The sequence below is a fragment of the Cryptomeria japonica genome, chromosome 1 (assembly GCF_030272615.1).
Source record: "Cryptomeria japonica chromosome 1, Sugi_1.0, whole genome shotgun sequence".
NCBI lineage: Eukaryota > Viridiplantae > Streptophyta > Pinopsida > Cupressales > Cupressaceae > Cryptomeria > Cryptomeria japonica.
This window is the reverse complement of record NC_081405.1, coordinates 664345041-664489219: the sequence shown is the minus strand read 5'-3', so window position 1 is coordinate 664489219 and position 144179 is coordinate 664345041. Positions and strand designations below refer to the sequence as shown.

At 36.1% G+C, this 144179-nt stretch overlaps 2 protein-coding genes and 1 long non-coding RNA gene across 3 annotated transcripts; 2 read left to right on the top strand and 1 right to left on the bottom strand.

The window, feature by feature from the left end:
- The first annotated feature begins 77075 nt into the window (after window positions 1-77075).
- LOC131071974 (uncharacterized) lies at window positions 77076-90212 on the top strand. Its single transcript, XR_009112637.2, has 3 exons — window positions 77076-77402; window positions 78360-78526; window positions 89640-90212. It is a non-coding gene; the product is annotated as an uncharacterized LOC131071974 (long non-coding RNA).
- LOC131071973 (GPI-anchored protein LLG1) lies at window positions 77644-133087 on the bottom strand. Its single transcript, XM_058007966.1, has 3 exons — window positions 132879-133087; window positions 90948-91004; window positions 77644-78175 (listed from the first exon to the last, which is right to left on the bottom strand). The coding sequence occupies exons 1-3, from the start codon at window positions 132979-132981 to the stop codon at window positions 77895-77897; spliced, it is 441 nt and encodes a 146-aa protein (XP_057863949.1). The 5' UTR covers window positions 132982-133087; the 3' UTR covers window positions 77644-77894.
- Window positions 133088-138762: 5675 nt separating this feature from the next.
- LOC131072015 (uncharacterized) lies at window positions 138763-139777 on the top strand. Its single transcript, XM_058008015.2, has 2 exons — window positions 138763-139098; window positions 139307-139777. The coding sequence occupies exons 1-2, from the start codon at window positions 138763-138765 to the stop codon at window positions 139775-139777; spliced, it is 807 nt and encodes a 268-aa protein (XP_057863998.1).
- The last annotated feature ends 4402 nt before the right edge of the window (window positions 139778-144179 follow it).

The window sequence follows — 144179 nt, the reverse complement described above, 5'->3', positions numbered from 1 at the left end:
TTTATATTTTTAATTAAATTACAAGGAATTGTGAAAATATAATATTTTTACATTTTATAGTGAAATTTATTTTATCAAAAAATATTTATAATTGACGTGGTTTTTTAAATAATTTAATTTAATTAAAAATATAATAAATTATTATCCTCAAATTCTCTTTTCATTTTAAATTTTTTTCCGAAGCCGCAATATTTTGAACTTGGGTCTCCACACTGAGAACCCAGTGTTTTAACCAATTAAGCTCAACCCTTTGGACAATTTTTTTTAAAAAAATTATAATATTTTTTAGTGAAATATTTAAGTAAAAATATGAACTTATTTTTATTTTTAATTATTACTTTATTTTTTCAAAATATAATAAATAAAAATTTGATTTTCTCATAATATTTTAATTTATATAAAAAAATGTTTAAATTTGAACAAAATTAAATATAAGATGTTTTATTAAAAAAACAAAATGAATATTAAAGTATAACAATTTATGTTAATATTTTTTAAGATTAAACAAAGCCAAAATCTTCAAAATTGGATTCATTCACCACGAATTTATGAAAATTGTTAAGGGGCTAACAAATTTGCATATTTAAAATATATATGACTAAAACTCAATTGTTTATTCCTACGTAGGAAAACATACCTCATATATTTAATTAGCATATATGTCTTAAATTTTAATTTAATCTATATAACATATGCGGAGAGATATCCTTCTCGAGGCGCCTATTTTTAATCAATTTTGAACCCTAAATTGAAATAGGCGCCTTGAGAAGGATATCTCTCGGCGTATGTTATATAGATTAAATTAAAATTTAAGACATATATGCTAGTGGTAGTTGTGCGACACAACATGGAAAACATAAAATAAATTAATATATAATTATATAGTATCTTTTTATTAAAACAAATTATATTATTATATTATTTTATCGTTACAATTTTATATATCTATTTAGACTATTTTTTTTAATATATGTGTTGCAAGATCAAAGAAAATACTAAAAGATCTAAGATATATTAAACTTTGTTTAATGGCATGTATTGTGGTTATGGTTAGCGTTTGGGTTAAGGTTAGTGTTATGGTCGAGGATAAGGTTTACAACATGGTTTGGATTAGGGTTATGATAATGGTTAGGGTTTATATCATGGTTAGGGTTAGCATGGTTAGGTTTAGGGCTAGCATAGTTTAGGGTTTATATCATGGTTAGGTTTAAGGCTAAGGATTATTGTTAGGGTTAGGGTTTATGGTTATGGTTAGGTTAGGGTTAAGGTCTAGAGTTATGGTTAGGATTATGGTTAGGGTTATGGTTTACATCATGCTTGGTGTTGAAGTTAGGGTTACAGTTATGGTTAGGATTATGGCTAGGGTTAGGGTTTACATCATGGTTAGGGTTAGGATTAAGGGTTAGTGTTAGGATTAATATTAGTATTTATATCATGGTTATGGCTAGGGTTAATATTTACATCATGGTTAGCGTTAGGGTTATTGCTTGGGTTAGGCTTTACGGTTTGGGTTATAGTTAGGTTTAGGATTATAATTATGGTTATGGTTTTGGTTATGGTTATGGTTAGGGTTAGGATTTACATCATGGTTAGCATTAGGGTTTACATCATGGTTAGAATTATTGATAGGGTTAGGGCGTACACCATGGTTAGGGTTAGGTTTAAAGTAATTTTTAGGCAAACAACTATCCAACCCTTTGGATGCAGCAAGATATTAATACCCTTCATATATTATTAATATATTATAATAGATGATTGGTGCATCCTAAGGGTTGTAGAGCCATTCCCCATTTTTAGGGTTATTATTAGGTTAGGTTAGGGTTAGGGTTATGATAAGGGTAATGGTTTAGAGTTGTGGTTAGGACTATGGTAAAGGTTATGGTTTGCATCATGGTTCAATTACATTAAAGTTAGGGTTAAAGTACTATTAAAGTTCAATTGGGATTAGGGTTTGGGCTAGATTAAGGTTAGGAATATATTGGAATTAAGGTTCAATTTGGGTTAGGGTTAAGTTTAGGGTAAGATTATTGTTAAGGTTAGGGTTTAGGATTATGGTTAGGTTAGCATAATGATTAGGGTTAGGGTAAGGATTATGATTAGGGTTATGGTTTGGGGTTCTGGTAAGTTTATTGTTTAGATAATGGTTGGGGTTAGGGTCATAGTTAGGATTATGGCTAGGGTGAGGGTTTACATCATAGTTAGGGTTAGGCTTAGGTTTGGGGTCATGATCAACATCTTTGTTTAAGGTTAGTATTTACATCATGCTTAGGGTTAGGGTGATGATTATGGTTGGGGTTAGGGTTGAAGATTAAGGTTAGGGTTAGGGTTTAAGGTTAGGATTAGGATTATGGATAGGATTTATTCTTAGGATTAGGGATAGGTTTTGAGTTATGGTTATGGTTAGGATTAGGTTTAGGGTCAGGGCTAATGATTATTATTAGGGTTAGGGTTTATGGTAATGGTTAGGTTAGGGTTAAGGTTTAGAGTTATGGTAATAATTATGGTTAGGGTTATGGTTTACATCATGGTTGGGGTTGGAGTTAAGGTTAGGCTTATGGTTAGCCTTAGGGATACATTTATGGTTAGGATTATGGCTAGGGTTAAGGTTTACATCATGGTTAGGGTTGGAGGTTAAGGGTTAGTGTTAGGATTAATGTTAGTGTTTATATCATGGTTATTGTTAAGGTTAGGATTTATATCATGGTTAGGGTTAGGTTTATTGCTTGGGTTAGGGTTTAGGGTCTGGGTGATAGTTAGGTTTATTAGTTAGGTTAGGGTGACGATTATGGTTTAATATTAGAGTTAAATTTATGGTCATGGTTAGGGTTTAGTGTCATGGTTACAATTATGTTTAGGGTTTACATCAAAGGTAGGGTTAGGGTAAGCACAATCATAGTTACAGTTAGTATTAGAATTATAATTGGGGATATGGTTAGGATTAGGATTTGGTTTATGGTTGTGTTTTGGATTAAATTTAAGGTTAGCTTTATGGTCAAGGTTAAGGTTTACATCATGGTTAGGGTTATGATTAGGGTTAGGGTTTAAGGTTAGGCTTATGATAATGGTTAGGGTGTATATCATGGTTAGAGTTACCATCAAGGTTAGGGTTTGGCTTTGGTTTAGGATTATGGTTATGATTAGGGTTTAGTTGTAAGGTTAAGTTTATGGCTAGGGTATAATGTCAGGGTTACAATTGCATTTAGGGTTACATCAAAGTTAGGGTTAGAATTAGGGTTATGGTTTAATTACATTAAAGTTAGGGTTAAATTAGTATTAAAGTCCAATTATGATTAGGGTTTGGGGTAGATTAAGGTTAGGAATAAATTAGGATTAAGGTTCAATTCAGGTTAGAGTTAAGTTTAGGGTAGGATTATTGTTAGGATTAGGGTTTAGGATTATGATTAGGTTAGTGTTATGATTAGGGTTAGGGTAAGGATTATGATTAGGGTGATGGTTTATGTTATGGTTAGGTTTATTGTTTACATCATGGTTGGGGTTAGGGTCATAGTTAGGATGATGGCTAGGGTTAGGGTTAGGGTTATGGTTAGGATTAGGTTTTAGGGATAAGAATTATTGTTAGGGTTAGGGTTTATTTGTATGGCTAGATTAGGTTTAATGTTTAGAGTTATGGTAAGGATTATGGCTAGGGTTATGGTTTACATCATAGTTGGGGTTGGAGTTAGGGTTAGGTTTATGGTTAGGATTAGGGTTACATTTATGGTTAGGATTATAGTTAGGGTTAAGGTTTACTTCATGGTTAGGTTTAGGGGTAAGGGTCATTGTTAGGATTAATGTTCGTGTTTATATCATGGTTATTGTTAGGGATAGGATTTACATCATGGTTAGTGTTAGGTTTATTACTTGGGTTAGGGTTTAGGGTTTGGGTTATTGTTAGGTTTAGGGTTATAATTATTGTTATGGTTATGATTAGGATTTACATCATGGTTAGGATTAGGGTTTACATCTTGCTTATAATTATGGATAGGCTTAGGGTGTACATCATCGTTAGGTTTAGGGTTACTTTTAGGGAAACAATTATCCAACCCTTAGGTTACATCAAGATATCAATACCCTTCATATATTATTAATGGAAAATTTAGGGTTAGTGTTAGGGTAAGGGTTAGGGTTAAGGTTATGATTAAGGTAATGGTTTAGAGTTGTGGTTAGGACTATGGTAAAGGTTATGGTTTACATCATGGCTTGGGTTAGGGTTAGGGTTAACATTAGTATTATAGCTCTAGGGTTATGTTTTACATCATGGTTGGGGTTAAGGGTTAGTGTTAGGATTAATGGTAATGTTTACATCATGGTTAGGGTTAGGATTACAGTTAGCGTACACCATTATTAGTGTTATTGTTGGGATTATGGATAGAGTTAGGGCCTAGGACTATTGTTAGGTTTAGGGTTTGAATCATGGATAGGGTTAGGGTAATGGTTTAGGATAGGGTTTAAGATTAGGATTAGGATAATAGTTAAGGTTTACATCATTATTAGGATTACCTAAGTTAGTTTAGGGTTAGGTTATGGTCGGGGAATTGAGTTTAGATTAAGAATATTGGCAAGGCCAGGGTTTGATTATGATAAGTGGTTGATCATAGAGTGTGGGGGAAAAAGTGACACTAAGCAAACATGCCCTAATCTCACTTTCAATCACACACTTGTGGAATATGAAAGAGCCTAGAGGTATCACACAATTGGCTACTTCTTTTTGTGGAAGAGAGAGCCATGGGCTACCTATTAGGATTTCTATTCCTTTGTTGCAAATGATAGATAAAATGATGCAAGTCCAACTATTAACCCTAAAGTGTAAGTATGAACTAGTAACAAGATTGCAAGATTGAGATTAAGTGATGAAAAGCTATAAACACAAGGATAAAAGGAGAATGCAGATGTGTACCTGGGGTTAAAATCTGAGTGGAAATGTTCAGGACGGGGGCGCGGGCGCCACTGTCCTGATTCTGCACCTGAAACTGTTGTTTTGCAACCTGAAAAGCTGTCGGAAAATGCTGAAACTTGTTGTCTGACAGAAGGACCAGGGCGCCCAGCGCCCCTGTCCTGGCAGGACCAGGGCACCCCACGCCCCTGTCCTGGTCTTTTTCTCTACAATCTGGTGTGAAGTTCAGTCTCTGTTTGCTTCCGTCGGATCTGCAACTTGCAGCGTCGTCCGAATCCCGAAACCTGCACTTATATCTGAAAAGGTATGGTGGGCGGCTATATAGGGTTTTGCCTTAGTCAAACCCCCGCTTTGGTGATTTCCACCTCCACGAATAGCCAAGTTGTATTGTAAAAGTAATGTGTGTGCAGACCTTGTGTGTGTGCAAGATCCTAAAATGCAAGTAAGCAAACTAGAGCAACCTAGAAAGTAAACCCTAATTGCTTGTAAATGATAATGTAAATGCTCCAAATCAAGATGTAAGGAGATCTAAAGCATGAATACAAGTGATATAATGAGGCTTATGCAAAGACATGAAAACAACATGAAATCATACCCAACCCCAAGGGAGGGGTACAAGCCAATCTTCAGTCGGTGATCCCTTATTGTTCTTCAATGTCTTCAAAGCCCTAAATGGATGAATGAATTTGATGAATGCTTGATGGATGGATGTTTGAATGTTGTTGAAGTCTTCAAAGATCTTCTCTTTCACTGCATAGAAAGCCCTTGAAACCAAAAATCTTCATTCTTTCAAATGAAGAAAGAGAGCTCTTATATATGAAACCCTAGGTCTTAATTTCAACTTTTGGCCGACCTAGAGATTGAATCTCTCACCAATTTCTTGGGGTTAAGCTTTATTTTATGATTGGATCGTGCTCCTAAAATTTCGGGAAGAATGTCCAGGACCATGTGCACGCCGGGCACCATGGTCCTCTCCGGGCGCCATGGTCCAGACAACTTTTCACCAAATTTTCAGGGCCGTCGGATATGATGATTTTAGAGCGAATCCCGAAGTTACAACTGATTTCGAGATGTTTTGACCCCCGAAATCAAGCCCCCAAGTTCAAAATAGGACCTAATCAGGGTTTTTGATTAAATGATGTATTAGAGGAATAAAATGAAAGGGGCACACTTTAATGAAAAGGGCCCAACTTTATGATATGGGAGATGATAAAATAGAACCTTAGACCTAATTAATTTAATTAATTAAGTGCTAAAGGGGAAATGCAATGCAAAATGCAAGATGCGCCAAGGCGGGTGCTAAACTAGGTGTGAAATTGTACCACCCTAGCAAGTGCGTACAATTTACGATGCTACACATAGTATGATTAGTATTAATTTCAATTAGGGTTAGAATTACGATTATGATTCAATTACTTTAGGCTTATGGTTAAATTAGGGTAAGATTAAGTTTAGGGTTAAGATTATGCTACAATTAGGGTTAATATTGTAGGATTATGCATCCATAAAACTTATTATCTATTTTTTATGAAATATTAATAAGATATTTATTATTATGTACATTTATTCAATAATTCTATAAAATGAATAACTTTAAACTTTGTTCTAATAAAATTAAGACATTTTAAAATAGCTTAAAGCTTTTTTTTAATTAAAATTATTTTCTTTTAACCTTTTAAATTTTTGATTAATTATTTTTGAGATTTCTAAATCAATCATCATATGTTATTTTTGAAATATTTTTAACTCAACTAAAATAGAAAAATTACATCTATATGATAAATAAGAAACTTTTAATAATAAATATTTTTATATCTTAAATACTATATAGTATTTTTAAAATATTTGTGCATGCACATAACTTTGATTTTTTGAATATAGAAAAATTATATTTTTATGATTGATTTTTTTTCATAAAAATATTACTTCTATTCAATATTCCAAGCTTTTTTAACCTTTCTAAATTGGATATTAGATTCTTTCTGGATATTAGATTCTTTCCTTTCTTTTTAATATTTCTATTAAACATTCTATGTAGCCATTATAAACTTAAGAAATAAAAATATAAATAGAATCTTTTAGAATTTTTTTGTAGATATATAAATAATATTTCTATTATATTTTTGCTTTCTCGATGCAAATCATTTCAGGTTCTCCAATTAAACTAAATTCTATTTATTTTTAATTTTTAATTGAATCACCAATCAATTTTAGAATAAATTAATTTTACAATTGGTTTTTGAGATTTACAAATAATATTTAAAAAAAATTAAATAAATAAATATGCATGGATTAGTATTTGGTAATAATTATTATAATATATTTAAATAACATGTATAAGTATATTCTTGGCCTCGACCTCTTATCGAAAAAAAAAACGAAAAAAAAACATGTATGAGTATAATTATAGTTAGGGTGACAAATACTAATAAGCCATACCATAATTATTATCCTAATATATTAGAGTATACTTAGGGTAATACATGCAAACTGACCTTTCACCTTCATTGTGATTTATTTTTCAAAAAATCTCTGCACACTTCCATACTTTTGGGGGATTCAAGATTACCAAGGTTAGTTTAGGGTTAGGTTATGGTCAGGGAATTGAAATTTAGAAACATATAAATTCTTTTTGATCTTTCCAAATTGAAAATTAAGATTTTTTCTTCTTTTTTTTTCATAAAAATATTAGATTCTTTCCTTTCATTTTAATATTTCTATTAAACATTCTATGTAGCCATTATAAACTTAAGAAATTAAAATATAAATAGAATCTTTTACAATTTTTTTGTAGATATATAAATAATATTTCTATTATATTTTTGCTTTCTCCATGCAAATAATTTCATGTTCTTGAGCTAAACTAAATTCTATTTTCTAAAATGATAGTGAAATTCTCTGTATTTTAAAATAGATTTGCCCTCCCATTAATGACAAGAATCAAAGGATAGTAAATAGGGCAATACTTTGAATGCCATTACCAATCGTTTAACAGAGAAAAGAAGAATAACAATTCTATTGTGAGATACATAAAGGATAACACAATTAATAGAAGAATCCAATAGCAATACTGTTGCATCAACTATTTTTTTCACAACCATTCAATTTTATGCAAATAGAATAAATACAGGCTATCCAAAAACAACAAGCTTACCAGTTATTACAATATTACCAATTGATTATGGTGCAATAGGCCAATTAAGTTATTTGTTTGAATTCATGAACAAATGGATGGCAATAGTGCATGGAAGAGCTAGGATTGAGCAAAAACGATGGAGGCATCTATACGAAAATGTATGAGTAGAGACAATAAATTCTTTGTGGGAGTTTTCATTTGTAATTGAAGACTCTTCCGGTTCCTTATCTTTCATATTCTCTAGTAGGTTTGTAACTGTACACACATCTTTATTCAATTTAGTAATTAAGATGTTCAGTCACAAAAATAACTGTAAATTTTTTTTCAAAACCTTTTTAATATGAAAAAATTAATATGTTCAATCATAAAAATGATTGTTAACTATATTAGATAGCATGAAAGGAAAAATGAATTCTATGGAATACCTTCAAAACAAATATTCGCAAATGCAAAAAGTGGTTTGCAATAGGGCAAACATGGTTGCCGCCATCTAACCAGGTTTCGATGTTGTTGCGATTGTAACTAACGCCAATGCAAAGAGTTATAGGATCCTTCATCAGATCCTATAAAAGTTCTATTTAACTAAACAGATCATAACCATTGTTACAAGTTTTTAGAAAATGCATGAATGTGACAAACAAAACAACATTCAACAAAATCTAAACATAACAAAATACCTGAGGTCTCTATTGTAGATCGTATGAAGTAATGCACTGATCCTTCTATTGTTTTGACTACCGAAATATGAATCCAGCGAAGAACTAATGCACTGAACTTGCAATTGTTTGGAATACATATGCTTTCATGTTGTAACTGAAGACACTTGCTCTTCTCTTGTAAGATATTCTCCATTTTTACATGTTTGTAACGGTCAGGAATATAAAACAATTCTTTTTTCTTACACCGTTATTCGTGATGACCTCCTATTGATGTCATTGTAGGTTACGCCTCTCGGCATAAAAAGTTATCAATAATAACTTAATTTTTATATGTTGTATGTATTATAAATTTTTATATGTAATTTAAATATTAACTAAATTTATATTTAGATTATATAAAATTAATATTATAATTACATTTATTATACTATATTTTATTTTATTTTATATTAAATTATAATATAAATATTAAATAAATTTTTAATATAAATAATTTTAAATTAACTAAATTTATATGTAGATTATATAAAATTAATATTATAATTACATTTATTATATTATATTATATTATATTTTATATTAAATTATAATATAAATATTAAATATATTATTTATATTTAAAGTTTATTTATTTTATAATCTTGTTTATATTTAATATTATATTATACTTATATTTATTTTATATTTAATATTTTATAAATTATTAAATATAAATACTACATAATATTGTTTTAACTTTGTTGGCATTAGATTGTCATTGATGTCAATAGTTGAGTAGATGCATGAGACAAAGATGCAAGAGGATGAGTGTCCCAGATGAAGTTCAAATTGGTTGATGTGGTGTTGTCTCAAGTTGGTAGAGTTGAGCAGGTTGAACAAGCATGGAGTTAGCCAACACACCATATTTACTGCATTAGATCAAACAGTGTGTTTATCACATTGTAGAGGAAGGCAAGTCTGCCATTGTTTCACAATTATCACTATTTCACAATCTAACCTGTTTGCGATACCATGACATAAAGTAGAGGAGCTTGTCATAGTTTTTCATAGTTTCACAAGAGAGAAATAGTCCCCTTCCAATGTGGCTGCAAAATTGCAACAAGTCTTTTGTGGTTCTGTAGGAAGCAACAGATAGCACAACATGTTTATCACCAAAGTGAAGACAAATAAGAAAGAGTCGTCACTATTTCATAGGTCAACATGTTTGGGCTGACCAAAGATGGATGGCGAAAAGAATTACAGATAACACAACATGTTTAACGTCATGGTCTTTGTGCATTCACAAGAGATGTTTTTTTTCTGGAACCATTAGAGATCCTTTGAAATTATTACAAATTGGTACTGTGCTGACATCACCGCACAAATTGTCGATCATGTGGTTGTTGTCATCTAAGCATCGAACTATCACACTCTTTAAGAACCATGGAACAATCAAACGTGTGTGCAGAAATATCCCTAGAGTGTGATCGGTCGATATGAGACTTGTGTGGGGCGCATTGACACAACACTATAAGGGATCGAAGATTGGGTGGAACGAAACTTGATGACAATAAGGACTAAATGAGTTACACTTCCATCAAATGGTGATGGACCGATAAATCAAAGGGTAGGGCCCCTTTTGACATAAGTGAGACTTACGCCTTAAATAAGGTTGATTGGCTGATCGAGCAGTTTTGGAACTAAGGAATGTGAAGTGCGAAAATAAGTGAAGTAGATATATTTTGCGATGAGTGGTCCACATAAGCATTTGACCAAGTTTGACCTGATGATGAAGATGATGTGGAGGATGTGGCATGTATGGGACAAATCAAATATTGTTGATAGGAAATGGTTGTTGCCTATTTGATCAAATTCGATCGTCGAAGGAAGAAACAATTAAGGAAGGTGGTTGCATTAAATGTTTATGCTCAAAAGGACATGTAAATGATCAGTTGAGTGGCTCAAGAAGTTCAGAAGATCTTCAGTAAATCAGATATCGCAACCATGAGAAGATCATAAAAATTCTAATCGACAAGACATCAAATCAGTGGGGAGGTGAAGATTACTAAATATAGTAATCTGAATGCAAAGAATGTTTTGAAGAAGGACATGATAAAATTAATAATGGAGGCTAATCAATCTGTAGAGAAGATGTAGAATATCAAATATGCTTGGACATCATGATGAGCATTATTTTCAACCCTTGGCGGGAAAAGTAGCTAGCGATAGAGAAAGAGATGAATAATATAGAGAATTGAGTGAGCATAGTGCGGGATAGCAGAAAACAAAGATAGTAAGGGAAGTGTGTGTGTGGTGTATGAAATAGTGTAGAGAAGAAAAGAAAGTAGAGATATACAAAACATGAAGTAGGGAAGGTAGAAAAGAGTGTGTGAAGAACACAGGAGGTAAACCACTCTGAGGAAAATCAAGAGAGAGAATAGAGGATGAAGACATTAGAACTGAGTGCAGCGACTTGAGAGTAGAGAGAGAAGAAAACAAGGGTGAAGAGAAGAAGAAGACCAGGGTGTAGAGAAACCAGAAGGTTATACACACAAAGTGAAGCAGAGAAGGAGAACTGAACAATGCAAAAATTAGTGAGTTGTGTACAAAGACAAGAAGAGGACAAAGAGAAAAGGACAAAGATTCATAGTAGAGACCAGAGGCAGAAGGACAAGGCTTGTGAGCAGAAGGTAGAAAAATCACTCTCAGGTGTAGATAATATAGTGAACTGCAAAATCTCATTTGCAACAAGGTACTCAATTTGTAACTGTAATATTTCTCTTATTGTAATCATCTGAGTTGGTGCTCAGATAAGGGGTTGGTGCTCCTTTGGGTTGGTGCCCATAAATGTGTAATCAATCTTTTACTTGTGAGGTCAGATTAGAGAAGTAGACTCTAGCAGCTTTTCTCACCGAGGTTTTTCCCCACCGTGGGTTTTCCTTGTACATCTTGTGTTATGTGTTTGATGTCAGCCTTCTTTAATGGTTAAATAACTAAGCCCTTAAAGCTATAACTCAGAGATTACACATCCATACTAAGTATCTATTAGACTAATTATGGAGGTTCATTTCACTTATCAACCCAAGGACGTGAACTTGAAATGGGTCGGCACTGTATGTGCACTAAGACTTTGTTGTGGCCATCATAACTTAAGCAAAGAACAATGTTGGAATTGAAATGTTGTAAATAAATAATGAAGGAAACTAAGCTTAGATTAACAACTAATCTAAACAGGCAAATCTTAAACTAATACAAGCTACAGGAATGAAATTCCAAACAAACAGACAGGAAACTACTCTGCCTGCTTTGGTTGCAGGAACCGACACAAAGTAGAGTTTTATGGCTGTAGGAATAGTCAATTGCTGGAACGATACTAACTACTAAGCTAACTTAACAGAGTTCTCACCAAGTGGGCCCCCTTGAGTGAGACTTCTAAGATTAACACAAGTGCTGAAAACTCATAATATCATTTTATTCATCAAATTGGAAGCACACAAGATATGACAACATGCTCTTAAACTGTATTTCGGAGATGAAACTAATCTTACAACATCAGAATATTCAACCTCCCACAAGAGATCATTTGAACATTATTTGTAAAAAGAAAAACTACTAACTATCCTAATTAACTGGGAGACCAACTCCACAACATATAAGGAGGGTGCCATTTATTGAAAGCATGAAAAGAAGAAAGGAAAGCTCATGCATGCACTTAGCTAAGTCAGATAGGACTTCCTCAATAGAGATATAGCGCAACATGCCCCTAAATAGACTCAACTGATTGCACATGATCAGTTAAAAAAGTAGTTGCAACATTAAGTAGAGAAAGCTCCTCTACGAACTGGTTACTCCTTGACTTCTTCAACAACCGACCAACTAGGAAGAGTCCCACTCCTTGTTGCAAGCTTCATCATAACACCACTTCCTTAGTACATACCTGCAAAACATATTAGCACATACAAACAACCACATTTCCCAAATCATCTTGAAACAAAATTCTTTTCAACACATGCACATTTAATAGATAATTACATAGCATATGCATTAGTATCATGAATTGTTTCAAGGTTCAAATTAAGCCCAAAAGGTAATAGTTTCTAAGGAAATAACATAGTAAATAGTGACATCTCATAATAAAAGTCTAAAGTATCATCATGAATAACATAATAAATCCTTAGAAAAAGGACTATAAACTTGTCTCATCATTCCCCCTAACCTAAGCTCTTCTTGGTCCTCCAACAACATTATTCCTTAGTCAGGTCAGGGTTCTCATATCACCAACTGCTAATTGTCTTATAGTGTGGGTTGCATCCTTTGAATTAGGATCCCAATAAAATCCATGCCTATGTTCCAACCTATTCCACCTTGGCCTTTCTTCTGCTATATCATATTGATAGTATCTATAGTCTGGCACTGGCCACAATAGGATGGGTGGATGGAATATTAATGGGAACTAGTAATGTTTCTATGTTCTGCCAAGCTGTATATATCTGGTGCATCTTTTCTTTTCTGCAACATAATTCTACAATGAATGTGGCTCGACTTTCCTTAGCTGATCAGTCAAGCTATCCCATCTCTATGAGAGGTACCCTGCTACTGTTCTTCTTGTAGTATCCTCCACTTGTTCATATTCTGCATAGGCTTCTTCTTGCAGAGGCAACACTCTATCCTTAATATCATGCCTATATATAACTTGGTGCCATTCATAAGACATTGTTTTAGGATCACAAGATTCAACCCTAAGAGGCAAGGTTTCTCATAATTCCTTCTCTTTGTAAGCTTTAAACTGCACACCCCAACTGTTTTCATTCTGAATCCAGGACATAAATTCCCTCAAATGGATATCTCCAATATACATCAGTGGGTTCCATTGATGGTCATATGAGACAACATTATTATGTAGGTACAATTGACAAAGTAAATTCTTAACCTTTGTTGGAGATTCTTGGTAGCTTGAAAGAATTCTTGAGGGGTTTTGATGGAAGGGTTTAATCCTAAAATTACCCTAGAAAATCAGAAAGAAAGATATCTCTCATTTAAATGCAATGTGTAAACCCTTGGAGGGATCCTACGTTCCATTAATTGTGGTACTAATTCTACCACATCATCCACATGTTTCTTTAATTTAACAATCTCCTCATCTTTCTCCCTAATTTCATTATCCTTTTTCTCAATTTGTTTCTGCAATCTAAGGTTTTCTTCATCTCTCTTTTATATTTCATCCAACAATTTCAACACTACACTATGCCATGAAGATGTAGGGGGTCCAGAATACCTACCAAAATTTTCCTGGCAGCATGGTTCAATAGCAGTACTAGTGGTTGCTCAAGTTCCTACTGAAAGGGTTCATCCTACTCTTGATGCGGTACTTCCTCTTCTTCTACTTGCTCTGCAATAGCAGCAAGCCAATCTAACCCCATTTTTGCATGTTCCTCAAATACATGCTCTTCAAATGTTCTCTCCTCTTCATCATGTGTCTCTTCCTCAGAGGCTGCTGGCACTTTTCCAGCTGCTTTCTTAAGCCTAGGGATTTTTCTTGTCATCCTACCACCATCTGGTGCAACTGGCTTTATCTTCTTTGCTGGGGTTTTCCTATTTTTTGTTGCTACAGGAGGAACAATGTCTCCAATTTTTCGTTTGCTAGGGTTAGGGATAGGTTTTTCTATTTCAGGAGTCTCAACCCGAACCTTTTCTTTCCCTTTTTCTGCTTTCTTTTGTTGTTCCTCTGCTTTTCTAGTAGCTACCCTAGGGTGCCTACAAGAAGTTGAATCCACTTTTTGGGTAAAAAGTGGAAGTGTTTTTTTTGTTTTTTAGATTCTGTCTTGTTTGACCTAAAAATTTGAAGCACTTAAAGAATGAATCTTAGAAAAAGTCTGTAATAGAAAATATAGTGCTTGAAGTCTACTTTCTAAATATATAATTTATTTTAATACCCAGATCTTAAAAAATAAGTTTGAATAGGCATTACTAAAACCTATAGTTTAAAAGTCACTCTTCAGGACCATACCATGCTCGTGTACAACAAGCATAATTTGACCTAAATGAAATTATTTTTCTGAATCCTTTTGAAAAAATATCTATAACTCACTCATCTTTGATGACGATATTTTTTATAATTTTTTTCTACGTATTTTTTTTTGTTAATTTTTTATTGGGCATAATCATTGTTTTGAAAAATCCTTGTGTACGTCAAGCATAATTTGACTTAAACTTAACATTTTTTTTTACAATTTTATTAAACTGTATATAATTGTCTCTAGTTTGATGCCATATAATTTATTTTTCAAAAAACTTAAAGACAAAAAAGTTATTAAAAAACTTAAAAACCTCGTTATTTCAAGTTTATGGACCTCTTTCATTAGAAATTATTTTAAAAATAAAAATATTGATCCATTTTTTAAAAAATAGATATATATTTGGAATCTAGATAGTCTTTATTGTAATGGGTTTTTATTGTTTAATTTTTTTTTGAAAATTTGGTGTTTAGATATATTTTGGAAGTCATTATTTTGTATGAAGATTGATTTGGCCTTCAAGTTGCAGGTCAAACCAAGTCCAAGCCAAAGGTTCAACACTCCAAGCCATTTCCCAAGCCAAAATACATAGGAACAACTGGGCGAAAATTCAAAATTTTTAGAAACGGGACCCCGTTTTGATTTTTTCAATAATTAAAAATAAAAAAGCAAACGTGATCCCGTTTTAAAAATAGAACGGGAAAACGAGATCTTGCTTCTTTTTTTTTGCTATTGTTTTTTCTAATTAAAAATAAGCTATATATATAAATATATAAATAATAAATTTTTGAAAAAAATATATAAAAAAGTTTATATATTTTTAATTAAATTACAAGGAGTTGTGGAAATATAATATTTTTAAATTTTATAGTGAAATTTATTTTATCAAAAAATATTTATAATTGATGTGATTTTTCAAATAATTTAATTTAATTAAAAATATAATAAATTATTATTCTCAAATTCTCTTTTCATTTTAAAAAAATTAAATTTTTATCGTATTGAAATATTTAAGTAAAAATATGAACTTATTTTTGTTTGTAATTATTACTTTATTTTTTAAAATATATTAAATAAAAAATTGTTTTTATCATAACATTTTAATTTATATAAAAAATGTTTAAATTTGAACAAAATTAAATATAAGGTATTTTATTAAAAAATTAAAATGAATATTAAAGTATAACAATTTATGTTAATTTTTTTATTAAAAAAAACAAAGCCAAAATCTTCAAAATTGGATTCATTCACCAAGAATTTATGAAAATTGTTTAGGGGCAACCTTTGGTGACATCTTCAAAAAGAAAAAGGAGTTGTGCTCTAGAATTGAACAATTCCAAGGCAGTATCGTTATAGGTGACCCCCCTCACTCTCTTCTTGTTGGAGAAGAAGAATGTCGTAAGAGTTGGAAAGAAATCCTTTATAAGGAGGAAATCTACTGGAAACAAAGATCCAAAATTTAGTGGTTGAAAGAGGGCGACATAAACTCGGCTTTCTTCCACCGCTTAGCGAGCATTCACAAAAGGAGAAACTTTATCAAATGTCTAAAGGATTACTCTAGTCAAGAGATCACTGGAGAATCCCTAATTGGTCAAACTGCCACTGACTTCTTCATCCGTATGTATACTGAATCTGGAAGAGACAATGAGTCCCTCCAAGACAGGGTTTTGAGTAAGCTCCCTAATGCCATTGGGGAGGAGGATAACTATTAGCTCCTTGCTCCTATTTCCTCGAAGGAGGTCCGCTTGGCAGTCTTTGTGATGGGTGCTTTCAAGACTTTGGGCCCGGATGGCTTCCCCCCAGTGTTCTTCCAGGATTATTGGGACATCGTTAGTTATGATGTTACTAAAGCGGTGAAGGACTTCTTCAGGACTGGAAAATTACTGAAAAAACTGAACAACACGTACATTGTTCTTGTCCCCAAGTCTCTGAACCCTAATTGCATGAAGGAATTTTGGCCCATAAGCCTTTGCAATTCTATCTACAAGATAATTTCTAAGGCCTTGGTGAATAGAATTAAGCCCCTTCTAGCTTATCAGTCCCTCCCAGAAAAGTTTTGTCCCTAGTTGTGAAATCCTGGATGAGGCCATTACTACCCATGAAATAATCCACTCTATGAACAGGAGCAGAATCCTAGGTATGGATTTCAAGCTCGACATTTCAAAAGCTTATGATAAAGTCAAATGGTGCTTCCTATTTAAAACTCTCTCAAAAGTGGGCTTCAACCAGAAAGGTTGTTGACATGATACATGAATGTGTTTCTATGGTTCAGTTCTTGGTCTTGATCAATGGGACCCCTAGGGGCTGCTTTAAAGCTGGAAAAGGTATTCGACAAGGAGACCCCCTATCTCCTTATCTTTTCATTATGATTGTCTAAGTCTTCAGTAGGAATGTGGTTGATATGATGATCAATGGTAGACCGCAGGGATTCAAAGTGACTTCTACTATTCCCCCCTTAGTGATCCAACAATTTGTCGGTGATACCTTTCTATTTGGTATATCCTCAGTGATTGAGGCTAAACTATGGAAAGATTTACTGGTGGATTATGCCTTTGCCTCAGGGAAATGTATCAACTATGATAAAATTAATCTCTTCTTCCTCATCACCTCTGTCGACCTTCAACTTAAAATCCTCTCTATCTTGGGGTGGAAGTCTGTTGCTCTCCCTAGGACTTACCTGGGTCTCCCCCTCACTGTCAAAGAGGTTACCCTTGCATTCTGGAGTATTATCCTTGAGCGAGTATAGAAGAAACTTGCTGGTTGGAAGGGAAAATTCCTTAGTAGTGTGGGTAAGCTCCAACTCCTTGCTGCTTCCCTCCAGGACATCCTAGTGTACTTCCTTTCCTTGTTCAAAATATCTGGTGCTATGGGGGAAAAGCTTGAGAGTATCCAAAGAAATTTTCTTTGGATGGGCATGGAGGAAAAGAAACACCTCTCTTTGGTCAACTAGGACACTATTTGCTTATCCAAATCCATGGGAGGTCTTTGTATCAGAAGGATAAATGCCTTGAACAAGGCTTTAATTGCTAAAGTGGGATGGACCCTAGCTAAAGGTGAGGCGGACTAGTGTAACATTATCAGGGCCAAGTATTTGGAAAGGGAGCAGTTTTGTTGCAATTTGAGTGCTGGTGACCTACCTCATGGGTCAAAATTATGGAACAACATCTTGAAACTCAAGCTAGTTATCAGAGAAGGACCAAAGTGGCAGATTGGGAACGACAGGAAGATTAGGTTATGGGAAGACTCTTGGTTGGATGAAAAACCTTTGGCTAAATCTTAACTCTTCCAAATAATGTATTCCCTAAAGGAGCACTTTGGTGATTACATAGTGTCGAGAAGAGGAAGATGGAAGAGCATAGCCCCAATCATTTGTAATCGACCTAACCCGTTACCCATTGCCCTTGATATGCATGATCTTATGGTCGAGTGTAGAATTACCTTAGCTCCCCAAGAGGACAAATTCATATGGAAGGGGACCCAGTTGGGGGAGTTCTCAGTCAAGTCTGCTTACAGACAGGTCCTGAGACCCACTGGTGATGTTGAATGTTGGAGGAAGATTTGAAACTCACAGTTGATTCCAAAAGTTTACTTCTTCTAGTGGTCCTTTATGCATGGATACATCTTGAATCGAGATAATATAAAGAGGGGATTTCAACTTCCTAATAGATGCATTTTATGTAAAGTTGAGGAGGAAACTATTGACCATCTTTTCATCCACTGCCCCTTCGTTGGACACTTGTGGATCATTACCCTTGAAAAATGTAGTATGCAATGGGTTTTTTGGGATAATATTCATCAATTTGTCATTGGATGGACACCTCCCTCCCACCACCCCTTGATTCTTCAACTATGGAGGCATATCCCTCCCCATGTCTACTGGGGTGTCTAGAAAGAAAGAAACAACATAATTTTTAGAGATGATGAAACCCCCCTCGGATAAAGTTTTCTACAATTGCTTCAAAATGCTTATGGATAATATATCAATGACTAGGTGGAAACCCCCCCCCCCCCACCACAATCATCCTAACTTGATTGATAAAAAAAATGCTAAACTATAGGAAGCTCCCATCGGAGTTTAGAGTCTTCATAAACAATGAAAATATCAACAACAAAAAAGACCAAATGGTTAGCCCCAAACCCCTCTTGGCACAAACTGAATTTTGATGGGTTTGCCCAAAATACTTGCGAAGCGGGAGGTGGAGTCATCTGTGACCGCCAGGGGAATACTGTTGCAGCCTATGTGGGTAGCCTAAAGAACCATACTGCCACTCAAGCTGAGGGAATGGCTCTCCTTTGGGGTCTGAGATTTGCTACTACTATTGGTAATAAACATTTGGAAATTGAAGGTGACTCGCAAGTTATTGTGGAAGCTGTCAGTGGTAGATTTGTTACTGGTTGGAAAGTGGATTCTATTTTAAGGGATGCTAGAATGATTTTGGCTAACCTTGACTATTTCACCATCTACCACATCTTTACAGAAGGGAATGTGGTTGTTGACTCTATGGCTGTGGTGGGTAGGTTGCAAAATGGCTTACGATGCTGGAGGAACACCGATTTGCTGCTAATGATCACCGAGGAGATCTTGGAGAAAGAAAAAAATCAAGTCTAATGATGAACCCATATAACTATCATCGGATGAAGAGAACCAATTTTCAAATTTTAAATTTGGAGGGGAAACCCGCCCATCATGGGTTGGGCTTGCCACATAGCTCCATATGGCCTTGTCATTAGCTACAAGGGGGGTTAGATAATGATGATATTTATCGATGTAATATCGATATTGGGAAAGGAAATTTTCTAATTATCATCCAGACGAATATCATTGGCGGTGATAAAGGCAACAACTGGGCTCGGTCAAATCACATTGGTTGGATTGATGGTTCATAGAGTGTAATAGATTTTGTGATGGTGAAATTTGTTTAGACACTACTTGCAATAACCGCAGCATTTATTGCATGATTTTATCCCAGAGTTGGCTAAGTTTTTTTCTCGACTCTACCTCTGCTCTGGTTCGACCATGTTTCTTTGCTGCCTTGTTTCTCATTTGCTCTGCTAAGCTGGAAGAAATGACCATGGGGGTGACAGACTAAGACAAGAACTCGACAAAATAGATGAATTTAAAGCTAGGCCGATGGTGTGGTTTGTCTGCTTGGAAGGCGAGATTGATAAATTTATGGAAAGCATGAAAGGAAACGATGAGAGACTGTCTAAGAAGTTTGTCGCCTTCTGGGAGGATAGAAGGATCACCATGGGTGGTATTTCCTTCGAAATCAATGAAGAGGTGATCGCTCAGGTGATGAGTCTATCCATGGAGGGGAGGAAATGGAAGAAACAAAGCTACATTTCGGATACTGCCAACCTGAACCAGTTTTTCCATGAGGGGGAGAACCCTGTGAAGAGGGTGGGCGGCTTCAATCGGAAGGAGCTTCCGCCACCTTGGGATGAGGTCTTCTACATCATAATGAAATATTTCATCCTTGAAGGACCATATGGGGTCTTCTACTATTATCACCTTCCTTTCCTTAACCATATTAGGAATAAAGATCTTATCTCCATTCTTTTTTTTTCTGCTACACTCTTTGGACTTTAATGTTAAAGATATTGCAGAGGCTAAGAAAAAAGGCAAGGACTTTCCTATTCTATACATGATTTATGTCCAGAATGTGCCTGAAAACCAACCCCTAGCCATTGCTACTGATAAACCCGACATAAGCCCTTCTCAACTGCCTAAAATTGGCTCCTGTAGTAAGAAGAATAAAAAGTGCCATTCAGAGGATGCTAAAATCCCTAAGAAAGTTAGAATTTAGGAAATTGACTCTGATGTGGAGATTACAGATGAGGCTAACACTCCTCGCCGCTCTGTGAGATTGGCCTCCAAACCCCCTGAGAAATCCTTAAAGGACCCCTCCTCATCCCATGAAACTAGGAATTCCATCCCTTCTGACAATGTGGCCCCATTTCAGTCCATCTCGACCCCCCACTCTATCAGCTCCACCCACATTTCTAAGAGTCCAAAAAATTCCATGAGTCTAGAGGCTGGCCCCAAATCCCAGACCAACTCTCTATCCCCTACTCTCAGGTTCGATAAGATGATAGTGGTGGAGGAAGTGAGCAACATAAAGGAGGAAGAGGACAACAATCTGGTGGAATTGGGTAAGAAAGTGGAGGGTATGTTTGAAAACTTGCAAGAAATCACCAATAGAATGGAGTCCAATGAGAACAAGTTGCAGGGCTTCTCTAGGTTTTCTCTAAATGTTATGCACTGCTCGATGACCACTCTGTATCTTCTGCAGGAAAGCACAATCAAAGGCAAAGGAAAGGAGGATGAATACTACAAGGACCTCTTCAAATTCCTCACCAAGGAATGGGCTAGGAAGCTCCTCCCCAAGAGGAGCCATGGAAAAAAGAAATAGTTGTCTTCTATGGTTTGGATCTCTGGTTTTTTGTTCGGCCCTAGTGACCTATTGACTTATAGTTTTAGTTTCTGGTTATGCTTGAACTTAACTATCTATTGCCCTACATGGCATACTTTTATTAAGACTTTTATTTACCTGGTTAATATGTGTAGAATGATTAAAGTTTTTAATAGAGGAAAAGTTTAGGGGGCTATGATTTTGTTGTTGCTCTGCTGATAGTTGGCTTGCCACTGTTTTTCTTTTTCTGTACCTGGGTTAGCTCCCTTATTTTGTTTGCTTTTAATATCAAAAACAAATTTACTTATTTAAAATATATATGACCAAAACTCAATTGTTTTTTTCCTACCTAGGAAAACATACCTCATATATTAAAAAAGTTATCAATAATAATATAATTTTTATATGTTGATGTATTATAAATTTTTATATGTAATTTAAATATTAACTAAATTTATATTTAGATTATATAAAATTAATATTATAATTAAATTTATTATATTATATTTTATTTTATATTATATTATAATATAATATAAATATTGTCCAAGGGGTTGAGCTTAATTGGTTAAAACACTGGGTTCTCACTGTGGAGACCCAAGTTCAACTCCCAATATGGACATCTAAAATGAACTCTAAGCTGTGACTCTTGGCCTTCCATAAAAATGGGGAAGGTCTAGGGTCAATCTAATCAAACATAATAACAATTATAATAATTATAATAATTATAATAATAATTCAAAATACTGTGGCTTCGGCCTATTACTGATAAAAAAAATTAAAAAAATAAAATATATTTTTATTATGAATAATAAAATTATACATTTAAATTTATTTAGTTTATAATCTTGTTTATATTTAATATTATATTATACTTATATTTATTATATATTTAATATATTATAAATTATCAAATATAAATACTACATAATATTGTTTAACTTTGTTGGCATTAGATTGTCATTGATGTCAATAGTTGAGTAGATGCATGAGACAAAGATGCAGGAGGATGAGTGTCCCAGATTGGTTGATGTGGTGTTGTCTCAAGTTGGCAGAGTTGGGCAGGCTAAACAAGCATGGAGTTAGCCAACACACTGTATTTACTGCATTAGATCAAACAGTGTGTTTATCACATTATAGAGGAAGGCAAGTCTGTTGTTGTTTCATAGTTATCGCTATTTCACAATCTAACTTGTTTGCGATACCACGACATAAAGCAGAGGAGATTTTCATAGTTTTTTGGCAGTTTCACAAGAGAGAAACAGTCCCCTTCCAACTCGACTACAAAATTGCAACAAGTCTTCTATTGTTCTGCGAGAAGCAACATATAGCACATCATATTTATCACCATAGTGAAGACAAAGAAGAAAGAGTGGTCACTATTTCGTAGGTCAACATGTTTGCGTTGACCAAAGATGGATGGCGAAAATAATTGCAAATAACACAACGTGTTTATCGTCATGGTCTCTGTGCATTCACAAGAGATGTTTTTTCTGGAACCATTGGAGATCCTTTGAAATTATTACAAATTGGTATTGTGCCGACGTCACCACACAAATTGTCAATCATGTGGTTGTTGTCATCTTAGCACTGGACTATCACGATCTTTAAGAACCATGGAACAAGTGAATGTGTGTATAGAAAGATCCCTAGAGTGTGATTGGTCGATATGAGACTTGTGTGGGGCGCATTAACACAACACTATAAGGGATCGAAGATCAGGTGGAACGAGACTTGATGACAATGAGGACTAAATGAGTTACACTTCCATCAAATGGTGATGGACTGATAAGTCAAAGGGTAGGGCCCCTTTTGATGTAAGTGAGACTTGATGCCTTAAATAAGGTTGATTAGCTCATCGGGCAGTTTTGGAACTAAGGAATGTGAAGTGCGAAAATAAGTGAAGCAGATATATTTTGCGATGGGTATTTTACCAAATGCTGACTCAAAAGTGGTCCACATAAGCATTTGACCAAGTTTGACCTGATGATGAAGATGATGTGGATGATGTGGCATGTATGGGATAAATCAAATATTGTTGATAGGAAATGGTTACTACCTATTTGATCAAATCTGATTGCTGAAGGAAGAAACAATAAAGGAAGGTGGTTGCATTAAATGTTTATGCTAAAAAGGACACACAAATGATCAGTTGAGTGGCTCAAGAAGTTCAGAAGATCTTTAGTCAATTAGATATCGCAACCATGAGAAGATCATAAAACTTTTAATCAACAAGACATCGAAGCAGTGGGGAGGGAAAGATTAATAAATATAGTAATCTGAACGCAGAGAATGTTTTAAAGAAGGACATGATACAATTAATAATGGTGGCTAATCAGTCTGTAGAGTGGATGCAGAATGTCAAATATGCTTGGACATCACGATGGGCATTTATTTTCAACCCTTGGCGAGAACAAAAAATTTAGTGCTCGAAGTCTACTTTCCAAATATATAATTTATTTTAATACTCAGATCTTAAAAATTAAGTTTGAATAGGCATTATTAAAACCTATAGTTTAAAAGTCGCTTTTCAAGACCATACCATGCTCGTGTTCGACAAGCATAATTTGACCTAAATTAAAGTATTTTTTTGAATCCTTTTGAGAAAATATCCTTAACTCACTCACATTTGATGGCGATATTTTTTATAATTTTTTTCTACATTTTTTTTTGGTTAATTTTTTAATGGGCATAATCATTGATTAGAAAAATCCTCGTGTACATCAAGCATAATTTGACTTAAAATTAACATTTTTTTATTTTTTATTTTTTAAAAATGTATAGAATTGTCTCTAGTTTGATGCCATATAATGTTTTTTTTCAAAAAACTTAAAGACAAAAAAGTTATTAAAAAACTAAAAAACCCTGTTATTTCAAGTTTATGGACCTCTTTCATTAGAAATTATTTAAAAAATAAAAATATTGATCCATTTTAAATATATATATATATATATATATATATATATATATATATATATATATATATATATGGAATCTAGACAGTTTCTATTGTAATGGATTTTCATTGTTTAATTTTTTTTTGAAAATTTGGTGTTTAGATATATTTTGGAAGTCAAATTTTTGTATGAAGATTGATTTGGCCTTCAAGTTGCAGGTCAAACCAGGTCCAAGCCAAAGGGTTGGCACTCCAAGCCATTTCCCAAGCCAAAATCTGAACGAACAACTAGGCCAAAATTCAATAATTAAAAATAAGAAACCAAATGGGATCTCGTTTTAAAAATAGAACGGGAAAATGAGATCCCATTTTTTTTTTTTTTTTGCTATTGTTTTTTTTTAAAATGAAAAATCAGCTATATATACATGAAATATAACATTTCCTTTTGTCTTTTTCCTTTCTTATACTTTAAGTTATGTTTCATGTATATATTGGTAGGATGTTTGAGAGTGGTTTCAAATCTCTAGGAGTTATAATGCAAATTCTAAATTTTAGAAGATCTTATAAATTTTCAGACTTAGTCAAATTTCAGCAATTAGCAAGCTCCTATCAGCATTTTCTTGCTCTCTCTATATCACTCTCTTTATCTCCCTCAAGCTCTAGACCTATCTTTCCATATTACTCTTCCTCTATCACTCACTACCTCTCTTTATCTCTCTCCTCTCTCTCCCAAAATCTAGATCTATCTCTCCACCCCTCTCTCACATCCTTAACTCTCTACTCTTTGTCTCATCTCTCTTTCTATGCACCTCCCCTCACTCCCTCTCTACCTCTATTTCTCTCTATATACCTCTTTATCTCTCTTTCTCCCTACCTACTTAGTTAGATGTTTAAATGTTATGTATACATTCTAGATGTTTTCAATGTTATGTATAAATGTTATACATGTATAGCTAGATGTTAAAATGTTATCCTAGGACCCCTTAGTACATCCTAGGACCTCTTAGACACCTATGGCCCCTTAAGACACCTATGGCCCCTTAAGACACTTAGGACCCCTTTGTATATCCTAGGACCTATTAAGACATTATAGGACCCCATTAGTACATACTAGGACATCTTTTGACCCCTTAAGTCACCTAGGACCCCTTAGTACATCCTAGGACCTCTTAAGACATCATACAACCCCTTAGTACATCCTAAGAGCTATTAAGATGCATGCAACACCTTAGTACATCCTAGGACATCTATTGACCCCTTAAGACACCTAGGACCCCAACTAGTACATCTTAAGACATCATACTACCTCTTAGGACATCTTAGTATATCTTAGGACCCCTTAAGACACCTAGGACTCCTTAGTACATCCTAGGACCTATTAAGACAAATCATATGACCCCTTAGTACATCCTAGGCCCCTTAAGACATCCTATTACATAAGATGGGCCCTCAGTACATCCTAGGCCCCTTAAGACATCCCAGTACATCTCTCTCTCTCTCTCTCTCTCTCTCTCTCTCTCTCTCTCTCTCTCTCTCTTTCTCTCTCTCTCTCTCTCTCTCTCTCCCCCCTTAAGTCCTTTTAGGACCTCTCTCCCTTTGTTCCCTTTTAGCCTTTTTAATACTCTCTCTCTCTCTCTCTCTCTCACTCACTCTTACGGTGTCTTGAGGGGTCATATGGTGTTCTAACAGGTGTGGCCCCTTAGGAACCCATATGACCTCTAACAACACCATATGACCCCTTAGAACACCATGTGACCCTTTTTAACATCCTAGTACACGACATGACCCCTTAGGACACCATATGAACCCTTTTAACATCCTAGTACATGACATGACCCATTAGGACACCATATGACCCCTTAGGTAAATATGATGTCCTAATAGATCATATGGTGTCCTAAAGGGTCATATGGTGTTGCAACACATGTGTCACCCTTTAGAACTCCATATGACCCCTAACAACACCATATAACCCCTTAGGAAACCATACAACCCCTCTAGCTACCTGACCCCTTTTAACATCCTAGTACATGACATGACCCCTTAGGACACCATATGATCCCTTAGTACAATATGATGGAAAATAATGGGTCATATGGTGTCCTAAGGGGTCATATGGTGTTCTAACACATGTGTGGACCCTTAGGTGCCCATATGATCTCTAATGATACCATATGACCCCTTAGGACAATATGATGTCCTAATGGGTCATATGGTATCCTAAGGGGTCATATGGTGTTCTAACACATGTGTGGCCCCTTAGGACCTTATATGACCCCTAACGACACCATATGACCACTTAGGACACTATATGATCCCTTAGATCACCATATGACCCCTTAGGACATTATATGACCCTTCGGGTTACCATATGACCCCATAGAACACTATATGACCCCTTAGGACACCATATGACCCCTTTTATCATCCTAGTACACATGAGATGACCCCTTAGGACACCATATGACCCATTTTAACATCCTAGTCCATGACATGACCCCTTAGGACACCATATGACCCTTTAGGATACAATATGCCCCTTAGGATAATATGATGTCCTAAGGGGTCATATGGTGTCCAAAGGGGTCATATGGTGTTCTAACACATGTGTCACCCCTTAGGACCCCATATGACTCTTAACAACAACATATAACCCCTTAGGACATCATATGACCCCTCAAGATACCATATGACCCCTTTTAACATCCTAGTACATGACATGACCCCTTAGGACACCATATGACCCCATACTAAGGGGTCATTTGATGTTCTAACACATGTGTGGCCCCTTAAGAGCCCATATGACCCCTAACAACACCATATGACCCCTTAGGACACCATATGATCCCTTAGAACACCATATGACCCCTTTTAACATCTTAATAAACGACATGACCCCTTAGGACACCACCATATGATGTCCTAAGGGGTCATATGGTGTTCTAAAACATGTGTGGCCCCTTAGGACCCCATATGACCCCTAACAACACCATATGAACACTTAGGACACTATATGACTGTAATGCCCCGTCAGGAACCCTAAAGGAAAACATCATAATCTATGCAACTAAGGGTGAAATAATTTTTATTTTTATTTTTAAAATGCATGAATTAAACCTTAGTACATCTAATAACATAGCGGAAGTTTTACACCTGAATTTCCTAAGGGTTGCCAACGAATATTACTTCATAAATTAAATATTTAAGATAAAATTTCTGCAATGAAAGAATCTAAATTTCTTCAAGCAATCATATATTATATACATCAGAAATCAGTAATTGAAGTAGCATATATTACAATATTTCTTTGCTTTCAATATTAAGAAATACATGTTTTCAAAATGAAATTACATTATGAGCTAAAATGATACAAAATGAAAGTTACATATAGTTTCTTTTCAAAACCTCTAGTATTTAACTGAAAGATGGATAGGAAGAAGAGTCGGTACATGAATCACGATCCAAGATCATCAGCAAAGTCCTTCCTCGCCCGAAGATACGTACCAGAACATCTGATGGGAAGTGACACTACCACCCGACCATGTGATTCCGAAAAGGAACCACCCCACCGTGCTGGAGATAGTAGATAACCCTCAAGCAAGCAAAATGATACAAGAACAAAAGGACTACAAGACTCCACTTACATTCATGTGACCTAACTCACAGAATACTAGTGACTCTAAGGAGAAAGTGTCATCGCATGTCTTACGGTGGATACCATGGTACAGCCTCCATAGGTCCCGACCCCCATCCTGGGTTATCCTGGTGACCTCTCCCGAACCTCCGATTCCAACTAAGACTCATGCGGACCTTACCAATCCTCTCATGAAGACAAGGTGGTAAGTTTGCCATTCCAGGCCTTCTCGCTACATTATGAGCCCTATACTAGCACTCACCTATGTGCGAGGCACATTATTTCATTTAACTTTTATTCTACCCTTCCCTAGTCATTTATTAGGTTTTCACTTTCTTAACCAACTTCCGACGGGTTATCCTGTCACCTCTTCGGCACAGTTCCCGCTCGAAAGCCACTCTCTCTCTTAGGACACTATGGGTTAGTTCTATCTACAGAACTCTATGGCAACACAAATAGCCATTCCCAAACTTGACCTACCTCAAATGAAAGATACAAAATTACTAACCTAAGGTTTGGCCATAACGAACAACTCATAGTGGCTCACTCCCTTAAGGTTATACATCTAAATATACTGGCCAAGTCACAACACAAGACAAATTGACAACATGACATATTGTACTTAGTTGCGACCACCATATAAAACAAGATACTTCTATGTACCAATACCTATCACAAAATCAACTTGCAAAGCGTAAACATGATTGTCAAGACACAAAGAACAATATGGTCGGTAAAACACATAATTTTACACTTAATGACAAGTTTAAGAGTTCTATTACTCTTGATAACAACTATAGGTATGTTACCTTAATAAATTCTATTTTTACAAATAAACGAAGATTAAAATAGAAATATTCAATTCATCAGAAAAATCTTACAATAAAACGTAATACATTTCTTCATTAAAAAAAATGCCTTTATTTTTATTTATTTATTTTTTTTACACAAGAGTGTTACATCATTCTTCCAGAAAATACGGAGAAATACACTCGTCAGACTCAACATGATCTAAAGGAGTATATCCTTCAGATTTGCTTTCACTTCGGGGAAAGTACCCCACAGACTCATTATCACTCAAGGGGGTATACCCCTCCGACGAGTCAGAACTTATCACTATTGGCTTTTCAGGCGAGCACTCTGGCTCCGGTTCTTTTCCTTTCTCAGGGGTAGCTGCTTTGGTTGGGCTCTGAATAGGACCTTTTTCTATTTCTTTGCTCCCTTCTGGAGCTGGGTTCTCTTCGGCAGGGTTGTCATCCACAATGGGCTGCACAGGAGTCAAAGAATCTTTCTTGACTTTTAGGTAGTGAGCATAACCCGCTACTGATTTGCGAGCTGTTTGTTTGGCTCGTACCATCTCTGTAACGTATCAATGGTAAACTATTACTTCTCAGAACTCTCCTAGAGCTATGTCAAATAAATCTTAATATCTAGGTGTTGAACGTAATCATACCCTTCTTCCATTAAGAAATTTAAACTCAAAACTATTCCACTTCTTTAGTCCTAATGTAATCAAAACTACTACTAAACGATTTTATTTAACAACCCTAATGAATAACTAAAACATGACCATATCTATTTCATAAGCATGATATATAACTGAAATTGCAAATAATAATGATTAAACACTAAGAAATTCCTGACCTACTTGAAGCGATGATCAATTAGCAAGTCCTTGACGCCCGTTTGCTGATAAATATACCTTGCTTGCAATACTTTTCACCAATGTTTCCAGCTCTATCAAGATACAGGCAAACAACTCTCTCTTGATTCTATCAACCACTATCCTCTCTAAAACCTCTCACACTTGATACTATAAAAACATGCGCTATCCTCACTATCTCTACTCTCCTCTTTACGTTCCTTCGTCCTTCCTTGGATGTCACCAAAAAAACCTCCCTTTTGCTCTCTACCCACACCCCTTTTTATACTAAAAGAAAACATCTATCGCTCCCCTAAATCTGGCTTAGTGAGAGCTATCGACTGAGACTCTTTTTCTACTAACTCTTCTACTTCCTCCACGCAGGTAGTTCATCTCTAGTTAGCTTCAGTTTTTTTAGCGCTCCTTGATAACGATTATGACATCTATCGGCTGGGTGGAGAGGTTAACTTATTATTTCATTCACTGATGCATTTGCAAACAGCGACTTGAGCGTTCAAACTGCCAGGTCTAGAGTCCATTAAGGATTATAGTTTAGTTTCCACCTTGCACGCCAGTTCATTCTCCTTTCAAACCGGTCAATCAGTTGTTAGTTGCCAACGAACTGGAGCTCGTGGAGACACTGGACGTGGAGGGGTGATGGTTATCGTTTTAAACTGCGAGAGGTGTCCTCCACTACTTGCTGACTGCAGTGTACCCGCAGGAATCCCCACCTCGCGTGTTGTCTGCTGAGTTATGGCGGAAGAGGAGACGTGGTGTGCAAAGGAGGAGGGTAGTCGGTGGTAATACCGACCCCTCCCTATATTAAGGGGGGTGGTCGATATTACCATCGACCACCATAGCCCAAACAACAAAACCTAAACTCCCCACCTTTTATAAGGTCGAAACAAATTTTTATTTGTTTTCTTTAATATACTTTGGTTATTACGTTTAATATCATTTCTTTTATATGTTAATAATCAATTAATGACTTTTGTTAATATAATTATTTAAATATTAATCCTTCCTTAGCCATCACATTTGTAAATGTGTATTTTGATTTTTCTAATATTATAACGAGTGGCGTTTTCCTATATATATATTTTCAAATAATTGAATTATGTATATATTATACGTTCGAAAAGTTTATAAAACATGACATATTTATAATTCTAATTATATACACGCATAATCCACTATCACAGTAAACTGATGGCGATATAAACTACTGATAATACGATCACCTTATTTCAACTCAAATAACTACTCTTATGGACGTAATAAACGTAACAGTTACCAATTACATACAAAAATTGGGACACTGGATACGCAGACTAAGCAAGCATCAAGCGACTTTTATAAAGATCAAACAATAAAATATGAAGACCAAACCAATTGACAGAATGACTTTCTGAAGGCACTGACCCAAGTGTAACTGACTAGAATTAGGGTCAACTACTATCTCCTTCACTTCCATCGGAAAATATAAGGCACGCTCAGACCTATGTAGCCAGGTGGAGACGATACCCCGTACCTACCCGGTACTTGTACCTACAACATCCTGCATCACCGACCACACATGCATATATACATATATCAAAATTTTAACATACACACCGATGAAGGAGATTCGCGACGTTCCCTGTCTCACCGAGATGAGTGAAGGAAAATCGTCCCCATGCATCCCATACACTCGCAGATACACAACACACAGTGCATAGATGAAGTAAAGCGTCAGTACATAGCAATGAACCATATAATGCCATAAAACATAAATACATAAATACTGCAAATAAAACATATGTCTCATAATCAGATAAAACATGAAACATTGTTATACAATTCTAAATAACCAATGATAATGTATCCACTGAGAATAATAAGAACAAAGTATCAGTTCAAACAAGGAAGGGTACTACAATGACCCCTTATAACATCATATGACCCCTTAGGACACTATATGACCCTTCAGGACACCATATGACCCTTTAGAACACTATATTACCCCTTAGGACACCATATGACTCCTTTTAACATCCTAGTACACCATATGACTTCTCAGGATACCATATGACCCCTTTTAGCATCCTAGTACAGGATATGATCCCTTAGGATATCATATGACCCCTTAGGACATTCATATGGTGTTTAGAGTGGTCATATAGTGTTGTTAGGGGTCATAAGGGTAACTAAGGGGCCACACATGTGTTAGAACACCACATGACCCCTTGGGACACCATATGACCCCTTAGTACAATATGATGTCCTAATAGGTCATATGGTATCACAAGGGGTCTGTAAAGTGAAAAAATTGAGGCTTAGAAAATTTGCCACTTGGAAGGAGGAAATCACTATGCCAATTTTCACTTGGGGAAACTTTACATTCTAAAGAGGGGTTGAATCTACTAGATCCAATCCTAAATGATGTAAAGACTAAATACTAAGTAGATTGATTGAGTTTGAAATGTGTTTGACCCTCTTTTGTAAGTTGAATAGGTAAAGTGTTGGAATTAAAGACAAAATAGGCAGAAACAATGAGCTATAGATTTAGGATTCAATCATGCACTTGGATCTGAGAAGTTTGAGATGATTCAAAGTTTCTCTACGAAATTGGGCAAAAGTTGCAAGGGACTGTGTGTCCAGACCAGGTTGCCCCCAACTTGGTTCTCTGAACTTTCTGCAGGTCGAAAATGTTTTTTTTGTCTCTAAAAATAAAGCTTAATTCAAGAAGTACAGTTGCACACCTGCTTCCTGCACACTTAAAAAAGAAGAAAGGGGTTGGGAATAGGGGTTTGCCTAAGTCAAACCTCGGTTGGGAATCAACCTTGAAAGAAATACTGCAAATGCTTGAAATAAATGATGGAAAGGTATACCTTCAGATCTACAATAGATGATGTTGATGCTTTTCTTCTTAGATGTAATCACATATGTTGTATGAAATGGAATCAACATGACAAAACCCTAACACACACTCATGCTTGTAAATGAATGATGTAATGATGCTCCAATGGATAAATATAGAATATGCAACCTTGAAGAATGCTCGATGATGAATGCTTGAATGCTTGAGATCCAATTCCACCTTCATGAATGTCCCCCCAAATGAGAAGGGAAGACCTCCTTATATACTTCCCTATTGTCAAATATTTAATTTTTCGACAGAGGCCGACATAGGGGATTCATTTCCCACTCAAAATTGAGATAGGGCCTAGGGGCTAAGATAGGTCCCAATTAGGGAGGACCAAGGCATGGCACCCTGGTCCTACCCCAGTTTGGGCCATGATCAAAGGGCTATGCAGGTTGCAAGATGCAAATATGAGGTTTGGTTGCATAGGGGATGCATAAACAGGTCTCGATCAAGCATGGGGATGAGACTGATAAGGTGAGGGCCCAAAATGCAATCAAAATTGCAAGGGGTGTAATTTTAGGATGCTACATGGTAATGTATATGGTGAAAATGGATAACAATAATAATGATATTGAAAGGCTAAATGAATTCAACCACAAAACCCTAGCCTAACAACAACAAAGATCCACCATAACATATGAAGATTACCTAAGACAATGCAAATCAAACGAAATCACAAAGATTATACCATCACATGTCCAATAGGGTTTTGATCTCCATTCTTCCTCTCTCCATTGATCTTGCTTGATATATTTGCTCTCAGATTTTATGTGCGCAAGAGCTCAACAAAGAACGGAAATGTGGTTGCAAGTAGGATCACCTATGCTCAAAAGCGTAGTGTAGTCAAGTGCATAAAAATGATTAGGGTTTCGATAATGAAGGAAGCATCTCCTTATATAGAAAACACTATATGAAATGGAGGGATAAGATTCAGAGGTGTAAAAGGAGGTCGGCTATGATTAGAGGGTAGGTAAAAGAAATAATAAAATAATGAAAGGGGTAGGTAGTGTATGAATTAAGAGATGAATGACATGTGTCATGGGTAGAAAAGGTTAATGAATTAATTAAATAAATAAAGATTTATTTAATTAATAGAAGGAGTGGGATCAAATTAAATAAATAAGATATTTATTTAATTTAGGAAAAGGATAATTTAAATAAATAAATGTATTTATTTAAATGAGAAATAAGGCTAGAAGAGGATAAATGACTTAATTAAATAAATAAAGATTTATTTAATTCATAGAAGAATTAAGCTTAGATAATTAAATAAATAAAAATATTTATTTAATTAGACTGGACAATTTTGGGTGTCTACATTTTGCCCCTCTTTGAGACAATGCGGCTTGTCGCATTGTTTCAAAGAAGATAATATGAACTGATACAAAGTTGCCCCAAGATGGGAATGATATGCCCCCTCGAGAGATTGGATGAAAATGTCTGAAAAGATTGCAGACAATCTCTCGATAAGAAAGAAAGACTAGAATGGACTGACCGGATAAAGTGACAAAGTCACAGGATAAAGAAGACTGACTCGGGAGATGAGGGCTAGGGCTAGGGTAGTCTATAAGATAGACCACGAGGGAAAATACATCCTCATTGTCATCTACACATCCACGAGAGCAGAGTGCAGAGCGAAATAGAGCAGCAGCAGTCAGCAGTGATGGCCTTCGTTCACAGATTCGATCGCGCTCGCCGATTCCAGAGGCCAGCAGAAGCAGGAGAGCCGGTAAGTACCACCAAACCTCCTCGTACTTTGATGCATTTATTATTGTCATTAATGCATGGTAGATAGGGCAATAAATGCACTTATAATAGGGTCCAAAAATTGTCCAAAAATGTCCAGGTGCATCTGCATTGATGCCAGGCGCGTCTATGATCAAGAGGCGCATCTGTGTCAAAAAACGCGTCTGTGATGAATGCGATCACGTCTATGATGTATAGGCGTGTCTGTGCCAAGAAGGCACGTCTATGTCGCCCAGGTGCATCTGTGCAGAGCATAGGCACATCTGTGTTTTTCAAGCGCGTCTGTGCAGTCTTCAAGCGTGTTTATGTCAGGTAAGCACGTTTGTGTCCAAAAAAAGTGAATTTGTGTCTTCTAGGTCAAATCGGCAGTTTTGTGATGAACATACACTGTCAATTGGATAAGCTGTTGAGAGGATACACTCAAGCAGGTCCTCTAGGGAAGACTAGGATTGCAAATAGGGCTAGGATTTGACAATTTTGTGATAGAACATATGTTGCCAATTAGGAAACTACTCAAGAGGATTCACTCAAGCAGAGGCCCTAGGATAGGATAGATCAAGGCACTTTGTGATGAACAGTGAGTACCAAGATATAGTACTTTGTGATGAACAGGGAGTACTAAAATATGAGCAGCACTTTGTGATGAACAGTGAGTGCAAAACACATAGTACTTTGTGATGAACAGGGAGTACCACTAGGATAGAAGCAATACTGTGTGATGAACAGTGAGTGTCACTAGGATAGAAGCAACACTGTGTGATGAACAGTGAGTGTCACTAGGGTAGAATTCCATATGCATTTAGATAAAAAAGTAGCATTTTGTGATAAACAGGGAATGTCACGATGAGTGACATGATTGATTTGCTTGACTGCAGGAGTATTTGCCCATGCTGGAGTCACGGGAGAGATTCCCATCGACTCAGAGGTTGGGACCTGAGCTGACATTTGAGGATTGAACTACGATTGAGGCTATGGGTCTGAGACATATTCTGTATGTGCCCGAGTTCCGGGTGAATATGGGATTGCTGACTGCACTGGCAGAGAGGTGGCACTCTGAGACTTGCACTTTTCATTTGCCGATGGAGGAGATGACAGTCACCCTTGAGGATGTATACAAGATTCTACGGATACCAATCGATGGGGAGTTAATTCCTTATGATCGAGACGAAGATAGGGATGCACTGAGATGAGTGTTCAAGGATCTGGGACTGGAGATGAGGGTGGGACATGTGGCTTGGGATACTATGACAGCTACAGGGTTAGCGCTGCCAGCAGTGATAGGAGGAGCGATCAATGGGTTCTTGTGTCTTGATAGAGCGATACGAGGGTTGGCTGTGGGCTGGGGAGGTGCACTGGAGACACTGGTGACACAACACACCAGATATGCTTGGGGACCGTGTGTGCTGGCACACCTCTACTATGAGCTGCATCAGTTTGTATACCATGGATTAGTGGGATTGGGCTGCGTGGTGACATTGTTGCAGGTGTGGGCTTATGAGCATCTGCCAGTGACGAGACCGATACACTTCAGAGGTAGAGGTCACAGACGCAATTTTGTTCACTTATACGACATGATCACGTCGCAGCCACGGATTGGCAGGTTAGAGCACTGGCGGTGGGTGATTGATGATATTGACATGGTCATATGGAGGCCATACCTGGGATGCGAGCAGTGGGAGGATGATGCGGTAGAGATTCCCTACACTTTCCGGAGCAGGTACCTAATTAGGCGGATGCCCTATGTGCTGGAGAGGTAGCTAGTGGACAGGGTGGGCAGGCAGTTTGGCAGGATTCAGCAGATGCCACGGGGCTCAGACATGTATGCACGAACTGTCAGAGATCAAGTGCAGTTTGGGCCCCTATTATCATATGATCAGGCTGTTACAAAGCTTGTAGAGATGATGCCCCTACCTTGGGACATGTGGCTGGAGATTGAGGATGCTGGCATGGATGGCGAGTACACAGCATACTAGGCCGAGCATCCATTCCCACGCCTGATGGATCCAGGAGAGTTATTAGATGGAGATGATGGTGGGGATGGGGATGATGATGGAGATGATGGTGGCAGAGGCCGACGGAGGAGGAGGGGGGCAGGTTGAGAGAGGAGGGTTGCACTGCGGAGGGAGGGTGGAGAGGATAGGCAGGCTCAAGTGGTGAGGGGTCGCGGTGGATTGCCACTACAGGTGCCAGCAGCACAGGGTCCCAGACAGGTGCAGTTACAAGGACAGGTATAGGGACAGATACAGAGATAGGTACCAGTATAGGCACAGGCCCAGGGGTAGGCACCCATACAGGGGGAGCCACAGGTAGAGCCGCAAGGGGCTGAGGCAAAGGAGGATGAGCTGACGGAGCTGAGGGAGATCTTCCAGGGATAGGCAGATGAAATCAAGTACCTGGAGAGGGAGAGGGATAGGCTCAGGAGGTGGCTCAGAGATACTGACTGGGAGCGAGACCAGGCCATTTAGCGCTACACAGAGGCTGAGACAACACTGAGGGTTGGGAGATAGGCAGTAGAGGACACAGGGGCCGGATATGCCTATGTTCTGTGGGCCGAGGAGGAGATTGCCTACTGGCGAGATGTTTATTATGGTGTAGTGCCAGCTGATTAGCGGGCGAGGAGCTTCCATAGACCATCGCGGATAGCGACAGCTACGGGAGGGAGCCGGAGGAGACAGGCATCTAGTGGTGGGGTTATGGGTCCTTCACCACCACCAGATAGAGGGGACCGGAGGGATGATCCTAGGGCAGGTCCTTCAGGGGCTCAGATTCCATCGAGGCCAGGTGGCTCCGAGGGAGGGAGTTCATCATAGCCGTAGAGGGCTCCCTATGTATCAGTATTGTACCATTTTTATATGATGATGTAGTCGGGTGATTGTAGCCATATGATTTTTGACATCATTGTATCATGACACTTTATATATATATATATATATATATATATATATATATATATATATGAGATGATTCATCTTTGCGGCAGCTATATGCATGCGTACCTATGTGATGAGATGTTCTTATGATGTATGTTTTATGATATGGATGCAAATATGTACATGATGCAATGCAATATATGTTTTTGTTCTTTTATGTTTTATATGTGTATGCATGATGCAAATGTGAATGTATGAAATGCAGATGAATATGATAATGCAAATAATTATTTACACGATGAGAATATAAAATGTGCTAACATGTGTTGTGTGTAGGATGTGATGCAATTGTGATATTTATATGTATGTATGAAATGCGTAATATGTGGTAATGCAGGTGAAACTACATGAAATGCAAATGTTTTTGGTGTGTCATTATACTCAGTCATGTGATAGCAGGCTACGTGGACTCGAGAAGGATGATGGAAGTCAATCAAGAAAGGGGGATGAAAGATAGAAGATATGAAAGTGAAAGAGCTTCTTGTGCGTTATCATCATTGAGCTTTATTATGGCAAGTAGGTTATGACAATCGAGGCATATGTTCGACCCAAAAAGTCATTGTACCTGTTTGCATGGAGATAAGACAATCACAAACAAGGAATGCCCCAATTCACGCTAGACTCACAGTGTCCTCATATCCTTGGACAAGTCATAGCATTACTAAGAGACAGTCCACAGATAGCAAATACAAATAGGTGACGATACCCCATCCTCGCCTTTCTAGTCAAAGACATCCTGGAGATAGAATCTCTAGTCAGAGACATCCTGGAAAAGCTAAAAGACATGTCACCAAAAGATAAAATCAAAAGAAAACCAAGACTCAACACCAACATCCACTGTAGTCCTCAAATTTAGTGTCTCTTGTCACTTGTATAAGTCTTATTTGATTGTGGTCACAATGTTTACTTTCATAGAAAGGATAGATAGCACTGAACCATATGTTGTCTAAGTTTGTTGAAAGATTTGATTTGTTGAAGCCCATTGTTGCTGCTGTGTCTCATCTGAAACTGACTGAATCCATGAAACTGATACTTTATTGTGGAGAAGAAGAAACTTTATTGCGGATTGTGCGCGGATAGACTGAAGGAAGCTGGAAGAAACTGTACTCCTTGAAACATGTGATGCTCTCAGTTCCACACCCATCACTAGACGTAGGATTTGCCTTAGCCACAGATAGGAGCTGATTTATTATGGATGGAAAGGGAAGTGAAAAAGGAGGTTTATTATGACTGGCTAACCAATCTTGGGTAGATCAATAACAAGCCATGAAGGGAATGGGTAAGTTTATTATGGATGAATTGGTCGTGAGTGTGTGCAAAGTGAAGTGATGAAAGAGAATCCTGAAGGAGGGAGGAGCAATGTCTCTACACATGGCGCTGGTGACCCAGTTTTCACCATGGTACTTGCCCAGGGCACCACCGAAGTGGTTTTCACCATTGGACGAAATTATTTCTCTTTACTTTTTTTTTTAATTTTTCAATGTTTTTTGTGTCACAAGGCACCTGTTTGCCAGGTTTTCACCAAGTAATGATTTTTTTTGTTTTATAATTTTATTTTTTTTGTATTTTTGAATTTTTTGAATTTTTTTTTTGTATTTTTTGAATTTAGGATATTCTGAAGAGCTATGTGTAAAACTTGCGAAGGTGCATACTATTGATAGGATCCTCCAAAGGTTCACCATTTGTAGTTGAGAGCTGATATGCCCCAGATCCATATGTTGTTGTTATGATGTAAGGACCAAGCCAATTTGGTTCGAATTTGCCCTTCTTCTCTCTGTCTTGCTGATTTTTAGGATTTTCTCTGAGAACCAAATCACCTACCTCAAACATGCGAGGCTTGACCTTGTGGTTGTAGTTGTGACTCATTCGTTGTTGGTAAGCCTTGAGATGATTAAAAGCAGTTTGTCTTCGTTCATCTAGTAGTTCCAGTTCTTGTAAGCGAGAAACCCTATAGTCTTCATCACTGATAATGTTTTGCAAAGAGACTCGTAAAGAGGGTAGCTCGACCTTAATAGGCAAGATGGCTTCAGCGTCGTAGACAAGTGAATAGGGTGTAGCTCTTGTAGGTGTGCGAACACTTGTACAGTAGGCCCAAAGTGCAGGATTAAGTTGGATATGCCAATTACAGCCAGTGTCGTGGACTGTCTTTTTGAGGATTTTAAGGATTGTTTTATTAGATGCCTCAGCTTGACCGTTACCTTGGGGGTAATATGGTGTGGAGAAACAATGGGAAATATGGAAGCGGTCACAGAGTTCACGAACATCCTGAATTTTGAAGGGACGCCCGTTATCAGTGATAATGGAAACAGGAATACCATATCGGCAAATGATATAGTTGAGGATGAATGTAGCAATCTGTTTTCCTATGACTTGTGTGAGAGGCACGACTTCAATCCATTTGGTGAAATACTCTGTGGCAGTGATAATGAATTTATGACCATTGGAAGAAGGAGGGTGAATCTTGCCTATGAGATTGAGTCCCCACTGACAAAAGGGCCAAGGAGACGCAATTGGTTGAAGTTCTTGTGCTGGCCCATGTATGAGGTCTCCGTGAATTTGACATTGCTTACATTTCTTGACAAACTGATATGAGTCTTTTTCCATATTGGGCCAGTAATATCCAGTCCTGATGAGTTTCTTGGCCAAGGTAGGACCACTAGCATGTGGACCACATATCCCTTCATGTACTTCATGTAACACAATCTGAGCTTCGTCGCTTTCTAAACATCTAAGAAGAGTGCCATCTAGACCTCACCGGTATAGGATATCAGCTAAAATGACATATCGAGAGGATTGGCGAATGAAAGTGTGATGTTGGTTATTTGATAGATCAGAAGGTAGGGTATTGTCACGAAGGTATGTGAAAATGGAACTATATAACTGGGACTCGGGACCAACAACACATATTGTCTCAGTAGGCATGATCTCATATGAAGGAACCAAAAGGTTATCCACCAAGAACTCATAGCGGGTCTCATTTGGAGGTAGATCAATCAGTGAAGCAATTGTAGCCATGGCATCTGCGGCGTGATTCTACTCTCTTGGTATCTGCTCAAAGTCTATCTTTGTGAAGTGTTGTTTCAGGTCATCCACCATTTGTTTATAAGGCATTAATTTTTCATCTTTTGTTTGGTAATCATCAGGTGCTTGACGGATGACAAGTTGAGAGTCCCCAAAAACACGAAGTTCCTGGATCTTCCACTGAACTGTGATCCATAATCCAATTGTTAATGCCTCATATTCCGCTATATTGTTAGTGCAAGGAAATGATAAGCAGTATGATTTTGGTATAGAATCTCTTTGAGGAGTTATAAAGAGGATGCCAGCTCCTAGCCCATGCTGTGTGCATGAGCTGTCAAAGTCCAGTTGCCATGGCTTTGCATGTGACATTGTCAAAATAGATTCATCTGGAAATTTTGAACTTAGAGGAACATCATCAATCATGGGAGCATCTGCTAATTGATCTGTGATGGCTTGTCCTTTTATTTCTTTTCTGTCCACATACTCGATGTCGAATTCACTCAGGATCATTACCCATTTGGCCAGTCGCCCAGTAAGTGTTGCTTTATTGAGAAGGTATTTCAATGGGTCTATCCTTGCAACCAACTTGGTCTTATGAGTGAGCATGTAATGTCATAATTTTTGTGAAGCAAAGACCACGGCGAGACATGCACACTCAATTGGTGTGTAGTTTAGCTCATATCCCACCAATGTGCGACTGATATAGTATACTACTTTTTCTTTGCCCTTAGCAATTTGTTGTGCTAAGAGTGCCCCCAATGTTGTTGGAGTAGCTGATATGTATAGTAATAGAGGTTGATATGGAACTGGTGGCATCAGAACTGGCGGATTTAGAAGATAATCTTTGAGCGTCTGGAAAGCCTGTTGACAGTTATCATCCCATTTGAATTTGATGTTTTTATGTAGCAAGTGCTGAAAAGGATTACACTTATCTACACATTGTGCTATGAATCTTCGTATGGACTGGAGTCTACCTTGTAAAGATTGAAGTTGACTGATATTTCTTGGTGGTTGCATCTCCAAGATAGCTTTGACTTTTGCTGGATCAGCTTTGATTCCCCTTTTGGATACAATGAATCCTAGAAGCTTCCCGGAGGTTACTCCAAAGACACATTTCTTGGGGTTTAATCGTACTTTGTATTTTTCCAACCGATCAAAGATGACTGAAAGTATGTCCAAATGTGTATTTCTGTCTATTGATTTACCCAAGAGGTCATCGACATAATCTTCCATGGTTACGTGCATGAGATCATGAAAGATAGTAGTCATGGCTCTCTAATATGTAGCACCTGCATTTTTTAGCCCAAAGGGCATGACATTCCAGCAGAAAGTTCCCCAAGGACAAGTGAATGATGTTTTGTGTTGATCCTCGGGCGCGATCCTTATTTGATTATAACCAAAGAATCCATCCATTAATGATAACATTTCATGACCTGCTATGAGATCAACAATCAAGTCAATATTTGGTAATGGGAAGTCATCCTTTGGACAAGCTTTGTTGATGTCTCTGAAATTTGTACATATTCTGATGCTGCGATCTGGTTTACTGACAGGCACTAAGTTAGAGATCCATTTAGGATAATCAATTGGGCGTATGAATCCGACATCCAATAATTTCTCAAGTTCTGCTTTGACTAGTAATGCCACTTGTGGATGCATTTTTCTTAATTTCTGTTTCACTGGCTTTGCCCCCGGTTTGACTATCAAATGATGCATTACCAAATCTGGATCTAATCCAGGCATATCAGCGTATGACCAGGCAAAGTTGATTTGTCGTTCTTTGAAGAAACTTATTAATTTTGACCTTTCTGACTTCGTCAATGATTGAGCCAGGAATATGTTGTGTGGAACCTCTTATGTACCAATGTTTGTTTTGATAGTCTCCTCTACCAACATGGATGACTTTTCCTCATATGATGTTGGGAGAATGTCGAGCCTTCCATCTTCAGGTGCCTCGGAGAGGTTTTCACCCTTAGATAGGTCCTTTCTTTTTACTTTTTTGGGGTCAGACAGCACCACAATGTGGTTTTCGCCATAAGACCCTTGGTTTGTTCTTATTTTCACATTTTTGCGACTGGAAGGTCTGACACCCTCACCAAAATATGCCACGCTAGTGAGTTCTATAGTGTATCCCGCTTTATGGTCCCCAGGGGGGAGATCGTCTCGTATGCCAAGATAGTCAATAAAAGCTTCATCATTTTGGAATGTGTCAAACTGTGCAAGTCCTTCATGATCCCAATCAATGAGTTGGTGGTGAACAAGGGGAAGGTCTTCAATGTCTTCAAAGTTAGCGGGGCTAAGAGTGAAGATGCAGTTATATTCGGGTATGTCAAGGTAATTATCAAGGTCATCGATGGCATTCTCTTCATTAGTCTCAATCACGAGCGAATACAAATTATCATCACTAGTAGCGCATTCTAGGACAAGTGTTCTCATCCTATGTGATTTCAACCTAGAACCTTGAGACAAGGACTGTGTGGAATCCTCATGGGTTATTTCTTGACCAACTCTGAACTTGTTATAAAATTCCTCTTCTTTTGTGGGTTCATCTGGCTCTCTGAATGTTTTGGTAAGCTCGTAGTCACTGGAAGATTTGTCTGAACCCCATTCCCATTCATTGGAGTCTGTGGAATAGCTATCCTCATGTTGAATTTTGGCAACTTTGATTTGTAAGGCTTCTTCTGTCCTTTGAGTGTGGACCTTGGAAGTCAAGAAACCAAGTCCTTTCGAGAGTTCCTTTTTGAAAGTCAATTCAGGTTGTAAAGGTTCAATGATACCTTCCTTTCGTAACCCAAGAGGGCTTTTTCCATCGTACCCGAAATTTTGTAGGATCTTGAAGCCTTTGCCATATTTCTCACATGGTAGACTGATGTGATCTTGTGTATCATCTTCAATGTCTTTGTAAAGCATTTTTTATAAGTCTTCCTCTTCCAGTTCACCCCATCTTTGAAAGGTAGTAGGGTCCCATTTGAGTATCATGATGGATACTTGCTTGTTAGGATGTGGTCTTCCATATTCTTTTGGTGAACTCATGACTTGTCGTAAGTACATGGTCCGATTTAAAGTGTATTCCCCCATGCCCTTGTCCTGGAATTTGCCTTTAAGCTCACCTTGTTTTGATGTCGAAGGTTTTAATGACTCAAGATCAATGTATACCGAAGAAGGAATAGCTTCGCGATTACTGGGAATGATGGTCTCAGTTTTTGATCTCAGGTTATTACAGTATATGAACGGATTAGGATCACCATTAACGGTTACCTCCACTCCATTGTGAGGAAACTTAATGCATTGGTGATATGTAGATGGGACTGCCCTCATTTCATGAATCCAAGGACGCCCTAGCAATATGTTATAAGTGAGATCTAGATCCAGGACTTGACAAACCACATCCTTCGTAATTGGCCCAACTCTGAGAGGTAAGGTAACTATGCCCTTGGACGAACGCTCTTCATCATCATATGCCTTGATGGTGATTTGATTTGTAGAATTCACAGCTTTATCAGAATATCCCAATTTTTTAATTGTGCTCAATGTGCAAATGTTTAAACCAGCTCCTCCATCTATCAGGACTCATTTTATTCGATGTTTGTGTATGAAGGCTTCAACGTGTAGTGGTGCATTATGTGGCTGACTTACGGAGGCATCATCGACTTCTATGAATGTAAGTGAATGTGGAACGGAAAGGTATCCCACCATGGCTTGAAACTAGTCCACGTTCAGGTCAATAGGAACAACAGTATCTCTCAAGATTTTGTAAAGAATGGCTTTATGAGCGGGGGATATGCGTAATAGCTTAAAGATGGAGATGAGCGCAGGTGTCTTCCCTAACTGTTCTACAAGGTCATACTCAGGTTTGTTCGATGAGGAGGTGGTGTTCTTGGCTGGAGCACCCTGCAAAGTGAATTTACCTCGGCAGGTTGTAACATGACATTCAGAGATAGGTTCGGAAGAAGATCCAATGCCTTTCAGAACGATCTTGGGTCTCTGGGTAGAACTCTCAGGGGTTTTGTCCTTGATAATAATGGTAGAAAACATAATTGTCCATCGAGATGTGATTGATGGTTGAATCATAGTTATAAGATTCTCTAGTATAGTTGGTTTGGTCATCTGTGGCTTTAGCTTTTCCCTTGTCATGCTTTGGGAATGGTTCCTTGAACATCTCATGTTCTTGATTGGATGAGTGTCCCTCAATTTCAATGTCACCTCTATCAATGAGATCTTGTATGATGTTCTTCAGTCGATGACAATTTCCTGTCTTATGACCCTTGCTCTTATGAAATTCACAATACTCATCATCATTCCACCAATTTGGTTTAACCTTTGGTTCATATGGAGGAAAATCTGGAACTGTGATTACCTTGTTTACCACTAGCTTTTTGAAGACTGATTCAAGTGGTTCTCCCAATGGAGTGTACTTCCTTCGTGATCTAGAAGTTGTTTGAGTATTCACTTGATTTGATCCAGAAAAAATGAATTTGGGTCGCACTGTATTGGCATCAACAACACCATCATTGACTGTGTTCTTGTTTTTATTCCAAAATCTTGGCTTGTCTTTTCCTTTAAAGTCATCTTTGTTTTCCTTGAATATCTTAATGACTCCTTGTTCAATTAGGACCTTTTCTGTTGCTAAGCCTTTTTCAATGACATCCTTGAAGGTGGAGAAACAAGCTTTCCTTAGATCATAGCCAATGTCTTTGTTAACATTCTGGGTGAACATTTCTACCATTTGTTTTTGTGGAATTTCACAAGAGCATCTGCTGGCTAGATTTCTCCATCTTTGTAAGAATGATGCAAAAGACTCTCCCTTCTTTTGCTTGGTGTTGCACAAAGTAGTGACTGATATGTCTGTCTCTATATTGTAGGAGAAATGTTGAATAAATGCCTTTGCTAAGTCACCCCATGACTTAATATCAGGTGGAAGTTGGGAGAACCATTCCATAGCTTGATCACCTAGGCTTTGTGGGAATAATCTCATCAAATATGTCTCTTCTGCTGCTACGTCAATGCAAGATGTGAAAAACTGTCTTATGTGTGCCTTAGGATCCCCTTTTCCTCTATACTTATCAAACTTAGGTGTCACAAAGTGTGTAGGAAATGGAGGCATTGGAATGCTCTTGTCAAATGGATAAGGACATATGTCTCTCATTGTGTATGTTGGCTTTGGTGTATTTATGTCCTTCATTTTCTTTTGTAAGTCCCTGATTTGTTGTTCCAAATTGCTCTTAGGTGGAGATCGACTTCTTGGACCATACCCCATGCTTGAGGCACCAATTGGAGGAGGAGCATGTTGCATATATGGATGATATTGATCATACACATGTTCATATGGAGGAGGTCTATAGTGATGCTGTGTATATGGACCACTTGGTATAGATTCATGTTGAGGGATGCCATATCTATTTTGTCCATGTATACCATACTCTACAGGCATGTCATGTTCTAATGTGTTGCCCCCAAATTTGACACAGGGTTTCCTTGTGTCCAAATTTTGAGCATACCTTTGAATATCCAATTGCTTTGGTGGTTGATCCTTAGCATGGGTATGTGATTGAGCATATTTCTCTGCATAAGAATTCCATAATGGTCTGCGAAGGTGAGTATCATATGCTTGCCCATGTGTATGTGGGACCTTAGGTTTTTGAAGCAAAGATGATGGTGATTCAGGTACCATATATGGTCCTCTATTTCCTCCACTATTAGGCCTCCTTTGATCCATGTTGGAGTGAGGTTGTTGCAAAGGTCAATTTTCCATTATTTGAGACATGTCAAAATCATGAGGTATCTTGGGTCCACTTTGTGCCATCATTTGTAAGAAGTATTGTCTATCCCTTCTCATTATTTCCTCAACCAATTGATTGAAATGGGGATTCATAATGGATTCTTCCACATCTGTTGAATGTATGGAAAAGTTGTCCATATTGTCATTGTGTGTATCATTGTTGTTTGTAGTGTCCATGTTCTCAACATTTGGAATGTTTCTATAGACATCCATGTCAGGTAATGTGTTATGATCAGTATTGAAAAAGACATCATTGTCATACTCATAGACACTCATGTTTACGAACTCTTGAGCCTCTTTAGTTTCTCTCCTAGATTTTTGAAGACGAGTTTCAACCATGAACTAGGTATTGACCAAGATGTGTGAGACTAGATGAAAATGGAAAATGTACGGAAGACCAAGAGTTGGATGGAATGTAAATGAATCTGAGGTGTACTTGCAATATCCAAAATGTAAGACCAACTATGTATGTAGTAGAGTAGGTGTGACTTCCGAAGAGAGGATAGTTTCTCTTGATGAGGTAAGTTGACCTTGACTCTAAGTAAGACCAAATGAGACCCAAAGGTAAAAAACCTTGATGAGGGACCACTTAGCAAAGTGTTGTTGTATGTAGTGTGTTGACAAAGTATAGTGAGGACAAGCAAGTGACCTTTTGATTCAAGTTTAGACAATTGCGAATGTAAAGTGAGATGTGAAGCAATGATGGACTTTGTGAGACCCAAAGACAGGTTGAATGCTAAATGAAACCCTGGAGAAATGACCTAGGATGCTCAAGAATTTTGAAACTGACTGTGTTTGTTTGCTGGACTGTAACAGTTTTTCAATTCTGAACACAGACACGCCTGTATACTTCACAGACGCAGTTTCTTGACACAGACGTGGCTCTATTCAACACAGACACACTTCTGAGATTTTTTTGCAAAGTGTAATGTTGATTCTATAAACACAGATGCGTTTCTGCCCTTCATAGACGTGGTTATACAACATAGACGCTATTATGTCAGACACAGACGCGTTTCTGCAAAATTTGTGCAATCTTTTCCAATCTGTGAAGTCATTTTGTTGTAACCAAATCTGACTGTTTGACTATTTCTCGTGACAAGAGGACACAGTGTTATTGAAGACCTAATGTTTGCAAGTGTCTAGACTCCAAAATGACTCCAATAAAAAGTGTGTTGTTTGATGTAAAAATGTTTTGCATACACTTGAAGACACAAAAGACACAATGTTTTTTTGTTTGGTCTTGAATGTTTTGAATGTTTAAAATAAGTCAAGCACAATTCTTATGGCTGGCCAAGACAATAGTTGTTGATCCCACATGGGGTTTTACCCTCGAGGCTATGCTATTCAGAGCGGATGCTTAGATGCTTGACCTCACTAGCTCCACCCTCGACACTCACTTCTCGGGTCAGCTAAGCATCAGTCCCCACGAAAACTCCCCATGGCGAACTTTGTATCTCTACTAAGAACCATATGTGTGTGGGCCGCTACCAGAGGTCCGACCTCCTGCCCCAACAACTAGAAGGATTTGGGCTCCTAAAGCAAAAAGGTGCTAGTAAGGGCATCCGCTCATGTGGCCATACATGCGGCACTTTCAGCTTTGTAAATACAGAAGGCTCCCAGCCGGTAGGGGTTACGCCCGACAACTGATCAAATAAATTTGATCAAATGGGTTTATGGGGAGACATAGTGTCGGTATGAACTAATCAGCACACGTTATTCATAGTTTTCACCATGAATGCAATTATTTATAGTGGTTCGAAAGAGGTGGGTTTTCCTCGCTACCACTTGGGTCGTTCTCTTCTCACTATTAGTCCTAATGACCACACGGGAAGACAGACCCTCTAAAGATTAAACAAAAAGAGCCTATTGCTCAAGACACAAAAGACAATGATTCAATTTTAGTGCACCAATTGAAGTGTTTGCTAGTCTATGAAAACAAGACACACAATAAAATCAAAACCCTTGCCAAGGACCTGAAACAAAGAGTTGTTAGTAGTTTGGATTGTTTCAAATAATCACCCCTTCCTGCAAGCACACAAGCTAGGTAAATTTTAAATCCAAAAGACTTTGTGAAAATAGGGGCCTTCAACCAAACGATTTTACTTTCAAGACAAGTTGCACCAATTTTGGTAGCTAGATTTGAAAATGTTAGCTCAAAATAAACCAGATCTGAAACCCTAAATGCAAAAACCCAAAACTAAATCAATAACTCAAAATTTGAAATTGGTGAACACAGACGCGGCTAATTGACGTAGACATGGTTCTATGTGATGCAGATGCAGCTCCAGAATGCAGACGCGACTTCTGGACATCGATGCGGCTAAAAACACTGCAGACGCGACTGAGGAACGCAAACGAGATTTCCAGAATCTGCAAAAATAAAATATTGCCGATAACGCAGACGTGGTTACAAATGTTGCAGATGTGATTCAAGAACCCAAAACGCGATCTAAAAGTATGCAGACGCGAAAATATCAAAATGCTGTCAAAAATGTCAGATCTGCAACTTCAAAACACAAAATCTGCAACAAGGATGTTAAATGTAAAAGGGACAAGAGTCCTACAGGGCATGCCAAAATTTATATGGTGAAAATGGATAACAATAATAATGATATTGAAAGGCTAAATGAATTCAACCACAAAACCCTAGCCTAACAATAACAAAGATCCACCATAACATATGAAGATTACCTAAGACAATGCAAATCAAACGAAATCACAAAGATTATACCATCACATGTCCAATAGGGTTTTGATCTCCATTCTTCCTCTCTCCATTGATCTTTCTTGATATATTTGCTCTCAGATTTTATGTGCACAAGAGCTCAACAAAGAACGGAAATGTGGTTGCAAGTAGGATCGCCTATGCTCAAAAGCGTAATGTAGTCAAGTGCATAAAAATGATTAGGGTTTCGATAATGAAGGAAGCATCTCCTTATATAGAAAACACTATATGAAATGGAGGGATAATATTGAGAGGTGTAAAAGGAGGTCGGCTATGATTAGAGGGTAGGTAAAAGAAATAATAAAATAATGAAAGGGGTAGGTAGTGTATGAATTAAGAGATGAATGACATGTGTCATGGGTAGAAAAGGTTAATGAATTAATTAAATAAATAAAGATTTATTTAATTAATAGGAGTGGGATCAAATTAAATAAATAAGATATTTATTTAATTTAGGAAAAGGATAATTTAAATAAATAAATGTATTTATTTAAATGAGAAATAAGGCTAGAAGAGGATAAATGACTTAATTAAATAAATAAAGATTTATTTAATTCATAGAAGAATTAAGCTTAGATAATTAAATAAATAAAAATATTTATTTAATTAGACTGGAGAATTTTGGGTGTCTACAAGTAATAGGGTGTTCTAACACATGTGTGGCCCCTTAGGATCCCATATGACTCCTATCGACACCATATGACCCCTTAGGAGACCATATGATATCCTAATGGGTCATATGTTATCGTAAGGGGTCATATGGTGTTCTAACACATGTGTGGCCCCTTATGACCCCACATGACCCCTTACAATACCATATGACCCCTTACAAAACCATATGACCCCTTAGGACAATATGATGTTCTAACAGGTCAGATGGTGTCCTACCAGATCATATGGTGTTCTAGCACATGTGTGGTCCCTTAGGACCCCATATGACCCCTAACAACATGATATGACCCCTTAGGACACCACATGACCCTTTAGGACACCATATGATCCCTTAGGACAATATGATGTCCTAAGCGGTCATATGGTGTCCTAACACATTGTGGCCCCTTAGGACCCCAAACATGACCCCTAACGACACCATATGACCCCTCAAGACACCATATGACCCGTAACGACACCATATTACCCCTTTGGACACTATATGACCCCTTAAGACACCATGTCATCCATTAGGACATCATATGGTGTCCTAAGGGGTCATACGATGTCCTATGGGGTAATATGGTGTCATTAGGGGTCATATGGGGTCCTAAGGGGCTATGCATGTGTTATAACACCATATGACCCCCTAGGACACCATATGACTCCTTAGGACGTCATATGGTGTCCTTAGGGCTCATATGGTGTCATATGGGGTCATATCATGTACTAGGATGTTACAAGAGGTCATATGGAGTCTTGAGGGGTCATATGGTGTCGTTAGGTGTCATATGGTGTCCTAAGGGGTCATATGGTGTTGTTACATGTCATATGGGGTCTTAAGGGGCCATATGGGGTCCTAAGGGGCCACATATGTGTCAGAAAACCATATGAACCCTTCAGACATCATATTATCGTAAGGGGTCATGTTGTGTACTCACATGTTAAAAGGGGTCATATGGTATCCTAAGGGGTCATATAGTGTCCTAAGGGGTCATATGGTGTCCTGAGGGGTCATATAGTGTCCTAAGGTGTCATATGGTGTCTTAAGGGGCCACACATGTGTTAGAACACTATATGACTCCTTAGGACATCACATTGTCCTACGAGCTGATATGTTGTTTTAAGGGGTCATATGGTGTCCTAAGGGGTCATATTGTGTTCTAGGATGTTAAAAGGGGTCATCTGGTGTCCCAAGGAGTCATTTAGTGTTCTAAGGGGTCATATGGTGTCGTTAGGGGTCATATCAGGTCCTAAGAGGTCATATGGTGTTGTTAGGTGTAATATGGGGTCCTAAGGGGCCACACATGCATTAGAACACCATATGACCCCTTTAGACACCATATGACCCCTTAGGACATCATATTATCCTAAAGGGTCATATGGTGTCATAAGGGTTTGTATGGTGTCTTAAGGGGTCATGTAGTGTACTAGGATGTGAAAATGGGTCATATGGTGTCCTAAGGGATCATATAGTTACCTAAGGGGTCATATGGTGTATTGAGAGGTCATATAATGTCCTAAGGGGTCATATGGTGTCGTTAGAGGTCATATGGTGTCCTAAGGGGTCATATGGTGTCATTATGGGTCATATGGGATCCTAAGGGGGTACACATGTGTTACAACACCATATGACCCCTTAGGATACCATATGACCCATTAGGACATCATATGGTCTTAAGGGGTCATATGGTGTCCTAAGGGGTCATATAAGGTTCTAAGGGGCCACACATGTGTTAGAACACCATATGACCCCTTAAGACACCATATGGTGTCCTAAGGGGTCATATCATACATACCAAGATGTTAAAAAGGGTCATATGGTGTCCTGGGCTCATATGGGGTCCTAAGGGGCCACACATGTGTTAGAGCACCATATGACCCCTTAGGACATCATATTGTCCTAAGGGGTCATATGGTGTCCTAAGGGGTCATGTTGTACATACCGGGATGTTAAAAAGGGTCATATGAGGTCCTAAGGGGCCACACATGTGTTAGAACACCATGTGACCCTTTAGGAGGTCATATTGTCCTAAGGGGTCATATGGTCTCCTGAAGGGTAAGTAGAGAGGTGGAGGGAAGGAGGGAGGGATGAATGAATAGAGAGAGAGAGGAAGTGGGGAGATAGTGATAAGTTTAGAGGTGGGAAATAGATAAAGAGAGGTGGAGAGGGAAGGAGATAGAGACAGGTGAGGTATACAAAAGTGGAGGGGAGAGTTGGAGTGAGGGAGAGAAGGAGAGGTATTCAAAGAGAGGGAGGGAAGGAGAGGTATTCTTTCCTCCACATCTCTATCAAGTACCCATCTATCTATACTATCTATCTCCCCTCTCCCTTTATGTATTTATCTCTTCTCTCTAGATATGGGTATCTATCTTCCCTCCTGCTCTTTTTATCTCCCCTCTCCCTCTCTCTACCTACCTCTCTTTCCACCTCTCTCTCTCTCTCTCTCTCTCTCTGGCTACTTATCTCTATCTACCCAACCTCTCTTTAAATACCTCTCCTTCTCTCCCTCACTCCAAGTCTCCCCTCCACATTTTTATATATTACCTATCTCTCTCCTTTTGTATCCACCTCTCTCTATCTATTTTTCCCCTCTCAACTTATCACTATCTCCCCTTTTACTCTCTCTCTTTCTCTATATATATCTCCCTCCCTACAAGACCTCTATTTATATCTTTTCTTCTATCTCCCAAACCTTCCCTTGCCACTTCTATCAATCTCACTCTCTCTCTATTACCTTTTCTCAACCTACATCTCTCTCCCTCCCCACCTATATCTCCACCTCTCTCTAGAGTGATATAGAGAGGTAGAGAGGGGATAGAAGGGAGATACAAATAGAGAGGGAATGTGTGTGTGTGTGTGTGTGTGTTTGTGTGTGTGTGTGTGTGTGTGTGTGTGTGTGTGTGTGTGTGTGAGAGAGAGAGAGAGAGAGAGAGAGAGAGAGAGAGAGAGAGAGAGAGAGAGATGTTGGTAGGGAGGGAGAGAAAGGTATGTATAAAGAGATAGATAGGTATATGTAGAGAAATAGAGGTAGGTAGGGAGTGAGGGGATGTGTAGAGATAGATGAGAGAGAGAGTAAAGAGTTAAGGATGTGAGAGAGAGGTAGAGATAGGTCTAGATTTTGGGAGAGAAAGGAGAGAGTGAGATAGAGGGGAGATAAAAGTAGAGAGAGAGAGAGAGAGAGAGAGAGAGAGAGAGAGAGAGAGAGAGAGAGAGAGAGAGAGAGTTAAGTTGGTAGGGAGGGTGAGAAAGATGCCTAGAGAGAGAGATAATTATATATGTATATAAATAGAGGTAGGTAGGGAGTGAGGGGAGGTGTGCAGAGAGAGAGGAGATAAAGAGTAGAGAGTTAGGGATGTGAGAGAGAGATAGAGAGATAGGTCTAGATTTTAGGATAGAGAGAGAAAATAGTGAGATATAGAGGTAGAGAGGGGATAGAGGAAGAGCGATATGGAGAGAGATGACTATAGAGCTCAAGGAAGATAAAGAGAGCTAGAAAATGCTGATAGGAGCTAGAAAAATTCAAAAGATCTTCTAAAATCTAGAATTTGCATTATAACTCCTAGAGATTTGAAACCACTTTCAGACACCTTGCTAATATAGATATGGAGAGAGATGAGTCTAGAGATCAAGGAAGATAAAGAGATTGAGTTAAAGAGAGCTAGAAAATGTTGAACTACTAATTACTAAAATTTGATTGTCTGGAAATTTATAAGATCTTCTAAAATCTAGAATATAAATTATAACTCCTAGAGATCTGAAACCACTCTCAAACATCCTGCCAATATATACATGAAATATAAGTTAAAGTATAAGTCTTCAGGGAAATGTGACTTATAATTAAATGTTATATTTCATGTATATATATATATATATATATATAAGAAGAAAAATGGGATCCTATTTTTTAGATTTAGGCTCAGGATCCCAACACAAAATTGGATCCCATTTCATATTTTGGCTCAGGACCCTGAACCATATCAAGATTCCATTTTGTTTCTCATGTGCTCTGCACGATTTGCCATTTTTTTCTAAGTGTAAAACTTCCACACTAAGTGGACTCAACTTCTTACACCTACCCCCTAGTTCGGCACGAGGTTTAGAGTGGAGTATCACCATCATGGCTTAAAAAAGGAGTTCCTTCTTCCTTTGATTCAAAGGAATCAACTGCTATAGTCGCACTAGTTGTAGGAGGGCTTTCTCTAGGTCTTACACCAGAGGTAGACGCCTCAGTAGTGGCTGCAGTAACCTTCCTCCTTTTTCTAGACCTACGAGACTAACTCCTCTGTTCCACATTCTTTGGTCTAAACCAATCCACACTCTCAAATTCCTCCCATGTCATACCAAAAACTTCTCATAAATATTTTTCAACTAGAAATTTTATCAAATAGTGGTAAGACACAAAGTTGGACCTACTTTTTTGAGTTTCAGCTTCCATGATCTCCAACAATCTGTAGAGCACATTAGGCACGTTCATTCTCCTCCCATGCCTTAGGTGGTTTAAAAGCTTGGAATGAATGGAATGCAGACAAGACTAGTGACCCTCACATGTAATATATTTGCAAATGTGCATAGCTAAATGCATCCACTTGTTTGGCAACGATGTTCTCCTTGCTCCCTATTTATCCACAATAAGTGGTAAGTCACTAGGTTAAGTGAATTTTGCCCTTGTTGTTGTTGCATCTTGAGATGCAGGGTATGGTTCCTAATCAGTGGGAAACCTTGTAACTTCTGCAATTCTCTCCTCTATGACTAATACTTCCAATCATTTTACCATTGCTTTATCGTTTGAAAAAGTCTGCGAATTCTGTAGAAATGTCTTCATTAAAACTCTGCAACTTCAAGTAGTCTAGCCAACCATAATTTTAAAATTTCGCTAGGCAAACAACATCCTGTAGGATTACATCATCAAAAGTGGGTTCATTCCTAATTAGTTGTCCACCCATATTTCCTGCAGTCACTCTCTAAAATACTCCCTCATGTTTTGTCTTCACTGAAAGAGTCAATTTTGTTTATTCTAAGCGATTTTTATCTTTTCTGATTTTTCTAACCCTACAACTTACCTTGTTTTTGAAGTTTGTTGATTAAGACAAGGAAAAATGATTAAAATGATTAATGAAGGTTTTGGAAAGGCTTTCAAGAAAAATGACAGTGCTTGTTACTTCTCAAATGTCACATCATTCAAATCAACTAAAGGATGACTAATAGGCATATGAAAGGACAACTAATGGCATATGCTTCCTCCCCCCAACCTAAATGAAGGCATGTGTCCTCACAGGCTGGAGTTTACATGAAAAATATGCCATGCAAATATCATAATTAATGAAAATGATTAAAATTAATTCTATTTAAGATAATTATGGGAGAAGTAATCATTCGCACGTACTAGATAAAGTTGATTTGCATGTCCGAGATATATGGCATGTGTAGTACCTGTAATCAATTAGTTAAGTAATAAAAGAAGTATGAGATGGAGCGTAATGATGGAGAGAATGATTGAGTGAAGATGGATGTACAAAATGATCGAAGAATTAGATTTCCATTCAATTGGAAATATTTATTATGATTTGATGGACATGTGTATTAGGCAGAAGGATGGAGACTCGGTCCACGTCCATTGGCTGCAGGAAAGTCAGTGAATTGTTGCATGAATTTTATTTTTAAGTTGGTTTGTGATATAAATGCAAGTGATGATCGTTGACCACCAATTTGAATCTAATAGGGTCAATTGTGGTAAGTTGAACACCTCCATTTGAAAATAATTGTGCTACCTCATATGGCCCTAGCCATTTAGTTTGCAGCTTGCATGCACCTTCTTGATACCAAGAGTCATAAAGAAGAGCCCAAACACTTGGTTGGAACTACTTCTTTTTAATGTATTTATCTTGCCATTTGATCAGCTGAGCTTGCACAACTTCTATGTAGTGAAGTGTTGTTTTCCTCATTTCATCTAAGTTATTGAGCTGCATGATCCTTTCTTTTTGTGCTTTTGATATGTTTATCTCCAAATCAATGCAGTTCTTAGAGTTTTATGTTCAAACTCAATTGACATCATGACTATCTTGCCATACAACAATTCAAATAGTGTGAAACCAGTTGTTGTTTTCCATGTGGTTATGTATGCCCAAACAACTTCTATTGGAGTTGAGAAAATACAACACTACAAGAGCCCAAATGATCTCTGCAAGTTGAAAAACTTGTTACAAGGAGAAGCAAAGAAACAAATCACAGAAGAAAGAAATACACATAAAATATGCTCAAAAAGAGAGAGCTCAATATTCACAAAATGTGTAACGTAATAATCCTTCCTCTTACAATGAAAAGAAATAACTCAACCTTAAAAGGTCAAGAAACCCTAAAACAGAAAACCTAGGTTTGCACATAATAATTAATAAAAGTATTAATTATTATGCACCTAAAGTTAGCTTAAGTGTAAAAGAGATAAAGGGAACTTAAATAATTAAATAAATATTGTTTAATTAATCAAGTAAATACCCGAATACTCTAACACCCCCCTTAAGCTAGACTTAGGGAGAATCTAAAACCTAGAACAACTACTGAAAGTAGGAAAGATGGGTCTCGACAACAAGGCTTGATCAAGTACCCAAATACAATGAAATCTCTATGAACTGGAGAAATAGAGAAAACCATGTGGGAAAAAAACTCTACTCCAAAAAGAGATGGAAAATAACACCACTGAAGCATGAAGAACCTACAAACTCTGTCGAAGAATAACTGCTGATCTAAAGAACCTCCACTAAAATAGAACATGACTAGGTAGAGAAGACTATAATCTGTATGAGTTCCCTCAAATGACACTACTCGAATCAGAAGGCAAACAAGGCAAACAACTGAAATTGAAGATATAGATGGCATGAAAACACCAAAGCTTGAAGAGCTAATCAATCGAACCACAGAAGCATTAGAACCAACAAGACAAACCTCCCCATAATGCTGAAGAGGGACAGGAACACTGAAAAGAATGACCAAGAAGAACTGCATGACGAAGAACCAAGAACATCAAAGGTGCTAAGAAAAGTACATGGTGTCATGGAAGGAACACTCACTTGACACACAACATGAGGTGAATGTCATGGAAGGAACACTCACTAGACAAATGTGGATGGCAAACGAGGCAAACATGAACCCCCTCATGGCACTTTATAAGGAGTGCATGTATAATAAGGCACAAGATATGCAAGATCCCAAGTAAACAATGCATGATGGCACTTTATCTCAATGTGTTTATATAAATACAATGCTATAATGACAATAAGACTAGAAATAGAAAGGAGAACCAAAATAGAGACACCCTACTCAAAGAAGAGATCCCAAGACCTGAAACAACCAAGATATCCACCAGAGTGTTGAAAAGAAAAAAAACTGAATAAAATATGCATGGAGCAGAATCTAGAAATAAAACTCATATGGTTGGAAAGTATAGAGCACACGCTTTCCAAAAATATAAACTTTTCAAAAAAATGGAGTTCGGATGCTCATTCTACGGCTCCCGAAGTGCAAAAAAGAGACCCCACTTTGACTGAAAAAAAACACACTCAAATAGAAAAATTGGAAAAAAATACCAACATCACGAGGTCTGGCTTGGAACCAGCTTTTCAACACCTATTCATTTTCAAAAACATGACTCCGTATGCCCAAGATATGGCCAAAAAACCAAACCCCCCTTCAAAACAAGAGGAAGGGGTAGTCTGGTGGCTAGAGCAAGCGGACGTGGCCAGTGAGCGGCGTAGAGGTCACGCTCTGGTGGCGGGCGGGTGGAGATCCGGTGGCCCAGTGGCTGTGTCTGGTGGTCGAGTGGCAGAGCCTGGGCAGCCAATGAGCAGGGCGACGTGACCGACAGTGAGTTGCGGGCGGCTGGTGGACTGTGAGAGGCGGGAGCAGCGGTGGCGGGGACCGGGGAGATGCGGTGGCTAATGGGAGCAGCGGTAGTGGAGGCTAAAGCCAGTGGGGGCCAAGGTGGCGGGAAGCTGGCGCTGTGGGCGTGTGGTGGGGCTGGGAAGCCGGGTTGCCGGAAGGCAGGGCTGCCGAAGGACGCCCGACGAGGCCTTCTCTATCAGCGGTGGTAGACCTGCATGGTGGGAGGGGGCCCCACGGTACGCAGGGTACCGTGGGAACCCCCCCCCCCCCCCCCCCAAAAAAAAAAAAAAAAAAAAAAAAAAACCCTTTTTGCCAATAATTTTTTTTTCTTTTTGCTCTATTTTGACAAAAAAAAAAAATTAATTTTTTTCGAACTGCGTGCCAGGGCTGTACGACCTGGATCTGGAGAAAAAATACTCCCAGAGACTTGGAAACCAAAAAAGGTCAAATTTTATATGACCATAGGGGTTTTCGGGCCTTCTGAGCATGATGGTGAGGTCTGTTTAGGCCCAAAGTGCTTAGAAAATAGGCCTATCCCTAGGTACATAAAAAAAACTTCTAAAACCCTAGATTTGCTTCCAATGCATAAATTATCAAAACAAGAACAAATTGTTGCAGATCTGAAGCTCTGATACCATATTGGAGTTGAAAAAATATAACACCACAGGAGCCCAAATAATCTCTACAAGCTGAAAAACCTATTACAAGGAGAAGCAAGGAAGCAAATTACAGAAGAAAGAAATACACAAAAATATGCTAAAAAATAGAGAGCTCAATATTCACAAAATGTGTAATGTAATAATCCTTCTTCTTACAATGAAAAGAAAGAACTCAACCTTTAATAGGTCAAGAAACCCTAAAAAGGAAAACCTAGGTTTCCACATAGTAATTAATAAAAGTAATAATTATTAAGCACCTAAAGTTAGCTTAAGTGTAAAAGAGATAAAGGGAACTTAAATAATTAAACAAATATTGTTTAATTAATCAAGTAAATACCTGAATACTCTAACAACTTCTGGCAATCTGTTGGCCCAATCTTTCCTATGACTGACCATTGTTTTCGTCAGAATTACTTCAATTTATTGGTTGGTTACCTCAGCTTGCCCATTTTCTTGAGGATGATAAGGAGTAGATTTTTTATACCTAACATTGTATTCATTAACTAGTGTTGTAAAAAGGATTGATGTAAATTGAGCTCCTTGATCTATCACTATCTCTCTTCGAACTCCATATTTGGTGAAGATCTCCTCATTAAGAAATTCTGCAACCTTATTATCCCTTGCATGTGTCATTGCCTTAGCTTCAACCCATTTAGTGACATAGTCAGTACATACTAGGATATAGGACTTACCATTGGATGGTGGATCAATTGGACCCACAAAATCTAAGCCCCATTTGTCAAATGGTGTAATAACAACTTGGGGGTAGAGGGGCATTTCATCTGATTTTGTTGGTCATCTCATCCTCTGACGTCTATCACACTTCCTTGTGTACTTACTTGGATCTTTATGAAGTGTGGTCCAGTAATAACCTATGTTGAGAATTTTCATTGTTGTCCTTTTGGTAACAAAATGTCCTCCACGGGGTTCATCATGACATGTATGAAAAATGTCATGGGTTTCATATTTTTTGACACATCTCCTCATCACGTGATATGGTCCAGTGTAGAACAAACATCCTTCAATCCATGAGAAAGGGAAAGTTTTCTCAATGAGATTTCTCCTCTCTATTGGAGATAAGTGAGGAGGCACCTTCCCTGTAACCAAATAGTTTGCTATGTTTGCATAACAATGTGTATGCACATTGATTGAAAACAAGTTCTCATAAGGGAAAGTGTCATCAATTACCCGAGTATCTTCTGATGTAGTCAATCTAGATAAGAAATCTGATACAACATTTTCTTTGCCAGGCTTTTTAATTATGGTGTTATCAAATTCTTGCATCAACAATAACCATCTTGCCAATCTTCCTACAATCAACGACGTTCATTAAATATTTGATTGCTGCATGATCAATATGGATAAAGATATGATATCTTGTGATATAATGCTTGAATTTGTTGAGGGCATATATGACTGCCAACATTTCTTTCTCTATGACTGTGTAGTTAAACTCAGCCCCTTGTAGGTTCTTGCAGACAAAATAGATTGCATGTTCAAATGATGCCTCTTTCTGGCCCAAAACAACTCCTATTGCATAATTAGATGCATTTGTATGAATGTGGAATGGAAGTTCCCAATTAGGACCCTTAAGCACAGGTTCTTGTGTTAATGCTCCTTTTAAATTAGAGAATGCTTTGTCACAATCCTTTGTCCAATAAATTTATGCATCCTTAGTCAAAAGGCTATAAAGTGGTGTTGTGATTTTGCTTAAGTCTTTTATGAATCGCCTATAATACCCTGCATGTCCTAGAAAACTTATGACATCCTTTTGCTTTGCAGGTGTAGGAAGTTTATAAATAACTCAATCTTGGCTGGATCTACCTATATTCCTTTTTGAGAGATGTAGTGGCCAAGGACCACTCCTTGTTGCATCATCATGAAACACTTATCACTATTCAAAGAGATTATGATCTTCACATCTTTGCAACATTCTTTCTAGTCTTTGTAATGCTTCAACAAAATTAGTGCCATAAGTAGTAAAATCATCCATATAAATTTCCATACATTCATGTAAAATGTCTTAAAATATACTTATCATTGCTCTTTGAAAGGTTGTAGGTGTATTGCAAAGACCAAATGGAAGCAGTGAATAGGCATAGGTTCCCCATGGGCAGGTGAAAGTTGTCTTCTCTTGATCTTTTGGTGCACTTTGTATTTGATTGTAGCCACTGAAACAATCTAGGAAGAAAAAGTATTGTTTTCCTGCTACCGAATCCAATACTTGATCTATGAAAGGAAGTGGAAAATGATCCTTCTTAGTTGCAGTGTTGAGTTCCTTGTAATCAATACAAACTCTCCATTTACCTCCCTTTTTAGGAATAATTAACAAAGGAGATACCCATTGGCTGTCTGATATTGGGTAGACAAATCCTGCATCCAAGAGCTTTTGTAACTCTTCTTTCACAATCTCCCTTAATGCAAGGTTAATTATTCTTTGTGGCTACCTCACTGGTGCACAATAATCTTTGCTATAGGTCCTATGAGTACATATTTTAGGATCAAGACCCTTCATGTCATGGTAACTCCAAGAAAATGCCTGCTTATGCTTCTTTAACAGATTTGTCAAAGGTAATTGTTGCTCTTGGCTAAGTTGACTATTGATGTTCATATATTTTCCTTCTGCAACTTGTACTTGTGTAGTCAATTCTATCATGGCTATCTCACTAACACTTGGAATTTTCAATTCTCTGGGTAACAATGTGGGCATAATATCTGTTGTTGCAACATGAGCAACCAGAAGAAGCATTGGCAAAGAGATTTTTGAACTAGATGCATGGTTGGATGATTCTACATGAGCCTCATAATTATTTTAGATTATCTAGGATAAAATTTCATCTTCATCATACTATTGCAAGAAAGGGCTTCTATCTATCATCATGAGCTTACCCACTGAATTAATGTCTTCAACTTCCTCTCCAACATTTGGCCAAATAGGATTGTCTATGTCTTGGGTTGGTTGAGTAGGTGGATAGAGAAGCAAATTTTTAGTATTCCTACCATCAGAGATGGTCATATTTCCTAAACGACATCCTATATAAGCATTTGCTAGGGCCAACCATGGCCTTCCCAAGATAATAGGACATCCTCCTAGTGTGGCTTTAGGGGAAAGGATCATGAAATCTATTGGATACTCCCATGAATTAAGAGTGACAATTAAATCTTCTACTATACCATCTGGTTTGATAGTAGAACTATCAGCAAGCTACAGGATGGTACCAGCGGGTCTTGGATTGACAATATTTAGTTGTTGTAGGATCTCCTTAGTCATCGCATTAATTATTGTACCTAAGTCTATTAAAGCATTCTTTATTTGTATACCATTAATGATGACTGCAACTATAGGGCTACCTGGATCAACATACTTGGGGATAGTTACTTTCCCAAGCATGATGTTTGCCAATTGGCCTACCACATGAATAGTAGTGGGATCTTTCGCCTTCCTTCCCATCTTTTTGAGACATGCCTCTTTTATTGATTTTTCATAAATTGGGGCATCCTTAATGGCCTAAAACAAAGGTATCTTGACACACATGTGTTTCAATTGATCTATAATGTCAAAGGTGGTCTCTTCCTTTTGCTTGACAATTTCCAACCTTTGAGGAAATGGTGGTTATGGATTAGATATGTGGGTTGGTTTAGGATTCTTGAATTGTTCTGGCTGAGCAGGTGCCTCAATTAGATTTGGATGATCCTCTTCCTCCTTAGGGAGATCAATTATAAGAGGAGTAGAAGGAGTAGGCAGGGTAGTTCCCAAACGTAGGTGAATACCACCTAAACTCACAACATATGCACTGTACAAATTTGGATCAGCAGAATAAACCTGCTGCTGTTGTGGTTTATTATTTGGATTAGGTGTGGGTTGAGTTGGAAACTGAGTAGGTCTAGGTGTACTAGCATTAGGATTAGGAGGGGGCATGATATCTTGTTGTTGAGACTGTGAAGGTGGATGCATGTAACTAGTTGCCTAGTTCGGCCATTGTTGTCAACCCCTCCATTGGGATGTTTGTTGCCAATTCCCTTGGGGTTGCTTCCAATTCCCCAGAGAAGGTTTCTATTGAGGTGGATCATTTTGGTAATTAGGCCAATTATTTTGAGGGTTATTCCAAGTTTGTGGTGGATACTCCCTAAAATTGGATGGATATTGGTGCTGCCATTGGTTATTAGATGCATAAGAATTCATGTAAGGTCCACTAAAAGATAATGGATTAAGTTGCATACCTTGTCTTGGAGCCCATGGTCTTCTTTGTACAACATAGAAGACTTGTTCTTCATATCCCTCAATCATCTTGAACTTGAGTGGAATTTGCTTGCTATCAACATTGGCTACCATTTTACATTTGCAGTCCTTCTTCTACCTGCAATAAGGGAAGTATTCTGCCAACATTGCTTTTGCCTCCTCTTGTTTCTTATTTGCTTTCAAGGTATCCAGCTAAGTGGCCATATAATTTATGATATCCTTCTTAAAATTTTAAAGCAAATTAGTGATCTCTATCCTTGAGACCCCATTAAAAAATGATCTTCCCATTTGGTAACCTCTTCCTTTCTTGGTAGCTACTCGGGAGTAGTTATGGCATATCTTCTTAACTTCATCCCAAGGAACTTGAGTAATGTCTCCTCCTCCTATTAGATACAGGGCATCAATACAACTATCACTGATTCTCCTGAGGAAAAGCAACTTTTGAGATTCTTGGTTAAGAGTATGGTCTGAGGATTTCTTCAGGCAGAACAAGAATCTTGAAATGTAGTCCTCCAAATTTTCATCTTCCCTCTACAACATCCTAAAGATGTCATCTCCCCTCATATTACCACTTCTATAGTAGTTTTTGTTCTTTTCAAGAAATTTTGTTTGTATGGCATCCCAACTATTGACAACATCTCTCCCCAAGCTCATAAACCATCTTAAGGCTACTTCCTTCAAAGTAGAAGGGAACAACTTAAGCCTATGAGCATCAGTGGTGTAGTCATAGCATCTACAAGGGATGTAAAATTCAAACATAAAGCTATCTAGGTCCTTTATTATAAACCCATAAAACTTAGGGAGGACAAAAGTAGGGATATTCTTGAGATTATTATTATCATGCTGGTCAGTGATGGGGAATTCAAAAGTGGGTTGGTTAGGTTTATTTTGTGTAGCAGCAGCCATTCTTGCTTGATGAAGTATCTTTTGGTATTATGGATGACTTTGTCATGTGTTGCATTGGTTTTGTCATTGATGTCAACACTTGTCTTCTTGGAGGTTTACATTATGTTCACCGGTATGGTGAGTGGCTTATGCATAGTCACCGGTATGTGATCACCAACAGGTTATATTGTTCACCAATAACGATGATAACTTGGAGATCATTTGGTTATGTTGAATACATGGATTGGAAGTTTGGTTTTGGTGTTTTGCTTATTGGTCTAATCGGGTTGACTGATTTGGTTTTACTAACAAATAGGTCTAGGTTATGGATGGGTACATGTTATCTATTCTAGATTAGCACAACACGTCATGGAGATGATTTATTGTGGTAAATGTATTGAGCCAACATGTTGTATCGCATCAAGACTTATTTATAATTGATTTAATTGTAATATATTTAGTGAGCCAACCTATTAATTTGGTCTTAGGTTTTGTATAAATGATTGTAAGATCTTATTGAATATTGTCATGTCATGAGTGTGTGGATATTGAAGAGCGAAAATAAGCATATCCTTGTGCGAATCACGCAGACACTATTCAAAGGTTGAAGAAAGGTTAGGAAGGTGTTTTGACACTCATGTTTAGAGCTTAACTGGTACCAAATCTAGCATTGGAGATGCTATTTTGAGCAATACATTATCATTGGATTTAACCATCCAATTGTGTAGTCAATGTGACTCCTATTTTGTGATTGAGAAGTGAGCTCTAGGCAGTTGGCTTTTCTGCATGTGCAGAACCCATTTGTATACACATACTATCTATAGTAGTATCATCTAATTGTGGGTAAGGTTTCCCAGCATGGTTTTTCCCTTACCGGGTGTCCACGTCAAAATCTTTGTGTTATGTGTTGGGGATGTTGTTTCTCTTTATGTTTCATGCATTAATTTATACTGGTACTTCTATATCTATTAATTTGTTTTACCGACACTTAAGTTTGGTTTACCGACATTAAGTTTAAATTGGAATAATTTGCATTTGGATTACAATTTATTGAAAACTGGTTCACAACTGATTCACCCCCCCTCTCAGTTGTCCTTCCCGGGACCTAACAGTATCAAGGAAAATCTAGGTTATCAACATGTTCTTGGTCAGCTGGATCTTCTAGATTATTAATGTTGGCAAATATATCAGCCAAAGGATTTATCTCTTTGTCTTCTTCTTCAAGTCGATTGTACACTTCCTCAAAATGGCTATTAGGATAAGGGTCGTTAGGAAGAAATCTCCCTAAATCATCTCTTCTTCTATGCATATAGTATCAACTCAGTATCAACCAATTTCACACAAATAATTTATGAAAGAATTATGGGCATAACTTATTTAAATGAGAGAATATTCTAAGAGCAACTTGCTTAAGTTTTTAAACAAGAATAAACTAAAAATGACCCTAAAAAACTTTTTAGTTTGACACCATCCCCAACAATAGTGCAAAAAATATCAATCTCCTTTAATTGTTCAATAACTAAGCCCTTAAAGCTATAACTCAGAGATTACACATTCATACTAAGTAGCTATCAAAATCATTATGGAGGTACATTTAACTTATCAACCCAAGGACATGAACTTGAAATGGGTCGACACTGTATGTGCACTAAGACTTTGTTGTCGCCATCATAAATTAAGCAAAGAATAATGCTGGAATTGAAATGTTGTAAATAACTAATGAAGGAAACTAAACTTAGATTGACAACTAATATGAACATGCAAATATTAAACTAACACAACCTACATGAATGAAATTCCAAACAAACAGACAAGAAACTACTCTGCCCGCTTTGGTTGCAGGAATAGTCAATTGCTAGAGCGATACTAACTACTGAATGAAGAATAACTACTAAGTTAACTGAACAAAGTTATCACCAAGTGGCCCCCCTTGAGTGAGACTTCCGAGATTAACATAAGTGCTAAAAACTCAGAATATCATTTTATTCATCAAAATGAAAGTACACAGGATATGAGAACATGCTCTTAAACTATATTTCAGAGCTAAAAGTAAACTTACAACATTAGAATATTCAACCTACCACAAGAGATAATCTGAATATTATTTATAGAAAGAAAAACTACCAACTATCCTAACTAACTGGGTGACCAACTCCACAACATAAGGAGGGCGCCATTTATTGAAAGCATGAAAAGAGGAAAGGAAAGCCCATGCATGCACTTAGCCAAGTCAGATAGGACTTCCTTAATGGAGATATAGCACATCATGTCCCTAAATAATCTCAACTGATTGTACATGATCGGTTGAAAGGGTAGTTGCAACATTAAGTAGATAAAGCTCCTCTACGTTGGTTACTCCTCGACTTCTTCAACAACCGACCAACTGGTAAGAGTCTTGCTCCTTGTTGCAAGCTTCATCATAACACCACTTCCTTAGTACAAACATGCAAAACATGTTAGCACATACAAACAACCACATTTCCCAAATCATGTTGAAACAACATTGTTTTCAACACATTCACATTTAATAGATAATTACATAGCATATGCATTAGTATCATGAACTGTTTCAAGGTTCAAATTAAGCCCAAAAGGTTCTAAGGAAATAACATAGTAAATAGTGACATCTCAATATCAAAGTCTAAAGTATCATCACAAATAACATAATAAATCCTTAGAAAATAGGACTATAAACTTGTCTCATCATTTGCCTTATGTGTGTGAATGTGTTAAATATCTCTGCTCATAGTTTTTTGATTACCATTACTAAAGCTTTAATTAGTTTAGAAAGTTTTTGTTACCACTTATTCACCCCCCTCTTAGTGATCCATTTGTGTTCCTTCAAACTTAATATAAGAAAATTTAACAATTTTATTTGAGAAAAATATAATATTAAATTATTTTTAGTTTAGCCATCGAACAAAATCTTAGAATTATTGTTTGAAGGTAATTGAATTTTTAAGTAATCTAAATTTAAAATAACAGGAAAAAGTAATAAATAAATAAATTCATTTTAAAAATTTAAGTGCAATTAAAAAATAAAGAAGAGCTTAGTTTTTAATGTAATACAGACAATCTCTCTCTCTCTCTCTCTCTCTCTCTCTCTCTCTCTCTCTCTCTCTCTCTCTCTCTCTCTCTCTCTCTCTCTTCCTCTCTCTCTATATCTCTATCTCCTCACCCCTCTCTCTGTCACTCTTTCCCACTTTATCTCCGCCTCTTCCTATCTCTATCTCTGCTTCTCTCCTTATATCAAACACAACATTAGCCTATTGGTCATAAAAGCCTAATTATCTTATTAATTCAAAGGTTTTATTTTAGTCATGTTTGGATCCCTATAAGTGGATGCATAGTTGATTTGAAGCTATCAATTCTCCATTGTGTTCTTTGTTGCACAATTTTTTTTTCTTAATGGCATAACAATTAACCTTATACACTACACAAATGTATGCAAATAATATACAATTTTTTTTCTTAATTGACTCTCCATACCTCTTTGACATACCCATTGCACACTAAGGTGTGATTGCTAGTTAATAGGAAAATCAAAATGTGTCAATGCATGCTTTAAAATTAAAAAAAAGTGACTCAAAAGTGAAAGAAAACAATGTACATGGGAATGATTCCTAAATAATATTAATGGGAAGTATTATACAAATTTTAAATCTTTACAATACAAAAAGGAGAAACAAATATAAACATGTACACACCTAAATATGTCCTTACCCAACCACAACTAACTTTAGCCTATCCTAAGCCTGTAATTAAATAAATATTTATAATCTATTTAATTAATTTAACCTTCACCTTTATCCCTTCATCCTTATCCATTTAATTCTAGCCATTGGATTCACTCACTTGGATCATAGTCTAAACTTACCATCATTTTACAAGTGTCACACTCACGTGACTAATTACCTTATATATTCATTGAACCTAGACAATTGCCACAAAAGTCAAACTAACTTTCAATCCCATCCCTCCATTTCATACTACACCTCCAAATCTTATCCATTCACATAAGGATTTTCCGTAATTAATATACTAAACCTATCCCTTATCCCTCATGTGACACTTGTCAAATGACTACAACTTTGATCCAAACTCTAGTCCTCATTCAGTCCTAGCCATCCATAATCTAATCTATATTGACCCTTGATTTTCCTAGGTAAATTCTATAAATGAGAGTCCTCTCATCTCATTCAGATACTACTTCTTTCATAGCCTTATGTTGTTGAATTTTCTATCTAATATTCCATCATCATATCTACATCATATCCTCATTCTATCTGTTTGATAATTCATCATCTCAATCTTATCATCATGTTGATGGTTTCATAAGAAACCACATTTCTACATCAAAAAATAAAATCAAGTGGAACTAGGATGTACTCTACTTTAGTTCAATTTCAAGAGAAATAAGAGTTTTAGATCAAGGTGTTGTGTTTATATTGCATTTATCTTCCATTTTATTTATCTTTAATATTTTCTTGTCTTCAAAATATAAATAAAATTATACCATGTAACACACGTGTATGTGGGTAAAACTCCTTTAGGAGAAAAACCCCGCTCTAAAGGACCAATGTATGATTTAGTAATCTGAACACAATTACAATACACTTATAAAGAAAGCCTTTATAGGAGTATCACCAACAAGAGACTTGGAGTAATTTTGGCAATATAATAGTACATATAAAACTCAATATTAAATACCTCCATCTCAAGCACCTTAATGCCACACCCAAATACCCAGTTAGAAAACCAACATCCTAATCTCAAGATAAGTTCACATGTTTAAAATAGCATATTCCTTTCACATATCATAATTCACCCACCAACTTGGGTTTTCCACACTGGCTTCATTATATCCATTCAGTGACACTTTACGACATATTGTAACACACAACATAAATTGGTCAACAAGTATAGCTACTCTTACAAATATCCAATGCAAGAGGCCCAACTTTTGAAGGCCATAAATTTGATCTAGGAGGTTATTGGGGCCCATTTTTTAATTTCTAGAGACAAAAAATGTTTACACAACAAGTATCCTTGGAAGTGATGTTGAACAATCCATAATTTTTACTTTTATTGACAATATAGTCTACAACATAGAGTTTATGTTGCATAGTTTGAAAACTACATTCTTCATATAATTAACATTAGGAGAAAGGTCAAGGCACCTAAGTTCCTCTTTCTTACTACCAACTTAAGAACCTCTTAAATAGTTTTTTATCCCCTAAATGGGACTTTCAAGTTGGTTACACCAACAAACCTCCTTGAAAATCTGCAAGCTTTCTTAACATAAGCCAATATAAGTTAAAACTGAAATACTAACCTACTCCATTTGGAAACCTAGTTTGTTGTTAGTTCTAAGGTTATTAAAGAAATTTAATAACCATCTCAAAATTGATTAAAATTATTGAATTTCTCATCACGACCTTATACAATGTAGACTATATTTCTCCTCTTAATGTTGTTTTCCATATTTTTGCCAAATAGTTAGTGTATGCTACCTATGCTACCATAAGTGTAGTAGCCTTGTAATGCCTCCTTGAGACATTTAAATAAATGGATCATGATAGAAATACTTTGTCTATTGTATGAAGTAGTACAAGATATTATTTCAAATTCACTCCCAATATGGCTCATTTTCCATTCACATAATGTGCATGACCTTTCTAAATATGCAACCTTGAACCTAGGTGAAATATCCTCTATTTTATTATCTATCAAGATTTTATTATACCCTTAAGAAATTATTGGCTTTGATTTCAATAACACAAATTCATTTCGCTAAATTAACCACATAATTTTTTTTTCTCTATTAATTTTTTTTAAGTAGTTAGATAATAGTGAAGTCCTTGTTCTTACCTAGCTTAGAACATTAATTCACCCTAACTATTTGTACAAATAGACTCTCTAGAATTGCAAGTTGAAGCTATATACATCACTTTTATTTGTATAAATCTCAATCTCAACATATCTATGCAAGAAGAATAGCATCCACATTTCTACTCTAATTTTTGTCTATATACATAAATGAGAATATAAAATAAATTAGAAATTAAGTTACCGACGACCAATGCAGCCAAATGGACCATTGACAACATTGGGATTTTCTAATTAAAGTACTACATAGTTACTTTGTAATTTTTTTTTGAATAATAATGAATTATAGATTTTGGTCTTAGCTCCAAGTGAACTCCCTTAACCACCTCTCTAAAAAAAGAATGTAGATTTATTGTGAATAATAAATTAATAGCTAGCTATGCAAATATGATAAATCATACATGTGTTTTTGTTTTCAAATGTAATCAAGTAATGCCACGAATATAGTATTCAAGATAATTAGATAAACTATCTAAGACAATATTTTCATATTAACATAACGATAGGCTATTGGGCTTTGACTAAGTTCTTAAAGTTTGGTGATCCCACAATACTGGGTTACACTTTTTGGTACATCCCAATTTTTTCTGAAATCATACATTTTAAAAAAAATATAACGATTTAAGCTTTAAGAGGTTCCATTTGAAGTAATTAATAGAGTTAGATCAAGGGTTCTTAGATCAAAATTTCTTGGATAGAACCTCTCTACTTCTAAATCATACCTACAATGGAGTCTCCTTTGCACCTATCAAAATGTTGATAAAAAATCACTTTTACATTAGCTTTTGGTGGATCAAGTGAATTCATTTAGAAGTTTTGTTTTTATAAGTATTTATTCCTTATAATAAGCTTTCCAAATAGTATAATTATTAATATATTTAATTTCATTCATATATTTATGTTTTATTTATTATGAATGTCGGTTTTTCATCGAATATTAAGGATTGTGTTTTACACGTGGAAAAATTTAAAAATAGAGAATTTTTTTTGTAAAAAATATATTTTTCCTAGGTATTGATATCCTCATTTCAAAACAAAAAGAATAAGTTAATTTAAATACATACAAAAAAAGTTATGCATTACAAAATACACCTTTGTCCAAATTACGATTACTCCAACTTCAAAAATTCACAAAAAATTATGAAAAAATATCCATCCACTAGATATTGGTGTGACAATTCTATATTTTAAAAATTAGATTTTCCTTCTTGCTATAAAAAATGTTATGCATTACAAAAGAAATGACACTTTTGAAAAATGTTGATTACTATAAATATTAAATTATTAAAAGTTACATGACAATATGAACAATTAATTTTTAATTATTATTATTTTTAAATATTTTTCTTTTGACTCACTATATACATTCATTATACCATTTTTTAAATAATTTAGATGTTACTATTTTTATAGTCATATAAATGAGTTAAATACAAATAATAATAGAAAAGTTTAAATGTAAAAATATTTTGATATAAGTAAGGTAAGTAACACTATAATAGGCCTTATATAAATTAATAGAGGGACCCGAGTGATCCCTTTTGGGTCCTAGTCATTATTATTTTCCAGGTTTTAAATTAGTTAATAAAAACCAATTTGAGGAAATTAAATTTTGGTTATTTACGATATAGAGTTTAGGAGAAAATGTTTGAAAATTAAAAGATACTTTTATATTTATCCTATGAGATGAAATATATTAGGAGCATTGATTATAAGGTTTGAGAGAACAAGAACAGTAAGTTATGAGATGAAATATACTAGGAGCATTGATTATAAGGTTTGAGAGAACAAGAACAATATGTTATAATTGTCTTGAATTTTAGGTTTGAAACTTACTAGAAAATTACCATGTCAAGTGAAGAGTTTAGAATTTTTTCTAGGAGATATAGATCTATAATGGTTAATTTTTCTTTTTCTTTTTTATAATGCCAAAGATTTGTGAACAAACTATTACCAATTATTAATGTGATAGACTTGTAGTGAATAGAATAGATGATTGCGTGTTAATTTTTCTTTTTCTTTTTTATAATGCCAAAGATTTGTGAACAAACTATTACCAATTATTAATGTGATAGACTTGTAGTGAATAGAATAGATGATTGCGTGATAGATGTTACCCTAAGCTCAATAACAACATATAGAAGATTGCCTTAAGTCTAGGACATTTTGGACCAATCCCGTGTGAACATTTATCTTATTGCATAAGATAGTCTTGGCTAACTTATATGGTTTAGGCATTCACTAATTTTTGTGATTTTGAATATGCTTTATCATATTATAAAAAGCCTCATTGGAACCTAAACTTGTATGGATTGATCTTCTAGTGTGAATGGATTGTGAGTAATGTTATGAAATTATTATTAGAGTGGCTTACGGGATTTCAAATATTCCTAGTTGGGTTATTGATTGCATTCCATAATTATGGTTAATAGAGTTGTCACTACCTTGACACTTAAGATATTAATTCAAAATGAATTTGATAAAATAATTAAGTAGGTGGTGGAATGATTGAGAAACTATTAAGAGACCTATGTTGAGTCAATATATGGAACTAAATATATATATTTTGTTGTATTTTAATTTAGACTAGATTTGATTTCTTAGCTTAGATCAAGATTAGAAATTACTTATTTGTTCTAGCTAGAATACACTCAACCAACGCTGACATATAGATGGATTTGATTTTATTCATACTATGAGCATAACATATGAAACATTGATCTTATTGATCCAATGAGTACAATTTTAAGTTTATAATATTATCATATACAAAATAAAATCCATTGATTTATGACAATGGTTTGAATTAATAACAAATTATGAAATCTTGTAGATGTTGTTTTGTAGCTGGTAAGCTAGTGATATTGATGTATATGGACTTTTAAATGAATGGATATTATGGTCATGAATACTATTTTGTTGATTGATTATATATATCTAACATGGCTAAATCACCCAACTATCACATTAAAAAATTGTGATAAAGAATAGATTAATTAAAATTAATTATTGGATTAATTGATTTTAGGATGTTGTGTTTAGAAATCATTGTTTAAGTATTGGGCATTATTATTGTTGTGTCATAAATTGTACTCCTTAATTGTGAGCCCAATTTCACACTTTCCTTGGAAACCGCTTTAGTTTCCATTCCCCTAGATCATTTTAGGACCATTTCTAGTGTTGATTATACCCCCTAACTTGAAGTGATGTGTCTTTTTCTATTTGAAATCTTCATCATTCATTCCACATTTAATTCATCATCAAAATTGAAATTAGGACCAAATATGATATCATAGGCCTAGATTATCGCATGTACTACCAAAATCTTTTGAAATTTTGAATATTTTAAGTGTTTCCCTTGACATTACGAAATCTAGTGTTAACCTTTGCATTATGAAATCTAGTCTCAATTTTTGTTTTTGATCATTTTATGTTGGATTTTGATAAAAAAAATTAACCTTGTAATTCATATATAAGCTATTATCTTATCTCATTTTGAGGGATGATTGAAATTATAGCGAAGCTTTGCCAAATTGATCACACAAGTTTGCAAATCTGAAGCATAATATGAAATATCAAGTTTTCAACAATTTTCATTTACCATCATTGTAAGATGATTGAATCTTCAAGGAATGCTAGAGGATATTAGGGATTACTAATTGATGATTAGTATGTACCTCTCCTCAAGGGTTTGGCATGATTATATGTTGTTCTCACATTTTTGAGTTTTAATTTTCAGATTTGAAACTTATCATTTATTTGTTGTCTTTTATGCATTTATGTACTCTTGAGTTGGTTTGTACACCACCTTTGATTAATTCATCTAGGACTCCACTCTAACACACTCGAGTAGGTTTTCCTTTTATGTTTTATGCATGTCATTACTCGCCACAATTTTAGACACTTATGGTTCAAAGCACACATTTTATTTCAACATCCATTTAGTTACTTTTGGAGTTAGGGATACCAAAATTGGGGGCTTGATTGAGGCAAGATCTTATATAGATGCAACCATTTTTCCTATATTTTTGCTTGTGTAGGTTCAAATCTGACAATAATTTTTTTATAAATGCATAGAATAGATTGTCATAGGATGAGACAACTTTTGAATAAGCAAAAACACCTAGACTAGGGTGCCCAACACACATGTATAACTATTTTTGGTTGGATTTTTAGGAGATAGAACTTTAGAACCTCCTAACTGCAATACTACTCCTTTCTATCAGTCACATGGACCTCAAACTAGGGTGCCCACTACAGTAGTTTAACTCATAAACCCTTCTATTTTACTCACAGGTGCACCTATATATCACTGCTCCATTTTTGTTACTATCTAGTGTTTCTTGTATTTGTAGTTCTATTTTATCAATTTATATTGCCATTTATGCATAATTCTAGGCCTATAATTAGACAAAATCTCAGTCAATCAATCCATACTATTTACAACAAAGGAATACAACCCATCTTGTTTGACTCAATTTGATTATAGTTAGCCAAACTAAATACCTTTGGCCCGTTCGTGCTTCAATGTTTTATGAAAGGGAGATTGGTTTTGGTTAAATTACTAGCTATTTTAGTCCATCTCTTTTCCATAACAAACATATACCTAATGTGCAAACCAAAAACCATTTAATAAAGAAAACCAAACTAATGTTCTCGGTAAGCACGAAAATCTTCACAATAAAAAGTGCACATTAAACACCTCTCTAGAGTGTGCTTGAAAAGTAGTTCTTTTAAGTTTTCATCCCTATTTCACCTAAGTGGGTGGGTAGCTGATAAAGAATTATCTAGGGAAATAAGACATTTGAAAGGGTTGTGTACCAACTTGTACAAATACAATAAACATAGAGTAGAAATCAAAACTATAAATAATAAACCTTGGTCCCATTTAGAAGATGTGTAGACAATATGGCGAACGAAGTATGTTCCAAGTACATTGGTTTTCAAGTGTGAGGTTAGGGATTTCTAAAGATTAGATTTCTAACCTACTCAAAAGATAAAACAAATAACCGTCTCAACTTAATACACGAATCAATTACTCAATTAAACTTAAAGATAAAATTCTATTTAGTGAATATGAGATAAAATAAAATTCATTATGTACTCAGAATAAATCTTAGGAGGATTTTCTTGACTCCTCAAGACTTTAGGCTAAATTTTGAGGTACGAATCAAGCCATTTATTTATATATAATCCTCATAGACTATGACCTTAGGACCTGGATTCTCCTAATGAGTCTATCTTTGGCCAAAAAAGGTATTATCTTGTATGGATAGATGTATATCCCATTTAGATATATTCCCATCCCATATGGATAGAGTGTCTATCCTATATGGATGGATTCTCGTCTCGTATTAATGGATGTTTGTCTCATATGAATGATATATGAATAGATGCCCGAGTATGCAAACGAATGAACACTTAACAACCTTCATTTAAAATTTGACAAAAAAATTAGTCAAAGACATTAAATTTTCACAATCCATGTTGAAAAATAAGTGATGATTCTAAATTCAATTGTGTAAGATTCTTTGTATCAACTTTTTGGATCATACTTTGTGATCCATCACTAGGATGTGAAAAAAGAGTTGAAGGGGAAAAAAAAATAGTAGTAATTTTTGGGTAAAACAATTGGGTCGTGATACAAACTTAAATGTCATATCAAAGAAAACCATAGACTAAGTCAAATTAAAATAAATCACTATATTAGAGTTTATATGTCCCACTTATTTTATATCCCTTTCTATTTTATCTACCTTATAGGCCATTCTAGGATTATCACTGAGTTAGGATGCTTTCTACTTTTCTTCTTCTAGTATCTATTAGTACTTAATCTTGTAAACTCAAATATTTCTCAAGTCCCTTCCCTTTTATTTGTCTCTTCCCTATTTTATCCATCATTAGTAACCAATATAAGATAGTCTTAGTGGGTCTTTGTATGAGTGAAAAATGCTCAAGTGTTGCTCTTTGTCATCACATATGTGCTAACAGTTTCAATAAATCCACAAAGTTATAAGTTTAGGTTTTTTTCTAGTAAAATCCTAAGTTTGTGAAAGATGTTAGAATTTTGGGGTTTTCCATCCTAATATGTCACTCTACCCACCCCTACCTTTACGCTCTATCCTTATCGACCCATCATACTTTCCCTTCCATCAAACCTTTCCTCCAAACCCCAACCTTATCATCTTTTGTTGATTAAAATTGTGCCTTTCAAACCAAGATTTTGTACCATCCCTCACCAAGTGTCTCATATAGACCTCTCCCAATTCCTAACTCTCAATGTAATTTTTTCTTGTGCTTTATTAGATTTAGCATTGCAGGCTTCCCTCAAGTGAAGTATCATTTCCATGTCATCCCAATCACTCATCTTCTAAAATTTTTCTAAGTATATTTGATAAAATTTTGGAATTTCTATTCTTGTCATGCCTTCTCTACCTATTAGACATCTAAGTTGGTCACATATCCCTAAGGATGAATAATTTCTCAAGCATTAGGGTTTCAAAATTGGGGAGAATACCATAAAACCTATGCTCAAGTTGGCCAAATGTGAACCAATTATTAAGGTGGGTAAGACCTCCTTCACCATTGGTTCTACTAAATGAACAAGGTTTCCCTAAAGTGTTTCAATAGATATCATCATAGGAACTAAATATCTACCCTCCTTTAGAACATGTACTTGATACATAATGCAACTTATTCCAACTGTTACTTTGTGTTTATATGCTAGTTTGTAATACTCAAGGTTGAGAAACTCATTAATTTTTTTTTCCATATCAATGACAATGACTATGTTTCATAAGAAACCAATTTGTTATACATAGTTAGACGTGACAATGAATAGAAATACTTACAACATAAATAAAAATGATGTTTAATTTTAGTTTGCTTTGATGTGTTGGAATGGGGAACACATTATATTGATGCCTATAACTAGTGGACATAGAGTATTCGATTTATACAAAACATGCAATAGTTGAAACCAAATGAATACCTTAATCAAGATACACACAAAGACTATATTTATCCAAATGCACACATAACTAGGTTCTACACATGCAAAGGAGAATAATTGAAATTGCAGACCTTTATATAATTCTAATTAATAATCCAAAAATAAAGCTTATATTTCTTCATTAGTCTTGAGAAGATACATCATAAAAACTTTGAAATAATTTTACGACCTTACAGCCGACCAACTAATTAAGAACACATTAAGAATATATACCAAATACTCTTAGAGACACACAAACAATGTCAAATCTACTAGGTATACTCATTCTTCAAGGTTATAGATATTTTATTACAATATTGGACAAACCCACATCAATCCAATCTATAAAATACAAGGCCCAAAACTAGAAATTTAAACCTTAGGGTTCTATTTTTGGTTCTACCACCACTATAAAAACTAATTTTTAATCCTCTCAAATGAAAATCTTTTTGATTCTTAATACCCTACTATGAAGAATGTCAAATTTGCAATAAATGCGACATACCCATGGATAGCATAGTGCAAAGAACACCCATACCACTCAACACCATTTTCCTTAACTTGCACCATAAATTGCACTATAAATCTATCAAGATGCACTAGAAAACATAGGGGGATGTTCTACCTTGATCTACACGTGTCCTCATCATTAATGCCATTGTTGCTTTTGGGCTTCATGCTAAGAAAAATCTAGTGAAGTTTGTTGAAATATTATTGAGCTTCACTTGTTGTATTAAAAAAATAGTCAATGTTTTCCCCCTTTTCAACTAGTAGTGTGTGAGTTTGTGTACATGATGATGAATAGTAATTTGTAGGTAGGAAAATCTATTTTGGAATGGTAGTGTGTGAGTTTGTGTACATAATGATGAATATAATTTGTAGGTAGGAAAATCTATTTTGGAAGGCTGCCACATGAAATAAGGTCATTAATGGTGGCCTACGATGCACAGGTGATGGGTTGGAGAAAGCTCCAAGAGTTTTAGAGTATTTATTGGGTCTAGGAGAGACCATGGAACCAAGTCCAAAGGTGCAAGGGAAGTTTGTAAGATCGAAAGAGGAAATGTGTGAACAAAATAGTAGGAATCGAGAGGTGGGAGGAAATGAGGAACTAGGATCAAGTGTGGAGATGCATAGTTCACATAGAGGTACAAGCCTTTGAGAAGAATGGGTTGGGGATGTAGAATTGTGAGTGACCTCAAATATTGGATATGAATGAGAGGTGAAAAGCTCCTTTGGGAGTTTAAGATCCAACGGGATGAAATATTGAGCTCCAAGAGTGCAATAGAAATTAAATGAACATTTGAAAAAGAAAATTAGTGAGGGAAGAAAAGGAAAGACAATTGACCTCTTCAAATTCCCCTTAGATTTCCTCCCACCATATCACACACCTTGAAAGGTAACTCCTTTCTTGAAGCCTTCTAAGAAAGGTGGGTCTTCTTCAAGAAACAATGATGTGTGCAAGATATAGTGGAAAATATATTAGAAAACTCTTTTGAGCAAACTACCTATGGAAACTAAAGGTGCACTCTTTCGTAAACTTTCCTTTGGGAAAGAATGACTCTTGGGTCCAGTGAAAGATAACAAAATTGCTTCCTTTGGCCAAAAGCAATACAGCCGAAAGCAAGATGATTATTCATTATCATGTTAAGTAAGGCTAGCCTTGTTTTTAAGCTCTTTTCAGTATACACCATGTTAATGGAACTGGTTTTCTGGAACGTGTTTTTAATAAAATGCAAGAGGGACCAGGTGTACTATAGATCTACCGTTTATTGGAACTTTGAGGTACCAGGTCAAACTCCTGCCAGCCTCCACCATACATTCAGCCCACACAGGTTTGAACTTTGCTTTTCAGAATGTGGACATATCATTGATTTTGGAAGTTCACTAACCTAAATATTCAGTAAATGTAATCCCTGAAAATTAATGGATTTGCTTCATAAATACTGCAATCGAAGACATACATTCTTGAATCATTTCGGAAAAAAACATAAATTAGCATACAGATTAGCTTGCTTCATAAGTAGTCCAATCGAAGACATAGATTCTTGAATCTTTTTGAAAAAAAACATAAATTAGCATTAAGAAAACTGAAAATCGACCTCCATTCTAGGTTTTTTACATTGCTTCATCAAAGAAAGGGCATGCAAAATACAAGAAAATATTTGTTCAGAAGAAAAATAGTGATGAGCAAATCACGGTGCTTGCTTAAACATTTATGCTTTTAATACCAGAACTCGAGCAAACTGATTATTTCAATCCAGAGGGCAAATAATAAGACTTCTGGCACTTATTTTAATGATTTTATGAATTTGAACTTTAAGCACTTAGTCAGATGGACTTCCATTAGGTGCATCTGCATTGCATTTTAAGCCCTCTTTGCCCTCACGGCACATACTAGCAAAGAGACCTGGTGGAAACTTTCCGTATAGATTTATGTAGCTGAACATTATATCAGCACAATCAGTTGATAGGTCATTTATATATGTCGCAAATTTGCATGCAAATTTCTTGAAAGCGGGGCAGCAAAGTTTTGGTAAATAATCTGGACCTTTACACTGGCTTGTTAAAATGGTGTAATTCTGGTGCTCAAAATCCACTGGGCAGCCTGCAAGAAACACATGGCAAAACATGATAACCTAGATAATGGAGATCAAGATTAAAAAGCAAAATTCGAAGTAATATGATAAATTGACCAACATTTTTTAATACAACATGCACATATAGGAGAAAATAGTTTGATCTCAATCAAATGTAATAATGTATTATGCTAAAACATGCATGATTTTCAGGATTTTCCGCTGCCACTCTTTTTATTTTTCGGAAAAATGCATCATCATTACATCCAGACAAAATAACAACTACTGGGGAGCAAAATCTTTGAAAGGCAAAGACAAAGAAGTGAAAAAGGGCAAAGGCAAAGAAGTGAAAAAGGGCATAAGATTACACCATAAATAAGGTATGCTTTGTGATATTGTTGCTAAAAAGAATGAATCGAACTCTAATTTAAATGTCAAATGATTAATCACATACTTTTGGTTCAATTTGGTTCTGTTTGAATTTCAATAGCAATAACATAATTTGATTTATGTGAAAAATATCTTCTACTTATCAATTGATAAGCTAAAGGGGCTCTAAAATGAATGTTTCATGAGGCACAACACAAGTTCAAGGTTTTGCAAATGGGGTAGCAAGCTAAGTAGGCTTAACCTTGGGGAAATTCCGTGGTTAAGCGCACTTATGTTGTAGTACTGGGATGGGTGACCTCCCGGGAAAGCCCAGTGCTCTGTGAACATCACCTAGATGCAATGAGTTCGAAGTGTACCATTCATTCTTATGAGAGATTGGTTCTTGTGAATCACTACTTGTGGAACATGGGTCAATGAGTTTGACTTAAAAACTACACAGTTGAATCCTGATAGCAATAATATAATTTAACTTGCTGTAAAAAATATCTCCTAATTATCAATTTGATTGAATCAATGAACATTTGGTCAAGAAAATATTCTAAATTCAATAATAAAGAAGAAAGACTAGTCACTTCATTTGTGGTGGACATTATATCTGCCAAAGAGCTGGGCTAATGATAATTGTCCTTCAGCAAGCAGTGCCAATCTATCACTACACAGGTAAATAATTCACATCTTTCATCAATAAAAGTTAATAATAATTCTTAAAATCTCTTGTTATTCGTCCCCTTCACATCCATAGGCTTTTCTCGCACACATTAATCCATTCTTGCAAACACCACCTTATTGGACGAGGCTTTTTTCTTCCATGTCTGCAAAATTGGAAGCATTGGACCCTGCCAAGCTAAAACCTGAGGATCCTCCAAGGCCCTTGGTAGATTTAACTTTGCATCATGGAGCAGAGGCCTCTCTACATGGATCGAGCAAGCTGCAGATCTTTTCTTGAGATAAAAGACTTCTCAAATATCCACATATGTTAAATAAAAAACCATCTTCAAATTCTGCCAGAGAATATTCTCCATTCTTAGGTTGGTCAAAGGTTGCCATGCGATTCTCCTTGCAATTCATGTTCACCATGAGAGAAAGTAAATAGAAGCCACGAAAAATGATCTTAAGAATGGATATGCGATGCCCCACTTCACATGCTTATCCTAATTTTGTCACATATGGAGTGCAGATTCAAGTATATAAAGTAAAATGGTTCCTAGGAGAGGAAAAAAGGGGGTCTTATGAGGTAATAGTTAGGAAACTTTTTTTAACTCTTTATTAAGAATTAAGAGACTATTAACCATCTAATGGGGCATTGCATGGAAAGGAAGTTTCACTAACCGGAAGGAAAGTCCTTCCTATATATGTCTAATGTCTGAAATATCTCTTTTTGCATACCTATATGCTGCTTGGGAAAGGAGGGAGCTACAGGAGGAGCGGAAGTTCAAGTGGAGGAGAATTAGGTAGGCTTCCAAGCCATGTGTAATACAGTTTACGATGCTGAACCTTTTTTCCCCAACTGAGTGTTGTTTGATTTAATTTTCTGCAACTCCCTCTTCGTCTTGTCTTTAAATCAGGCTACTCTCCTTTCTCTATCCTTGTGTCCTTACAGCTAGTCTTAGTCCACAATTTTCTTTGCTTAGCTGAGACTTGAACTGGAATGGAACTAAATTTGAAGTCTTTTGAAGAGTGTTATATCGTTTTTCATGGTGCTAGTTCTACATCCAATGTAAGCGAGCCCATGAATTTCTTTTATGATTGCAATGAGCCTTTGAAACTCTCCACTCTATTTGGTGGGCCATAAAATTTTGTTGGTTGTGTTTGGGTCCTATTTTGGGGTCTGGTCAAGGATGTCTTTAGGATTTGGGGCCTTGGAGGCTGCTGGCTAATCCCATAAACCAGATGGCTGCTCCCTAGGAAAGTAATGTCTACAAGAGTTCAAGGAAAGTAATGTTTTGTTTTAAAGACTGTATATATCCTCTCCTACCCTTATTTTCCTTTTTATATAATTGGTTATGTTGTTAGTTTGCATATTGTTGCAAGGGAAGAAAAGAATTCTCAAATGGATCGAGACCAGTGTTTTAGTGTTCATCCAATAGTATGTCTTTCCTAAACCTTTGAGTTTCCTAAACCTTTGAGTATCCTTGGAAGTTGTGTTTTGTGGAATGATGTGGCTTTGTGGAACTCTTAAGCTTGGGTTTTGGCTGGCTTAGTCCTCCAGCGATGCCATACAATTGGATCATGAGTGAATTTCCTCTTCATAGCTAGATGGATGGAATACTATGGTAATTTTTTTTCTATTTTCCAGTTTGTATGTTGTTTTTTTAGTTTGTTTATTAATGAGTGAATTTAGGAGAGAGGATCTATTAGTTGAGCACCCTAATTTAGTGCTTCTCAAAATCTTACGTGGAAATTTCAAATCACACCTAATTTTTTAACCAGCTTACTTGGCAAGTCTCCTACTTATAACTAAGGTTTAAGGGTCACATCATCAAATATGATGCCATGTCAGCATGCTTTTTGTTGAAGTGTCCAAAAGACCTAAACAAATTTAAACCAATAGTTGTGCACTAAGTCACATTTTATTGGTGTGCTGATGTGGCATCACATGATTGTTGTTTTTAGATCTAAGGAATACATTTCATTCAATTATAGGTACTCTATCATCAGCACTAACAACTTTAAAGCAGAGTTTCATGACTCGCCAAAACTTGGCGAGTTACGGGCCGAGTGACCCTCGACGAGTCCTGGGTGGCTCGGACCCAGTCTCGCCGAGTTTTGGCCGAGTCATGGCGAGTCACGTGACTCGGTGACTCGGCTCGGACCCGGCGAGTCCCAAGTCCATGACTCGGCCGGCAGAAAAATACCGAAAAAGTAAAATAAAAAGTAAAAACACGTTAAACAATGGTTTTACTTGCTTTTTTTTTCATTTATATTTGATTCGAAGTTGTAAAAGGCATCTCATTTCATTCTATTGAAAAAATAGGAGGAGAAGACTGAGTTGTGAGGAAAAAGAAGAGAGCATAGTAGGGCAACTAGAAAGGAGTAAAATTTCTTCAACAAATCACCTTGGGGTAGTGTAATACTTGCATTTGGTGCATCAAAAGCTTGTTAGAGAGGATTGGAATATGTTTGAGCGCAATTGGAGTATGTTTGAGCACATACACTCCAAGAGGTGCAATAGACTGTCTGTGGAGAGGTTGAATGATCTAGTCTTTGTTCATTACAACCTCCGTCATAGACAGATTTAGGTTATGGAACATGATAGCACCCTGATCACGCTAGAGGAGGTTGATCCAGAATCTGAGTGGATTAGTGAGGCTACAAATCCTATCTTTAGTGATGAGGACTTAGATTGGATCGACCAGGTAGATAGAGAGGTTGAGGTTGTAGCCATGGCAAAGGAGGAGGTTAGAGCGCGAGTAGAGACAGAGCTAGAGCTAGAGCCAGACATAGCTGATGTTGGTGAGGGTAGAATGGAGTCACGGGCAGAGAGTATGGCTGCTGACGCATCCAGGACCTACCTTAGATGCCTTCGTAGGAACCCAGGCTCCTCTGAGCCATAGACTTGTAGTTGTTTTACTTTTGATATATGTGTGGAACTGGAACATTTGAATTTTGATGTCATGGATTTCATTTTCCATGAGTTCTGTAATATTTTTACATTTGACACTATTTATATATCTATGGTTATTGGTTGCTATTTCCTTCAGCTACAATTTGTGTTTATACTAATGTGATCGATGTATACTTGTGAATGTGATCAAATTAACTTCTATTTGATGATGTTATTGTGTATTTAAGGTTTGTTTAATAAAGGGTGCATGAAACAAGTTTTAAATCCTTTAAAATCGCTAAATTTCTTGGGTTTTTCACTTTTCTGAGTCCTGGCCGATCTGAGTCCCGAATCCTGAGTGGACTCACCCTTGCCGAGTCCGCGCCAAGTCCGAGTCCTGTTTCTATGCTCTAAAGTCACAACTGTTTGTGCAATATCATTAAAAATATTAGACATTAATTGGAACCTGTTCAACTACTGAATCCTTTCCCCTATAGAATGCATTGTATTGAAATGTTTATAATAAAAAAATATGGGAAGGAAATTACTTGTACAAATGGATATCTTTAATTTTGATTTCTTGAGATTAGCACGTTATACATATTTTGTACTAAAATAGTCATGTAAATTAGTTTTGGGACTAGTATTGATTCTGTTGAACAAATAAAATTTAGAAGCTCCTTTATGAATAACAATGTTTGCATTGTACAATTAAATATAATTTGTTTTAATATTTTTTAATTGTAATTATACAGATGTCAGAATAGAAAATTAAGTAATTGATTTAGAATTTTTACTGCTTATTCTTTATTTTTTATTTATGTAAGTAAATAAAAGATGATTTTATTTATTTCATCTATACATAAAGTATGTTGAAAACAATTAAAACCAAAATCTAAGCATAGTTGAAACAGTTATTTCATTAAATGATCAATTAAATTTCAAGGATCACACTACAAATTATCCTTACAAAAACCCCATAAGATCGAACCCTATAGGGTAGAGGTCTTTTATTGCAAAGACATAAAAAGTATCGATGCTTATAGTTTATTTTTACGAATAATGGCTATATTGTAAATGATTGAAAAGAAAATATTACACCATTCACAAAAAAGGTGGGTGATAGAAAGCACACCCTCAAAGTCTAAATGGGGCCAACCCTAAATAACAAGACAAAGCCGCTTAAGAGTTGATAGCTACACAAATAGGGGATGGAGGGGCTCATGGTCATTTGGCTTGCCCATAAATCAGCTAGATTAGAGCCATTAGTGATAGGCTCCCAACCAATAATTACACTCTCTTCTTCATTGTCATCCTTTGTAGATGGCTAAGTAGCACAAATAGAATAAATAGCCAAAGCCAAATATAGGAACTTACTAGAGTCCAGCAAGCTAGGAGCTCCTCGATCATGAGAGTAGGAGGATGTTGAAGCAGAGCTTGACCACCCATGAGCAGATTGGTCCCTGACTCTTCTCGAAGGTGGTTGGGAGGCATGCAATTAGGAGTAATGACCTCCTTGAGCAGTCTGACCGTATCCATGTCAGTGGGAGGGGAATGACCCTTGTGGGAAGTTAAAGGCAATGAGACTTTGGCAACCGTACATTAGGTATTGCCCTAGCGATCTAATGACACTTGCAAATGTGACACTTCAAGTGCAACATTATCTGTTTGCATTTAATTTTGTATAAGAATATTAGAACATATCATAGTTTTAGTGTAAAGCAAGAAAAGAGATATCAATAGAATAATTTGTAGAAATATAAATTTTCTCTTTAAATGCTAAAACGAATCTCTACCTTAGAAGCATGTCAAATCTAGGCATGTTTAGCAGTATTTCTAGGTCAATCAACTAGTAAAACCATATGCCATTAGGAACGCTTAGGTTTGTAAGGTTTGAAAAATTCACGAATCCATTTCCAAATTTCTTGAGCTCTAGAACAAAACCAAATTGTATGCTTGAGAGTATCTTGTTGTCTATAAAATATGCAACAGGCATTGACCTTGGTACCAATAAGAAAACCATGATAAAGAATACACCAAGAAAATTGAACAAGCTTTGTTTTGATAATTGTAGACCAAATAGTTTGAAATCTATAGTGCCACATAATTAGAGAAGACTAGTGATGCCACTTATGATTCAATTGAGAAACCATGGGAAGATGGGGCGAAAGGAAAGCATATCCCTTGTGGGGTTTGTAATTGCAAAATAAACTTTTTGGATACCATTTCCAATCTTTCCACTGGGGCTTGAAGGTTCTAGCCCTAATTTTATGAAACATAATGGGAGGAACTGAATCAATAACTATCTAATAATTCTCAAAATCCTAAGTGGAGAGCTTGAATCTCACGTTGGATTTTGACCAAGAAAGGACATTCCTTGTAATCTTGGAGAAGAGTTTTGGCAGTCTTAATTCCCTTATTATAGAATTTCAAAGTATGAATCCACAAAGCCTTCCCAAGTGGGCAATCTTGATAGTAAAGAATCAAAGACGACAAAATATACCATTGATTAATAAATAGCCCCTTGAAAAACACATTTCCATCCTCCAAAAGCCATGGTTTGATGGCTTCCTAGCATTTTCAAATGCTTTTGATGATAAAAGTGCCCAAGACTAGAATTTGGTCTTCCATGATAAGAAGGGTGTGGTGCCCAAGGTCCTTCTAGGCTAGATGCCCAGTGGGCATGCTAGAAGAAATGCAATGTTGGACCAAGATTTGTTGAGTCTCATCACCTTTAAGGGCTTTGATGATCCATTTAGCACATAAGGCTAAACCTTGGTGTTCTATTGAAAGCAACTCTAGGTCTTCATGGTCATGAGGAAGCCAATAGTATGCCAATGCCACATGGTGAAATCCTTTATTATTATCAAATAAAGCTCACAAGAAGTCCCTGAGGAGTTCCTTGATCTTCAAGAAGGAGGCCTTAAAAGAAACCCAACAAGAAGGGTAGTAAAAATGTGTGGCGGCCTAGATTTTGGAGCACACCTAGAATTTCCCTACTAACGAGAGAGGCTGAGTAGTCCAATACGATAGCTTTTTCTTAGTTCTAGAAATGATAGCTTGCCACAAGTTAAAAAGGGAGGCTTGGAAGGCAAAGAGTATGCCAAGAAACTTGAAAAATTTCCCTTGATCAATCCATTTTCATTCATAGGAATCTAATCAGCTAGGCTTGGGAAGAAAGGATTGCTTGAAGCATTAAGATTGTTGTCATTGAAGACGCTTAGGATTTAAAAAAAAAAATCTAGGCATTGCAAGGCCTATTTAATATTCTCTTCTTCTTCCAACAGAGTAAGAAAGGATTCGTTTGCAAAATGACCATTGATTAAGTGGTGGAATTAGAAAAAGCATTGCCTTAAACCAACTTTTGTGAAACAACATGAACCAATAGATAGCCAAAACATTTAGCTGCAAGCACATAAAGGGTAGGAGCCAAAGAGCACCCTTGATGGATCGTACAGAAAAACCCAAAGGAATTAGATTGTTGATTGTTAATTGTAATTCAAGTAGAAGCATCAACAAAATTTGTTTTCATTGAATGCACAAAATAGGGTTCAAATCCTAATGCTTGAAGCATGACAAAGATAAAAGGCCTTTCAATATGATCACAAACTTTGGTAAAGTCAATTTTAAGAAAGACTATTGATTGTTGAGAACTTCTAGCCCTTTCCATCCTTTCATAAACAACAACAGTATTATTAAGAATATACATAAATTTTATAAAGCTAATTGCTTGGAAAAACTAGTTGGGGTAGAAGGTGGTGTAGCTTCAGGGAAAGAGCTTTGGTAATTATCTTGTAGGAGACATTCAACAAAGTGATCAATCTTCAATTGCAAATTTCCTCTAAATCATTAGATGTAGGTATGAATTTAATATTGCGTTTATTTATTAAACTCCCTAAGGAATTGGAATAGAAAGCTTCAAGTAAAGCCTTATGATGATCTTCACTCACTCACAAAGGGCTTTATAGAATTCACATGGATAGCCATTAGAGCTAGGAACTTTGTTAGTAGCCATGGTGAAGACAACCTCACAAAGGTTCTCTTTGGTCAGAAACTAGTCACAAAGGATCCGTTGAGAGTTGGAAACATGGAAAGGAACCAAACTCCAGCAATGTTGTAGAGCTTTACCTCATTTAGGAGTGTCCTTTTGACCAATAAAGATTTGTTCATAATGTTGAACAAAGGCTTGGAGAACTTTTGTGTGCTCAGTCAAAACATGTTGGCCTTCTTTAATCTTTTTAATGGTTTGAGAACTATGGCGAGTACATAAGGTCTAGGAAAATTCCTTAAAAACTTTGTACAAATCTTCAACTAATGAAGACATGCTTTAATTTGAGCTTCTGTGGCAATATGATTGTCTACAACCTGCTTCTGGTGGTGGAACTTGGTTATGTGCAATTGCAGGGCAAGAGAAAAAGTCTGAACGCCCAAAGTAGTTGTAGTTTGGTGAAAGTCCGAGGTGGTGGCCTTGTATGAGCAATAGAGAAAGTGGGCCAGCTAGTGCCTATAAATGCAGAGGAAGTGAGAGGTGCATTTGATGCATCATTCCACCAATCAATCTATTTTGTTGATGCATGAGATAGCTCTAGGTTCCAAACACATTGAATGTGAACTGACATGGCTTGATGTGTAAGCAATAAGATGTATAGAAAAACATATTCAATGGAAAAATGTATGTGAAATAGGTCTAAAAGGACAATATTTGGCAAAGATTCCATCGGAAAGGAGTAATAGCTAGTAAACGTAATAAAGGACCGAGTTGACAACATGGTTCTACCAAGCTGTTTGTAAAATTTGTTAGCGAGCCTTGAGATTGTTCCTCATGTACCATGTCATATGATCATGGTGGATGCCAGGATTTAAATAAAAGAGCCCTAATTTATTGTGCATGTAGTACCAAAATTCTCTTTTGTCAATTGTCCACCTCATAAGAAAGGTACCACATTTATCACAAGCCATTTCAATCATATCAAAATCTCCACATAGAATCCAAGTTGCTGTAGGAACTGAATCAACAATCTATCTCTAAAGAAGAGATCGCTCAACATCATTAGAAGGCTGATCATTAATTACCCCAAATGAATGATTATCAATGTTGTAAAGAGCCCATAATGCTCAATTTGTGGGGTCACATTCTTGGTTAACTAAATGTTATCCCCACTTAGGAGATAGAAAGGTGACAACAACACCATGACCCGCTTTGTGATTGCTATACAAAAAGTGGTTGGCTGGCCATATGACATGGCATGTGGTAGAAAGGAAAAAAAAAGAAATTTTAACTTCTTCGAAGCAAAGAATGTCCAAACCTGAAAATCTTTGTTGCATGTCAGGCGTACAATATTTTCTTGTGAGGTCTATCACACCTTGAACATTCCAAAAGATGTAATTCATTGACAAGAGTCAAGGAGTCATATCCTTGCTATCCAACTAAGAGCTACATAGTAGTTCTACAAAAACTCGTCGTCTACATTGAAGCAGCCTATGTGAATGTTTGGATAATTATGTCATCGTTTATCTAGAACATACTTGCCCTCTTCCAAATGCCTAGATGGACTCTGAGAATGTCATTGAACTACTAGGGGAGGGAGGATGAAGAGTGAGTAATAATTTCTGGTTGAGAAGATAACACAGAAGCTGCTTGTGGAATTTTTGTAAACTTTGCTTTATTTGGTTCACTGGGCAACTTACTGAGGGAACAACTTCCACTGTTCCCTGAGGTTTTGAAATTGTACCACCCCAAGACTTCTATTGTTGGCCATTGTTTAAGGCTTTGGTTGGAGCACCAGTAGTGATAGTATTCCCATTATTTTGCAACTAACCACGATTGACCAACCCTCCTTTGTTTTAAAGGAGCATTAGTAGGCAGACAAGAGAGACAAGAGTACATGTTTTTTGTGTTACATTTGGCTAATTAAATGTCCATGCTCTCCTTAAGGTTCACGGAGAGCTAAATTTCAACAGAAACATGCTTTTGGGGATGAGCCAAGGAAGATTTGTTGGGCTCAACACATATGACGTTACCTAGCGAGGCTGCTATTTTTGGTAAGGGCGTCCAACGTGGCAAGGGCAACCCAATAAACTCCACTCAAATAGTGACATAGAGAGCCCACAAAGTTTTGTGTTCGGGGTGTGAAAGTGAGAAGGGACACACAGACAAACCAAGGCCCATGTCTGAGAATGGCCTCAACATGGTTGGCTTGAACAAAGAAAAGTAAAAAAAACCTTTGGTAAGACTTAGGATAGCATCAAGGTAGATCCCATGCAAGACCAAGGCCTTGGTCAACCATTTTTTAAGCATGCTTTTCGGGGACCCTCCCAACAAAATAGTCGATTAATGTAATTTTTTCAATCCATTGACAGACACTATCAAACTCTAGAATGGGAAGAACCACATTTGGAGGTGTTCCAGAAGACATACTTCGTGGAAGACTTTGGGAGGAATTTCCTAGGCCACTTCGGTGGTGCCATCCACATGTGGTGTCAAACCTTCAACCCAAATAGCAATTACTGGGTTAACGAATGTTTGAGGTCATTTGAAAAGGGAAAAAATGCTTGCAAATAAGGTAAGTTAATAGACGCTGCAATAAATGCAGAAAGATAATGCAAATTCCTAAGTTCGAGAAGCAATATGACATAAGAGAGGACACCAACACAAGGAAATCCAAGTGCCTACAGCTCGTCAAATTCACGCAGCAATAGAATGCTGAAGTGACACAAAGTCACCCACCTTACATAATCACCTAGAGATTTGGTAAGTGGATGGTTTTGCCGTTACCTTTTAATAATATCAATTATTGAACATCGAAGTCTCGAAGAGAAATCTTGATAGTATGCCCTTGCATGAAGAGGAAATTATCTTAAGGTCCTTAAACAAAAAAAGAAAATTGTTTCCTTGGCATAACAGAATAGTCGATCGAGGGTTTGCTAATTACTAAGTTTCTTAATTAGCTTTCCAAAAGCAGTGGAAGAATGAATGCATTTTAATCTTGATATAAGATTTATCACTTCTTCCAACAACACAAAATGTTGCTAAAGATGTTGGACTCTTTGCCAACTGAATTAGCTATAACCGTATAGTTTTCAACTTGAAGTTTAATAAAATCTTAGCAAAGGAAATCTTATGAGTTGTGATAAGTAACTCAATATCAAGAATATTATTGGAAACATTATTACAAGAGATAAGATAGCCAGAAGTTTCCATCGGTATCTCCAGCACTTCCCCCTTCTGCTAGGCTTGGATTACATTTTGATGCGCCGTCAATGTTGATCTTAATAAATTATGAAATGGAAAAGGAAATGAACTACCTTGGGATACCATTGTCTTCTTAACAAACTTCCTACTAGCATGAAACATATTCCAAATAAGTTCTAAATCTGCAAATGATGTGATTTGATCTCCATCTGGATTGTGATTTAAAGAACAGCAAAGAAGATCGAACACTCTTAACACAAATGAGGAGCAACAGAAAGAAATGGTGGCTAAGATGTTGTGATGCTTTGCTTCTTTTCTAGTCTTGCAATTAGTGTTGACATTTGAGTATGTTTTGTGCTATTTCCAGACGTTGCAAAGGGGCATTTTGTGCACAGTATCCTTGCTTTGTGAAATGTTTCTCTCCTGCTTGAGATTTGTATCCAAGATTATGCGTATTTAAAATTTTAAATGAATACAAAACCAAACCTTTACAATATCAATCAACAGCTACTGTGCAAGCTAAATCAGTTAAACATCTACCGCTGGCATCAAAAATTGTTTTTTAACAGATGAAGCAGAACTTTTGGAAAGGTTTATTGGGTGATCAATGTTGCAATGAATGATCCATTACCACTTAGCTTTTAAATCAGGATTTCAGGCTGAGATGGAATAGAAAATATCATTCAGTATTGTAAGCAGATACCAAACCATTGTCATCAATAACATGTTTAATTATAATATTACTTAGGGACATATAACAGTGATGGTTTCCATGAATGAGATTGTTCATTGTTGGCACGATAAAAGTCTAAGTGTACAGCTATCCAAATGCCATAGTTCTAAAATACATCTAAGATTTTATTTCTAAAGATAAATTCTTTTGGGAACAGAAAATTTAAGTATAGTCATTCTAAAAGTAGATTCTTAAAGACAATTTGTTTGAGTTTTTTCCCTTATTACATGAAGAACGTAACATTGAAAGACTTTGGAGTACTTTGACCATCATGGTACATGGGTAGCTACTTTTAGCTAGTTAAATGTTTGGGCAATTGTAAGATGTTTCAAATGTTAATATGTTGTTTTTTTTTGTTTTTTTTTTATATAGTTGTGTTATCAATATTCTTTCAATTTCAAATTTTAGTGTTAAAAAGAATTTACAAAGCATTAGAGGATTTGACAACAAAACAGTTGTTTGAGATCTTTTAGATATGAGTTTAATGTGGTTGATCCAGATCTTTTTAAAATGGAGATGTCCTAAATGTGTAAAAATGATGTTGTCCCAAATTTATAGTAGTAGATCCATGAGAAATTCTTCGTTTATACTACTATGCATATCGCTATAATGAATTAAAATTATAATGCTTCTATATGATGTATTTTTATTTTATTTTTCACAAATGTGGCATTTCCCCATCTTACCTTTGATATTCAATTCATATGTTAAAAAACATATAAAAGGAAAGGATTTAAGAAGTTAAATATTTATAATGAATCAAAATTTTAAATAAATTAATAGAAATAAATATTGAAATGAATAATAGCAACAAAACAATGCGAACAAAATTCCATTGATAAAGTGGAAAAAAAAGCTTTACACAAGAATGCGAATACATGAAAAAAAAACAATTTTAAATGATATTTGAAATATGATAAAATTACTACAATTGAAACTCACTCTTTTTGGTTTCCAGCAAGCTTCTTTCTCTCCCACCATGTAGAAGCAAATTGTTATCTGCAAAATTAACATTCAATAACGTAAGTTTAAACTTGTACAACTAGCATAATATAATTTGGGTAAAATTGAACCTAATGCAATCCAAAGATAAAGTCGACTATAACAAACTTGTTAGAAATAAACATGATCTTAAACACATGATGAATCGCTATTTTTTCATTGAACATCAAATACTCTTCGCCAAATTTTAACAAAAATGAAACGCACATATGCTAATTTTTGTAAATTTGAACTTGAAAAAGCTAAAACTGACCTAAAATTTATGAAATTCGCAAATGCTGCTGGACATTATCAAAGCTTTCAATGTCCAAACTTCAAACCAGTTTTCTAAATCTAGATAAATAAATATTAGATAGGTGAAGCAAAATTGAAATATCAAGAGGATTGATATGGTCACCTTCCGAAGTGGGCTTGTGGAAGCAAAACTTTGGTGTTTCCAAAAACTTATTAGTAAATTGGATGCATGATATTACCTTCCAAAGTGGGTTGAGGAAGCAAAAATTTGGTGTTTCCAAAACTTATTGACCCAAATTGGGTACATGCTCTTAAAGGACTCTCTCCTTGGTTACAAGCTCAGATGCAAATGATTGCTTTGGTCTATTGCGAAAGGTCTAGCATGAGCTTTCCCCTATGACCTTATGCTCCGTTCTTTCATTAGTCATTAATAATTGTATGGAGGGTTTATAATCATAGATCATCAGTATTATGGTAGAAGCAAAAATAAAAGCTCATAATTTTAGGGGTTTCTTATACAATGGAGTTGGAAATTACCCAAACTATTTAATAAGTTTTTTTTTTATAAGTTTGTGGTACCATTAAAAAACATCTTATGAATTTTGGGATGTAATGTTTTAAATGGAGTATATGGCCACTAGCTTTTGGAAAAAAATTAGGTAAATTGTTAACTACATTTGTTGAAAAGTTTTAGGTAGCTCTCATCCACGAGACCATAGCTTAAGATGACTATTTATCGCCTTTGTGCTTTACCCAATTATTGGAAATATGCCCTTTTTGAGATATATGAAATCCATAAAATCTTATCATATTTTTTTGCAACTTTTTTTCCTCAACTCTTCTCCTTGGCTTCCATGAGTGAAATTTTATTCCCTCAAGTCTCCTTCGTTGCATGGTGTTTGTAAAAATAAAGAATCAAAATCACATGATGAAATCCTATTTGGAGTACCATTAATTGTAAAGTAGTTGAAATCCATCTTTGTGATCACTAAGAAATAAGATGTATTTGTTAGGTCGATTTTGAATGAGGATTCGAGAGCATCATCCCCAAGCATTGTCCTTCGAGGTGTAAAGAACAAAGTTTGATAGTTGTGATGAGTTTCAAAGGGATTTCTCTTGTAATTGTGAACATGATCTCTACATTTGTGTGGTTGAGAAGTTTCTCCCCAACATATATTACTACATAGGGACAATTTATTCTTCCCATGAGAACCATATTTTATTCTAATGCAAAGGCAAGGGACTTGGAGATAATAACTACATTGTGGGTAGACAATAGTGTGGAAAGCTCTACAAATAAAGTGAGAGCTTTTCCTCTTCCCCATGACTGGAGTAGCTTCAAGAAAGGTTTGGATTGCTATATGCTCTCTATATTCCATTTCCAAATTTCAACAAGGCTTGAAAGGTGGTAGCAAATAAAAGTGGCTCCACATTGAATATGCCTTCCCTAGGCAAATTCTCCTTAATATTCTCGTTATCGAAACACCTTCTAGTCTCTAATATATGGTTACAAGAAATAGTTGCAACTTCTCTACTTCCTTTCTTACAAGGATGGGCATGGACCTTATGAACCTTGAGTTGTTTAAAGGACTTCCCAAATCAATGGAGGACTTCAAATTGATGGGCTTGGATGACAATCAAGATATGCAAGTATATGTTATGGAGCTAAGAATTAATTGATTGATTTCGTTCGTTGCAATTCCTCTTTCTTAGTAGCCATAGATGTGCAAGTATATGTTATGGAGGTAAGAATTAATTGATTGAGTTCGATTGTTGCAATTCCTCTCTCTTAGTAGTCATGGAAAAGAAAATCTCAGGTCCATATTAAAATCACCACCCCCATGGCAAATAATGAGGTGGTTAGGGTGGTAGAGGATGTGGCCTAGGGCAGAGAAGCAAAAGACAAGGTATAGCTTGGGTGGGAATCACAATTAGTTGATGGATATATATGGTGCTATTGGTGTTGAGGCTATGGTAGTGGATGACACATCAAATGCCCAACATTAATGGAAAGTTTAGGTGGCACCATGGTTTATGTCAATGACAAATTTTATCTTACTTTACATGTAATTTTTGTTGGAATCCAAGAACACTGAGAGGGGGGGGTGAATCAGTGTTCTATTAGAATGTAAGATTTTAGCCTTTTTAAAACATGCCTTCGTCAACCGGTAAACATAAAACCATATAACTAAAGTAAATAAAGCAATCACATAAATCAACACCATAACACAGAGAATTTATACGTGGAAAACCTCAAAGAGGAAAAACCACGGTGGGATTTGTGACCCACAATATCAATTCACAGGCCATATGAAGAGATATTACATAATAGGGGTCTGCACATGTAGGAAGGCACATTGCTCCTCACAAAGAGTCTCACTGACTACAATCACTTTCTGATACAAATATGCAAAACTGAACTCATATAATGCATCTGCTATGCCTGATTGAGTTTTGGTTAAAGCTCTGACTGTTTCGGTTCTAAAACCCTAAATCCTTACCGGAATAACATACACTTTGTGAGCACCTCAAAATCATCTACAGATCATTACAAAACATTATTTTCACATACATAATCTTCTAATCTCATGTGTTATATTTCAAAATGACCTAATAACTGACTTATATACCCTTACAAACATTCATGTCATATGTCGGTTACATTGATAATACAAAAATGATTATTCATGTCGGCTCATTACAAGTATATATGAATTATAAAATGTTTTGCAGGTGAATACCCTTTGTCGAATCTCCAAGTAACGTCGACCTCCAATATCCTTGCCGGTTTCCAAACGATGTTGGCTTCCCATACTGATACCTAGTTTGCCAGTAACCTTGAAATCCTTAATGCCCATGGATGTGAATGTCGAATGTTAATGTGTCTGCCAGATGTGAGTGCAAACCAAAATATGTTGCCTATGTTGCCAGTAATGACAACCAAATGAGTGTCAATTGCCAACAATCTCCTCCTTTGGCATTGATGGCAACACTCATGTGAAAAATGGTTTCAATTTGCACTGCTGAACCTGAATTGAGAATCTGCTCCCCCTGAGCTGTATATGTCATTTGAAATCTGATCTATACATATACACATATTTCTTCTTCTATTTTTCACATACACCTCTCCCCCTTTGGCATCAATGTCAGAAACCAGTACAAAGAATGAATAAATCAATGAAATTTTGTACAAAAGAATGTTCCTCAAAATTCTTACCGGAGTTGAATGAGCTTGAAAACTTTTGTACAAGCATTCTTCAAAAACTCCAAATAAGTGTCCCAACTGGATTTGAATGTCCTTGATATTGACACAAGTCCATTTAGGACATATGCATGAGATTTTTTCTCCTTGATATCTGCCGGTGTGGGCTTCCCTATCATATCTATACACTCCTTCTTATGTACATTTAGTGTGTCCAACCGGGGACTCACTAACCCTCTGAGCTCTTTAGCTCTCCGAATGATTTTGTCTCTGTCTCTTTCAAGAGCTGAAATTTGCACTTCTAACAATAAAATCTGACCATCTACCGAAGTGGTTGAGGAATTTACACCATCAAAGTTATTTACAATGCTAGCAATTTTACTTTGAATATCTTTAATACTTTTATCTATATTTGCAGTAAGTAAACTTGAGTTGCAGCATACTCGAAATATATTTGTACATTGCCTCAAAGCATTATCTATCAATTTCAATCTATCTGTAATCTGTACCTTGTCCGATTCAATCAACTGATCAAAAGTGGCCCTTTTGGCATGAGCAAACCGGTTCAGAGCATGTCGGTTAGAGATTTGCTGTAGAGATTGAAATTCCTTCGAGATATGCTTTGTCAGCATCTTGAGCTTGTCGGATGGGCTTGCTCCCTTGTCAATCTGGCATTCTGGGGCTAATTGGTGCAAAATTGGAATGGAATGATCAATAGTTTGCTTCTCTTCTGTCCCTTCCTTGATCATTTTCTGAGCAACAATCATCATGAGTTTAGTTGAACTCAGCTCTGTTATGCTCTTCTGCTCAACATTTACAATGGTAATTGCCAACAATGGGGTGGTGGTTGTCGGTTCCCTGTCGGATTCCTCTCCCTTTTTCTCTGAGGATTATGCAGAAGCACTTATTTCAGTCTGAATTTCCTTTTCTTTTTCTCCTTCTTGATTTTTCTCTTGGTCCTTCTCTTCTAGTTTATTTCCTTCAATAACATCTTCTTTTGCACCGGTGGCTTCGCCACTTGGTGTAGCATTTGCTACTACTGGTACCTCTTTTGTTGTATCCTCAACCTGTACACTTTGACCCGGAGGACTATTGTCCTCAACATCTATAACCTGTACATTTTGTGTATCTACCAGTATATGTACACTAGCCTTCTCTACCAGTATCTCCTCTTTATCCTGTACATTAGTTTCTGCCGGAGATTCTACATTCAATTCCTTGGCATCTTTCAAAATTTTGGGTGGGTCACCCACTACACCTTTGCATTTCCCATCAATCAAGATGTCTGTAGTGTCAGACTTAGGATTAGCTTCCAGCAATGTGAAGAAACCAGGGTTATCAACAAAGAATTTGACCCATGCCTCGTGGGTTTCACTGATTATTTCTTTAACTCTTCCTGCCATAAGGCTAACTGTCCTGTGCTTGCTACGGAAAATTGTTCTATTTGCAAATTCAAGGCACATATCCAACTCTTTCGGGATAATTGTACTACAAGTAGTTAATAATTCTTGAATATTTATGTGCTTGTCTTCCTCTACAACGGATAATATTTTAGCATCTAGATTGTTATATAGTTGTGTCGGTATTTGCTTTTCAATTTCTATTAAAGCCTTCTTGTATATGTCCACATGTAACAAAACTGCTTCCTCAATTTCTTTTTTCTCATCATCATCCAAGTGTTCATAATAAAATGGAATGTTGTTCAAAATACCATCCTTAGTTATCTCATCTATCAACTCATCACAAGACTTAGGTGGAATGATTGTTACATTATCGGTTTCAATAGCTGCATCTATGTATTCCTTCTTCTTCTTACCAGATGTTGCAGGAGTTTCTTTTACTGGCCTTTTCTTCTGAGTAGGCTTCCTCTCAGTTGGTTTGCTTGCCGATATCTTGATGGTTACCTTTATTGCCGGTTGCCTCCTAGGCTCCTCAGCTTTCTCCTTTGGATCTTCAACTTTCTTTCTCTGCACCCTTTTGAAAGATAGAGGAATTTCATCCTCAGTCTCAATATCATAATTGATTGGTGCAAGGAGGGCTCCAGGTTGTTTCCTCTTCTTGACTACTTCTCCTTTGGCCGACGAGGCTTCAATTATAGTTTTGATATCTTTAGAAACTTTTTCAACAAACTGACTAAATTTCCTCTACTGTCTCTCTCTTCTTCTGATTATATTCTATTTGAACTTCATGTTCTTTCTGCTTAACAGTTCCAAAAGTTTTTTTTGATTCATCTACTAGTGCATCAATGAGTAACTTGGAATCTGCATCCAAAATGTTTGCATCTACCTCATAACCCATTTCCTCAATCCATATCTTTCGGGGAGTGACGACTTCCATAAGAGTTTCATCCTTCTTCACCATGAAATAGATTTCAGTTGAGTTTTTCTCAACTATGTGCTTTGGAATCCTTTCTCTAGATTTTATGGCCTTTTGGAATGATTTGAAGTAACCCTAAACTTTGTCATCCCTTTGTGTTCCCAAACCAGTGATAGCATCCTTGATCAACCTCCTTACCGGTATATCAAAGGCCCATTGCCTTTTGCCAAAATCCAGTATCTCATTCAAAAAGAAGAGCATTGGACATACTATGAGATTCCCATAACGAGAAACTCCCTTTTTTTCTCCCTTAATCTTGCCTAAGTTTATAATCAATTCATCTTTCATCCATTCACATAGATCATATTTTTCATCTTTCTTCAACATTTGATAAGTAGTAAAAATGCAAGAACTAGAAATAGAGTTGAGTCAGTTTGACTGGGTTACCTTGCTACCTATTATCATGCTAACAAATTTGACATCTTTGTCAGTAATGGTACTGACCCTCATTGACCGATTATCAAATGTGGCACCAGTGAGTTTGTTGATTTGATCATTTGAAATCTTCTTCTCTGGTTTTTGTCCAACTTGTGATAAACCGGTGATAGCCCTGATTGCCTCCTTGGTGATCTTGTGGGGTCTATCCAACCAGATGAATTCGCCATGAACCCTGCTCAGTACATACCAGATTATCTTGTCCTCAAACTTAGGAATGTCCAAAATTTCGGTTAACCCTAGGTTTGCAATATGCTTGAATTCGGGCTTGATGATACCAGAGTCACTCAACAGCTCAGAAATGTCCATTGTCTTGATTTCAACTGTTCCCAAGTCCTCCAAGTTGCAGTGAATGTAAGCTCTAACATCCTCAACATAAACAACACCCTCAAGAACCCTAAAAAAGCACTAACCGAATCATCCAAAGTAGCAATATGTGGGCATCTTTTGAATACAGGTCTCGGACAGTCCTTGACCTCTACTACAATTGGATTTGCACTGAAAGGAGGAACAGAAGAAGAACCGGCCTCCATTTCGAATGATTGAGCTGCGAAAAATACCTGAGAATAGTTGTCGGTGACAAACCCTAGATACTTCTTTCGAATGCAGGTCATTGATGGATGCTCGCTCTGAATCGCCTTAGACTCGCTCTGAATGCAAGGTGATAAAAAATGAAGTGAATTCTTCCTTTTAACCTTCGAGAAACCCTAATTTACCATTGATATAAATGCCTTCCGGTGAGACATACCAGATCCTGATTCAACATATTTATGTCGGATGAACCTTCTCAAATGTCTGAAACTACCTTCCAGATCTCCTTCTCGAGGAATATGCAGGATTTTCATGAGATTTGCCTACCCCTAAGGCATCTGCCCTAATTACTGGATGAGCTTCTTGTCGGTGTAGGAACATTCTGCTTTATCGATTGAGTAATTGAAGTAGTTCCATCTCCCGTTTGATCATCTGATTTCCTGACCCATCTCTTGGTATGATCATGTTGGATCTCATCGATCTTTTGCTTCCCTTTCTCATTTGATCCATCATTGCTAACCAGTGGATTTTTGCTTTTACAAAACTTGGCTATGTGTCCAATCTTGTTGCATGCATAACATGTAACATTATTCTTTTGAATTGCTTTACTATATTCGGAATGATTGCTTGACCTGCACTGATTAGCTATATGTCCAAACTTTCCACATGCATGGCATTTTACATTCATTCTGCAATCTTTTGTCCTATGACCATACTTATTGCATTTGGAACATTGATCGAGAATAGAATTATAATTCTGATTTGCTCTATTTCTACATTGTTTAGCCATATGACCAAATTTATTACAAACAAAGCATCTACCATTGAATTTGTGAGCATTGAGGTGCCTTACCGATGTCCTTTGGTTCCAGTTATTCTGATCATTCTACATACCGGATGTCGGGTCTTCAGTTGCAGTATCAGAGCTCTGACCTTGTTCAAATCCAAGTCCTCTAGAGTCTCTATTCTGCCTTTGGCTCTCCAATAGTTCATTACGTTGTGCTGAACTAGCCTTGAATTTGTCCTTATATTCATTTGCAATAGTCAAATCTTCTCTTAGGATTACCATCTGTCTTTCAAGTTCTTGTTCATTGTTTTGGAATTGCACTAATTCTGTTCTCAACACATCATTTTCATGAGCCAATCGGATGCATTCTTCAGATCTATCCTTCAGTGATCTAGTGAGGTCTTCCTCCTTTTTCTTTCTGTCTTCAATTTTTTTTGCCATCCTCATGGTTAGGGCTTGCATTTTATTCTTTATAACTCCATTTTCTTGATTCAACTTCTGATATAGGTTCTTCAAAGTATCATTTTCTTCATCATTTTGATCTTGCAATTGTCCACACAGTTCTTTTCTTTTGGCTTGAGCATTAGATAGCTTTTCTTGCAGAGTGATAATGAATTCTTTTGCAGATCTAAGTTCATCCTCCAACTTTATGTTCTTAAAATTTTCAACTTCAAAATCTTCAAGAGCAACTTCAAGTTGCCGCCTCAAACACATCTCCATGGATTCTGGATTTAGGATCTCCCTCAAGCTATTAGGCTTCCTCTGAGGCACAAAGCTCTGATACCAATTGTTGGAATCCAAGAACACTGAGAGGGGGGGTGAATCAATGTTCTACAAGAATGTAAGATTTTAGCCTTTTTAAAACATGCCTTCATCAACCGGTAAACATAAAATCATATAACTGAAGTAAATAAAGCAATCACATAAATCAACACCATAACACATAGAATTTATACATGGAAAACCTCAAAGAGGAAAAACCACAGTGGGATTTGTGACCCAAAATATCAATTCACTGGCCATATGAAGAGATATTACATAATAAGGGTCTACACACGCAGGAAGACACACTGCCTAGAGCACACTGCTCCTCACTGACTACAATCACTTTTTGATACAAATATGCAAAATTGAACTCATATAATGCATCTGCTATGCCTGATTGAGTTCCTAATAAAGCTCTGACTATTCCGGTTCTAAAACCCTAAACCCTTACCAGAATAACATGCACTTTGTGAGCACCTCAAAATCATCTACAAATCATTACAAAACATTGCTTTCGCACACAAATGATCTCACATACATAATCTTCTAATCTCATGTGTTATATTTCAAAATGACCTAATAACTGACTTATATACCCTTACAAACATTCATGCCATCTGTTGACTTACATTGACAATACAAAAATGATTATTCATGTCGGCTCATTACAAGTATATATGAATTATAAAATGTTTTTCCGGTAACTACCCTTTGCCGGATCTCCAAGTAATGTCAACCTGCAATATCCTTGCCGGTTTCCAAATGATGTTGGCTTCCCATACGGGTACCTAGTTTGCCGGTAACCTTGAAATCCTTAATGCCGGTGGATGTGAATGCCAGATGTTAATGTGTCTGCTCGATGTGAGTGCAAACCAAAATATGTTGCCTATGTTGCTAGCAATGACAACCAAATGAGTGTCAATTGCCAACAATTTTGACTATAATTATATAATAATTGTTTTTTCAAACTATTTTTAAATTTTTTTTTATAGAAAGCATAAATATATTTCTATTTTGTTGGTGTTGAAGAAGTTGAGGAAATACAACTTCAGAGATCCCAAGAACACCTGCATGCAAATACCTGTCACAAGAGAAGAATGGAGGCACATAAAGCAAAAAAATATAAATGGTCTAAAGAAGAAAATTATCATTCAGAAAAGGAATCAATTTAATGAACAAGTACAATACAATTCTTATAAAAAGATAATGGCAACCCTAAAGGTGGGCAACCCTAAAGAAACCCTAAAGGGATAATGTGTATTTAATAATTAGAATACCTACAATATTTATTAAATGTCTAAGTTTAGCTTAAGCGTAGAGTTTAATAGACTAATAATTAAATAAATAATTATTAGCTAATGCAAGATAACTCTAACACCCCCCCTTAAGATGAACTTAGGGAGTAGCTAAAAAACTAAATGCATGAAGCAAAAAATGCAACTACATGATGAAGACAAATTTGGGTCCCGCCAACAAGGCCTGATGAGGTACCCAAATACAATGAAATCTCTATAAACTGGAGAAATAGAGAAAACCACATGGGAACAAAACTCTTCTCCGAAAAGAGATGGAAAAGAAGAAGAACATCACTGAAGCAGGAAATAGGTGCAAACACTGTCGAAGAGTAACTGCTGATCTGAAGAACCTCCACTGAAATAGAACACGACCAGGTAGAGAAGATTGTAATCTGCATGAGTGCCCTCAAATGACACTACTCGAATCAGATGGCTAACAAAGGCAAACAATTGAACTCGATGATACAGATGGCATGAGACACCAAAACCTGAAGAGCTGATCAATCGAACCAAGGAAGCATTATAACCAACAGGACAAACCTCCCCATAATGCTGAAAAGGGAGAGAGACAAGAACACTGAAAATAACGACCAACAAGAACTGCATGACGACGAACCAGGAACATCGAGGGTGCAGAGAAAGTACATGGTGTCGTGGAAGGAACATTTACTTGACACACATCATGAGGCAAATGTCATGGAAGAAACATTCACTGGACAACAATAGATGACAAACAAGGCAAATATCAACCCCCATGGCACTTTATAAGTAGTGCATGTACAATAAGGCACAAGATGTGCAAGATCCCAAGTAAACAATGCGTGATGACACTTTATCTCAGTGCGTTTGCATAAATGAAATGCTACAATGATAAGAAAACTAGAAACATAAAGAAGAACCAAAATAGAGACACCCTACTCAGAGAAGAGATCCCAGGACCTGAAACAACCAAGATATCCACCAGAGTGCTGAAAAACAAAAAACTGAATAAAATATGCATGGAGCAGAATCTGGAAATAAAACTCATATGGTTGGAAAGTGCACAGAATAAGCTTTCGAACTATATAAAGTTTTTGAAAAATGGAGTTTGGATGCTCAAGTTATGTCTCCCGGAGTGCAAAAAGGAATTTCTAGGTTTGATAGAAAAAACACCATCAAAAAAGAAAAATCAGAAGATCAAACCTCCAGATCTAGAGAGAGCTCGGAAAGAGTTTTTCTATGATATAAGGTTTTTGAAAAAGCGCCTCCGTATGACCAAGTTATGGCCAAAAGAAAAAACCCCTCTTTTAGGACGAAAATTTTCTGACGCATTTGCAGGTACAGTCATACAGATTTTTGTGCCTCATAAAGCGTGCCAATGAAAAATTCATGGCCCAGATGCACTTGTCACCGAAATAGGTCGAATTATAAATCAAAGTGACTGGAAACGCCATTCGGAAGCCAATGGTGAGGTTTTTTTTTGCCCAAACTGCTCTAATTTTTTTAATGATTTTTTTGACGAATTTCTCGAAATTCATGCCAAAAAAGGCAAAACCAAAGAAAAAATTTCAGAACCCAAATTTGTTAAATTTAAACAAAATTTATATGGAAATGGGGGTTTTGGGGCATTCTGAGCTCAATGGTGATTTCCGTTTGAGCCCAAAATGATCAAAAACAAAACAGCTACCCCATATCCAATAAAAAACTCTGAAAAAACTTGAAACCCTCCAAAATTTTTTTCTGAAAAATCAGGAACAAGCAGCAGCAGATGTAGGCTCTGATACCATGAAGAAGTTGAGGAAATACAACTTCAGAGATCCCAAGAACACCTGCATGCAAATACCTGTCACAAGAGAAGAATGGAGGCACATAAAGGCAAAAAGCATAAATAGTCTGAAGAAGAAAATTATCATTAAGAAAAGGAATCAATTTAATGAACAAGTACATTACAATTCTTATAAAAAGATAATGGCAACCCTAAAGGTGTGCAACCCTAAAGGGATAATGTGTATTTTATTAAATACCTACAATATTTATTAAATGCCTAAGTTTAGCTTAAGCGTAGAGTTTAATAGACTAATAATTAAATAAATAATTATTAGCTAATACAAGATAACTCTAACAGGTGTATGTAATCATTTGACCGCACATTTAAGATATGATTCCATTGGACTTTTTTTTATAACCATGTTTACTAATTCAATGTGAGTTCCTACTTAAGAATCATCCTTTCTAAAAAAATTCAAAAAGATTATATTATTAACATAGATTTAAAGTAAAAAAATATGATCATATTATGTAAAAACAAAAATCAAGTATTGAAAAGAGTTATCTATATTTAAATAAATTATAAAATAAAATAAAAAATTAACTATTAATATAGGTAGGTCAAATACATCTATTTAAAAAGATTAAAAAAATAACAAAATTATTTTATTTATTTATGAATTGTTTTATTTTACTTTAGAACTATTATATTTACTACATACATATATGAACACAAATTTTATTTTACTTGAAAATCATTTTTATTTTATTTTAAAATTATTTTATTTACTATATAAACACATAAATTTTAATTTACTTAATAACTTTTATTTTTTGTTTTGAATTATTTTATTTACTACATCTGTATTTTATTTTAATTGTTTCAATTTTTTAAATTTTTATGTACTTTGTACCAATTAAAGCACCTCAATATAATTACAAATATGAGATAAGAGTTTTTCTTTGAGTCAAAGACATATAAAGAGGTTTGTCATTTATTACATAAATTAAATAAAAAATATCCTTAATTGATGTGTTCATGTATAAAACCAGACATTATTTTAAATAATTTTTAATATATATATTTACTTTAATTTAATTAAGAATTAAATTAGATTTATTAATGATAATGATAAATGTAGATAATTGTTAGTTGTTTAGGAAATAAAATATAATAAATAATGATATTTAGTTTTGTGATAAAATAATGAATGTACTTTGGTTATGACATTGAAATATAAATATTTCAAGGTCAAGAGCAAACTATTACAGTTTGTGATTTATCTTGGGATCAAAATATCTTTTTGTTTTTTGTGAGTTGAATTTAGGGATCAAGTTAAGTCCATGCTTATGAAATGTCACATACCTATTGAGTCCCAAAACCACTTGTCCACTTCCTAGAATCAAACCTCACCCACAAGGCCACAATTATCATCGTTCAAGTGAAATCAGTTCATCAACAAACTATGGATGATTGAAGGTCAATCCATGAGAGTGGGTTATATCTCCTATGCTTAAAGTTTAGCATAGACTTGGGAGGGTATTCCGAAGGGTATACCTTAACATGCATTGAAATAATATCAAATGAAAAATAGTAAAATAATGACAACCAAACCCAACTTGATGTTTTAGTCCCAAAGACTCATTGAATTGAGGACAATTGGTGCTCTCAAATCCCCTATATAGTTGATACAATTGTGCAAGCATGACCCACATGGAAATATATCTATTGAGTTTTCACTTAAGAATAAATCTTTAGTTATATCACAAGCTCATGATTGCATACAACTACTCCTATTCCTAGATACTATTGATTTATGCTTTTTTTATGGTGTGATATTGGTGCATGGTTCCAAATCAATGCCTATCTATTAGGCAATAGAGTCATAGCACATTGACAAGGAAAAAACTAAAATAAAAGAACATGAGGCCAAGTATTTACATACAATAGAGATCATGAAATTCTAGAACAAAACATACTTAGTAATCCATGACATAATCGAATGCATCCATACATAATATGAGAAATATTATTACAATGCTTACAAAATTTTCAAAGTGTGGTTACACTTATTCAACTCAGTATTACATTGATGTTAGCAAACATGACAAGGGTAAATACCTAGCCATGACGAATAAATCTTCTTGAATATACACCTAATGCCTTGGAGACATTATGCAAATAAACTCACTTGCAATATTAATCTTCTCTTATTCCAAAGACTTGTACCCACAAAATGAATTGGAATTGCATCAATGGTTGCCTTGCAAATTCCTTTGCATTTGAAGACCGCATTTGAACCAACCGCTTTCCCAATAAAATAAAAAAATCACAACATATACCTCTAGGCATCAAACCATAATTGTTGCACTGTAGCACATTCAAAAATTGTGGTTGAGGATAAATCCTACCAAATATGGGTGTTCAAGATTGATGGACATCTGCATTCAATTCTAGTAGCTAGGTGAAATGGTGTCATGAATGATGGCGAGGAGGTAGTTGGAAAAGAAGTGCACAACTAAATTCATGAAAAAAAATGTTATTTGATTTATTAGACCATTAAAAGATTTTACATTTAAAAAATTGAATCCTTGATAAAGGAAGAATTCGTCAAGGACCAATCCTTAGCCTACCATAGAAACACATACCAACCAAACCAAGTCACTAGCAAAACTACTGATAAGGCAAAAGGAAACAAGTGATTAGGAAGTTGGTAGCTGAGGGAAACTTGGAATGGATTTTGAGAAGGGTAGAGTGAAGAAGAAAAGCAAAAATTCTAATTCCCGAAGGACTAAAAAAATATTAAAGAAGGGATAAAAGAAGTGTTGAGGATTGGCATTAGGGATAACTCTTACCACATACCCAAGAGAGGTATCAAAGAAAGGAGATCCCAAAATGCTGAAAATGAAAACTAGGCATTATGAAGAAGGAAGGAAAACATCGGGGAAGGATGAACCCCAAAACTCTGACAAGCTTTAGGCTTAGACATTTTGCAAATACCTTGATGGGGTTTGAAGGAGACAAAGGAAATGGTAAAAAGGTAACGAAAATCCCAACAAGCCAGAACATTGACAACATTGATATTTAGCTAGTTTTACAAGGGTATGAGTGATTAGTTGGGGTTGATAGAGAAAGCATGCAAGAATGAGGAACACTAATAGACCAACAAATCAAAAAAATCTATATTTAGCTAATTTTGGATTTTTAATTGGGGTATTTGACTAGGACATGAACATGGGATCATTAATACAACATTCAGAGGCACAATAAAAGGTAAGATGAACCATTCAAGCTTTCTTAGATTAGTTATGCATAATGGGTCACACATTACTAACACACATAAAAGGAAGAGGCTCAAGCAAAATGACATGACAAAATTGAGTCATGATAGTGGATTTTGTTGGGGACATGTACCTCTTTCAAGAACAATGAGAATCTAGATCTTTGAGGGGACCACAAAATTGGGAACAAAAGAAATGGGTTTGACACATGATGAACAACCAAACTATGTGGATGATGAGATCATAGCCCAATTAGAATGAAAAAACATAAACAACAAAGTGCTGACAATATGTAGGAATTGATTATGTGTTGTCATTGATGTCAAGACTGTCCCGGTTGGTTGCTGACCTGTTCCGGTTAGACATAGTTTTGGCTGAGGTTATCAAAGATTCTACTCTGGTATGTTTAGATTGTTAGATTCGGTTTTGGGAGGTTATCAGTGATGATTTTATGTTTGTCATATTTAGTTGGTTCATGATTTGGTGCTCTGGAAGCTATTTATTATGTTCTAGTTTATCGGTTGATATTCTTGGTCCCGATTCATAGTACCGGTTGGTGATATTTGATGAAATGGTTATGTGGTTTTGATCTGGCTTCTATAAATGATTCTTAACATGTTGAAGGTGTTCTTGATCGCGTCTCAAGTGTTTGATGGCTTCACATTGGTTGGCATGATGATTTGGTGATCCTATTTGGGTCCGGTTGGTTATTCTTTGTTATTGACACTGAGGGTTTCTACCGGTTGGAGTAACATGTTGCAATTGGTCTTGGTGGAATTTCCAGTGGATATAATTGTTTGGGAATTTGAATTAGGTCTATGCTATGTAATGTAAATCATAATATTGGTCTGGTGGTATCGTGTGATGTAATTTTTGTAATTATGATTTATGGGTTGAGGGTTTAGCCAACCTTGCTATCAAGGTTGATGAATTGTATAAATAGGTGATATATTCATGTAATATGTATGGTAGAGGTTATGTCTACATTATTAGAGAGAGGTTTATGTGCGAACAAGGATATATCATTCAGCGAAAGGTTGTGGAGAGTTTGGTGTTGCAGGGCAGACATCTGTGCTTAACCGGAATAGTAATCAAGCATTAGGAGATGCTATTTCCACTATTCATTTCCTCCGAATTGTAGTTCGATATTTATGTAAGTCAGTGAGACTTCCCTTTTGTGTTGAGGAGTGTCTTCTAGGCGGTTGGCCTTATTGCAAGTGCAATCCCCATTGTAATATTTTCACATACTGTTGTAGAAGTATTATCTAATTGTGGGTAGGGTTTCCCACCATAGTTTTTCCCTTTACCAGGTTTTCCATGTCAAAAATATTGGCATTATGTGTTGTGTGCTCTCATGCTTTATCTTTCACTATGTTGTTTTCATTTTGTTCTGGTATAAGGTTTATAATCAACAATAATTTTTTTAACTTGTGGAAAACTGATTCACGCGCCCCCTTTCTCCCCCCACTCCCCCTCTCAGTTTTCCTCTGGTTCATTCTAACAATTGGTATCAGAGCAAGGTCCTCTCTACAAAAGCTTAACCTCTTGAGGAGATCTGATGGCATCAAGTTCTTCATCTAATTTTTACCAGAAGGAGAGTCCTAGATTTGATGGTACAAATTACAAATTATGGAAGGAGCAAATGAAGATTCATTTGAGATGTCTTGGAGCTGAAGTATGGGAGATAATAGAAAAAGGTTATACACCTCATGATCCTACTTCTGGAACTCCGACACCTGCTGATAAACATAAGAGAGCTGATAATGATGTCAGAGCAAAAGAAGCATTGTTAAGTGCCCTATTAGATGAAAAATTGTTGAATGTCATAGAGCTAGAAAATGCTAAGCAGATCTGGTTGAATCTTTAAACTCTATATGAAGGTGACCAAGTAGTAAAGATTGCAAAACTTGAAGGTTACCGGGTGAGATATGAAAATTTGAAGATGAAAGAAGATGAGAAGATAAGTTCTTTCATGGATAGAGTGAATGAGATTGTCATGGGAATCAAATGCCGCGGTGGAACAATTAATGAGGATGAGATTGTTTAAAAAATTCTAAGAGTTTTACCTCTAGCTTACAAGATGAAAGCTACTGCAATAAATGAACTCCGGACAATGTCAAATACCCCTATTACCAGAGATACATTACTTGGGAAATTGACTGCTTTTGAACTTGAAGATCTTGGATATCAGAATGCTACTAAAACAGAAACTACATTTAAAGCATCTGCCTTTGGTAAGCCAAAGATAGATTGGAAAGAGTTATATGCTAAGGAGATGGAAGACATTGAAAGAGAAGATAGAGAAATTGAAGAATTGGAAGCCCTAATTGCCAAAAGAATCCCTAAAGGATCGGTTGGAAGTAAGTATGAAGGGAAAGTTTCATTTAAATGTTTTTCATGCAGTAAGATTGGTCATTTTGCTTCTAGATGTCCTAAAAGAGCTGCTAGGAATCATGAAAGATTTATGAGGAATTATAAACCTAATCCAGAATATTAGATCAAACCTAAATATAGAAGGTATAAGGACATATCATGTTACTATGCTGGTGATGGTGATTTTGGTATTACTGATGATTCTGATGATGATGAAACTGTAAGTGGATCCGGTAATGGAAAAGATTGGTTCTTTATTGCTATCAAGAATGAATCTCCAAAACCTATCAATGATACAATTCATATTGAGGAGAAAGCTCTAGCTGCTAAAATTGAAGAGAAAGATGAATGGGTTATAGAAGTGGATACTCACATCACATGACCAGTGATAAGAGGAAATTCCTAACTCTGCAAGAATTTGATGGTAGACTCGTCAGATTTGGAGACAACAAGGCATGCAGGATCAAAGGAAAAAGAACAATATCCTTGGATGGTAAGAACAATACTGCCAATGTTTATTATGTTGAACGTTTGAAGCATAATCTTTTGAGTGTAGGACAAATGGTGGATAGAGGATTTCATTTGCAATTCAAAGATGGAAAATGCAAGATTATCAATAGATCTGGATTGGAAATTGCATCCGGAACTCAGGCCAAAGGAAATATCTTTCATTTGAACTCCAGTGAGAAGGCTTTCTTGATTGCTCAGATTGATGAAAGTTGGCTATGGCATAAAATGATGTTTCATGTAAATTTTGATTACATAGTGAAGATCAGTTGAACCAAGGCTGTCAGAGATTTGCCCAAGATCATCAAACCTCATAATCTGGTATCTAGAGAACGTCAAATGGGTAATAAAACTAGAACTTCTTTTAGAAGTATACATGATAGATCTAATGGAATTCTTGATCTTATTTATATTGATCTATGTGGTCTGGCAAGGACTAAAAGCTTTGAAGGTGATAGATACTTTATGTTGCTTATTGATGATTACTCTAGAATGACGTGGGTTGCATTTTTGAAAGAAAAATCAAAAGATCTTGAAAAATTCAAAATATTCAAAGCTATGGTTGAGACAAAAATATGATTGAAGATAAAATGCTTAAGATCAAATCAAGGCGGTGAATTTACATATGGTGAATTTAATAATTTCTATGAGAAACATGTAATTAGAAGACAATTGTCTGCACCTAGAACTCCACAACAGAATGGAATAGTGGAAAGGAAGAACATAACTATCTTAGATGCTACAAGGACAATGATGATGGAAGCCAAATTCCCTGATCTTTATTGGAGAGAAGTTGTCCATACTACAGTCTACACTTTCAACATAGTACACATAAAAGGTGATACCGGTAAGACTCCTTATGAATTATGGTTCGGTCATACTCCTAATGTTAGGTATTTAAAATTTTTTGGAAGTAAATGCTATATCAAAAGAGATGATGCATTAGGGAAATTTGATCCTAGATGTGATGAAGGAATATTCTTAGGATATTCTACTAAGAGCAAAGTATATAGATGTTATAACAAAAGATTGCGAAGGATAATGGAAAACATAAATGCTAGAGTGGTTGATTAAAGTAACAATCAGATCAGATCATATGACTATGGACCGAAAGATGAGATTGTTAGATTAGAATTGGTTTTGCAAGAATCAAATCATAGTGTTGATCCAGTTGCTCTGGTAACATCAAAAAATTCCACAGTAACGGTTGAAGAGAATAAAGAGTCAGAAAGTCAAGATAATCCAAAGACTCCCAGGTATGTAAGCTGAATCATTCTGAAGATCAGATCATTGGAGATAAGAGGAAAGGTGTGATGTCAAGAAGAAGGTTAGCTGCTGAAGAGGTATGTTTAATTTATCAAATTGATCTGGAATCATTTATTGAAGCATGTAATGATGAGAATTGGATGAAAGCAATGCAAGAGGAATTAAATCAGATAGAAAAGAATAATACATGGGAATTGGTTCTTAGGCCTAAAGATAAAAATGTTATTGGAACTAAATGGGTATTCAGAAATAAATTAAATAAAGAAGGTCAGGTTGTAAAAAACAAAGCTAGATTGGTTTGCAAAGGATACTCATAGCAAGAAGGAATTGATTATGACAAAACTTATGCTCCGGTTGCAAGGATTGAAGTGGTAAGACCATTTCTTGCCTATGCTGCATACAAGAACTACAAGGTATATCAAATGGATGTCAAATGTGCATTCCTAAATGGGGATCTTGAAGAAGAAGTCTACATTGAGCAGCCTGATGGATTTTCACTTTCAGAGGATAAGGACATGGTTTGTAGATTGAAGAAAGCTTTATATGGATTGAAATAAGCCCCTAGAGTCTGGTATGCTAGATTGGATAAATATCTTTTGAAGCTTGGATTTAGAAAAGGTAATGCTGATAGTAACTTATATTATAAGATTGAGCATGATGAGATACTGATCATTGAAGTCTTTGTTGATGATATCATTTTTGGAGGAGAAGAAAATCTATGCATGGCATTTGTTGATGACATGAAGAATGAATTTGAAATGTCTATGATTGGTGAAATGAAATTTTTCTTAGGTTTGCAGATCACTCATGCTGATAAAGGTAGTTTCATTTGTCAAACTAAATATGTGAAAAAATTGCTTAAGAAATTTGGACTTGAAAACTCAAAAGCAGTTGGAACCCCTATGATAACCGGTTGCAAACTGTCAAAGGAAAATGAATCTCCTAGAGTGAACTCATCTAGATACAAATCAATGATTGGTGGACTACTTTACTTAACTCAGACCAGACCAGATATAATATTCTGATCCAAGAGAAAGACATGACATTGTTGTTAAAACAATATTCAGATATTTAAAAGGAACAACAAATTATGGGTTATGGTATCTAAAGGATGATGATTTCAAATTATGTGCCTATACAAACTCAAATTGGGCAGGAGATATTGATGACCGTAATAGAACAATAGGTGGTGCATTCTTTCTTGGGAAGAAATTAGTCTCATGGCTTAGCAAGAAACAATCATGCACTTCATTATCTACTATTGAAGCTGAATTTGTAGCTGTTGCGACAAATTGTACTAAGATCTTATGGATGAAGCAAATGTTGAAGGATATAAGGGTAAATTATGATGAGCCTATTGTTATTCACTGTGATAATACATCTGCTATTGATATGTCAAAGAGTCTGGTATTTTATTCCAAATCAAAACACATATCTATAAGGTATAATTTATTGAAAGAAACGGTTGAAGCAAAGGAAGTCAGATTGGTATATGTGCCCACTAAGGAACAAATGATATTCTAACAAAACTATTTCCTAAAGATACTTTTGAATATCTCAAAGATCAATTGGGGGTCACCACCCCTCCAAAAGAGACTTAGAGATGCAAGAATGCATCAATCTGGTGAGCCTATCAGAAATATCTTTTGATCCGGGTTGATGGGATGGTGTTGCTGCTTAGGGGGAATAGTCATCTGTTGGCAGTATCAGCCCTTTGTCATTGATGTCAAAGGGAGAGAGTTGTTCATGTGAAAAATAGAAAATCATATTCCAGTTAGGGGGAGAGATATTGTATGAGGGAGAGATATTTTATTATTTCTTGGTGATTGTTGGGGAGATTGTTGGCATTACTTGGCACTTGGATGTTTTTCACATTAAGTGTTGCCATCAATGCCAAAGGGGGAGATTGTTGACAATATGCAGGAATCGATTATGTGTTGTCATTGATGTCAACACTGTCCCGGTTGGTTGCTGACTTGTTTCGGTTGGACATGGTTTTAGCTGAGGTTATCATAGATCCTACTTCGGTATGTTTAGATTGTTAGATTCAATTTTGAGAGGTTATTAGTGATGATTCTATGTTTGTCATATTCACTTGGTTCATGATTTGGTGCTCCAGAAGCTATTGATTATGTTCTAGTTTTCCAGTTGATATTCTTGGTCCTGGTTAACAATACCAGTTGGTGATATTTGATGAAATGGTTAAGTGGTTTTGATCTGGCTTCTAGAAATGGTTCTTAACATGATGAATGTGTTCTTGATCATGTCTCAAGTGTTTGGTGGGTTCGCATTGGCTGACGTGATGATTTGGTGATCCTATTTGGGTCCGGTTGGTTATTCTATCTTATTGACATTGAGGGTTTCTACCGGTTGGAGTAGCGTGTTGCAATTGGTCTTGGCGGAATTTCCGATGGATATAATTGTTTGGGAATTCAAATTAGGTCCATTCTATGTAATGTAAATCATAATATTGGTCTGGTGGTATCGTGTGATGTAATTTTTGTAATTATGATTTATGGGTTGAGGGTTTAACCGACCTTTCTATCAAGGTTGATGAATTGTATAAATAGGTGATATATTCATGTAATATGTATGGTAGAGGTTATGTTTACATTATCAGAGAGAGGTTTATGTGCGAACAAGGATATATCATTAAACGAAAGGTTGTGGAGAGTTTGGTATTGTAGGGCAGACATCTGTGATTAACTAGAATAGTAATCAAGCATTAGGAGATGCTATTTCCATAGTTCATTTCCTTTGGATTGTAGTCCGATGTTTATGTAAGTAAATGAGACTTCCCTTTTGTGTTGAGGAGTGTCCTCTAGGAAGTTGGCCTGATTGCAAGTGCAATCCCCATTGTAATATTTTCACATACTGCTGCAGAAGTATTATCTGATTGTGGGTAGGGTTTCCCACTGTGGTTTTTCCCTTAACCGAGTTTTCTACATCAAAAATATTGGTGTTATGTGTTGTGCGCTCTCATGCTTTATCTTTCACTATGATATTTTCATTTTGTTAGACAACTTAGATAATTAGAGGACAACTGAGAGAGGGGAGGGGGGTGAATAAGTTGTCAACAGATTATAGAACTTTAAGCATTCAAAACCTCATCACTAAAACACATAAACTTAATACTGGAAGGCATAAACCAAATATCAAAATAGCAGATATAATAATTAAGCATAAACATAAATCACATAACAATTACCATCCATCCATAACACATGACACCAAGATTTGTATGTGGAAAACTCGGTAAAGGGAAAAACCATGACGAAAAGCCTAACTAGAGTTAGATAATAATTTTTCAGTAGGTATATGATTACAAAATGAGGGGCCTGCACATGCAGGAAGGCTAACAGCCTAGAGCGCATTGCTCATCACAAAAAGAGCCTCACTGACTACAAAAGAAATCCAGACTACAATCCAGAAAGAGGAGTGAACTGCAAAGATAACATCTCCTATGCCTGAGTACAGTTTCGGTTAAGCTCAACACTGGAGGTCTTAAACCTCTCTTACAAACACAATTCGATCACCTATGATCGATCAAAACCATTGCATATAATTACAATATTCTTCGCACATAGATAATTGCATAACCATCCCATAACCATTACCATTGATCTACAAAGAGATCTTACATCATATATATACCAAACCGGGACCTAAACATTTAGGTTGACCACCTAAAATATAATACAATAATTCATTACATAAACCCATAATCCAATGATCATCCAAGTCAGCCTGGGACCAAAACAATATAATCCAATCCATAAATCCATCTAGTAATGCATTGGGAGCATCCACCAACACATTACATAAACCGATCCATAACCTAGATAACACCAGTCCCAAAATAGGTAGCCATAAACCAAATCCAATAACACCGATCAATAGGAACAGGAACAAGATAACCAATAGCATCCCAAAATCCATCTAGAAGCCACACCAACACCACTTATCAAGTGCATCAAAAGATCTTCAACAAAGCTTTGTCGGTAAAACCCTTATCGATGACCAAAAGGCTTACTAGAACAAATGATAGCATTAGAGTCATCAAATCCTAAACCAACTGATCGTGATACGCATTAGGATAGCATGAATGACAGATCTAAACCAATTCCACAAACCAAAGCGTACCGGAGCATGTCGGATCAATATCATAATCCAACCACTCTACCGGAACCAACTGTAAACTAGTAAACAACCAAAATAGCTAGTGTTGACATCAATGACAAAACATCAACGCAAGGCATAATCAATTCCTCCAAATTGCCAACAATCTCCCCCTTTGGCATTAATGACAACAGTAGATGTGAGAAACATCCAAGTGCCAAGAAATGCCAAACAACCAACAATCTCCTTAACAAAATGATATAGCAATGAAACTCTGAACCAAACTCCCCCTTTGAATGATGTCTATGTTAAGCTCTGATTTCTCCCCTAATGAATATATCTCTCCCTTATGTTTTTCCCTTATGTTTTTCACAAGAATATCTCTCCCCCTTTGACATCAATGCCAAAAATATGACATAAATATCAAAGATAAATCATAAATCCTTTGATTCCACACAACTGACTACTCCCTCAGAGTAGTAGCACCACCACATCAATCCGGAATGAATAGTATCTCTGATAATGCATACCGGACTGATGCTAATCAACATCACTTAGGTCTCTACCGGAGGGGTAGAAACCCCCAATCTGTCTCTGAAGTACTCAAATGATTCCTTAGGCAAAGGTTTAGTGAAAATGTCTACAATATGCTCTTTAGTGTTCACATAAACTAGTCTGACTTCATTTGCTTCCACCTTCTCCTTCAAAAATTTGTACTTGATAGATATGTGCTTTGTCTTAGAATGAAATACCAGATTCTTTGACATGTCAATAGCAATAGAGTTATCATAGTGAATAACTACCAGTTCATTACAATCAACCCTTATATCCTTCAACATTTGCTTCATCCATAGAACTTGTCTGCAATTAGCAGTAGCAACAACATACTCAACTTCAACAGTAGATAAGGAAGTACATGACTGCTTCTTGTTGATCCATGAAACAAGTTTCTTTCCAAGAAAGAAAGGTCCACCAGATGTGCTCTTACGGACATCAACATCTTCAACCCAATCTGCATCTGTATATGCACATAGTGTAAAGCCATGATTTTAAGGATACCACAAACCATATTCAGTTGTTCCCTACAAATACCTGAAAATCCTTTTCACCGCACTCTCATGATTCTCTCTAGGATCACTTTGATACCTTGATACAATACAAATTGCATTCATTATATCCGGTCTAGTCTGAGTCAAATATAACAAACATCCAATCATAGACTTGTACCTTGTAGGATTTACCAGAGAAGATACATCTTTCTTTGTCAATTTCTCACTTGTAACTATAGATGTACCAACCGGTTTAGAATTTTCCAAACCAAATTTATTCAACAACTCTCTAGCATACTTATCTTCAACTCCAAAAATGATATCATCAACAAAGACTTCAACGATCAATATGTCATCATTGGTGATCTTATAATATAAATTACTATCAACATTACCTTTAGTGAAACCAAGCTTCAAAAGATATTTATCCAACCTTGCATACCAAGTTCTAGGGGTTTGTTTCAATCCATATAAAGCTTTCTTTAACCTTCAAACCATGTTTCTGTCATTTGAAAGTGAAAATCCATCAGGTTTCTCAATATAAACTTCATCTTCAAGATCTCCATTCAGAAATGCACACTTGACATCCATCTGATAAACCTTGTAGTTCTTATGTGCAACATAGGCAAGAAATAATTTCGCAGCTTCAATCCTAGCTACCCGTGCAAAGGTTTCATCATAATCAATTCCTTCCTTCTAAAAATATCCTTTACAAACCAATCTAGCCTTATTCCTCACAACTTGTCCATCTTCATTCAATTTATTCCTAAAAACCCATTTAGTTCCAATAACATTCTTATTTTTAGGCTGAGGAAATAAAGTCCATGTGTTATTCTTTTCTATCTGATCTAATTCATATTCCATGGCTTTCATCCAACATTCATCTTTACATGTTTCAATTACTGATGTCGGTTCAACTTGAGAAATTAAATATACCTCATCAGCTGCCAACCTTCTTCTTGTCATCACTCCTTTGTTCTTGTCTCCAATGATCTAATCTTTTGAATGATTCAACCTTAAATACTTATGAGTCTTATGATTTTCTGTTCCTCTGCCCCGATCTTCAATTACTGTTGAATTTTCTTATACTGTCGGAGTAACTGGTTCAACATTCTGTTCCGATGTAGGTGCTATCGATTCAGTTGTGATCATTTCCACTGCTGGTTCTCTCTCATAAGTTCTGATTTGACTTCTGTTCTGCTCATCCACCTTGACATTAGTGTTCTTCACAATTCTCTGCAATCTTTTGTTATAACATCTATATGCTTTACTTTCATTAGAATAACCAAGAAATATTCCTTCATCACATCTAGGATCAAACTTTCCAATGTAATCATCTCTTTTGATATAGCATTTGCTACCAAAGATCCTGAAATACTTAACTATAGGTGTATGACCAAACCATAACTCATAAGGTGTCTTACCAATGTCTCCTTTGATATGAACTCTATTGAGTGTGTATACCACCGTGCTCACAACTTCTCTCCAATAGATATGAGGCAGATTAGCTTCCATCATCATGGTTCTAGCCGCATCCAAGATAGTTATGTTCTTCCTTTCCACAACTCCATTCTGCTGAGGTGTCTAGGGTGCAGATAACTGTCTCCTTATCCCATGCTTCTCACAATAACTGTTAAATTCTTCGGATGTGAATTCTCCACCTTGATTTGACCTTAAGCATTTAATCTTCAATTCCGTCCCTCTCTCAACTTTATCATTAAAGTTTTTAAACTTTTCAAAAGCCTCAAATTTCTCCCTTAGAAAAGTAACCCACATCATTCTAGAATAGTCATCAATGATTAGCATAAAATATCTATCACCCTAAAAACTTTTGATTCTTGCAGGACCACACAAATTAGTATGAATAAGATCAAGAACATCATTAGATTTGTCTTGTCTACTCTTAAAAGAAGTTCTGACTTATTTTCCCATTTGACATTCCTTACATACCAGATTATAAGGCTTCACAATCTTAGGTATATCTCTAACTGCCTTAGTAGAACTGGTCTTTACAATGCAATCAAAATTCACATGACACAACCTCTTATGCCATAGCCAATTCTCATCAATCTATGCAATCAAACATGTCTTCTCACTGGAGTTCAAATGAAAGATATTACCTTTAGTCTGAGTACTGGTTGCAATCTCCAATCCAGATCTGTTGATAATCTTGCATTTTCCATCCTTGAACTGTAATTGAAATCCCTTATCCACCAACTGTCCTACACTCAAAAGATTATGCCTTAAACCTTCAACATAATAGACACTATTAGTATTATGTTCACCATCCAATGATATAGTTTCTCTTCCCTTGATCATGCATGCTTTGTCATCTCCAAATCTAACCAGACCACCATCAAATTCTTGCAAAGATAGAAACTTCCTTTTATCTCCAGTCATATGATGTGAACATCCACTGTCAATCACCCATTCATCCTTGTCTTCAACTTTAGCAGCAAGGGCCTCCTCTTCAGGTACCGGATCATCTTCCTTGATAGCCAAGAATACCCATTCCTTTCCATCGCCGGATCCACTAGCAGAATCTTGTGCCGGTTCATCATCAAAATCAATCACACCTTCCTTATCAACATAGTAGCATGATTTGTCTTTGCTTCTCCTATACTTATGTTTGTTCTGATATTCATGGTTAGGCCTAAAAGATCTTCTAGCCCTTTCTTCAAATCTTGAATTCCTTTCAGGACATCTAGATGCAAAATGACCTATCTTATTACATGCAAAACATTTAAAAGGTGATTTGCCTTCATACTTACTTCTCGTCGGTCCTTTAGGTACTCTTCTAGCAAATAAGGCTTCAAGTTGCTCAAACTCTTCATCTTCTTTCTTCATATCCTCTAATTTGTCCGCATATAAGTCTCTCCAATCACTCTTTTCGGTAGATGATGTAGATGCATGAAAAGCAGGTTCAGATTTTGCAGCTCCAGAAGGTCCAAATTCCTCAAGTTGAAAAGCAGATAACTTTTCAGCTAAGGTATCCCTATTAACAAAGGTGTTTGCCATAGTTCTCAACTCATTAATTGTAGTAGCCTTCATCTTATAAGCTAGTGGCAAAGCTCTCAATACTTTACAAACTATTTCATCTTCGCTCAGAGATCCACCACAACATTGAATTCCCATGACAATTTCATTAACTCTTTCCATAAAAGCAGCAATCCTTTCATCTTCTTCCATCTTTAGGTTCTCATATCTCACCCAATAACCATCAAGTTTAGCACTTTTAATAGTAGGGTCACCTTCATTTAGAGTCTCCAATTTATCCCATATAGCTTTTGCAGTTGATTTGTCAGTTAGTCCTATTATTTGCTAATCAGAAAGTGCACACAAAAAGGCTTCTCTTGCTCTACAATCATTCTCAAGTTCTTTATCCAAGTTTGCTGGAGGAGGATTGCCAGATGCCAGATTAAAAGGAGCTACCCCTTTCTCAGTGATCTCCCAAGTTTCCTTCCCAAGACATCTCAGATGAGTCCCCATCCGAATCTTCCATACCCTGTAATTTGTTCCATCAAGCCTAGGAATTTCTCTCTAGAAAACAGTTGCAGATGAACTTGATGAACTTGAACTGTTAGATGCCATAGGATCTTCCTCAAGCGGTTAAGCTTCTGCAGAGAGGACCAGGCTCTGATACTAATTGTTAGACAAATCAGATAATCAGAGAACAACTGAGAGAGGGGGGGGGGGGGTAAATTTGTTGTCAACAGATTATAGAACTTTAAGCATTCAAAGCCTCATCACCGGAACACATAAACTCAATACCGGAAGGCATAAGCCAAATACTAGAATAGAATATATAGAAATTAAGCATAAACATAAATCACAAAACAATTACCATCCATCCATAACACATGACACAAATATTTGTACGTGAAAAACCCGGTAAAGGGAAAAACCACGGTGGGAAGCCTACCCACAATCAGATAATACTTCTGTAGTAAGTATGTGATTACAAAATGAGGGGCTTGCACATGCAGGAAGGCCAGCAACTTAGAGTGCACTGCTCATCACAAAAGGAGCCTCACTGACTACAAAAAAAATCCAGACTACAATCTGGAAAGAGGAGTGAACTGCAAAGATAACATCTCCTATGTCTGAGTACAATTTCGGTTAAGCTCAGTACGGAAGGACTTAAACCTCTCTTACAAACCGAATTCGATCACTTATGATTGACCAAAAACTTTGGATATGATTACAACATTATTCGCACATAGATAATCACATAACCATCCCATAACCATTACCATTGAGCTACAAAGAGATCTTACATCACATATATACCAACCCGGGACTTAAACAATTAGGTCGACCACCTAAAAGATAATACAATAATACATTACATAAACACACAATCCAATGATCATCCAAGTCGGCCTGGGACCAAAACAATATAATCCAATCCATAAATCCATCTGGTAACGCATCAGGAGCATCAACCAACACGTTACATAGACCGGTCCATAACCTAGATAACATTGGACCCAAAATAGGTCGCCATAAACCAAATCCAACAACACCGATCAATAGGAACATGAACAAGATAACCAACAACATCGTGAAATCCATCTAGAAGCCGCACCAACACCACTTATCAAGTGCATCAAAATATCTTCAACAAAGCTCTGTTGGTAAAACCCTTACCGGTGACCAAAAGGCTTACTAGAACAAATGATAGCATCAGAGTCATCAAATCCCGAACCAACTGATTGTGATACGCATCAAGATATCATGAATGACGGATCCAAACCAATTCCACAAACCAAAGCATACCAGACCAATATCATAATCCAACCACTCTACCAGAATCAACTGGAAACCGGTAAACAACCAAAACAACTAGTGTTGACATCAATGACAAAACATCAATGCAACACATAATCAATTCCTCCAAATTGCCAACACATTTTGCTCTGATAGAAGGTTTATAATCTGAAATAATTGTTTAACTTGTGGAAAACTGATTCACCCCCTCGCCCCCTCTCAGTTTTCTTCCGGTTCATTCTAACACAAAGTATGGTTGTGAAAACAAAATTTTAACACAATGTGCAAGCAAGCCCCATGAAAGATAGATAAATTTACTTGATTCTATCAAGGGCAAGACTATTGAAGGAACTGATTTTCCTCAACCCACAATTGTTTCCTTCACATAGTTGTAGCAAGTGTAGCCTTCTTCTTTCAAGCACAACCTACTGATTGCCTTCAATTCATAATGCAAAGAAGAATATGCCTCTTCACTAAGCTAATCTATAGCAGGAAGGTCATCCTCTAACAAATCAAACTAGAAAATGTGAAGCTCAAGCATATGGGAATCTTGAGTAGTCAGGTGATTATCAACTTCGAGAATGTATTGTTCCTCATCACCATCAAAAGATGTATGTTGGGCCTAAGTGAAACACTCAAAATCAAGCACACTATCATCAAGACTATAAGAAGTTGTGGCTTCATCATAAAGGAAAGTCTTGTTTTCGATTTCACTTGCCTTAGGGACAATAGGAAACCAACATAACTTGGTACCACTTATGTTGATTCAATCTTTAGCACAACCATTTTGATCATGAGATACTTTGGGTGAAGAACTACACTCTTCAAATTGTCTCTTAGTTTAAAAATCATCTTGGTAGTCTATTGTGAAACATATGTTGCAAAAATCAAATTGTGGGACACCTCCTCTTCCACATTCAACTTTGCAACAACACTTTTGTATGACCCTTTTGAAGCATATTGTGCATGAGGAAGACAACATGTTGCACACCAAACAAAGAGGTTCTCATATGCATCTATATGATCACCCACCTCGCAATCTTCAAGTGCCAATCCCTCATATTGAACATCGACAATTGCACAAACATCTATCTTTGCATTTTTATTCTCATATAAATAGTTGCACCTATGATATCCTCATGCAAATAATCATCAAAAACTTCAAAATACGGAAAAAGGGATAGAAAAGTTAAAAGATCAAACAAGAAAGTAGTTTTTTGTACATAATTTGTATCACCAACATGAGCATGTATTGTATAATTAACTTCTTAGTCTAATTCATTTGATAAATATTTTGCATGCATGTATTCCTCACTATTCAGACTATTGTAAAAAAATAGCAAGATCATACTCCTCATTTATAGACTAGATATCATTGTTAATCTCTTTATTACAATTACTGGCATATGACTAATCTAGTTGAAGGTAGGTCCACACAATATCATCTTCATTTGTATTGTTGTTATACAGTACATTGAAGCCTTCTTCCATCTACCTTGCAAACATAATCATCACTTGATATTGCACTTCTACTTGATGTCACCTCCCTATAATCATTCTCTTCAATAACCTAATCACCACCACCAACCTCTATTATTGAGGATAAAGATTGCAATCATATCCCTTATCAAACCATCAATAAAATCATGACACTTGTATTCATACTACATGCTTACCAAATTAAACTCTTCTTGTATTGAATTGTAACCTAGAGAAACATCATAGGCTCCAAGAAAAATATTAATAAAGGTAGGTATGTCAGGTTTGACATTTTTTAAGATCTTGGAAAGAGAAGAAATAAAATTGTGACTAGACTTTATACTAGACTCTCCCTCTTGCCATATAATGTTTTCCAAATCTTAAACAAGAGCAATAGGGCCCAAATGCAAAGCATGTTCCTCTTCAAATGTGGTCAAAGTTGATTCCACAAAGTAGAAGAGTGCTTAGGCAAACTCCAATACCAACTCTTTGCCTTTCCATCTAATGACCTAACAAATAATTTCATCCACATGTCTTCATCATTAAACTGATACTTATCCATCAAATATGAAAATACTCCAACTTGTGCATCCCCATCCTAATGATCATACCCATCAAACCTTGGTATCCATCTATAGATTAAAGATCTCATCAATTTCCTTTTATAATTGACCCAAGAAAGGTCAAGTTGCATATAAATGGGATCAAGTGGGACACTAGGATATGGAAAAAATTATTTTTGTGTAGCAATATGTGTTAATGCATGGTAGCTTATGCAAGATAAGATCTTCCTAACCTTCCTTGTTCTGTTATTTATCTACATGCTTCATGTTTGATTTATATTGCATATGATTATCGGATTGTACAAACATTGCTTATCATTATGCTATCGGGCTAACAACCCGATAGCATATTAATGTCAATTGTTAATTGGCATTAATATGCTATCGGGGTATTAACCCAATAGCATATTAAATGCTATAAGTTATCGGGTTAAATTCGCCGATACATACTTGCTATCGGACGCATAAACATTGGCACTGATTCACATATGTTATCGGGCTTAATTATATCGAGCATATTTGTTATCGGGTTTAATGAATAGACCGCTTCATTTGGCATTAACATTGGTTAACAAATGCACCGGTTGGATTATATTCATCGTGCACTTTGAATCATCGGTGTTTATATGAACCGATTCATTAAATTGATCAGTCATTATATTATGATATTACAATATGCTATTGGGGTTTTTGAACCGATAATCAGCATTGTGTTAATGGTATAATTGTAAAGGCACCGATCAATGGGTGCATTGATCGGTCATGCCTAAAAGGCATGACCGTCAATACACCAATTGATCGGTTGCCTAAATAATATATATGCCAACTGAATTCATTTGGAGAAGACATAGAAAATATTATATGATCTCTCTCCTTCAGACCTGCAAATAAAAATCAGAATTATTAGACATTGTCATAATTCCTCATATCCATATATAGCATTCATAGTTCATAACTTGTTCTTTAATTAAAATTGAAATAACTTTACATGGTATCAGAGCCAAGGTAATCGAATCTAAGGCTATTCAATTTTGATAAAATTCAAGGACTAAGTTACAAACTACATCACATTTCCATAATGGCCAACACTATCAGATTCGAAGATAGACTCGGAGGTAGCGAAGATTTTTCAGCTTGGAAGTTTAGAATCAAAATGATTTTAAGACAAAACAAAGTTGATTCATATGTCCAAATTGAAAGTGCACAACCAGAAGATGAAACCGAGAAATCCACATGGATCGAGGGAAATGATAAGGCTATTAAAATAATAGTGGATGGGTTAAGAAATAATATAATGCCCATCATTAGAAAGCAGGAGACAACTTATAAAATGTTCAAGGCACTTGAAAGGACATTTGAGATATCAAATGCAAGTCGTACTCTGGCATTAAAACGAGAGATCAACCATATCAATATGAACAAAGGGGAGACAATTAACTCCTACTTCATGAGGATATCAAGCCTAAGAGATGACCTAGCTTCCCTTGGATACGACATCCAAAGCAAAGAGTTAACACTCATTGCTCTAGATGGATTGCCTAGTGGATGGAACACATTCGTCCAAGGCATCAGTGCTAGGTCCAAATATCCTAAGTTTGAAAGACTAAGAGATGACTGTCTACAAGAAGAATTCTGATTGAACAAGGTAGGAATAAAACAGAAGAATATAGATGAAGACTTGCAAGTCCTAAATACAAACATCAATAAGAAGCACAAAAAGAAGCAATTCAGGAAAAGAAAAGCTAAACAAGGCAAGAACACTTCTAAGAAAGACCTATCACATGTTCAATGTTATAGGTGTGACAAATTCAGACACTATGTTGCAAGCTGTCCGGAGAAAGGGAAGCAAACCACATTTGCAAAAGTGAGGACATCTAGAAGAGAAAATGACTCCGAGAACTATGTCCGCTACTCAGCACTTACAAGCCATGCTTCAAACAAATCTAACTCATGGGTGATCGACAGTGGTTCATCCAGACACATCACTAGCTTTAGAGAAATACTAGACTTCATGATAGAGAAAGATGATGAGGAAGTAACCATCAGAGATGATTCTTCACATCCAATCAAAGGAATTGGAACCTGCACCATCAAACTGAAGACATGCATGTCACTACGACTTGAAGAAGTACTATATGTTCTAGGCATCAAAAGAAATCTAATCTCCATATCAACACTAGAAGATCAAGGATACAGAGTGACCTTCATGGAAAACAAGGTGTTGGCTTGGCCAAAGAGATCCTCCATCAAAGACGCTAAGGTCATTGGTCGAAGATAAGGCTATTTGTATGAGCTATGTACAGAGCCCAATCTAGCATTGATCCATGAAGCAACTTATGCAAATGAAGTATGGCACAGGAGATTAGGCTATCTGAATTATAGAGCTTTGTCAACCATGGGAAACCTTGTCACAGGTCTACCTAAGTTGAAACAATATCATTCAGAGGCATGCAAAGGGTGTGCCTTAGGTAAAAATACCAAAAATGCATTTCAGAATAGTACTAGGAAAACTAGCAAAGTTTTAGAGTTAATTCATTCTGATGTATGTGGACCTATGTCCGTACCCTCGCTAGGGGGATTTTTGTACTATGTAATTTTTGTTGATGACTACTCTAGGAAGACGTGGATCTACTTTCTAAAATGTAAAGAATCAGAAGAGATCCTAAGTAGGTTTAAAGAGTTTAAAACATTAACAGAAAATCTCTTTGAAAACAAAATTAAAACCTTAAGAACTGACAATGGGGGGGAATACACATCAGGACTATTTAAAGACTTTTGTAAAAATTCTGGGATTAAGAGGGAGTTGACAATACCTTATAATCCACAACAAAATGGAGTAGCTAAAAGGAAAAATAGGACCATAGTAGAAGCTACCAAAGCCATGATACTAGATCAAAATCTAAACTTGAACCTTTGGGCAGAAGCAACTAACACTGCTGTGTACATACAAAATAGATGTCCTCATTCACACCTTGAAGATAAAACTCCTGAGGAAGTCTTTACCAAGACAAAACCAGATATCAGCCATCTTAGGATATTTGGGTGTCCGGTCTATATTCATGTACCTAAAGAGAAAAGACTAAAACTAGAACCCTCTGGAAAAAGGGGAATACTTGTAGGATACAGTGAAACTTCTAAAGCCTACATAATCTATGTACAAGGGCAGAGAAATATTGAACTCAGTAGGGATGTAATCTTCGAAGAAGATTTAGCCTTCAAAAGGGCCAAAAATACAATAGAACCTGAAATTCATAATCCTACTCCTAACCTAGAAGAAGAACCTACTCCTGAGCTTCAGAGGGAGTATCTTGAGGAAACTATAAGTGAAACACAAGACCCACCTATAGATAATCGCAAGAAAAGACCATTATGGGCCACCAAAACTATAGCAGAAGTTCAGAAGTTCGTTGCTCCTTCAGGAACCTTTAGGGAAAACAAGAGGCCTAATAAATTCACCAACTATGTTGCACTTATGAATGATCTCTCTAAAGCTGAACCTAACAATGTTTCAGATGCACTCAAACATCAAGTATGGATAGATGCCATGACTGAAGAATATCAGTCCATTATGAAGAATGATGTTTGGGAGATTGTTCCTAGGCCAACCAAGAAGTCTGTTGTGTCTTCTAAATGGTTGTTTAAAATCAAGCATGCTGCAGATGGTAGTATTGAAAAACACAAGGCCAGATTTGTAGCTAGAGGGTTCTCACAAAAGGAAGGAATAGATTACGAAAAAACATTTGCACCTATTGCCAGGTACACATCAGTAAGAGCTGTCCTAGCCATTACAGTAGCAAAGGGGTGGAAGGTACATTAGATGGATGTTAAGACAACATTCCTAAATGGCGAGATCATGGAAGAAGTCTACTTAGAGCAACCTAAAGGGTTTGAAATTCATGATGCAAAGTCTCATGTGTGTAGACTCAAGAAAGCTCTTTATGGGCTCAAACAGGCTCCCAGAGTTTGGTATGAAAGAATTGACACCTATCTCTCAAAGCTGGGTTTCTCTAAGAATGATGCAGATCCTAATCTCTACCTCAAAAGAAATAAAGGTGATATGTTAATATTAATTTTATATGTTGATGACTTATTAATTACAGGAGATGATCACCTAATAGATCAATGCAAGAAAGATCTATCCACAGAATTTGATATGAAAGACTTGGGGCTTCTTCATTACTTCCTAGGGTTGGAAGTATGGCAGAATTTTGATAATATTGTACTGAACCAAGGGAAGTACACCTTGGACATATTGACAAGATTTGGAATGCTAAACTACAGACCCATGACCTCTCCCATGGAAACCAACTTCCATAAACTTAAAGAAGCAGCAGCAGAATCAAGACCTACTAACCCCACTCAATACAGGCAGATGATTGGGTCCCTGATGTATCTAGTAAATACAAGGCCAGATATCTGCTATGCTGTTAATGCCTTAAGTCAGTTCATGTGTGAACCTAAGGAGATACACCTGGTTGCAGTAAAGCATATAATGAGATATCTACAGGGTACCCTAAAGCTTGGTCTTAAATATGAAAAGGTTGACATAGATCTACATGGATTTACAGATTCAGATTGGGCTGGCAGTTTAGGGTCAGCCATGATATCCTGGATCAGCAGAAAACAATCTTCAGTAGCTCAGAGTTCCACAGAGGCTGAATATATTGCAGCTTCAATGGCTGCTCGAGAAGCAGTATGGCTAAGGAAATTGCTCGTGGGATTATTTGAAGAACCTACGAAACCTACAGTCATTCAGTGTGATAATCAAAGTTGTATAAAACTCTCTGTAAATCCAGTATTTCATGACAGGTCCAAACATATTGAGATTCCATATCACTATGTACGAGATATGGTTGACAGGAATGTGATAAAGTTAGAATATGTGTGTACAGGAGATCATACTGTAGATATTCTGACCAAACCACTTTCCAGAGTGAAGGTTGATCACTTCAGAAAGGGTTTAGGTATGATAGAAAGGTAATCTGCTTTGTAATTTATACTTACATATATTTAAGATGTTTAAGGTGTAAACTTCTTTTTGGACTATCTCTTGGCTTCTTGCCACCTGTGTTCATATCTAAGAGGTGACGATCTCTCAGATATTGAACACTTGTATGTAGACATCATAAGGTGACGATCTTATGATAGTCAACCAGTAATCATGTTGGATCACTGGTAAGTCATGGATGTGCCATGACTATGTTGTGATACAACATTTGTACTGGTAAGTCATGGATGTGCCATGACTATGTTGTGATACAACATTTGTACAAATGTTATTGCATTATCACAACTTGGATATGATGAGAACTTAAGCACTTCTCATATGGTTATCCTTGTATTGTGTGTTAGGCAATACTGATATCATGTGTAGGTGATATCTCAACCATTGATCATGTTGGATCTCTGGTAAGTTATGGATGTGCCATGACTATGTTGTGATAAACATTTATAAATGTTATTGCACTTATCACAACTTGGATATGATGAGAAACTAACCTTTCTCATAGACTTATCCTTAAGTATTGCGTGTTAGGCAATACTGATATCATGTGTTAGGTGATATCTTGATGAATCTTACAGATCACATGTTTTGGTGATTTCTCACATGGTCAGGTGATGATTCTCTTACTTTTATCACATGTTAAAATAATACTTTATGTCACATGCTCAAGTGACGTTCTTCTATTTTGTATCATATGTCTTGATGGTACTTCTCATGTATAAATGATTTTTGCCGACTGACATTATCTTAGTTATGAAAAGGAAATCAGATGCAGGTTGCCTTATCTTCCAAAGCTAAGAGGGAGTGTTAATGCATGGTAGCTTATGCAAGATAAGATCTTCCTAACCTTGCTTGTTCTGTTATTTATCTACATGCTTCATGTCTGATTTATATTGCATATGATTATCGGATTGTACAAACATTGCTTATCATTATGCTATCGGGCTAACAACCCGATAGCATATTAATGTCAATTGTTAATTGGCATTAATATGCTATCGAGGTATTAACCCAATAGCATATTAAATGCTATAAGTTATCGGGTTAAATTCGCCGATACATACTTGCTATTGGATGCATAAACATTGGCACCGATTCACATCTGTTATCGGGCTTAATTATATCGAGCATATTTGTTATCGGGTTTAATGAATAGACCACTTCATTTGGTATTAACATTGGTTAACAAATGCACCGATTGGATTATATTCATCGTGCACTTTGAATCATCGGTGTTTATATGAACCGATTCATTAAATTGATCAGTCATTATATTATGATATTACAATATGCTATCGGGGTTTTTGAACCGATAATCAGCATTGTGTTAATGGTATAATTGTAAAGGCACCGATCAATGGGTGCATTGATCGGTCATGCCTAAAAGGCATGACCGGTCAATACATCAATTGATCGGTTGCCTAAATAATATATATGCCAATTGAATTCATTTGGAGAAGACATAGAAAATATTAAATGATCTCTCTCCTTCAGACCTGCAGATAAAAATCAGAATTATTAGACATTGACATAATTCCTCATATCCATATATAGCATTCATAGTTCATAACTTGTTCTTTAATTAAAATTGAAATAACTTTACAATATGGTGTATTTGTGATTGTAGAGCCTGGACTCTTTTTTCACATTCCACTTTTGACTCAAGAAGCTTGTCCATCCTCATCTTCTTTTAAGTATAGATGCATGTATATTTGAATGTGACTTTCTTGTACTGAGTTGTATGAATAATATAGTGATTAATCCTCATAATATTCCTAGACATGCATCCTATAATAGCCCCTAAGGTTTGAATTATATGTTATATTTGACAAGGTATCCATAGGGTATATGCATCTATTCCAGCTATCCATGGTTGGTTACATTTACTTATGCAAGGTAAAAAAGAGAGGTGAAAGAAAATTGTTTCTTCACCAAGAAAGAAACCATGCTTTAGATTGGAAGAAAATGGGGAACCTTTAAACCAATTGTGGCCACTTGATATGTGTCCATAAAACATAACTAATAGGAGCAAAAAACTTTGTCTTGTGATAGTAGAGTTGTCATCTCACTAATGTGAGAAAATTAGTGAAGCACATGAGACTCCAAGGCACAAATCCAATTCTAGGTAGCATCCACTAGTAGAGTCCTCAAATTAGTATCAACCCATTAGTTGTCATCTTCAATTGGTAGCCCACCAACCTATGCCGACAAGTCTATTTCCCCAACAACGATGCCATTCTATTGGGTCCCAAAATTATTGATCCACTTCCTAAACCAAATCTCACTCACAAGGCTAGGGTTGTCATCATGCAAATGAAATTAATTCATCAATAGACACTAGAAGGTTTAAGGCCAACTCTACAAGAGTGAATTATATCTCCTATGCTTTGACATCAACTTAGATTTGGGAAGGTATTGAATCACATCAAATAAATAATAATAAAATAATGATAGACAAACGCTTTGATGTCAGTCCCAAAGACTATCACCGAATCGAGGACAATTGGCTATCTCAAAACCCCTATATATTTGATAGAACTGTGCAAGAATGACCTACATAAAAATATACCTTTGGAGTGTTCACTTAAGAATAAATAATACCACAAGTTCATGATTGCACACAACTACTCCTACTCCTACACTATTGATCTATGTCTATTTGATGGTGTGAGATTGGTGCATATCTATTGGGCAACAAAGTCATAACACATTAATAAGAAACAAATTGAAATGAAAGAACATGAGAATGCATTAGTAGTATATTCAAGAAGATTTCTTGGTCATAGCTAGGGATGTTCCTTTGCGACATTGTTGACATGTGAATGTAATTTTGAGTTAGAGAAGTGTAACAACACGTGGAAAATGTTGCAAGCGTTGTAATAATATTTCTCATGTTATATATAGATGCATGCAATTATATCATTGATTACTAAGTATGTTTTGTTACCAAATATTATGATCTCTGTTGTATGAAAATACATGGCCTTGTGTTCTTTTATTTTAGTCCGTTCCTTCTCAATGTGCTATGACTTTGTTGTGCGATAGATAGATAATGGTTTGAAACCATTCACCAATCTCAAACCATTAAACAAACATAATTTAATAGTGTAGGAGTGAGAGTAGTTGCGTGCAATCATGAGCTCATGATATAATCATGAATTTATTCTAGTGAACACTCAATAAATATATTTTATGTGGATCATGCTTGCACAATTGTATCATCTATATAGGGGTTTTGAGGTAGCCGATTGTTCTTAGTTTCAGTGATAGTCTTTGGGACCAAGATAGAAAGTTGGGTTTGGCTATCATTATTTTATTATTGGTCATTTGATTTGATTTCAATACTTGTTAAGGTATACCCCTAAGAATATCCTCCCAAGTCTAAGATGAGCTCTAATTGTAGAAGATATAACCCACTCCCATAGTGTTGGCCTTCAACCCTCCATAGTCTATTGATAAACTAATTTCACTTACGTGATGGCAACTTTGGTCTTGTGGGTGAGATATGGTTCTAGGAAGTAGACCAACTATTTTAGAACCCAACAAAATGAATTAGAATCACATTAATGGCTACCCTATAACTTGGTGTCTGGGGACCACAACCAAACAATTCCCTTCGCTAATGAAAAAAGATTTCACAACATATACCTTTGGATGGGCCAAACCCTAATTGCTGTACTATAGCACAACCAAAATCTATAATTAATGATAAATCCCAGACAAAATGGGCAAATTCCAAATTGATGGAGGACATCTGCATTCAATTCTTGTATATAGGAAAAATAATACCATAAATGCTAGTAGGAAGATAGATGGAAAAGAAGCATGCAACTAAAACCAAGAACAATTCATTTTTTACTCTATTAGACTATTAAATGATTTGTTATAAAAAACTTGGATCCCCATAAAAAGGAACAAGGAAGTTGTCGACGACGGAGACAATTATTTTCCATACAAAATAACCCCTGATCAAAAACACAAAATTTACAAATCACAATGGATTTTAATTTTATTTCTATTGGTTCGATCCTCTTAATCTGCTTTCTCAATACTGTAAAAATACAAAAAATCCGCTGAAAAACAATTATGTTATGCAAATTTATGTTTTTGATAAATACTGTTTTGTATAGAAAATAATCATCCCCTTTGAAGATCAGGCCTTAATCCACTCCTGACATGGATACCAACTCGATCAAATCACCAACAAAAACATCAACAAGGAGAAAGGAAAGAAATGATTGGAAATTCAGGAGTTTAGGGTAACTTAGAATGAAAGTCGAGAAATGAATTCCCCAAGGACTTAGAAAAATCTTAAAAAGGGATAAAAGAAGCATCGGGAGTTGAGGTTTAGGAATAATGCTTACCCGGAAACTGGAATAAGGCATGTGAACTGTTTGACAGAATGCCTCAAAGAAATGCGCTCTCATGGAATGCCCTGATTGCTGGATATTCAGCGAAAGGATTTGTTGAAAAGGCTTTAGAGCCAGACTCTACAACCTTAGACTGCATCCTCAGGAGCTTTGGAACAGGGTATGAACATCTATCAAAACATAAAGGATAGAGAACTTTTGTCAGATGATGTAGTTGTAATCACTCTGGTAGACGTGTACGCAAAATATGGAAGCATAGAGAAGGCACGTGAACTGTTTGACATAATACCTCAAAGAAATGTGTTCTCATGGAATACCCCGATTGCTGGATATTCAAAAAATGGATTTGTTGAAAAGGCTTTAGAACCAAACTCTACAACCTTTGCTCGTATCCTCGCAGCCTGTGTATGGACATCCATCAAAGCACAAAGGATAGAGAAATTTTGTCAGATGATGTAGTTGCAATCGCTCTGGTATACATGTATGCAAAATGTGGAAGCATAGAGAAGGCACGTAAACTGTTTGACAGAATGCCTCAAAGAAATGTCGTTCTCGTGGAATGCCCTGATTGTTGGATATTCACAAAATGGATTTGTTGAAAAGGCTTTCGAACCAGACTCTACAACCTTGGTCAGCGTCCTCGCAGCCTGTGCCAAATGGGAGCTTTGGAACAGGGTATGGACAGACATCCGTCAAAGCATGAAGGATAGAGGAATTGTGTCAGATGTTGTCGTTGCAACCGCTCTGGTGCGTGTATGCAAAATGTGGAAGAATAGAGAAGGTACGCGAACTGTTTGACAGAATGCCTCAAAGAAATTGAGTCTCAAGGAATGCCGTGATTACAGGATATGAACAAAATGCATTCATTGTCAAAGATTAAGAAACTTTCAAACAAATGAAATTGGTAGTTGTAAAGCCAGGAATCTCCCCGCCTCTGCCAAAATGGGAGCTTTGGAACACAGCCCATCAAAGCTTAATGGAAGGGGATTTTGTCAAAATATTATAACTAAATAAAAATCACCTGTAAATATCATTAGGACATCCCAAAATAAAGGTCACCCGTAGTAAATCTAGCGTTCAAACACAGGTCAGAAGGAAATAAATGATAGGAATGAAGGTAAGACAAAAATTTGATCTTCATTTAAGTTTATTAAATATTAAAATAACTGATAGAGGGGTGAATTCAATAAGGTCATCACTCAAGCAGAAATTAGTATCCCAATTTTACTTTTTTTCAAATTCAGGAAAAACAGAGAATCATTCAAAATAAATCTTAACAAAACTGAACAGATTAATTATAATATAATTTTTTAATTGTTTTGTAAATTTTTCTTTATCATTTCGAATCACATTCTATGATCTATCTTCTCTTATGTATTTATTCTGATAATGATCCCTGCCATTAATACAAATTCACACTATCTAATTCAGAAAGATTCAAACTACCACTACCACTATAACAGTAACAAAAAAAACCACAAAATTAGATATAAAAAACTTTTGATATTCAAATTCAAACTCATAACATGAATTTCACTGTCTGATCACAAATAATTTTTTTTTGACCAAATTTGAATAACCCAAAACAGAGGCAAGCTTGACAAGTCCAACTCAAGTAATCTTCTTCATTTCACTTCTAAATTATATATGATTCGAAGTCTATGGAAGTTGAGAAGGATTTTGTTTTAATAGACGAGAAAAAAGTTTCGAAACCCACCTGAATCTAACTGAGCTGCAGACGGGCCCGGAATCAGCATAAGATAAATCAGCATCAACTGACAGATCGCAAAAAAAACGTTCAGTCTAGTACTGAAGGACATTTTCTCGGCAGAAAATTTAACTGAATTTTAAGCTTTCTGTTTACTAACGTGAAATTCTCTGAGACTGTGTCAGTGCGAGTTCTTGATAGCGTCTATAGGATTAAATAACGTGCAGCTTGCGTGGAAATAAACGGCTGGAGATTCCATAGTAAGGATGGTAGAAAGTAGTCGATTTGGAAATCAACATAAGAAAACAAAAAAATTGGGCCCACCTTAATCATTCAGTCAAGAATCAATAATAATTTCTGTCTGTACATCAGAAAGAATTGAAAATAAGCCGTTGTCAATCCAGAGCACATTGAATGCATTTTTTTATTAGATTCTGTTGGGGTAGAAATATTATTAATACATTTTTTTTTCATTCAATTTTTACTCGTGTTTGAATTATTTATCCAATCTATTGGATGTATATATTTTTAGAAATAAGATATCATATTTGTTCATTATTTTCACTTAAAAAATAATTATATTATAATTAATATTAAATTATTACTAAAATATAATTATATAATTATATTTTAATATATTTTTATTAGTATATTATTATCTTTTTATCTCTATTAAACTATTTGAAAAAGGAAAAACTTTTAGGAAAAATTATTGTATTATTATATTATTATATTTTTATTAAAATCTTGACCAAAGAAAAAAGTCTATTAAGACTACATTATTATTATATTATCATATCACTATATATTTATTTTATATTCATTCTTATCTTTATCTTTGAGAAAAAAAGTGGATTTAATGTAGGGGCACTTTCAATCCTTATAATTAACAAGAGTTGGAGTCCATGCCTATTTGCTAACAAATGATGAGTTATTGGCTTTTGTGAAAATAATAAAATGATTGCTTGTTGTTTAGATTTCATAAGGACCTTAGTGATTGATGTTATGTGGTTTTTGGCTTGTCTAGTACCTCGAGCCAACTGTCTTTTTGTTTTCTGCAATTTTTGTTTGATGTTGAAACAAACATACATATATTTCAGCAGTTAAAGTGAAATAAGACAATTGATGGAGTAATCTGACATTAGCCTACAACTAGCAACTGCACTTTGGTGTGCAATAGGTATGCCGAAGAGGTGTGGAAGGTCAATTAGGAAATTTTTCGGTGTATTAGTTGCATACTCTTGTGTATTAAATGAGGTCAATTGATAGGCCATTTAACAAGTGATGTTGTTTGTGCAACAAAGGTCTTAATGAAGAAATGATATCTTCAAATCAACTATGTATCCATTTAGAAAGATCCAATCGGGAGTGAAATTAAATTTATGGATAGAGAAGATAATTAAACTTATATTATGTTCATAAGAGAGAGAGAGAGAGAGAGAGAGAGAGAGAGAGAGAGAGAGAGAGAGAGAGTAACAAGATTGATATAAAGGGAGATTTAGGACAAGAAGTATGGAGCGATAGTGATAAAGAGACAATGATACATAGATATAGAGGCCTAAGAATAGCGAGAGGGACAAAGAGGGAGAACCATAAATGAATAGAGGGGCACATGTCTAGAGATAGATGGAGTAGGAGGAAGATAGAGAGACAAAAAGGGAGACAAATAGATATAGAGAGGTAGGAAGATAGAGATGGAGATATAAAGAAGAAGAGATAGCAAGATGTAGAGGAAGAGGGGACATAGAGGGAGAGGTATAAATGAATAGAGGGACACATGTCTAGAGATAGAGGGAGTAGGAGGAAGATAGAGTGAGACAAAAAGGGAGAGAAACATATATAGAGATGTGGGAAGATAGAGAGGGAGATATAAAGAAAAATAGATGGCAAGATGTAAAGGAAGACGGAGAAAGAAAGAAAGATTGTCATGGTGATATTGAGTGATAGAGAGTAATAAGGATCCATTACCAAAACACGCATGTTATGTTTGTGATAGGAAGAGAGGGGGAGAGGAAGAGACATGTATATAAAGAGGAAGAGATTTAAATATACAAGAAATGGTATATAATATAGTATAATATATAATAATTTATAAGATTAAAATATTGTATAATAGTAAGTATAAATTATATTATATATTATAAAAATGAAATAAACATAGTTAAATAATAATTTTATATAAAAATAAAATACATAACATTTAACTATATAATATTATTATATCAAGATTTAATTCTTTAAAATGTAGCATGTTTATATCGTATTATTTTATTTTATAATATTATATTTGATAATAAAATAATATTGGTAAGCTAAATTTAAATATAAAAAAGTATAAGAATAAAAAATATTGATGTTGCAAACAATAATAACATTAATTGAAAGATACCTGTTCATGGGTTCTCTAGGGTTCATCCTTCGTGTGGGGAGCATGGGAAAAATGAGGAAGTGTGGTCTAAACTAGAGCAGGGGTCGATCAAAATCAACTTTGATGGGGCATCTAGGGGTAACCCAAGCATTTTAGGACCGGGATGTGTTGCTCGTTAAGAGGACGGGATGTTTCTTTTCAAGGGTGCAAAAAGACTACAAGACAAGACTAACAATGAAGCAAAGGTGTAGGCTCCCTTATTAGCAGTTGAATTGGCCACTAATATGAAGGCTCTAAAAGTGCATTTGGAAGGAGATTCCAAGGTAGTGGTGGATGCAACTATGAAAGGAGTAACCTCGAGTTGGAGACTAAATAAATTCATAGTATTGATTTGCTCAAAATTAAATAATTTCCAAGATTTTTGTATATCTCATATTAGAAGGGGTGGGAATGCTTTAGCGGATGCTTTATCAAATGTGGCATGCAAACTGGACAAATGTGTGACGAGGTGATGGGGTAGAGATGATGCCATAACACAATGGCAAGTTTAAACAACCTGTACTAAATAGTACTAACGAGCAAGACAGAGCATGTGAGAAGTATGTTCTTATTCTCTGCCCGAGAGCCTAGGCCGGCTTTGCTAACATTGTCAATTAATGCTGATTATCTCTGTAGTGGTGGCAAAAGATGTGATAAAATCATTAATAGAAGTATTGGGAATGAATGCCCATTCAATGCGGCTAGTGGGAGCTTTCCTTGGTCTAAGAAAGTGGTTTGTTGACAAAGAAGGCGGTTTTGTGGTTGGCATGTGCAATGGAGGCCAACTTCACGTTGAGAACCACCAAAATGATGCCAACATTCTTGGGGCCGAGTTCGAAGAGACGTTTGATGACCATGTTCCATTCGAAGGAACCATTGTTTCTGAAGGCTGTGCAGTTGGTGCTGGGAGAAGAGCTGGTGGTAATAGGCCACATGTACTAGACAAGGGCAGACATCTATTCCCTAATCATGGCATGGGGGCTTGAATTAAACTCTTTGTGTGCGAAAGTCTGAAGGGTAATGCAGGCTATAGTATGACATGAATACCTAGATAATTTGGAGTCTTTGCTGGAGTGGGCAGTGTCGGGTCGGGGGTTTGATGTTTCTGAAGGTATTCCAGAGCAGCATCGAGAACTTAGGGGCAAACATATGCATATTCCTTTCCTTAGACGGTGAGAAGAGGTGAAGGTCAGGTTTCGAGAGACGACGAGAAGAGGATGGGAGGCTTTGAAGATGTATGTGAAAATTATGGAATTGGAAGAGATTATTAGGCAGGCCCGTGTGGAGGCAGGGGTTGAGGAAGTAGGTGGAAGAAGGCAACGTCCGAAGACCAGATGCAGGATTGCAGAGATGATAGAGAAGAACGTGCCTTTGGCAATTCTCTCAAGTGAAAGAGGAGGAGGGATAGGCAGAGAGACGAGTGATGCGGCCATGAAAGATGAGGATGTGGGATGAGAACGACCCGGCTTGATCCCGAGTATCTCTGTTTTTGCCTTCTTTGTTCATGGGTTTTGTTTAAAATTGTGTTGAAAATTTCAAGTTTTATCTGTTTACTTTAGTAGTATCGTATGAACTTAACTCTACCAGTTAAATTTTGTATGGCAATGATGTAACGAGTGCCTTTTTTTGAGCTCGAAAAACTGTAACTTGGACGTGGGGTGGTGGTTTGGTGGGTTTACTAGATGGTGGTATTGACATCTGGTTTTTGTCAGGTGGTTTGGGTGGAATTAGAAGGTGGTTTGGGGTGGTTTGATGTTTGAGGATAATCCTTGTTGACAATATACTACTTATTTTCATAATATAATAAAATAAACCATATTATTGATAAAAAAAAACATTAATTGAAAGATAAATTTAATACTAACAAATAATTTTTTAATTATAATGATATAACATCAATAATATATCTGTATCCTGGGAAGGATTCCGCCAAATGAGGGGTTGCAGAAGGATGTCGTAGCCTTCGACAATGGCAATGAGGGATCCAATAGGGAGGAAGAACTGGAGTTTTTCTGCACGGGTGAGCATGAAGATGTTCTATCTGTCAATTTGATGAAGGAGGTTGTTGTCAACTAAGAGTTATGAAAGACCTCACTATTATATGCAGATTTATTGGAAGGAGAAGTTACAGAGCTGCCATAAAAAAATGGACTGTAGAGAAATGCAGGACAAAGTGCATAGTTAAATTTTTACCAAAAAATTTCTTTATTGTAATATTTGCTAACATAGAAGAGAAGGATAAGATTCTACAAGGGGGAGTGTGGTATATGGAGGATGAACCGTTGTACATTCAAAATGGTGCATGAATTTCGACCCTTTAAAATGTCATCCATACGAATCCCCAATATGGATAAGACTATACAATTTGCCAATTGAATATTGGTCGAAGGAGTGTTTAGATAAAATCGAGAGAACTTTGGGCACATTGCTAGATGTGGATGTTGAATTAATAAATGGTGACTTGTACAAATACGTGAGACTGAAGATTGTAGCAGTGAGGAAAATCCCAAAAGATATTTTGTTATGCGCCTTCAAAAATCACTGGAGACAAAGGATTGAAATAGAGGAAGTTAAATTTTTTTGTATTATTTGTAGATGCAGAGATCATTTTGATATTGACTGTAAAAGGGGGAAAAAAAAGGCCTCGAGATGGACCCCCAAAAAACCCTCAGAGAAAGCAGTTAAGACAATTAGAGAGGAGAATAAGGGCTTTGGAATTTTTCCGCCAGTTTCAAAGGAAGGAGGGGAATCTTCTAAGGATACAGGCTATAGAAAGACTCCAGTGAATAATGATGTTGAAGATGAAAGGAAAAAGCAGAATAATATCCATGTTTTCAGCCCAGAGAAGGTAGACAGTAAAGATATTCAATCAAAGACTGTGACTAAACAGGGGCTAGAAAATGAACATGTTTCTCCAATTAAAGATGTTGGGATACATTCAAAAGATAAAGAAGTTTCTCGGGAAGAAGGTCCGTTTGAAGACCTTTGGCTCTCAGAGGGAGAGTTCTCCGGAGATGACATTCTTGACAACATTGATACAAGAAGCCTTAGCCAATCAAATTCATGCATCTTAGGTTTATCCAAGAAGAGAAGAGGTAGGAAAACCAATAGGCAAAGAAGGGAAGATGAGGCTGTAGAGAAGGGTTTGTCTAGTGTGGCAAAATTCCTAAAAAGATCCAAGGGAGAAAGAGCCTCCCTTGGAGGTCACTGAAGATTTTAACTTGGAATGTCAGGGGCTTATCTGCCCCTGACAAAAAGCGCTACTTGTTGAAGGAAGAAGCCGACTTGATTCTTATACAAGAAACAAAGATGGATGTAGAGCAGGGTCTTCAATTCTGTAAATACTGTAAAGTAGGGGAATGAATTTTCTAGGAAGCCAAAGGACAATCTGAAGGGATGGGAATTATGTGGAATCCCAATAGCTGTTATTTCTCTTTACCTAGCTCGGGGCATAACTGGATGGTGGGATCGGTATGTTTTAGCAATATGGGGATGTCTTTTCGTATCATGAATGTTTACGGCCCCATTGGAATGGAGGAAAAATCAAATTTATGGCAGCAATTGGGTGACATGATGGCAAATATGGATAACAACAATTTTGCCATTGGAGGCGACTTCAATGCGATTCTAAACTTGGGGGAAAAGAGGGGTGGGATTATTAAATCCATGAGGATAATAGTAGATTTTGGAGAGTTCATGGACAACAACCAGCTTTTGGATGTGGTACCAAACAATGGCCTGTACACATGGAATAATAGGAGGGTTGGCTTCACAAACATCATGGAAAGATTGGACCCTTTTTTTCTTGGATCTTTTTGGATGGTAAATGATATATTTTTTTCTCAACAATTTTACCTTATTCTGCATTAGATCATCATTCGGTTGCTCTGAGCATCAGTATGCTAGATAGAATTGGGAAAGGTTTTTTCAAATTTTAGTTAATGTAATGGAGAGACTCATTGATCAAATTGAGGAATGGTGGAAGGAAAGTGATTGCTATAATGGAACAACAAGTTTTCAATTTTTCCAGAGACTCAATTTCATTAAAAATAAATTAAAAGTATGGAACAAGGAAGTATTTAAAAACATTTTTGAAGAAAAGACGTTAGTAGAGTCAGAACTTAGCAATCTCAATGAGAAAATAATAAAAAATGGGATGTTTCAAGAGGATTATATATTGGAAAAAGAGCTAAAGTCTAAGCATGCCGAATTACTGGCTAGAGAGGAGGTATATTGGAGGGATAAGGCTTGGGAATCTTGGTTGCTGGAGGGGGACCAAAATTCAAAAAAATTGCATGCATCAATGAAGGCTAGGAGATCTTCCATCCGCATTGATGGGATTAAATCTAGAAATAGCACTGTTCATGAGGACACTATAAACACAAGAGAAGAAGCTGTCAATCACTTTCAATCTATTTTGTGCAGCAATGATACCCCAGATAGACATATGTGGGAGGAAGTTTTGGAGACCATTCCTAGACTAGTGAAGGAAAAAAGATAACAGTTTTCTTGATAGTCAGCTCACTTTGGAGGAGATCAAAACAACCACTTTCCAACTTTAGCCATCAAAGGCTCCGGGCCCATATGGACTTCTTGCTCTGTTCTATCACAAATGGTGGGGCTTTATCGGTGTGGACATCTTGAAATTGGTGGAAGACATTAGGAAAAAGAAAAAGTTTGTTCGAGATTTAAATAACACTGTTTTGGTCCTTATTCCCAAGAAGGATATGTGTGAAAATATGGCTGATTGCATACCAATATCCTTATGCAATGTTTTTTACAACATTATCTCTAAAGATTTCTCCAACAGATTGAAAAAGGTGATAACTAATTTGATTTCAGAGGAGCAAATTGGCTTCATTCCGGGGAGAGATATAGAAGACAACATTATTTTGACATTTGAAACCATGCATTTCACGAGGATAGAAAATATTAGAAGTATGGCAATTAAGCTGGATGTGAGCAAAGCTTATGATATGGTGTGCTGGGATTTCTTGTTTGAGGTTTTAAGGAGATTTGGTTTCTCGGAAGCATGGATAAAGATAATTGTTGCATGCTTATCAGTGCCAAGTTTTTCTATACAAGTGAATGGTTCTTTGTTTGGATTTTTCGAACCCTCCAATAGTATCCGGTAAGGGGATCCAATTTCCCCATATTTATTTGCTTTGATGGCAGAGTTTTTGAGTAGATTCATAAAGATAAAAAAGAGATCACAATAGGTGGAGAGGAATTGTAATTAATGAGAACATGGAGGTCATCTCTCATTCTCAATTTGCAGATGACACCATTCTTTTCGGTTTAGCAACTTTGGAAGAGGCAGCAAAAACAATTACATCCACTTTAGAGACATATGCTTCAGCTTCTGGGCAGCGGATGAACTTGGTAAAGTCTGATTTATTTTTCTTTAACACTAATAATTTGTTACAAAGAAGAATTGCTAGGGGATTGGGATTGCAAATTTCAAATTTTCTTGCCAAGTTTCTAGGGGCTCCTTTATTTACTGGAATGAACAGATCGACCTATTGGGAAGATCTTGTTAATAGATGTTAGGGTAAAGCCTTTTCAAGGAAAAATAAATGGCTTTGTCAAGCAGGGAGAATTGTAATGATTAGAGCCGTCCTTTCAGCCTTACCTATATATGTGATGTCTTATTTTAAGTTAACCCACAAGATTGTTTCAAGCATTGAAGGTATATGGAAGAGATTCCTATGGTCGGGGGCCAAGGAAGAGAAGAAAATTTCTTTGATTAAATGAGAGGATGCATGTCTTACCAAGAAAGAAGGAGGGGCTGGTCTTAGGTTACCGGAATAGCAAAATTTGGCGATGGGATCAAAACTTACATGGAAAATGGTCAAATTCCCCAATAAATTATGGTGTAAGGTTTTGAGACATAGATATTTGGATGAAGATGATCCGATCAAAATTATTACTCTTGCCAACACGACATGAGGGTCACCTATTTGGAAATTCATTTGGGAAAGTAGAAGCATCATCACTAACCATGTTTCATGGAGAATTGGAAATGGGGGCAAAGCCAAATTTTGGAGAGATTCATGGAATGGACATGAGGCTCTTGTCAATCTATTTGATAATGTGGAATGGTTGGATGAGGTGGAAAGGGCTTTGGGGGAGAAGGTGGTAGATTATGTCATTTGCTTAGATCAGGCCGAGGTGAGATACAGATGGAAACCTATGGAGGAATATATCCCACAGGCTATGGATGTTGATAGACTAAAAATGGAACTGATGAAGCACAATATCTTTTTGTCATAAGAAGAGGACGAGATAGTATGGTGTGCGACTAGATCAGGGGAATACAATGTTAAAGCAAGATATGAAATTCATAGGAGATAAATTTATGATCTAAACTGGCCAGCTATTCTATGTTGGAACAAGAGAGTGTCTCCACAGGTTGGTGCTTTTTTGTGGGTGGCGCTTCATGGTAGAATTTTGACAAGAGAAAGACTAAAAACCTATGGTATTGTAGGACCTAGTGTCTGCCCATAATGTATGCAAAGCGAAGAAACAATTGATCATTTACTACTATGGCACCCTTATACATTGGGGTGCTGGGATTGGTTGATGAATTCTTTAGGGTGGATGACTCCAAAACAAGATTTTAAAAAAAAATTCATCTAGAGTTGGCCAATTAGAGGGAGATTTTCAGTATGGGGAGATATCTGGGTGGTTAGCCCATCCTTCCTTGTATGGAGGATATGGAAATAAAGAAATGACAGAATTTTCAATAGCAAGTCTTCTTCGATGGAGAAGATCATTAGATCTATTCAATAGGGAATTAGTGAGGTGGTTAATACGCATATTCACAACAAAACTATCTTGTACTCAAATAAATGGGATGCTCAGATACAAGAAGCTTGGCAATCTCTTATTTTACCAAATGGCATTGGTCCCAGATTATTGATTGACAGGAAAGATGCACGTTGGCTGGCTCCATTGGTGGACTGGGTAAAGTTGAATTCAGATGGGGCAGCAAGAGGAAACCCGAGAGAATCAGGGATCAAGAAGGCAATTCGCTATGGGCACTGTATGGTTCCATAGGAGTCACCTCGAACAATGAGGCTGAATTAGAGGCATTGGACAGGGGGATAAGGCTTTGCGTCAAGAAGGGGCTCTTGAAAGTTTGCATTGAAAGCGACTCTCATTTCAACATTAATGTTGTTACTAAGGGCCAAATTCAAAATTGGAATTTGAAAAGATGGACTCTAAGGATCAAGGGAGGTCTGGAGCAACTTATAGACTATAGTATATCCCATGTGTACAGAAACACCAACAAAGTGGCAGACCATCTTGCAAACAGAGGGGTGGATGAGCAAGCCACATGTATAGTATTGGGAAAGGAGAAAATGTGGCTAGAGATAGAAGATCCATTACAGAAGGACAAAGAAGAAATGGTGAGGCACAACATAATAGGGGTCGGATAAGAAAGTATAGCTTTGTTTGGGGGGGAAAGGACTATCTCCATATCCTTTAATATTTTGCAGACTATCAGCGAATCCTTTTTTCCATAATTTGAATTAATAGTGACCACTCATGAAGAGGCTGAGGGAGGGAGATTGTATTTTACAGGTTTGACTGGAACCAAGGGTCAAAAGGGGGCATTGTTTGTTGGCCGAGGCAAGAATCGACACCGGTCAGATATGGCAAGAGGATGGTTCCTTTATCCAAAGAGATTAGAGATCGGTTTGTTGGTAGCATTTAGAAAGTTAAAGAGAGAGTCTCTTCATGTTTGTACAGGGGGCAGGTGCTTCTGTCATGCTGGTGTACAAATGTGTGGTGCTCCCCATGTGAGCTTAATGGATAGGAGCACGAGAATTGTCTCTGTGATTGGAAAATATCAATGCAAAATTAGAGGGGGATTTCGGCTGGGATGAGGCAGAGGATTGATGCTTTTTTCATAGTCTTTCCTGCAGAAATGAATCCAGGAAAGAACAATGCTGAAGTTTGTCCAAGACAGAGATTGACCAAACTTGGGATGCTTTGAATTTGGTTCTGGACGTGAGTCTTGGTACTCATCACAAGCATGATGGGGTAACCTTCAACAATTTTTTCTAGGACTCCCATGAGCATTATCTGAGCCGAATTTTAGAGGAGTGCTCAACATAAGGTGTTTGGGACGCTCTACAGGAGATTGTATGATCATCTGTAATGCTCTGTTGTATTTGGATCCTAGAAGGTTAGAGGGTCCGATCAGTATGGTTTTAGAGGTCTATGCGGGTTTGTTTGCAAATCTTTATGTAATCATCTTTTTATATTAATAAAGGGATCTACCCCCATAATGGTAGAAGCTTACCTCAAAAAAATAAATTTAATTATAAAATTGAACATAAATACAGTTAAATTCTTAAATAAATTACATTTGAAAAATTAAAACCATAATTTAAATAAAGATTAAAAATAAAAGAAAATAAATTATATTAAAATTGATACAATTTACATTGTAACTTATACATTAAAAATGACAAGTTAAATTATAGTAAAAAACTAAATACAAAAAAGATTTTAAGAAATTAATTTTATTTATGTAATTTTTTAATTATCTTTTGATATCATAAATAATGTCAAATATATGAGAGTGACTTTGCCTATATATATAGGGAGGGACTAATAAAATAACAATTTAACATTAAAGAATAAGTTAATGGTATAAAAATTGAAAATATAAGTTATTGTTATATTATTATTTAATATAAAAATATAATAATAATGATTTGGTATTAAGAAAACATAATAATAAAAGCATATTTTAATAATAATTTGGTATCAATAATAATAATAATAATAATAATAATAATAATAATAATAATAATAATAATAATAATAATAATAATAATAATAATAATAATGGAAGTGTCCTATTGACGAATGTTTTAACACACTCGCCA

Coding starts and splice junctions, on each gene's coding strand:
- LOC131071973 (XM_058007966.1), bottom strand. CDS start 132,981: ATGTCCTTCAGTACTAGACTGAACGTTTTTTTTGCGATCTGTCAGTTG. Junction 91,005..132,878: donor TGCAGCTCAGTTAGATTCAG/GTGGGTTTCGAA, acceptor TTAATTTTGCAG/ATAACAATTTGCTTCTACAT. Junction 78,176..90,947: donor CTTGCTGGAAACCAAAAAGA/GTGAGTTTCAAT, acceptor TGTTTCTTGCAG/GCTGCCCAGTGGATTTTGAG.
- LOC131072015 (XM_058008015.2), top strand. CDS start 138,763: ATGGGGATGTCTTTTCGTATCATGAATGTTTACGGCCCCATTGGAATG. Junction 139,099..139,306: donor TTCTTGGATCTTTTTGGATG/GTAAATGATATA, acceptor CAATTTTTCCAG/AGACTCAATTTCATTAAAAA.